The following is a 144,179-nucleotide window of genomic DNA, read 5'->3' on the forward strand; positions in this document are numbered from 1 at the left end:
AAATGTAACTGGATAGTACATAAATAGGAATGGATCATGTGATGTGGGCCAAATGCTGGCAAGTGGGACAAGATCTGATTAAGATGCCTGATTGGCATGGACAAATTGGACAAAAGGATATTTTTCCATGCTGTATGATTCTCTTATTCTCACAGCAGGATGAGGAAGAATTCTAAAACAGCCATTTGAATGGGAATTCTCTTGCCCGGAAGTTTATGATACCTCTCTGATTATAAGTATTCACAGTTAAGTTAGTTAAAGATTTGACAGAGAAGTGTGTCACGGATAATGGGACACAGACAGGACGCTGAGGCTGAGACCACAATCTGATCAGCGACAATCTTAATGCCTGGTGGAGAAGTCTCAAATTCTCTAATGACCCACTCCTGCTCCTCAGTCCCATGTTTCTGTGTTCCATTCCACCTCTCTAACCTGCTAGACAGGAGCAGTTAGAGCCCACTTACTGTTATAGCATGGTGTACAGAAATAGAGGAAACAGTTCGGTCCCTCGAGACTGTCCCACTCGGTTTGGGAGGTTTGGAAAATGGAATTGGAAGACCCAGGCTGGATATGGAAGAGGTTGCTCATTTCTCTTTAGAAAGCTTCCCCTCTCTGTATCTTGTGCTTCATTTGTTGATCATGTTGTAGACCCAGATTCACTGTGAATACAGCCCCCAAATCTCACCCAGTAGTGGCTCACAAAATCCACGGGTCTCCTGGATTGCAACATTCCATAAAAGACCTTCCAGGAAAATATTGCATACGAACTTTCCAATAACAGAATGGGAGAGCATCAGAAACAGGCGCAGGTCATTCCCATCCCAAGCCTGCCTTACCTTCACTAAGATCAAAGCTGACCTGCTCCAAGTCTCAAATCTTCCTCAATGTCCAAGTCTTCTTGAGCACTTCCATAGAACACAGAACAAAGAACAGGACTGATTTGAAGATGTCGGTGTTCGACTGGGGTGTATAAAGTTAGAAATCACATAGCACCAGGTTATAGTCCAACAGGTTTAATTGGAAGCACACTAGCTTATGGAGCATCGCTCCTTCATCAGGTGATTGTGGAGGGCTCGATCGTAACACAGAATTTATAGCAAAAATTTACAGTGTGATGTAACTGAAATTATACATGGAAAAATTGATTGTCTGTTAAGCCTTTCATCTGTTAGAATACCATGATAGTTTCACTTCTTTCATGTGTAAATCACAAAAGCTTTTTTTTTAAAAAAGTTGCATTCTCAGTTGAGCTGTGAACAATGGTGATAGCAAGACAAAATGTTGAAGGTGTTGGCCTCCTGTGTTCTCTGACTATGCCATGATGATTAGATTGATTCTAAGCTAAAAAGTGAGATAACGCAGTTTTACATGAATTCGTGCAGATTTTGAGCTCAAAGTTCTACATGAATGCATGCAGTTAGGACCTTCAGCCCTTGACGTTGTGTTGTTTGTCCTACTCTAACCTACATGCTTCCGTTCACTTTGTTCCATGTGCCTATCCAAGAGTCTCTTAAGTTTCCCTCACGTATTGACTCTACTACCACTGATGGTAGTGCATTCGACACACCCACCACTCTCTGTGTAAAGAATCTGTCTCTGATATCTCCCTTAAAACCTCCTCTAATTACCGTAAAATTATGCCACCTCGTGATAGACATTTCTGCCATGGGAAAATGTCTCTGGCTATTCACTCTCTCTCTGCCTCTCATCATCTTGTACACCTCTATCAAGTCACCTCTCATCTATTTTTCCTCCAATGAGAAAAGCCCTTGCTCCCTCATGGTTTCTTCGTAAGACCTGGCCTCCAATCCAGGCAGCATCCTGGTAAATCTCCTCTTTACACTCTCGAAAACCTCATTATCCTTCCTATAATGAGGAGACCAGAACTGAACACAATATTCCATGTGCGGTCTGAGCAGGCCTCTATCGAGCTGCAGCATAACCTCGCAGCTCTTAAACTCAATCCCCCTGCACCTGAAAGCCAACACACCATACGCCTTCTTAACAACCCGATCAACTTGGGTGGCAACTTTGAGGGATCTGTGGACACGGACACCAGGATCCCTCTGTTGTTCCACACTGCCAAGAATCCTGCCCTTAACCATGTATTCTGCATTCACATTCGAGCTTGCAAGGTGAATTACTTCAGTTTGAATTCCATGTGCCACTTCTCAGCCCAGCTTTGCATCCTATCGATGTCCCATTGCAACCGACAAAAACCCTCCACATTCTGTACCACTCCAACCACCTTTGTATCATCGGCAAACTTACAAGCCCACTCTTCAACACCCATATCCAAGTCATTTTTGAAAATAACAGAGAGCAGAGGTCACTGAACTGATCCCAGCGGGACACCACTGGTCCCATTTGGTGATCTAGCTCCCCTAACTCTCTGTGTAAGAGAATTCCTGACATTCACTACCCTCTGTTTGAAGAAAACGTTCTCTGCGTCTGCACCATGACCAATTGATATGAACAAAAGAGGTAACGCAGGGGCTCAGGTAAGAGAGACTGACCCTGAACTCAAGACAGTATTTGACTGAGGATGACATCAAGGAGCCTGAGCAAAATCACAATCAATGAGAATTAATTATGACCTCTACACTGCTTGGAGTCATTCACAGCACAAGGGAAGATAATTATCATTGGTGGGCATCAATCATCTCATCCGTGGGACACGGAGATCCTCAGCATAGCTTCCTCAGCCCAGGCATCTTCACTTTGTCATCATACAACCCCTACAGTGTGGAAGGAGGATATTCAGCTCATTGAGTCCAAACTGAGCAGATTAGATTCCCTACAATGTGGAAACAGGCACTTCGGCCCAACTAGTCCACACCGACCCTCCGAAGAGCAACCCACCCAGACACATTTCCGTCCGGCTAATTCACCTAACATAATGGACAATTTAGCATGGCCAATTCACCTGGCGTGCACATCTTCAGACTGTGGGAGGTAAACGGAGCACCCGGAGGAAACTCATGCAGACAAGTGGGGAATGTGCAAACTCCACACAGACAGTTGCCCAAGGATCGAATCGAACCTGGGACCCTGATGCTGTGAAGCAGCAGTGGTAGCTACTGAGCCACCGTGCCAGCAGAAGAGGGGGAATTCACTGAAGTCTACAAACTTTTCAGGACAGGTTGTCCCTCTTCAGCTCTTGAAACAGTCTGTGACCATGTGCAGCAAGACTTGGACAATATTCAAGATCGTGTTGTTAAAGTCTGGGCAACGTTTATGTAACAGCACAGTACATTTCCACAGTGAAATGACGAGTTCATTCAGCACCTCAATCTGGTTTCACAAGAATGTGGCGAAGCCATTCATCCCATCAAAACTACTGGGCAAAAAGAGGGATAGACCATTCAGTCCCTCCTACCTGTTGCACAGGAAGACAGGGAGTCTGCTCTCTCCCACATGTAACATACATGGGAACAGAAAGAACCATTTCACACCCTGTGTCACTTACAAAGGAACAGAAAGAGGTAATTCAGCTTGTCAGGCCACTAACACAGGAACAGGAAAGTGTCAGAGATGCTCCAACATCACAAACAAATGGAGCAGGGGCTACACAGACACACTGCTCCAAATTGATCCACATGCCTTAATTACTCATGGTACATATGTGTAACTTTAACATGGTTTTCTGGCAGTCGGAATGAAGCCAACATTGTTTAGCCATTCTCCAAGTTACCTTCCATCTCCAAGAAGGCAGACCCATGGTCTGCGTGGAGGTCAGAAACTGGTGGGGAATAACCAACTGTTTCAGAATGATGGTATTTTGGCTGCTGACAGGGTTGTGTACAAAGTGACATTCAATGCAGTGTCACACAGTAACTGTGCATTCAGTGTTCAGAGTTCATTCAGAGCCTGTACCCCTCTGTCAATCGACATGGGGGCTCTGCAGATGCATGTAAACTGTCATGAATCAAACATTTAATGAAAAGTATGAACTTTTCATCCTATTCAGTTTCTGTCCATACCCATCAAGCTTCAACTTCTTATTCTCTCACAGCGCTACAGATTAAACACATCGTTACTGCACTCTCACCTCATGGTAACACCATGCCAGTATTTAGTCTGGTCAAACTACTTTGCACTCTCTCAGTGACAAAGGGATAATTGTTTATAAAACAGACCAAACCTTTACACAATGCACCAAATACTCTCTCAACAAAACACGATCTGTGAGAAAGATATTCTAACTTTTGTACTTCAATCATTTTGCATGAAGAGCCACATATCATTTACTTCCTGTTCTCGTAAGAATTCTGTCGGTGACGTATGACCAAGGACGTCCAGGTCCTTTTCAACAAAAGCACTCGCCAACCTCTCTACCATTTAATAAATATAAATGTACATGATGATATTTGTTGTTCACATCTAAATCATTTTACACCTTATGAACAGCTATCGTCCAAATACTGATCCTGCTGCCACCCATCAATCCTTCAGTCCAGAGAAAAACAGTATTCTTCTCCATTACCCAAATTTTAATCCACGTGGTATATATTCCACCCCGAGCCTGTACCTTTCTGTCAATCGACATGGGGGCTCTGCAGATGCATGTAAACTGTCGTGAATCAAACATTTAATGAAAAGTATGAACTTTTCACCCTATTCAGTTTCTGTCCATACCCATCAAGCTTCAACTTCTTATTCTCTCACAGCGCTACAGATTAAACACATCGTTAGCCATGGACTCGAACATTCCCCATTCACCTGTATTCAAACATGTCAAGCGTCTTCTCAAAATACAAATACTCCACTCCCATTGGTTCTCAACTGTCGATGTCACAACGGGCAATCTCCACACACAGGTTTATCAAAGATCATTTCCCTTTCCTGAATCTAGGCCGACTCTACCAAATCATATCATTATTCTCCAAGTATCTAGTTGTCACGTTCCTTATAAAAGGTTCCAATATTTTTTTCTCATAGCTGACATCAAACTATTTAGTTTTCTGTTTTCCCTTTCCATCCTGTTTTAAATATTTAAGTTTACAATAGTTGCTTTCCAGTCTGCAGAATTCTTTCCAGAATCTAACTAGCTTTGAAGAATAATTAGTAATTCTTTCATTAGATCTGTTCTCATCTGAATCACTCTGGGATGTAGCTCATCAGATGCAGCAACGTATGAAACATCAATTCAATTAGATTTCCAATAACATATGCTTCATTAATTCTGATTTCTTGCAGTTTCCCATATTTACCAATCACTCTGTTCCCTAATAATTCTGGAAGTTAGTTTCTGTACCTTCCTCTGTGGAGATGGAACCAACGCATTCCTCTCAGCAGGCAGGTAGTTTCTGTCCGCTTGTGAATACATTGGAGGATCGGAGGACTGCACTTCAGAGATGGTGGATATATTACCCACTGCTGCCTCAAAGTTCCAGAATCAATCCAGTTTAATTCATCGTGAGAGTCAGCTCAGTCCTGTCCCTGGTGTGAGACTACAGGTTATACTGAAGGACGGGATACAGCTCAATGACCACCTCAATTTTGAGACAAGTTGGTTTTGCACTTTACACCAGATTGGGTGCAGCTTAGACAAATCTTCCTGGAAATCCCAGAGAGTATAGTACAGTTCCCTGCTCCTCCCAGTTTACACAGCTTCCCTTCTTTGTAGCCACAGCTCCATTTGTTTACCATGGACCCAGGCACACTGTAAATGCAGTATTCAGAGTGAGGTCCATAGACCCTCGGGGCTCCCTGAATGAACCCAGTAGCTGACATCACAATCCTGAGAACACCATCCACAGAGCTGCCACTGACTTTCTAGATGACAGCAGCAAGTCAATTCCCCACACCCATAGTGCATCCATTCAATGTTGAAAATGCCTCGCTCTCCTCAGTTTCTCTTCCTGGCTGAGAAAGCTGTTACATCTCCACGCAGTCGCACAGTAACAGTTCCTTTCTCCAGAGAAGCAGTTGACAATAGAACATTATGTTTCTCTCTATCTCAGCGACTATAAGTATTGCTGATGGAGTTGATCACCACACTCAGAGATGAGAGATAGAGGAACATAACTCACGGTTAGCAGGGACATCCCATAATAAATAACTTCCCATTCTGTTTTCCTTCCAGTCTATCATCAGCAATCCTTTTGCTTGCTTTTCCTTTCTCTCTCTCTCTCCCTCTCTCTCTCCCCCTCTCTCTCTCTCCCTCTCTCTCTTTCTCTCTCTCTCTCTCTCTGGCTCTCTCTCTCTCTGTCTCTGTCTCTCTCTCTCTTGCTGGACATCATCCAATCAACACAAACTTCCCGCTAACCCTTCCAACCATCTCTGATATAATAATATTATTTCTCAGTTGCATTCAGTTTTGATAGGTTCACTGAACTCGAAACGCTATTTGTGTTTCTTCCGACAGACTGCCATACCTGCTGAGATTCTTCAACATTCTTTTAGATGGTGGAGAATTTTATTTCAGATCGCCAACATCCGCATTTCCTTGGTTATTTCACCTTTAATGTTATTGTTTCACGGGATGCCAGCATCACTGGCAAGGGCAGCATTTGTTGTCCATCCTAACTGCCCTTGACCACGCGGCCATTTGTCAAGGCAATATGGAGGCAACCATATTGTTGTGGATCTGAGGTGACACTTAGTTCAGACAGGGCAAACATGTTATGTTTCTTTACCAAAGTTTATTAATAAAATAAGAAAATAAATCCTGATGCTTTATGGTTGCCTTGAGTGAAATTAGGTTTCATTCCAATTTTTGTCATTGGAATTTAAATTTAGTCATCGACTGTGGTAGGATTTCAGACAATGCTTTTAGAGTCACAACCCGTGCCGCTGAGTTATATAGCCAGTGAGATTATTACTCTGTTTAAGAGTCCCCCTTGTGAAGTAACTGTAAAGACAAGAACAAGTTTGTGGTCAAACTATTTGTAACTGGAAGAGAGGTCAGAAGAGAACTGGAGCCATAAAATCTGTCGTTAACGAAGGGGTAGATGATGGCGAAGTCAGCAACAGAACTCAGGCAGAGCTGGAGATTGGGGATATTATGTAGGTAGGTGTCGGCAGGTTTGATGACAGAGAGTATATGGAGACATAAAACAGTTCACGGTAAAAAGGAGACTCAAGGTTCCGAACAGTCTTATTCCTTCTCAGTTGTTTATGAGTAAGTAGTTTGGAAATGCATGAGAAGGAAGTGGCGTTTGTGACTGAAAGTTTATGTATTTGTTAAATATAATCAACCAGAATAGCAATAACATGCAGCATCGTTTATAGAATTGACAGAGATAGACTTACCAGGAGCACCAATAATGGCGAGGATGGGATAGTACCCAGCTTGAATAATCATCAGTACGGCTCCTATCCGCAACTCTAACCATGTCCAATCCTGGGAAAGCCAGTAAAGACCCCAGGATAAACTCTTGTCCATTGTTGGAACATTCCAGTCTAATGATCTCAGATTCTGATCCATTGTTGGAACATTCCAGTCTAATATTCTCAAATTAAAATCCATTGTTGTAACATTATAATGTTCTCAGATTCTGATCTCTCTCTCTTTCTCTGTAGCTGCTGATCCCAATCTTGTTGAGGTTGACTCTGCGCCGAATACTATGGCATAACAAGTTGAAAGAAGGCCCTAATTATGGTAGAGGTAAATCCTCCAGTGAACCAATTAGGTCCAGGAAGATTGATATTAATCACAGTCACTGAACAAACAGCTCCAGTTAACCCATTTCACGGCAACTCTGATATATCACAATAATACTTGGTGTGGGTGGGATTTTGATATCACTGATTATTGGTTTAATGGCACATCTCCAGTCGTAAACATAGAGGTGATGGAGCAAGATAATTCTTTCTCTTCACAAGCTTGATGATTCTGTTGTGTTTTGACAGTGTAGGAATTGCTGGGCTCCCGAGGCTGTCTGTGTCTGATCACCAGGCCAGCTGCATCTTTTCGTTTTATTTATTTATGTTTAACTTTGACTTTTGTCTGTCCAGCATTAAACGGCTTAGGTGAGTTTAGGCATTTTTGAGAGACACCTACAGAGCTATAGACGATGTAGATATAGTCCATTCCTTGTGTTCTTGCAGACACGGCCTGGTCCTGTGGAGTGATGGTCAAACTCTCACAGAACCATGATTCTTAGTTTTACCTTTCACCAGTTATTGCTGGGATCTCAGCAGGGTTGGAAGGCAGGAAATCTCTCCCAAGTGCTACACACTCTCTCTGTGATTTCTCTCGGAACTGTTGTTTGATGTTCTTGCCTCCTAGATTGGAGAACTGCATGTGAGACAATCTGTTTCCTGCATTTATTTTTTGACATTTGTGTGCTTATTGGACGATACCATATTGGAGCAGTTACTGTATAGCTATTAAGTAAACTATTATTCTGCTAAGTTTTCCAACATAATTAAGTTATTGCAAGTTCCTTTTCCTTTTGTTGTCTTTTATCGACAGTATTCGAATAAATTGTGTTTTGCTTAATGTCGAATATTTTGACCAAGTAAATTCTATCTGAAACATATAACCTCACATTTACCAGCGGAATGGGCAGAGCTGGAGGAATGATAATCATGTAGGAATTATATAGGATACTAAATCCACTTCTCAGATCCAGCCCAGATACGTATTAGCCCTGATGAGATCCTGCTCAGCATGAAGCACTGCGTAGACCAGGTTGGTGTACTGCTCAGCAATCCGTCCAGGATCGAACACTGTTTAGAACTCACCAGTTCACTACTTATCGGTCCAACAGTGCACTGATCTATAAATTTGGACTAGATAATCTTTTCAGCACAGGGCGTTGTGCAGAACACACAAAGGCATTGTTCTATACACACGGACTGGATATCTGTGCAGCATGGGGAGCTGTGCAGTGAATAGCATGAATTTATCTATTAATCTGGAGCAGTTACCTTCCCAGCATACACAGCTGTGTACGCCAATCACTGCATTGTTGAGTAACACTGTGTTAGATCACTGCCCAGCGTGGGGAAACTTGCAAGCTCATGCTGCAAGTGACAGGATGTGCAGTTCCCTCCATTTACAGCTCCATATCTACGTTGTGGCATGGCATAGGGGTGCTGTGGATGTGAGACTCACTGCCAGAGAGAGATGGCGGGGGAATCAGTTTTAATACCAACAAATGGGAGGAGCTTGGTTAAAAGCGAGGGGGAGATTGAGAGAGAATTTCACAGAAGGATCTGATGGTAGGTTTAAAAATTGTGAAATGAAAACATTTCGATAGCATCTTGCAATATAGGTCACTGTTTCCAGGAATGATGGTCGAGCAGGATATTGGCGAAAGTTAAGATGTTGGAGAGATTTGGATAAGCATTTGTCCTGCAGCTTTGTAACTGGAAGTAGGATCAGCAGAGTCTTCGACTCATTGGGCTAAATCGAACAATAATTTGTCTCAGTGCCATTTTCATTGAGTGCGACAGAAGGAATGTCTGCACGAGGCAGAGCTAATTTCCTGGTGTTATCTTATCGAACTCACCTCATTAACTACCCACCCCACCCCATGATGTCCCTCTCATTCAATACCAGCCCGACTTTCCCATCCATCATGGCTGGAGTTACGCACCATCGCCCAGGTACTCCTGGATATTCAGTGATCCCTGGCAATGCTGCCATCGTTAAAAGGCCAATGGGCACACGGTTGAGCTTTCTCAGTTTGGATCTGCCCTGCACAGTTTACCCCGAGCATGGCAGATTAGCGAAATTACACCACAGCTTGTCGACAGGGGCACGGAAGTCCTGGTGAATGGTCTAGTATAGAGCGGGACTATCCTCTTCCCAGGAGGACGCGTACCACCAGACCCATCGAGCATGATCTGAGCACACCACCCAGCTCAGTGCAGTATCTGCGGTCCGAAGAAAAGTCCAGCAATACAGGAAAAACATCAATAACCTTCCCCGCTCTGTCAGGATAAGGGTCGCCATATTCTCTCTACTCTCTCATACTATTTGTATATCTGTTAGCGCCTTCCCCAGAATAAGGCTCCAGCACTCTCACCACTGCAATGCAGCACCTTCTCTCTCTCACACACACACACACCTACGCAATACCCCCACATGGTTATAAAATGTTCTTATGAGTGCTGTTTCTAGAGTTCTCTGGATGATGTCATTGTACAATGTTCCAGATAATTTTTAAAATAATTCAACTTTAGCAAACTGTTCATCCCCGAGTATGTAACGCATCAGAGGAAGGAGCAGAGGTTTACTTTTTTTAAAATTACTCAGGGTGAAAGTGTATCATGAGGCCATTAAACCTCTCAAATATGCTCCACTATTCAAACAAAGGGACCACCTAAACACTTGAAGACTCACTCTCTTCTTGAAGACAGGCGCCACTTTGGAGTTTCGTCAGTTTCACTGGAACACTCCTGTAATCCCGAGAGTTATGGAATATTTCACACAGTGCCACCAGTCACTCTGTAACCACTTCTATTAAAACAAGCTATGAATTGCTGATGAGTTGTTTACCCTTGGTCGTTTCTGTTTAAGAAAGGCCTTGTTCGTTTTGTTAGAGACAATGCAGAACTTGGATCTGACTACAATTTTGTTTATAATGTTGAAACTCTTTGTGCCTTCCCCTATGCAGAATGATGTAAAATACTGCTTTAAATTCTCTGCCTGTTCCCTGAAACCAGTTCCCCAGTCACATCCTCCAGGTGTCCCACATATTCTTTCCTGCCTTTCTTCCAAGGCTCACACATGCATCATGAACGTTTTTTTATTTAATATGGGAAAAATCTTGCGGTTAGTTTCTTTTCATATTTCTTACCAGTTTTTGAATATTTTTCTTTGTATTTTGTTTTATACAATCTGCTTCTGGTTCCAAAAGTTAAGTTCCCGAATATGGCCGACGCTAGAGCTCAACAATCTGAATTGTTAAGTTTGTGATTGATTAGCATAATTCACAGCCTTCGTGTATCATGGGTGGTTCGTCTTCACATCTTCATATCATCTTTTTGACCAGAGTCAATCATTATTGAGCGTTATTAAGCAGTACCTGCTTAAATGTCCCCCTCCTTTCACACATATCTGCTGACCTTCACCTGTGTCTGTTTTCACACTCCGTATTTGACCAGATATATGAAATAAATCTGCATTTGAAATGCCTGGCTCTTTTCAATCACTGGGGGGGAGCCTACGTATCTGGCTGAACACATGATCAGCTGAGGGTGCCTCCATTCTCCCAGTTTCCCTGCCTCTGTCATTTCTGTAAGATGATGCCAAATTTCTTTGGGAAACTTCCTACATGTCCTCCTTTTCACTCAAACGAGAAATCCCTTCATTCTGATGGACTGAGCTTTCAGCTGTGTCTGTCCCGTCTCCCTCACTTCTGCCCTCTCTCCATCCCCTCCTTCCCAGTACAATGATAGATCTCCCCTTGTCCTCACTTCCTACTGCACAAGAATCTACATTCACAGAATCATCCTTCCCCACTTCCACCACCTCCAGCAGGACAGCACCATTAAATCCATCTTCCCCTCCCGTCCACTGTCAGTATTTCACAGGGACCACTCCTTCTGTTGCACCCTCCATCATCCCGAACATTTCCCCACACCCCCATGGCACCTTCCCGTGGAAATGCAAAAGCTGCAACATTTGCCCATTCACCTCTTCCCTCCTCACTGTCCAAGGTCCTAAACACACCTTCCAGTTAAAGCAGCATTTCACTTGTACACTTCTAATCCAGTCTCCTGTCATTGCTGCTCACAATGCAGTCTCCTTTACACTAGTGATCCAAAGAGAAACTGTTTTGAGGAACATCTCCACTCTGTCTGTAGAAATGACCCTGGCCTTCTGATTGCTCCCCATTTCAATAACCTACATTGCTCTCACGATTATGAGAATTCTTTGAGGAGTTAATGACAGGTTGGACCAGAGAGTGTTACCTATCTGAACTTGCAGAAGGCCTCTGATATGGTACCACACAGGAGGCTGCAGAGTCAGAGGCCAGGTACTAGGATGGATAAAACGTTGGTTCTCTGGGAGGGTGCAGAGTGAGGATAAAATTGTCCCTCTCAAGACGGCAGCCGGTGACTACCAGTGTCCCACAAGAGCCAATGTTGGGACCACAACATTTCACTTTATAGATTAATGACCTGAGTGGCGGGGCAGAAGGCATTCTGGCTACGTTTGCAGATGATGCAAAGATAGGTGGAGGGGCATGTAGTATTGAGGAGGCATGGAGCTTGCAGAAAGATTTTGACAGTTTAGGAGAATGGGAAAAGGAGTAGCAGATGGAACACAATGTGGGAGAGTGTGAGGTAATGCGCTTTGGTATGAAGAATACAGGCATGGACTATTTACTAAATGGGAAAAGAATTCAGAAATCTGAGTAACAAAGGGACTTGGATTCCAAGCACAGGATTCGCCTAAGATAAACTTGCAGATTGAGTCAGTAGTTAAGAAGGCAGATACAATGTTGTCATTCATCTCGAGAGCAGTAGGATATAATGGTGGGGATTCTGAGGCTTTCTAAGGCTCTGGTCAGACCACATTTCCAGTATTTTGTGCCTCATGCCTCAGGAAGGATGTATTAGCTGTGGTGTGTGTCAAGAGAAGGTTCACCAGAAATGAAAAGCTTAACACATGAGGAACGTTTGAAGACTCTGGGTTTATACTCGATGGAGATTAGAAGGATGAGGGGGAATTCAATTGAAACTTACAGAATACTGAATGACCTGGATACTGACAAAATTCGGAGGACGTTTACACTGGTAGGAGGGCACAGGTTTAGACCAAAGGGAAAACCCATTAGAACGGAGATAAGATGAAACGTCTTTAGCCAGAGAGTGGTGAAATTGTGGAAGGCTGTGGAAACCAGATCATTTGGCACCAACGATATAGCCAGGAAAGTGACTGAGGATTTGAAAAGTGACTACAGAGAGTTAGTTTGGAAGCTGAAGAGCAGGACGAGTAGAGTAGTGATCTCAGGTTTGCTACCAGTGCCACGAGCTAGTGAGATGTGGAACAGTCAGCGAATGCAGCTTAACATGTGGCTGGGAGGCTGGTGCAGGAGGGAGGGCTTCAGATACCTAGACCATCGGGATATCTTCTGGGTAAGGTGGGACCTGTACATGAAGGACGGGTTGCACCTAAACTGGAGGGGCCCAAATGTCCTGTTTGGGAGGTTTGCTCGTGTGATTCTGGCGAGTTTAAACTAGTTTGGCAGGGGGGTAGAAATCAGATCACATGTCTGAGAGGGGGTTAATTGCAGACAGGACAGTGACAGGATATATTGAATCTATCAGGAAGGTTTCTCACACGATGAAACAAAGGGATCAGGTAAAGTGCGTCTGCTTTAATGCAAGAAATGTCCGAAATAAGAGTGATGAACTTAGAGCATGGATCAGTACTTGGGGCTATGATGTCGTGGCCATAACAGAGACATAGGTTTCACAGGGACAGGGATGGTTGCTTGATGTTCCGGGGTTGAGAACGTTTAAAAATCTTCAGGGGCGGCACGGTTGCGCAGTGGTTAGCATTGCTGCCTCACAGCGCCAGAAAAGCGGGTTCACTTCCCACCTCAGGGAAATGACTGTGTGGAGTTTGCTATTTTCTCTGTGGGTTTCCCTCTGGGCGCTACTGTTTCCGCCCATAATCCAAAAATGTGCAGATTGGGTGAAGATGTAGTGTTAGATGAAGGGGTAAATGCAGGGGAATGGTTCTGGGTGGGTTGCTCTATGGAGGGTTGCTGTGGACTTGTTGGGTCGAAGGACCTGTTTCCACACTGTAAGTAATCTAATTTTAAAAAGCAACAGGGTGGGTGGAAAATGAGGGGACGGTATAGCATTGCTTATCAGAGAGTGCGTCACAGCTACAGAAATGAAGGTTGTTGAGGAAGAATTGTCTACTGAGTTAGTATGGGTGGAAGTTAGGAACAGCAAGGGAACAGTCACAGCATTTGTGGGTTTCCTATAGACAACGTAATAGCAGTAGAGAGATTGAAGATCTCATAGGTGGGCAGATTCTGGAAAAATGCAAAAGTAGCAGGATTATTGTTATATGTGATTTCAACTTTTCCAGTATCGACTGGAACCTCCTAGGGTGCAGATGGTGTGGATGAAGCCGTTTTTGTCAGGTGTGTTCAAGAAGGTTTCCATACTCAGTATGTCGACAGACTGACAAAGGGAGAGGCCATTTTGGATTTGGTGCTCGGCAACGAGCCAGGACAGGTGTCAGAACTCACGGTGGAAGAGCACTTTGGTGAAAGTGATCACAAATGCCTCACATGTAGCATAGTCTGGGAGAGTGAAAGGAGCAGTTTCTGAGAGAAGATATTTAATTAGGGAAAAAGAAATTATGATGCTATCAGACAGGAGTTGGGAAGTACAGACTGGGAGCAATTGTTCCACAGAAAGGGCACAGCAGACATGTGGAGACTGTTTAAGGAGCAATTGTTGCGAGTGATACACAAATGTGTTCCTCTGAGACAGGTAAGAAGGGGTAAGATTAAGGAACCTTGGATGACGAGAACAGAGGAACGTCTCGTCAAAAGGAAGCAGGCAGCTTACGTAAGATGGGGGAAGCAAGGATCTAGCACAGCTTTAGAGGATTACAGGCTTGCTAGAAAGGAGCTCAGAAATGTACTAAGGCGAGCCATGATGGGGCACGAAAAAAGGTTGGCAAGAAGGATTAGGGAGAATCCAAAGGCATTTTTCTCATACGTGAGGAATAAGAGAATAATCAGGGAGTAGGTAGGGCCAATCAGGGATAACGTAGGGAACGTATGCGTGGAGTCTGAGCAGATCGGAGAAGCCCTAAATGAGTTTTTTTGCGTCGATTTTCACCAAGCAAAGGGAACTTGTTGTAAAAGAAAACTTAGAGGAGCTGGGCCAGATCAGTCTTGACTAGGTCAAGATTGATGAAGTTGATGTGCTAGAAATTTTGGAAAACATTAAGATGGATACGTCCCCAGAGCCACATTTATCCTAGACTGCTCCGGGAAGCGAGAAAGGCAGTTGCTAAGCTGCTGGTGAGGATATTTGCCTCCTCACTCTCCACAGGAGTCGTACCAGAGGATTGGAAGGAGGCGAATGTTGTTTCTTATTTCAAGAAGGGTAATAGAGAAATCCCTGGCAATTAGAGACCAGTTAGTCTTCCATCTGTGGTCAGAAAAGTTTGGAAAAAATCCTGAGGGATAGGATTTATGACTATTTGGCAAAGCATTGTGTGATTAAAGCAGTCAGCATGGTTGTGCGACAAATTGGAGGCATGGCATCATGAAGATACCCTAACGGGATGAGAATTTAAAAAAAGGAAGCGTTCCCACATCAGAATCCGGGATAGGACACTGTGTACAGGGGAGAAGGGTGATCGGGTCCCCGTGCGAATTGAGGACAGGCAGCAGAATTGTATTGCCGATATTGCACCTCATACTGGGCATTCGTGTGATGCTGCAAATCATAGCAGCAGCAGCAGAATTATGTTCAACCACAATATAATCTCTCAGTCTACCATTACCATGAAGCCGATCTCCGGTTCAGTGATGAGCGTGGGTGAACATGCCACGGTCAGAACCGTGTGTACATAAACATGATGACAACCCATTCAAGCTACAGCACTTACTGCTTACATTAACAAACAGCAGAACTAACATCTGATAGAGCGGGCGCCATGACCCCAAGACGGTGACCACTTCTTTTAAAATCAGCTATGAATTACTGCTGGCCTGTCTACTCTTATCTATTAGAAAAATCCTTGTTCATTTTGTTAGAGACGGTTCAAGAACTTCCCTCCTATTAACATTTTGTTTGCATCATTGAAATACTTACTGTACCTTCCCCTGTGAGGAATGATGTAAAACATGGGTGTAAATTATCTGTCTGCTCCCTGTAGCCAATTCTTCAGTCACACCCTCCAATTATCCTCAGTATACTTCCCTGCCTTAATTTCTACCTAAGGTCACACACTCATCTTGAACTTTTTTTATATGCTCGGAAAAGCTCGTGCTGCTTGTTTTTTTGTATTTCTTGCCAATTTACTGCATCATGTCTTTTCTCCCCTTTTCCTCGCTTTCTAGACTCATCCAGTCATATAGCGCACAAACAGACCCTTTGGTACAGCTTGTCCATGCTGACCAGGTTTTCCAAACTAAACTAGTCCCATCTGATTGCATTTTGTCCATATGCCTCTCAACTTTTCCTATTCATATGTTTCTCCGAATGAGTTTTAAATGTTGTCGCTGTACTTGCATCTCCCACTCTTCCTCTGACAGCTCATTCCATATACATACATCACCCTCTGTGTGAAAACATTGGCCCTTCGTCCATTTCAAATCTTCCATCTTTCACCTTTAACCTGTGCCTTCTATGGTGGAACTCCCCCATCCCGTGGGAAATACCTTGGCTAGTCACTCTATTCATACTTCTCATGATTTTATAAACTTCTACAATATCATCCCTCAACCTCCAACACGCTATCTGGCATTAACTTTATGAACAAGCATTTAAAGTTTAGCACTGCAAATTTGAAACAGTATTCAAATGACAGGTAAACGACACTCAGCCCATGCTTCATACTGTGATTTGGTTTTCTCCATGTTACAGTACTAAGGCAGCAGGAAATGTTACGAGTACCAATAAGAGGTCAAACACCTGAATTGCTTTGTCCAGATGGGGCGATGATCTCTACAGTGAAAGCGCATCACTAGCCTGAACCATATAAGATGGGGAATTCTTGTACCACACGGTCGGCTTGCAGTTGCCTTCAGCAGAGTGAGATGAAGGCTGAGTATGCTTTTTGAAATTTGGATCTTAGTGTGAATTCAGTGCAAAGGGGGAGAGGTGTTTTTTAATAAAGTTTCCTCAAAGAAGGAAACTTTCCGGAACGGGATGTGAGTGGATGGTGTGAAGCAGCATGATGGAGAGGCCGAGACACACTGAGACCAGAGGCAAAATGGCAGCACAAAACGCAGCTTGGTGCTACTGCACAGTAGGTAGACTTGACCAATGAGTTTCAGGTGAAGTGGGTAGGGACCATAACGTGAGAAAATTTACTCTGCAACTGGAGAGGGAGAACCTGGAATCGGAAAGGGGAGAAAAGCAGGGAAGAGGATGAAGCAGCATTGGCAGGGTTTTCTGGGAGGGGGGGGGGGTAAATTAGGAAGCACAGCTGAAGTCCATCTGCTTATGGTCCCTGAAATAACCATTATAAATCTGTCCTTCCACTACTGCTCATCAATAGTATGCTTGAGAGCTTTAGACCATGGGTGGTTCACCTTTTTGAACAGAAACAATAAGTACTGAGCGGTTTGGGATATCTGTTTGAATGTTTGCTCACGTATACTCACTGACCTTCCTCTGGGTCTATATTCACATTCCGCTTCAGATCAGATGTGGGGCAGAAATCCTCAAATTAGATGCCTGGTTCTTTTCAATCATTCAGGGGGAACTTCTGCCTGTGGCTGAACACATGATCGGGGAGGCTGACTCTATTCTCTAAGTTTCTCCATGGCTGTTGTTTCTGTTTGGTGATGCCACATTCCAGTGAGCTGCGTCTGACGTGACCTTTTTTTCCTTCAAACCAGAAATCCCCAAACTTTTGTGGACAGGGCCTTCAGCTGTGACTGTCCCATCTCCCACGGTGTTGCCCTCACTCCATCCCCTCCTCCCCAGAACAATGATAGATCTCCCTTTGTCCGCACTGCCTCCTGAACTAGAATCCACATTCACATAATCATCTTATGCCATTTTCACCATCTCCAGCAGGACAGCACCATCAAACACATCTTCCCCTCCCGCCCACTGTATTTCACAGGAACGATTCCCTCTGTGACACCCTCAATCACCCCGAACACTTCCCCACTCCGCCATGGCACCTTCCCATGCAACTGCAGAAGCTGCAACACTTGCTCATTCGCCTCTTCCCTTCTCACTGTCCAAGGCCCCAAACATACCTTCCAGGTGAAGTAACATTTCACTTGTAAACTTTCAATCTGGTCTCCTATCATTGCTGCTCACAATGCAGTCTCTCTATATTGGCGAGACCAAACAGAGATTGCTTTGTGGAACACTCCCACTCTGTCTGTAGAAATAACCCTGACCTTCTCATTGCTTCCCATTTCAATAACCTACATTGCTCTCATGCTAACATGTTGGCCCTGGTCTGCTGCAATGTTCCAAGGAAGCACAACCCAAGCTCGAATAACACCTTACTTTACACTTTTGCACGTTACAGCCTTTAGGAGTTAATGTACAATTTCATAACTTCACAGACTGACCCCATTATAACTGTTCTCCTGTTTCCGTACATTCTCCCTCCTGGCCTCCCTATGACCTTGTGTGGTTGCATCTTCTTTATCTTTCACTCAATAGAGACAACCCCTTGTCCCCATTCATAGCGTAATTTAAAGCTATTTCACATGGTCTTCTCGTTCACCACTACTAAAAGCATATTTATCTTTTGACTCTTTTACCCGTCAACCCACTCCTCACATCTGTCAGGGGATTATAAAGCTCATTTTCCAATCCTTTTCATTTCTGAATAAGTGTCATACGGGATTTGAAACGCTAACTCTGTTTCTCTGTCTCTGCAGATGATGCCAAACCTGATGAGTTTCTCTAGAAATGAATAGGCTCATAACAAGTTTTCACTTAAACAAATAACTGTGGATCCTGGAAATGAAAATGCAAAAATTGCTGGAGAAAATGGGAGATTTCTGGAAGGGTAACTGGTCCTGAAAGATTAATTCTGCTTTCACTCCACAAGATGCTGCCAGACCTGCCGAGGTTCGACAGCAATTTCTGTTTTTAAACAAGTTCCATAGACGTGTGTTAAAGATGTTCAAACGCCCTGTCTAACACAGAGGGGAACACATTCACATCAAGCACAGAAAATGGCATGGGGGAATGGAAAAGATTCAGATACATATGTTAAGGGGTTTGAGTAAAATTACAACTTGGAGGCATGACACCAGGGAGAGACCCTCAGCAGAATGAGAATAGGAAAATGGAAGTGTTACCACATCAGAAACCAGGTTAAGACACCGAGTACAGAGCTGATGGGTGAATGGGTCTTGGTGTGAACTGGGGGACAGTCAGTAGAATTGAATTGAACATATTGGATTTCAAAGTGGGCATTCATGTGGTGCAGCACAATCACAGCAGCAACAGAATTGTATTCAACTATACTCTGTAACGTTTTCCCCAGGATAATCCCTCAGCCTGCCATTACCATCAAGCCGATTTTTGGTTCAGTGACGAGTGTGAGTGAACATAATGGGGTCGGAACCACGTGTACCTAAACCTGATAATAATCTATTAAAGCTATCGCACTTGACTGGTTACATTCGAAACAGCAGGACTTATATCTGATACAGAGGGCGAAATGATCCCAAGACTAACAGATCAGATCGAAGTTCTGCAGTGCTACCAGATCCAGACATAAATGTCGATGGAATATTAAACAACTCACTGGAGGAGAGGACTCCATAAACATCGCCATCCTAAATAACGGGACAGCCCTGTACATCAGTGTAAAAGACATGGTTGTATTATCTGCACCGTCCTCAGCCAGAAGTGTTGAGCTGATGATCCACCTCACCCTCGCCATGCTGTCCGCAGAATCACAGATGCCAGTCTTTAATCAATTGATTTGCTGTATATGACATGAAGAAACAGCTGAACACAGTAGATAAGACAAAGGCCCTGAACCCATTCCTGCAATAGGACTGAAGACTTGTGCTGTACAACAAGCCGTGTCCCTGGGCAAGCTGTTTCATTCCAGCTGCAACTCTCATTGGCAATGTGGAAAATTACTCAGCTATGTCCAATCCCATAACAAGGGAATAACTACAGTCTGAACATTTACCACGCCCTGAGTCCCGTCACAATAGTCACATTAGTGGGAGTTCTTTTTGACAGAGCTGTCAAGTAGCACAGAAAATACCTGCTCAGTGTGGTTTCAGATAGGTCCCCATATGGAGATGGTGCTGTTGTGGAAATATCACTGGATTACTAATCCAGACCAGGCTAATGGTCTGCAGCTGGTGGAGGCTATAATTAATAAAATATCGAGATGTAAAACCTGGAGTCATTAACAGTGACCTTGAAGCCAATGTCGATTGTAAACACCAATTTCCCTCCCCAATGTAGTTTCAGGAAGTGAATCGCCCCTGCTTTCCTGGTCTGGCCTAAACGTGACTCTAGACACACAGAGATGTGATAAACTCTTCGATCGTCTCGGAACCGGCCAAGCAAGACGCTCTATTGTATTAAACTGTTCCAGGGTCTTAAAGGATAAAACCGTACCGATCACCAAGCACCAGCCTCAGTATTGGAATGGGAAACATTAACCTATTGACCCTGCAGAGATCTCCTTCCTAACATCTGAGAGCAGGTGGCAACATATACAGAGCTTTCCCAAGACTGCACAGAAATATCGGGAGTGGAGTAGGTCATTCAACACACTGAGCATCCTCCATTCTAGTTCATGGTGAAAATCTCCTCAATTAAGTTTTCCCCACACAGTGTTCATATCCTTTAGTATGTTTAAACATCGGAACATATAAAATAGGAACTACTGTATTCGCTTTGGTCCATCAATTAAGATCCTCCATTCAATATACAGACAGTTATCCAATAAGGTGTGTTTATTAAACGCAATTTCGCTGCAACACAATGAGTGAATTGCACCCCTTTCTTTATAAAGCGAGCTCCCATTCACTGTTATGAGAGATCGTCTCTGGCACCAGCTGAACAGCAAATCCCAGCCTCAGGATCCCTCTATTTGCCAAATGCACCCTCAGCTAAAAGCAGGAATGTAATCTGCTCTGCCAGCCTTGAAACTGTGCCTGAATGTGAGATTTGTAGTCTATATTTAGAAGGAACTTTATTTCAAAACCGGGAGGGGAATATCTTGGAGAGAACTGGAATTCTGCATCGGCATCACATGGTCAGTCAGCTCGCGCACTTTCTGGAGAAGATCTTGGTGAAAGGTGCAGTGCTGTAGTCAGTGACTGTCATGGTAAAATGTGACATTTACTGTACTAATTCATTACAATATACGGTTTAAAGATTTATGCAGCCTCGGTTTGGATGGAATGGATGAGGTTTGCTGAGGGATAGACCATAAATCTTTTAATCTTTTTAATCTGTCTTCCCTGTATGTGGGAGTATTGTCGGAACACTGCACTGGCGTATATGTTTCACCCTGTTTATAAAAGGAGGCAGGAATAAAATAACAGACGGGCCGCATAAAATATTTGGTGCAGAAGTTTCTAGATACCTTTGTCTAATGCTGCTCCAAGTTTGAAATTCTCTGCTATCAAGTCCTTTCTTAACCTTGTGACATCATTCAGAGCATTTAAATGGCTGCTCAGGAACAGGGAGAAACAGGAGGTAGTCACTCAACTGCTCGAGACTGGGACACAGGAAGAGGCAGTCACTCAACCGCTCGAGACTGGGATACAGGGAAATCTGGAGGCTAGAGAGGCCCCAGATTTCTGTTCCCAAGGAACAGGAGGAGGTGACTCACTACCCACCAGAGTGGGACACTGGGAGAAGAGGGAAATCGGCTTGTTACTAACCGAAATATCTGAATAAGTTGCATGAGCGAGCCACTCAATCCTGCTCCAACATTCTTCAAAACCATGACTGATCTGATTGCAATTCCCTCATTCCATTTTACAGAGATTCCCCTCTCTGCAGTCTCTGCTCCATTTGTTGGGCATGTTGCAGATCCAGATACTGTAACTACAGTCACCATGTTTCATCCAGAATGGGTCACCAAAGCCTCTGGTCTTCCTGAATTTCCACAGCAGTTTAAGACATAGCCTCCAGCAGACCATCCCCAAAACTTCCTTGAACGTACAAAAACTAGAGTGAAGTCAAATGTCAGTCAAATGCAAGTGAGAAGCCTGGTCTGAATCACTAACAGTTGTGTGGATTCCTCATGTTACTGAGCACATGAGCAGCAGACGGTGATTAACACAGGCGTTCAATGGATAGGCACAGAGCAAGTTACAAAGATGTGCCTCAATACTGCTAAAACCCCAACATGGAGCACAGGGCAGGACACTGGGACACACACGAAGACAACACATGCACACAGACCCACACGGACACACAGACACATGAGCATCTTTATGATATAACTAGATAAATTATGCTTAATGATGGGATCAAGGCTTCTTGTGAGAAGGCAGGAGAATTGGCTTGAAAAGCGTGTCAGCCATGATCAGTAGCTCAGTAGACTGGATGGGCCAAATGGCCTTTTATTCTGCTCTAATTATTTACGGTCTATGGTACATGCATTTGTCTGTGTTTGTGCGTATACTTGTGTGTGTGTCCGTGTTTTTGCGTCTGTGTGTGTGTTTGAGTGTGTCTGTGTTTGAGTGTGTCTGTGTGTGTGTGTTTGAGTGTGCTTGTCTGTGCATGTATCTGTGTGTGTGTCTGTGCATGTATCTGTGTGTGTGTCTGTGCATGTATCTGTGTGTGTGTCTGTGCATGTTTGTGCTCCTCAGTATTTTTAGAAACGGAAATATCAATGTACATTTTTTAAAAAATTTCTATTCTGTTTGACATTCATCTTTCCATCATAGTTTGAGGAACTTTGCGTCTAAGTTCCCTCTAAAATATTTCCCCTTGTACCTTAAAACAGGTCTCCAGTCTGAAAAGCAATCCTCTACCAACCTCTGAATTTGTTATTTTAACAAATAAAGGAAATCAACCTGACCTCTTCCGAGGATGACCCAACCCAATGTGAGACCGATAATATTGGCCATATCATCAACCTGGTTACACCGATAATTTGCTGTGACCAATGGAAGAGTGGCAGTACTAAATAAAACAGTTACCCAACAACCCAAAGAATTCTGGACCAGTGTGCCTGACATCAGTGGTGGGTGAGTTGGAGGGGATTCTGAGGGATAGCCAATTGCATGCATTTTCAAAGGCAAGAATTGATTGGGGATAGTCACCATGGCTTTTTACATGAGAAATCGCGTTGTACGAATTTGACTGAGTTTGTTAAAGAGGTGACAAAGCAGATTGATGAAGGAAGTGTTGTAGATGTTTTCCATACAGACTGGAACAAGTTATTCGACAACATTCTGCATATTAGACAAGTTAGTAAGGTTAGCTTACATGGGAACCAGCGCGCCTAAGCCAATTGAATACAAAATTAGATTGAAAGGAGGAGACAGAGGTTGGTAGAGGATTGCTTTTCAGACTGGAGACCTGTTTTAAGGTACGACGGGAAATATTTTAGAGGGAACTGAGACGCAATGTTTTCATACAGAGGGAGGTGTCCATATGGAATTATCTCCCAGAGGAAGTGGTGGAGTCTGGCTATTTGAATAAGGAGGCTTAGAGGAATATGAGACAAATGGTCTCAAATCAGACTCGAACATAATGGGATATCTGGTCAGCACTTACACATTTGCATGCTTTATGACTCTATCAGAAGGATGAGCAGAAATTCTAAACAGGCATTTCAAGTGGGAATTCTCTTCCCCACAAGTTTGAGATGTCTCTTTGTTTATATTTATTCAACACTGAGTTAGTTAAATATTGGACAGAGAAGTGATTCTTGGATAATAGCACACAAACAGGAAATTGGAGCTGAGACCACAACTTGATCAGCCACAATCTTAGTCCCTGGTATAGAAGTCTCCAAGTGTCTAATGACCCACTCCTGCTCCTCAGTCCCCTGTTTCTGTGTTCCCTTCAGCCCATCAAACCTGCTAGACAGGAGCAGTTGGAGGCTACTTACTCCTATCACAGGAACAGAGGAGAGCATTCAGCCCCTCAAAACTGTCAAACCCAGCGTGGGCTGGTTTGGAAAGTGTAATAGGAAATCCAGGCAGTCGTATGAATGAGGGTCCTCATCACTCGTAACTGAGCTTCCCCTTTCTGCAAGCTGTGCTTTGTTTGTTGGCCAAGTTGTAGACCCAGTTTCACTGTGAATACAGCCTCCGATCCTCACCCAGAGATGGTCCAGACAATCTGGCAATATTCAATTACAGAGCTTCCAGGAAAATAACAGCCCCTACTTTCCAATAATAGAACGTGGGAAGGCCACAAACAGGGATATATCATTCATCCACACGCCACCCACACCCGTTCCCCCCCACCCCCCCACCCACAAGCGGGTTTCTCCCAAAATAAGATCATAAGGTCTAATATCCTCTTTCGTATCAGAGCCCTCAATTCTGACTGGTCAAAAAGCACTCTCTGCCCCACACTGTGGCCTATTGATATGAGCAAATGATGTGAACACAAGGGCTCAGGGAAGAGTGACCGGCCCTGACATCAAAGCACCATTTAACCATGGACGGTCTCAAAGAGCCTGAGCAGGATTGCACTTAATGGGAATGAGTTGTAAACTTCCCTGATTAGAGTGATTTAAAGCATAACGCACAATGATTGTGGTTTGTGTACAAAAATCCATGCAGTCCTGGACATGTCTGTAAAAGATCCTCAAAGTAGCTTCCTCAGCCCAAACATATTCAGCTGCTTTATAAATGTCTTGCTCCTACCATAAGATTAGAAGTTGGGGTGTTCACTGAAGATCACACAATATTCAGGAAAAATGTTCCCCTTCTGCTCCTGAACTAGTCTGTGTCCATGTGCAGCAAGACCTGGACAACATTCAGGCTTGTGCTGTTGGAAGTATCTGTAAAATTCATGTAGCAGTGCTTTTGGACACTGCACGTTTCCACAGTTAAAAGGAGGAGATTATTCAGCTCCTCACGATAGCTTCACAGGAATATGAGGAAGTCATTCAGCTCAATGGAATTATTGGAGAAGTGTAGATATAGCCCATTTAATGCCTCCAACCAATTATAAGGAAGAGAAGGCGTCACGTGTTATGGATTACAGCAGAGCTCCTCAAAAATATTTGAAGGCGTTGGCCTAGACTCTATTAATAATTAAGTGTTCTGATACATGTACTTGGCCAAAAGGAAAGATCAGACACAGATGCTCAGATGCAGTTCTCCAATCGAGGAGGGAAAACAAATCAAGTGAAAATCGTGAGAGAATTGCAGCCAGAAGACTTCCATTGAAGCTTCCAACTCTGTGGAGACCCCAATAGTTTTTGATGTTACTGAGAACCCAAAACCCTGTCTGTAACGTGGCTCCCAGAACTGCACACAATATTCTATCTATGGCCTAACCAATGGCATGTTAACTCATATTATGCCGTCTCGATGAATAGACACCATGCCTACAGTACCGTGTGATTTTTTAACTGGCTATTACACTGTCCAGTCACATTTAGGGATGTGTGGAGAAACACCCTCTGGCGTCCCTAGTGTTCTGGTATTCATTGAATACCCCCTCCCCCATCTGGTTACTTCTTAAAAAGTGCATCACCTCATATTTATCAGGGTTCCATTCCATCTGCCATTGATCTGACCATCTGATCATTCCACTTGTATTTTTCTGTAAAATAAGGCCTTCCTCCTCACTGTCAACCACCTGACCGATCTTTGTGTCAAACACAAAATGACTTATTATGCTCAACCATCACCCCCCTAACACCCCCTCCACATTCACGTTTACATCATTTATGAATACCACAAATAATTTGATACACTGCACTGCTTGCTGTGGTACACCACGAGACACTTGTCTATCTCTACCACCTTTCCAGTAACTTGGGACCACGTAAGCTGTTCTCCAGTCCTCTAGCACCTCCCTTGTGTGGTCAGATTCGACTAAAACATTTAGGTCAGGACATTTCCTCTCTTGTCTCCAACAGCATCCTGCGATACAACTCATCTGGACTTTACATTATCCAAAACCATCAATCCCAACTTGCATCTTATATCAATTTGTTCGAGAGCTTCCCAGTCCATCTTCTTGAATTCTGTACGTACATCTTCCTTCTCCTAACTAAAACAGATGTGAAGCTCTTGTGTTACAGTCTATCAATGTTCTCCAGTTTCACATACTGATTACCCCCTTGGTTTCGAAGTGGATCCTAATTTTTCCCTGGTTATTCAGCAATGGAGGAGACCTGAACCATGCTGGAACTGATGTCAGCCAAGCTTCAGAAGCATGACCAGCAGATCCAGCGTCTCGGGCCACATGTCTTGGAGGTGGAAGAGTGGACTGTGGCTTTGGAAACCATGATAGAATCCTCAGCGGGTCGAGTCTAAGCCCTAGAATGGTAGATACAGACCTTAGTAGAGCACGTCGAGGACCTCGAAAATTGGAGCCGTCAGAAGAACATCAGTTTGGTCGGGCTGCCTGAACGGGAACAAGAAAGTCAGCTCGTCAGCTTCTTGGAACAATGGCTCACACAATTTTTGAAACTGGAAGTCAGGGCAGACTGGGTGTGGGTCGAGCGGGCCCACCGGGTCGCAGTGTGCAGGCCCGGATCGGGCTAACATCCCTGTCCAGTCCTTGAGCAACTCCAGCACGTTATAGAAAAACAGGTGCTGGAAGCTTCTTGGTCGTACAATTAAGGGGAGACTTTAACTGACGTGTGGGCCCCGAGGTAGATAAGATGTCGAGTGGTATCGGATGTATTTCCCCGCCACCCAGGCAGCTGGTGGACCTGAGCAGGTAGCTGGGTTGGTGGATGTGTGAGATGTCTTCATCCTGAAGATAGGGACTTCACCTTTTTTTCTAACCCACATAAATGCTATACTAGGGTTGACATGTTGTTTGCCCCATTGGTTTTTTTTAAATTAGATGCTGTCCTTTAGAATTGGGAACCATTTCTGATCATGTGGCAGTGTACATGGAGGTCAAGGATGGTGGCGATGGGACAGGCTCACGGCACTGGCACGAGGATTCTTTCCTCCTGAAGGATAGCAAATTCATTGAGTATTTTTCGGGGGAATTCAAATTTTTTTGGAACATGAACTTGCGTACGGCCAGTAATCCGACGGTGCTATGGGAGACTGCCAAACCCTATACAAGGGATTTGATTATTTCTTACTCAGTGACTCAGAAGCGGCAGAAGGGAGAACAGCAGCATATGCTTGAGGCTCTGCTGAATAGAGCTGATACACCATAATTTGTCAGACCATCTATAACTTAATTGCAGCAGATTGCAGCCCTCCTGACTGCTCTGAATGCTGCATTCGCCCAGAGAGCAAAGAGAGAGATTTATTTTGCAAAACAGAAGGTATTCGAGCATGGTGATAACCAGAGCTGATAATGTGTTGCTAGAAAAGCGCAGCAGGTCAGGCAGCATCCAAGGATCAGGAGAATCGACGTTTCGGGCATGAGTCCTTCTTCAGGAACCCGAAACGTCGATTCTCCGGCTCATGCCCGAAACGTCGATTCTCCTACTCCTTGGATGCTTTTCCAGCAACACGTTATCAGCTCTGATCTAGAGCATCTTCAGTCCTCACTTTCTCCATTGTGATAACCAGGTAGATATTAGGCGTACTTGGCCAGAAAGAAGACTGCTGCTATTATCATCCGCGATCCCAAAAAGATTAATGCAGCGTTCAGGAAGTTCTACTCTGTGTTGTTCCAGTGAGCGGGCTTGGAGGACTGATTGGCGACAATGGAGTCCTTTATTATGACCTTGGACCTCCCAGGTGTAAGTTCAGAGCAGGCGTCTATTTAGAATGCCCCTCTGATAATCAGAGAGATACAGGAGACATTGAGGCAGCTCCAGAGTGGTAAAGACCCCGGCCCAGATGGATTTTCGGAGTGAGACTTAGAAGGAGTTCATAGACATGCTGGCTGGGCCAGTGTTGGATATGTATGATTATTCGTACAGTCAGGACTGCCTCCCATCCTCTCTGAGAGAAGGAAATATTTATCTTATTCTCAAGAGAGGGAAAGTCCAGAGGATTACACTTTGTATGTGCCTATTTCATTATTAAACGTGGACTTTAAAATTTTGTCGAAAATGCTGGCTTTGAAGGTCCATCGTGAAAGAGGACCATTTTTATTAGGGGTCGTAGGTCCTCTGATAATATTAGAAGAGTGCTAAATATGGTTCCAGTGTGCCAGCAAGGTTCGATTCCAGGCTCGGGGGTCTCTCTGGATGCAGAGAAAGCACATGACCGGATGGAGTGGATGTGCACCTTTTATGTCCTTGAATGGTTTGGTCTTGGAGGGGTCTTCGCCAGGTGGGTGGCAGTGTTATATAGTGACCCAAAAGCAGCGAATTTCACTAATGGTATAAGATCTGACAATTTTAGTATTGACAGTGGCAGCCAACAAAGTTGCCCTCTTTCACTGTTACCATTTACATTAATGATTGAGCCATTGGCATCCGGAGGGACGCCAATATCACTGGCAAGGAGGTAGGACCAAGAAGGCATACGATCACCCTTTAAGCAGATGGCGCTCCTCTCTTTCTAACTAACCCAATGATGTCTGTGTCCTGTTTAATACGAATGATTAATTTATTTGGATCTTTCTCAGAGTATAAAATCAATTTTATGAAATCGGAGGCCACCCCTGTTGGGGGTCTTAATAGAGTATCCGATCTTGTGGTGGAATCTGAATCCCTTTCAGATGGTCACAAGGAGGTTTCGGTATTTTTGTCATCCAAGAATTCGATTAATTATATAAAGCTAACTTCGTGCAGTTGCTAGAGAATATAAGACAGAATCATCCAATAATCTGTATGGGTTAACTCTGGTTAAAATGAATGTCCTTCCTTGCTTATGATACCCAATGCCAATGCTCCCTTTGACGCTGCACAGGCACGCGCTACGGAGGCTAAACAGTTGGCTTTGATCTTTCATCTTGCGTCACAGATGGCCTCCTATTAACCTGACAAGTTGCAGCTTCTACAGTAAATGGGGGCGTGTCGATTTTCCATAGTTTAAGAAATACCAACCAAGTTCCTTGCTTTCCGATGTGGCTGATTGGGCTTGCCAGGACCCATGGTCAATTTGGCTGGACATCGAGGCCTTCTAGACAAATTGTCCCCTTATTAATCTGTTGTTCATGGACAAGATGAGGACTGTTATGGAGAATTGCAGAAACCGATTGTCCTTAACACAGTGAAAGCATGAAGAATGATGGGACAAGTTGAGGGCACTTTACAAAACAAAAACTTCGGCTTTCACTCCCATTGTAGGATTGGTAGGATTCCAGCTGGGATTGACGGATTCTGGCTTTAGGTTCTGGGTGTCCAGATGAGTTTCCTGTTTGGGAGAATTTTTTTGACAGGGAGGTCATGATGAATTTTGAGCAGCTGAGCCAGGAATATGAGGTATCTGGGAGGGACCTTTTTTGTTACTTTCAGCTTCAGGACTTTATACAGAAAAAAGACTATATTAATGGTTCATCTCTGTAAGTCAGATATGGAGACGAGAGTGCTTCAGAGTACGGGCACTCTCTCGTTCAACGCCTTCTGTCATTTATTAGTAGGTAGTGTCTCGAAGGACATTAACCCTGTTACACCAGAACAGGAAGAGACTATTCAGTCCCTGGAGCCTGATATATAGTTACGGGAGGAGGCCAGTCAGCTCCTCGAGTCGATAACACTGGGCCCGGAGTAGGCCATGCAGCACCAGTATCCTGTTATGCAGCAACAGGATCAGTCTATTCAGCCTCCTCAAGTCTGTAACATAGAAATTGGAAGAGGGACTGGAGATTGGTGTACTGGGATACCAGGAGGATATTCAGTCCCATCGAGCCCGTTGCACGGGAATTGGAGAAGGATGCAAACTATGAGATTTCTTAGGGGAAAGGAGGAAGAATTTTATCTCACATGTCTCGTGTATGGGAACAGAAGAAGGCCAATCATTCCCTCAGTCCTATATCAGGGATGCAAGAAAGACCATTCAGTATCTCCAGCCTGTGATAGAGGAATATGAGTAGGTTTTCTCAGCCCCACAAACTGTTATACAGCAACAGGAAGATTGCATAAACCCTCACGATCGTTACGCATGAACAGGAAGAGGACAGGCAGACCATCGAGATGGTGGTGTGGAACACCAGAAAAACATCAGCCCACCTATTTTGTGCACAAGGAAGAGAATGAGTCTATTCAACGATTCAGACCTCTTACAGAGCAATCACAGCAGGTCATTTCACGCCATGTTCCAATTATACAGGATTGGAGCGAACAAATAGATTATAGAGAGGTAAGAATTTAGAATTATCACCTTCGCAATGGAATATAGAGTAGTGGAAAAACTGTTCAAATTTAAGAAATATTGTTAAAGTCGATTATTCAGGAATTAATGACAAGAAATTTGAAAAGTCAAACCACAATCCATCAGAATCAACATGATTTGGATCATTGTGGTCCTAGAGATGAAATATTTTGACTTCCAGAAGGCATTGAATAAGATCATTTACGATTAAAAGTAATTTATCAGCTTGGATACAGGCTTAGTGAAGCAACAAAATGCATTGAGAAGGAAAAAATATGGGTCATTTTCTGTTTGGCAAAATTCAACTTTTAGGAAACCATATGTCTTGGTCCCCAGGCTTCAACTATTTACAATCTATAGTCTTAAGTAGTTGAGAGGATAGAACATGTTATAACAAAATTAACAGATGACACTAACTCAGGTAAGAAATTGCAAGAAGTTAGAAAATGTATATGGATAGGTTGGGGGCAACATTTGACAGAAGAAACTGAACAACGAAAAGTATAAGTGTATCCGTTTGGATCAGTGTAATAGAAAGGCAAATTATTATCCAAATGGAGAGAGACTTCAGAATGATCAGGTGCAGAGGGATCTGGCTGCCCGCGTCCATACTACAGAATACTCTGATGTAGGTACAGCAGACAATGAGAAAGGCAAGTGCAACTTTGGCATTTATTTCTAAAACAATACATAATAAAAGGAGGGAGGTGTGAGATCGCAACTGAGTACTGTGCGCAGTCTTGGTGTCCTGAGGGATGCATTTGCCATGGACGCAGTTCAGAAGTGGTTTACTAGAATGACTCCAGAGATGGGGAGTTTCTCCTTAAAAGAGCGATTGAGCAGTTCAGGCAAACACTGCCTGGGAGTTTAGAAAAATGAGAGGAGATGTCAGACTCTGGACGATTTTAAAGGTGATTGACAATGTAGATGTGAAGTTGGTATTTCCTCATGTGGGACAATCTCGAACGATCCTAAAACCATAGTTTTAGGATGAGTTGGGGGAGAATTAAAACAGGGGTGAGGAGAGCCTACTTCTCTCACAGGATTAGGAATCTATGTAATTCACTGCCCAGAGTGCACTAGGTGATGGGATATTGAGTAACTTAAGGAACATGGAGAGCGGACAGGAACGGAGAACTGAGGCCGCAATGACATCAACCATGATTGTATTCAATGGCAGAACAGGCCTGAGGGGCTGGATTGCCGAACTGATGCTCCTCGTTCTTATTCAGCCCTTTAAATGTGTTACACATAAATGGGGGAGGGCTGGTTATTATACAGGAAGCAGGCACTCCGGAAAAATCAACCTTAGTCAGTTTGACAGAACGTCACCAGTGGAGTCACACAGTGACCAGTGTAGGGTCATCAGCTCTTTACAATTTCTATCAATGATCAGGAGGAGTGAAACAAATATACTATAACTAAGTTTGCTGATTTAACTAAGATAAACAGGAAGCTAAATTATCAAGGGAAGGTGGAGAGTCTGTAATTGGATATGGACAGGTGAAAGTGAGGACTGCAGATGCTGGAAATCAGAGCTGAAAAATGTGTTGCTGGAAAAGTGCAGCAGGTCAGGCAGCATCCAAAAATCAGGAGAATCGACGTTTCGGCCATGAAGAAGGGTGTTGCCGGACCTGCTACGCTTTTCCAGCAACACATTTTTCAGCTATGGACAGGTAAAGTTAATGGATAAAAGTTTAGTGAATGGGATTTAAGATAATATATAGTCTGTCTTTTTTTAGGAAGAATGGCAGGCAGTATGTTACTGAAACGGAGAAAGACTACAGGACTTCGTGATGCAGTGTGTACTGGAGGGTTCATTCTGACCTGATCAGACATGGGAAATGTTGCTCCATCTCCCTGATGTTCCCAGGGACCCCATTGCTCTCAACCACCGTATGTATCCTCCGACTCCAAATGGTGACGTTGATGTCGACATACTGGGAGATGATGGAGCTGTCACCCACTCTTGCCTGGAAAGTTCGGGATCATAGTAGCTGAATGAAACAGTGACCCTAACAACCACTGGCAGCACCGTCCTCCCCCTGGTGTGAAGCTGCAGGTCGTGTTTAAGGAAGTGACACCGGTCTGTGACCAGCTCCTTGTTCAATCAGGGTCCCCTCACACTCTGCTCGAGTTAAATGTAACTTGGGAAGCTGTTCCTGGAAAACGCAGAGTGGATGCAGCAGATCCCTTTTCCCACACACACTCACTCCGTGGTTTCAGATCTTCCTCTCTGTGCAGCCTCTGCTCCATTTGTTGTTCATCTTACAGACACAGATGTTGTAACTACAGTCCCTCTGCTCCATCCTGAGTTGGGCCACCAAATCCTCAGGCCTCCCTGAATGTCTGAGGCAGCTCACCGCACAACATCCAGCAAACCATCCCCAGCAACTACACTGACTTTTCAATAACAGGAGTCAGTCAGAAGTTCCTCAGCTACAAGTTAGATGCCTGCTCTTTTACAATAATACTCGAGAGGTTTCCTCGTGTTACTAACCACACAATCATCTGAGAGGGACAAGCACAGGGGTTCAGTAGACACACACAGAACAAGGTTCAAAGGTGTGTCTAAAGCTACTGGAACCCCTGTCCAACATAGAGCACCACACGGGGCACACCGGGAAGTGAACCGCAGCCCAGCACACACACATACACACCTGTCCAATGATCACCACATGGGGCACACCGGGAAGTGAACAGCAGCCAAACACACACACCCCTGGCCATGGATCACCACATGGGACACACCAGGAAGTGAGCAACAGTCAAACACATAGACTCCTGTCCATGGAGTACCACATGGGACAAACTGTGAAGTGTACAACAGCTTGGTGCACACAGCCCTGTCCGTAGAGCACCACATGCGACACACCAGGAAGTGAACAGAAGCCTGACACATACCATTTCATTATTTCTGAGCTTTACAATGCCAGCTCTCGATACACTATGGAGCCAAATGGGACCCACAGACGGGATGTACAGGAGAGCACGAACCATACATTTTGCACATTGTTTCTGAGCTTCATAATGATTTCCCCCGGTTGCCAGGGATATGAGCACCAATGGCCAGGTTAAGGTACAGAAGAACGGATATTCACGTTATAATTGAATGATTACTTGATCGACGAGTTCAGTAGATGTGGCTCTTCTCAGACAAATGGGATTAACTAGATGAGTAGTAATTTCATAGGTCCAATAACAAAAATAAGAATATAAAGTAAATGTGCTGACAAATCAGCTGAAATCCACGTCACAGAATCAGACATCATAATCCAGATGATATATCTGTGCAGCATGTAGCAGTGTTCAGACAAGGCTAGTGTACTGTTCGATACAACCCAGCAATCTGTGCAGACCACACCAGTCCATGAACTACCTCTCCAGCATTGGGAGCTACACAATGAACAGCAGAGAATTGCTGTGTAAACTTGGAGCAGCAGGTAGAGCAGTTTACACCACCCTAGGGCAATGATCTGTAAACCTGGAGCATTTACCCTCCCAGCATGTAGAGCTGTGTACATCGCCCCAGAGCATGGATCTGTAAACCAGGAGTAGTTACCCTCCCAGCATGTAGAGCTGTGTACATCGCCCCAGTGCATTAATCAGTAAACCAGGAGCAGTTGCCCTGCCAGCATGTAGGACAGTGTACACCTCCCCAGTGCATTGTTCAGTAACACTGTATTAGATTACTGCCCAGAGTGGGGAAACTTGCAGCCCATGCTGGAAGTGAGAGGATGTGCAGCTCTTATCCAGTTACAGCTCCATATCTCCATTGTGTCAATGGATGTAGAATATCTAAAGAGAAAGGAGGAAGATAACTTAAGGTTAAGTAGGCAAGGATCAGACAGGGCTCTAGAGGGTTAAAAGGTAGTCAGGAACGAAGTGAAGAATAATCTCAAGAGAACGTGAAGCGGGCATGAAAAAGACTTGGTGAGTAGGATTAAGGTAAAACTTAAGACGTGCTACACTTCTGTGAGGAACAAGATGATGGTCTGAGTGAGGGTGCGGCTCATCAGGATAGTGGAGGGAACTTGCGCCAGAGGCAGGAGAAGATAGGGGAACATAGAACATTACAGCGCAGTACTGGCCCTTCGGCTCTCGACGTTGCGCCGACCTGTCATACTATTCTGAAGCCCATCCCACTTACACTATTCCATGTACATCCATATGCTTGTCCAATGACGACTTAAATGTGCTTAAAGTTGGCAAGTCTGCTATCTTGCAGGCCAAGCATTCCATACCCTTACTACTCTCTGAGTAAAGAAACTACCTCTGACCTCTGTCCTATATCTATCACCCCTCAATTTAAAGCTATGTCCCCTCTTGCTTGCCGTCACTATACTTGGAAAAAGGCTCTCCATGTCCACCCTACCTAACCCTCTGATTATCTTATATGTCTCTATTAAGTCACCTCTCAACCTTCTTCTCCCTAACGAAAATAGCCTCAAGTCCCCCAGCCTTTCCTCGTAAGACTTTCCCTCCATACCAGGCAACATCCTAGCAAATCTCCTCTGCACCCTTTCCAAAGCTTCTGCATCCTTCTTATAATGCGGTGACCAGAAATGTACACCAGAAATGCGGCTGCACTAGAGTTTTGTACAGCTGTAGCATAACCTCATGGTTGTGGAACTCGATCCCTCTCTTTAAAAAACTAGAAAACTGTTAGCCTTCTTAACAAACCTGTCAACCTGGGTGGCAACTTTCAACGACTTGTGCACCTGGACACCGAGATCTCTCTGCTCATCTACACTACCAAGAATCTTACCATTAGCCCAGTACTTTGCATTCCAGTTACTCTGACCAAAGTGAATCCCTCACACTATTCCGCATTAAATTCTATTTGCCACCTCTCAGCCCAGCTCTGCAGCTTATTTAAGTCTCTCTGTAACCTACAACATCGTTCATCACTATCCACAAATCCACCGACCTTAGTGTCGTCTGCAAATTTACTAACCCATCCTTCTATGCCCTCATCCAGGTCGTTTATAAAAATGATGAACAGCAGTGGACCCAACACCGACCCTTGCAGTACACCACTGGTAACTGAACTCCAGGATGAACATTTCCCATCAACCTCCACCCTCTGTCTTCTTTCAGTAAGCCAATTACTGATCCAAACTGCTAAATCTCCCACAATCCCATTCCTCCGTATTTTGTACAATAGCCTACTGTGGGGAACATTATCAAATGCCTTGCTGAAATCCATATACACCACATCAAACGGTTTATTCTCATATACCTGTTTGAACACCTTCTTAAAAAACTCAATAAGGTTTGTGAGGCACGACCTACCCTTCACAAAACCTTGCTGACTATCCCTAATCAAATTATTATTTTCTAGATGATTATAAATCTCATCACTTCTAACCTTTTCCATACTTTACCAACAACTGGAGTAAGGCTCACTGGTCTATAATTACCAGGGTTGTCTCTACTCCCCTTCTTGAACAGGGGAACCACATTTGCTATCCTCCGGTCTTCTGGCACTATTCCTGTAGACAATAACGATTTAAAGATCAAAGCCAAAGGTTCGACAATCTCCTCCCTGGCTTCCCAGAGGATTCTAGGATAAATCCCTTCCGACCCAGGGGACTGATCTATTTTCACACGCTGCATGATTTTTAATACCTCTTCCTTGTGAACCCCAATCACACCTAGTCTAGTAGTCTGTATCTCAGTAATCTCATCGAAATCATTGTCGTTTTCTAGAGTGAATACTGTTGAAAATATTCATTTAGTGTTTCCCCTATCTCCTCTGATTCCACACACAACTTCCCACAACTATCCTTGATTGGTCCTAATTTTACTCTCGTCATTCTTTTATTCCTTAAATACCTATAGAAAGCCTTAGGGTTTGCCCTGATCCTATCCGCCAACAACTTCTCATGTCTTCTCCTGGCTCTTCTGAGCTCTCTCTTTAGGTCTTTCCTGTCTACCTTGTAACCCTCAAGTGCCATAACTGATCCTTCACATCTCTTCCTAACATAAGCCGCCTTCTTCCTCTTGACCAGAGATTCCACTTCATTCATAAACTATGGCTCCCGCGCTCTACAGCTTCCTCCTGCCTGACAGGTACATACTTATCTAGGACACACCGTAGCTTTTCTTTGAATAAGCTCCACATTTCTAAAGTGCCCATTCCCTGCAGTTTCTTTCCCTATCATATGCTTCCTAAATCTTGCCTAATGGCATCGTAATTGCCTTTCCCCAGCTGTAACTCTTGCCAAGTGGTATACACCTATCCCTTTCTATCACTGAAGTGAAGATAATAGAATTGTGATCGCTATCACCAAAGTGCTCACCTACGTCCAAGTCTAACATCTGACCGGGCTCATTACCCAGTATCAAATCTAATGTGGCTCTGCCCCTTGTAGGCCTGTCTACATACTGTGTCAGGAAGCCCTCCTGCACACACTGGACAAAAACTGACTCATCTATAGTACTCGTACTATAGCGTTTCCGTTTAATATTTCGAAAGTTGAAGTCCCCCATTACAACTACCCGGTCTTTGTCACTCCTATCGAGAATCATCTTTGCTATCCTTTCGACTACATTTCAGGAACTATTCGGAGGCCTATAAAAAGCTCCCAACAGGATCACCAATTTTCTTGGCCAGATGGGGAAAAAACCTAGGATACGAAAGGAAGCGAGAAAAGAGATTGCTGTGCGTTTTGCGATGATGGCAAATGTTATTCCCTTGTTCAAGAAAGGGAATAGAGATAATCCTGGGAATTAGAGGCAAATAATTCTTACGCCATTGATGGGCAATTTATTGGACAGGATTTGAGAGAGACGATTTATGATTACTTCGAAAACCATAATTTGGCAGCATGCCTTAGTTAGGAACAGGTCATACCTCATAAATCTTATTGAACTTTTTGAGGTTGTGAAAAAAATACATTGATGCAGGTAGAGCAGTGGATGTGGTGTATTTGAATTTTAGAAAGTCATTTGATAAAGTTACCAATTGTGGGTTCATTCAGAAAGTATGGAGGCATGGGGTACAGGGAAATCTGGCTATCTGGATACAGAATTGGCTGGCCCATAAAAGACAGAGGGTAGTGGTAGATAGAAAGTACTCAGCCTGGAGCTCGTTGACCAGTGGTGTTCTGCAGGGATCGGTTCTGGGAACTCTGCTCTTTGGGACTTTTATAAGAGAGTTGAATGGGGGATTGGGAGGGTGTGTTAGTAAGCTTGCGGACGGAAGTTGTTGGAGTTGTGGAGTTGTGATCGAGTTGAACCTGGAAAAGTGTGAAGTCATTCACTTTGGAAGGAAGATTTGCTTGCAGAGTACAGAGTTAAAGGCAGAATACTTGGCAGTGTAGAGGAATAGAGGGATCTTGGGTTCCATGTCCACAGATCCACAAAGTATCCACGCAAGTTGATGTGGTTGTTGAGAAGGCGCAAGGTGTGTTGGCTTTCAAAAGCCGGGAACTGAGTTTCATAGCTGTGAGGTTATGCTGCAGCTCTATGAAGTTGAGTGCTGTTCTTCATTAAGAGCTTGTAAGCACCTGTCATATAACTAGATAGCAGTCTCATAATGTACTTGGAAAATTGAAAATATGTAACATTTGGCTGTTAAAAAGATACCTTGAGTTTCAGTTGTTCTTTGGACAACTTTTCATATTTAACGAATCTGTTTAAATTAAGCCTCCGGATAATAAACCCAACAGATTTTGACTTTACAGTATTGCCAACATTGAACCAGAGATGACTTGATATTGAGGAGATAAAGCGGTAGACATTATGCAACTTAGACAGAGAGTAAACTGCCATCTACAGAGACTGCCATGCAAAACACTCTCTATCAAATTTATGGGGTTTTTTTGCATGAAATACCCTTGCAATAAAAGACAGAAAACGACTCAGTTGAAAAGAAGAGGACACTGGAGATGACAGCCGCTGTCTGGTTTTGAAATTAAATTATGTAATTTTAATTTAGTTATTTCTTAAAAGGAAACCGTATATTGTTATAGAGGAGGAGGCAGATAACAAACAGTTCAGAGAAAGGGAGCTTAGAGCTGTGAATAGTTGTTTTTCAATGTTCACTTTTAGAGTTAAGGAATAAATTGATATCATTTTTCTTTAAATAGTGGAATTTTCGAGTTCTCTGTCACTCGTGCTTTAACAGATTATAAGGCAAGGTGAGCTTTTCTGGGTGTTTGCTTTAATTAACAAACGGGTTCATTCCTGTGTCGTAACAGCACACTTGGAACATTGTGTTCAGTTCTGGTCACCTTGTTATAGGAAAGATATGGAAGCTATAGTGAGGATGCAGAGGAATCCCTACGAATCAACAGAAATATTGGCACACACCACGCGATCGAGTGAAATATTGAGAAAGTCACACGCGAAAAGTAAATACTGGCAGATTCTCCATGTCTGTATAAACGCCAGTGTGTCAGTGTTTGTGATGTGTCTGTACTGATGCCTGTAAATCTGTGTGTGCACATGCATCAGTGTATCGGAATTTGTCTCTGTGTGTCTGCTTTAGTATCTGTGTGACCGCACCATTCTCTGTGTGCCTGTGTATCTATATTCATATCTGAGTGTATCTGCGTACCTCTGTGCGTATCCGTGTGCACAGCGGATCTGCCAACCTCTGTAGTGTTTAAAGTGATGCAATGTCCGCCTCTGCTGGCCTTCCCACTCTACTGAATTGATGGCAGTGGAGGGAGAAAACCATAAGGGATTCAGTCTAGGAGGTGGGGAGAGGGAGATAGATCATAGCACCATCCAAACTGACAGCACTATCTGCACACGCACACACACACACAGAGTTGGGCATAGGGAGGATCATAATTGTACGAGGACACTCAGAGTGGCTAATGCTCCTGAGGAGTAATATCTGTGCTTTTCTGCAATGTGGAAGTGATTTTTCTTTGAAGATTACACAGAGTGTACACCTTAAAGAGTATTTCCACTGCAACTACATCCAAGCAACTCTGACCAAACCATTTGTAATGTGATGTGATGAATTTATTACATGTTCTTTAATTTGAAATATTTTATAATTCACCCGTACAAGGTAGAAGTGAGAAAGGATTGAAAAGTCCTGAAACTGGCCCAGTGGTGGTGGTAATATATCTAGGTATCAGACAAAACTGTTCTGTGCACCCAGAGATATTTACAAAACCAAACAGCCGTGCAATGTGAAAGATTCACAGTATTTGATGTCCTCTGATAGTAAAAAAACTGACACTTGTGCAGTGCATGGGGAGACGAGCAGAGGGTGGCATTGTATGACTATAAACTTATCAGGGACAGACGTAGAGGTGGAGGAGGGGAGTAAGGGTTTCTCTCAATTTCAGTGGATTTACCCCCAAAACCACAGAGCCATCATTTCACAGAGATGCACACAAACATACATAGACACATTAGACACACAACACACATACATACAGATATGGACACTTCTACACAAACACATGCACACGCCCCCAGACAGACACAGTGGTTTCTTTAAGATAGAGATAAGTACGTTTTTCATGAATAAGGGAATCAATGGTCAGTTGGTGAAGGCAGGAGAATGTGGCTGAGGAACATTTAAACCGTGATCAAACGGCACAGCAGATCCAAGGGGCTAAATGGTCTCACCCTGTTCCAGTGTTCTATTTTGTGAAGAGATTCATTTTGGAAGTCGAATTTGAATGCAGATTACTGGGTCAAATGTAGGATTCGTAGCAGTGTGGAGGAACAAACGGATCTTTGGGTCCATGTCTGTAGGTCCCTCAGTTGCCACATAATTTGATAGGGCTGTTAAGAAGGCGTATGGTGTGTTGGCTTTTATTACCAGGGGGACTGAGTTTAAGAGCCGCGAGATTATGCTGCAGGTCTATAAAGCCCTGGTGAGACCACAGTTGAAATGTCCTGATCGGGTCTCATTATAGAAAGGATGTAGAAGCTTTAAAGCGGCTGCAGAGGACATTTACCAGGATGCTGCCTGGACTAGAGGGCTTGTCTTATGAGGAAAGCTTGAGGGAGTTATAGCTTTTCTCATTGGAGTAAAGAAGGATGAGAGGTAACTAGATAGAGCTGAACAAGATGGTGCGAGTTACAGACAGAGTAAATAGCCAGAGACTTCTTCCCAGGGCGGAAATGGTTGTCACGCGGTGAGCATAATTTTAAGGTGTTTGGGAAAGGTTTTGGGAGCGGTCAAAGGCAGTTTGTTTTTTACACAGAGAGTGGTGGGTGCGTGGAATGCACTGCCAGCGGTGGTAGTAGAATCACATACATTAGGGACAGTTAAGTGACTCTTGGATAGGCACAAGGAAGATAGTAAATTTAAGGGTATGTCGTTTAGCTTTATCTTACAGTAGGCTAAAAGCGTGGCACAACTTTGAGGGCTGAAGGGCTGTACTGTGCTGTATTGTTGTATGTTCTTATTTCCTACACTCTTGTGAGCTTATAGTATCTGGAATTCCTTTAACTTCAGTGGAGGTTACATTTGGTAGATATTTGATTGAAGCGAGTTAATGGAAATGTGGACAGGTTTGAGGGATTGAATGGTCTATATCTGTTCCTAATTGTTGTGTCCTTGTGTTTCGAAAGAGTGATGATAGGTTTGAGGGGAACACATTTTGAGAATAAGGACCTTCCCATTTCAGACTGAGACGGGGATGTTCCTTTCTCTTTTGGACTGTGTGATCTGTGGTGTTCTCATCACCAGGGAGCAGTGAAGACTGGGTTCCTGAACACACTCAAGGCTGAGTTCCGTAGCCCTGTGATGAACAAGAGAATCCATGTTTATTGGGGACAGGAAAGGGATTGTAGTTACAATCACGTCAACAATGCACACTCCGAATGGTGCAGCAGGCTCGAGGGGCTGAGTGGTCAACTGCTGCTCCTGCCCCATGTGTTGTTCTCTCACTCAGTCCCTCGAGGCTGTTACAGGGAGAGGAAGATCTCATTCAACCAGTCAGGATCGGTACAATGAGACACAAGGAGACCTTTGTGCCCCCTAAGGATTTATAAAGGGAGAGGATGAAGTCGTTCAGCTGTTTGAGTACAATACACAGCACAGGAGGAGGTCATCCAACCTTTCTAGGCTGCCACACAGGAACGTGGAGACCTGAGTAACTATCAGGAAATTGACGTAAGGGATAAATGCTAATTTTCAGGTTGGAAAACTTTAACTTAGCATAGTACTTCAGAGATCAGTGCAAGATCAACAACTACTTCGAACCTGTCAAGGATTTGGATGTGGGGACTGATTGTATTGGAGCTCAATTAGCTCAGTCACCAGGATAGTCATTCAATCAGATGTCAAGTGGAGATAGAGGGTCTGTAATGGCATATAGACAGGGGAGTTTAGTGTGGAAACCTTCAGCAGAAACAGCATAAGCTGTGCTACCGAGGTTTGTACTGTGAAAGAAAGATAAAACAACAATAAACTGTTTAAATGGCGCGAGGTCGCAAAACTCAGTGTGCAAAGGGATTTATAAATCCGGGTACAGACATCAGACAAAGTTATTATGCAAAAGTAGCGAGTGATTAGGAAGGTATATGGAATGACTCTAATTTATACAAAGGCTGTCAGGACATTTTACTGCATGTCTATAGGGCATTCCTGAGGCCACATAAGAAGCATTTTATATAGCTATGATTCCCTAAACTGAATGGTAAATATACTCAATTGTTTTCGAGTCTTTGTAAAAATGTTTCACTTTACTTTTTTTTTCCTGGAATGAAGGCCTTACTCTGTCTTACCCCATGAAAACAGAAACTTTGGTCCAACTTGCCCAGGCCGACTGGATGTCCTGAAGGAATCTAGTCCCATTTGGCAGCATTTGGCCCATATCACACTGAACACTGCTTATTCATGCACCAAACCAATGGGCTTTAAATTATATAATTGTCCCAGCTTCCAAGACTTCCTCTGACAGTTCATTCCATACACTCCATGAAAAGGTTACCACTTTTGTCTCTTTTAAATCTTACCCCTCTCGCCTTAAATTTATTTGATCTAGTTTTGGATTCCCCCAATCAAGGAAATGTCACCATGCCATTTCCATTCCCCTCGTCATTTTATACACCTCTACAGTTCAGAGTACTTCAGGATTGAGAATGAGTGAAATTCATACTGAACCATATAAGGTCTTGAGGATAGTGTATTAGTTGCATAGCTGATGGACATTTCCTACGGTTATGTGAGACAAGAATTAAGGATTCAAATTTAAGAGAACGATGTACTCATTTTAAAACAGATACTTTGACAACATGAATTGATTGAACAAAAATTATGAGGACACGTACAAACGTATCTTCAAATCATACTTCATAAATTTCTCCTACAGGGAGCAGGTTACAGGGATGGAGTCATACAATCTCGAGGATGTTCAAGGAGGCTTCACATGATCCAGTATGGTGGTCAGATAACATTATTACATATTTCTGCTAAAAGATCGAGCGAATGCAACCTTCTTGAGAAGCCACAGATTGCTGCTCCCTCTCTTTCCTCCTTCCTTCTCACAGCAACGTATGCAAGGTGAAATCCTGTCAGTCATCTTTACCATTCATGAAGAATTCCTGTTGAGGATTCATTCGAATATCCAAATTGCCTGAAGCAAAGGGAATTCAGCCAACTCCAAATGTCACAGGAAGGAATCTGATTGCCAACAGCTTGTGTGAGCAGAATAACCTCAGAGGCAGAATACTTATTATTTTGTTTTTTTTCCTTTTTGTCTTGAATTTAAATATTTCTTGTAAAGCTCTTTCGATCTGGTATTCGGCAGAGGTTTTTTTTCTGTCTGTCTTCAGGCATGTGTATGGGTGCGTTTGTGTGCACCTGTGTGTGTGTCTGTGTGTATGCACAAAATGTGTTTGTTTATGCATTGAAAGATAAATATTAATGCACATATCTGTCCAAACTGCTTGTCATGTATCTTTCCATCTTACTTTGAGTATCTTTGATTTGGTGAATTATTTTTGCAAATGTAAGATACCGAACTGACTTGTCCCTCATAAAGAACGTGATCTAGTCTAAGACCAATATCATTGGCCAAAACAACAACCTGGTTACATTTAAAATTTATAATGACCAGTGGAGTAGCGGTACTATAAAATATAACAGTGACCGCAGTCTGAGCAGGAGAGGAGAAATTCACAAAGGACGGTTTGAGTGGAAATGCTCTTCCCCAGAAGTTTGTATTGCCTGTGTGTTTGCCTTTAGTCAAAGCTGTTAGTTAGATATTGGACAGTAAAGGACAATGAACTACAGATAGGAAATTGGGGCTTAGACCACAAACTGATCAGCCACAATCTTACAGTCTGCTGGAGAAGGCTCAAATTGTCGAATTACCCAATCCTGCTCCTCGGTCCAACGTCCCTATGTTCCATTCAGCTCCTCATACCTGCCAGACAAGAGCATTTACTCCGATGAGTTGGTACACAGAAACAAAGCAGACCATTCAGGGCCTGATGACTCGAGAGTGCAGTGCTGGAAAAGCACAGCAGGTCAAACAGCATTCAAGGAACAGGAGAATCGACGTTTTGGGCATAAAATGTTCATCAGGATTCCTGACAAAGGACTTATGCCCGAAATGTCGATTCTCTTGCTCCTCGGATGCTGCCTCGCCTGCTGTGCTTTTTCAGCACTACAGTCTCGACTCTGATCTCCAGCATCTGCAGTCCTCACTTTTTCTTAGCGCCTGAAGACTATCACACACAGTTTGGTATAGTGTTGGAAAATATTCTTGGGAAAAGAAAGAATCGGTGCCAGTGTGAAACATCCTAATCCTCTCTCAATTCAATTCAATTCAATCCAAACTCTGGGTCAGATACATTGATGACACCTTTGTAATCATTAAAAACACAGAAATAGAGAATACACACCGGATCATCAACTCCACACTCACAGGAATCCGATTCACAAGAGAGGAAGAAAAGGACAACCAACTCCCATTCCTAGTCGTGACGGTACACAGAAGACCAGACGGAGAATTCACCACTAAGGTACAGAGGAAAGCCACACACACAGACCAAGTCCTGAACTATGAAAGCAACCACCCCAATACACACAAACGAAGTTGCATCAAGACACTATTCAAAAGGGCCACAACACACTGCAGCACACCTGAACTGCAAAAAGAGGAAGAGGAACAGCTATACAAGGTATTCGCAAAAAAACGGATACCCACGCAATTTCATCAACAGATGCCTAAGGGAAAGACAACAGAACGAGGACATGCCGCAACCCAAAGGACTAGCCACACTACCATACATCAAGAACATATCTGAAATGACAGCCAGACTACTGCGACCACTAGGACTTATAACAGCACACAAACCAACAGCCACTCTCAGACAACAACTCACCAAAACGAAGGAACTGATACCCAGCATGAGCAAAACTAATGTAGTGTACAAAATCCCATGCAAGGACTGCACAAAACACTATATAGGACAAACAGGAAGACAGCTAACGATCCGCATCTATGAACATCAACTAGCCACGAAACGACACGACCAGCTATCCCTAGTAGCCACACACGCAGACGACAAGCAACATGAATTTGACTGGGACAACACTACCATTATAGGGCAAGCGAAACAAAGAACAGCCAGGGAATTCCTAGAAGCATGGCACTCATCCACAAACTCCATCAACAAACACATAGACCTGGACCCAATATACCGGCCACTACAGCGGACAGTTGAAACTGACAACCGGAAGCGGCAGGGACAGGCCACTATAAATGCCGGAGGAAACACCACAGAAGCGCTTCACAGGAGGCTCCCAAGCACTGAGGATGTCACCTAGACAGGGGACGAAACGTTTGCAACAAAAACTTCCAGCTCGGCGAACAGAACCACAGCAACTCCTCTCTCTTTACAGAACTGTATTCATTTGTTGGTTATGTTGCAGACCCAGATCCATTATGTGTACAGTTCCCTAATCTCACCCAGAGGTGGCTCACAAGATCATCTCGTCTCCCTGACTGCAATCTTCGATCGCAGGATTTCCAGGAAAATAACTTTCCAATAACTGAATGCGAGAACAACAGAAACACAAATAAGTCATTCAGCCCTTTAGGCGTATCTTTCCCTTAAATAAGATCATGAGTGATCTGCTTCACTCCTCTACTCCTCTTTTGTGCCCAATTCCTGCAGCCCTCAACTCTCTGATGTGTCAAATATGCATTGTGTACCCCACCCCCCCAAACTTCTCAGTGATCCATCTCCCTTACCTCTGGGTTAGAGAAGTCCTGACAGTCACTACCCTCTGTGAGAAGGAAACACTCCGTGCACACACGCCATGACCTATTGACATGAATCAAAATTTGAACACAAGGTAAGTCTGACAGGCCTTGATATCAAAGCAGGATTTAACTGAGGATGGTATCAAGGAACCCGAACAGAATAGAATGTAATGGGAATGATGTGTAAACTCCTCAATGGTTAGAGGCCATTAAGAACACAAGGGCAGATGTTTGTGTTGTGTGAAGATTAACCATCTCAGTCACAGGACATCTCTGCTGGCATCCTCAAGGTAGTTTTCTTCAGCTGCTTCAACATCTTTCTCAGAGCATACAGTTAGAAGTGGGAGATGTTCTCTGAAGATCGCACAATGTTCAGAATATATTGTCACGTCTCTGCCGCTGAAACAGTCTGTGTCCATGTGCAGCAAGACCTGGATAGCATTTAAAGTGTGCTATAGGTAACATTCATGTAACCATCCTGCGAGACATTGCTCATCTCCACAGTTAAACATGAAGAGCTCATTCAGCACCTCACGCTGGTTTCAAGGGAATATAAGGATGCCATTCAACCCATTGAATCTATTGGATAAGCCCATTCAGTCCTTTCTGTCTATTACACAAAAAGGGAAAGAGTGTAGTCAGCACATCGATGTGTTAAAGAGGAACCAGGAGTCGCTAAGTCAGGTCCTTGAGCCACTTCCATATGACCAGGAAGAGGCATTGCAGCCTGTCAAGCTACTTATTCAGAAACAGGAGGATGTTACTGATACCCCAAAGATAGACTGCTGCATGTTGTTCCTCCTGGCTCTATTGCTTGTGGTAGACACGTGTCACTTTAATGTGGTTTGCTGAAGGTGAGGGTGGAAAATGGATGGTTTGTGCAAAGTCTCAAGAAAATACCTTATATCTCTGAGAAGACAGACTGGCGTTCCTGTGGAGGTCAGAAGCTGGTGGGAATGGCCAACTTTTTCAGGAATAACGCATTGTGCCTACTGGCAGATTTATGAACAGTGCAGGGTCACACTCAACTGCACACTGAGACGGTGAGAGTTCATTTAGAGCCTAAAGCTACATTTCAACCAACATGGGGATTCAACACAGTTATGTGGAATATTGGGAAAAACGTATCATGTGGAAAATGCAATTCCTCACAAAATCATCGTCTTTTTCTCGACATAATGAGTGTTAGTCCATAATCCTCAAGTTTAAATGTAATCGCCTGCTATTCTCTCGCAGTGCTACAGATTAAACACTCATTTCCTTTATACTCGCTTTATCATCCAGGAATTAGTCTAGTGAAGCTCCTTTGCACTCTTGATCACAAAAACATCGTTCCTTACAAAAGAGAGAAAATCTGCCAACAGTGCCCCAAATTCTGTCCAGCAACACTCTACAACTGCAGGAAGATGGCTTTACTCCTTTACTTGAACAATTTTATAATGAAGGACAACATACATTCACTGTCCTGATTACTTGCTTTTTCACAACTGCAGTTCCCAACCACTCATCTACTAACAAATACAAAAAGGAAAGGACTGCATTTGTTACTCACATTCAAATTACTTTTTTGCCTTGTGAACAGCTGTGCTACAAGCACTGATACATTTGATACACTATTAGCAATGACCTTCAGTTCAGAGCAGGACCTTACTCTATGTATTTTCCCCATTATCCAATTCTCAATCCAATTAGTATATTCACCCCTTACTGAAGGACTCTCACGTTCTTCGCTCACCTGTCAAATGTCTTCTGAAAATTCAAAGACACCATTCCCATTGGTTCTCATTTGTCGATGTCACAATCTACATCCTCCAAAAACTCCTAACAGTTTATCAAAAACGATTTTCCCTTCCCTGAATCTCGGCTGATTCTGCAAATCATATAATTATTCTCCAAAGATCTAATTGTCATTAATGACTAAAAAAGTTCTAATATTTTCCTCATTACTGACATCAATTTATCCATCAGTTGATATTCTCTTACCACGCTCTCTCTCCTGTTTTAAGTATTTGCGATCACAGTAACTACTTTCAAGTCTGCAGGACCCTTTCCATAATATAAAGCGCTTTGACCAACTTTGACCTCCCTCATAGAATTATGGAATTGACAGTTTAGAAGGAGGCCAGTGACCCATTGTGTCCATTCCTGCTCCGGACAGATCTACCCAGCAAACACAACTCCCCAACACTAAATCTGTGACCCTCTCAATTCATCACTCATCTGGTCCAAAAACGTACCAAGCTTCAATACAATGAGTTTCCCCCCGAGTATTTCCACTTTAATAATTCTAATTTCTTGCGGTTCCTCATTTGCCACAGTCACTCTGCTCCTTAATATTTCAGGAGGATATTCTGTTGCTTCCTCGGTGGAGACAGAACCAACCTATTTACCTCACTATAGCCTCTGTCACCTCATGAAACCACGAGAGGATGGCACTCTGGCATAATGGGTATGTCACCCACTCCTGCCTGGAATGTTCCAGAACAAAACCATTGTTGGAGATTTTGAATACAGACCTCTCCCTGGTGTGAGACTATTGGATATGCTGAAGGAGGGTTCACAGCTCTGTGACCTCCACATTGTTCACAAAAACTGGCTTCACACTTTGCATCTGGAAAAATATGTCATTGGAAAACATTTGTGGAAATTTCAGGAAAGATAGTGCAATGTCCTGCTCCTCCCTGTAGACCCAGACACTCTCTAAGTGCAGTGCCCACACCTTGTCCAGAGTGGGAACGTGAGACTCTCAAATCTGCCTGAATGATCGCAGCAGGTGACACCACAAATCTGAGAATATCATCCACAGAACCTGCACTGTCTTTCCATGACAGGAACAAGTCAAAACGCTGTAGACAGGCATATCCACTCAACGTTAAAAATGCTTTTCACTTCAGTTTCTATTCGGAGCTGAAAATCTATATGATCTCTGCATAGACACTGTCACCTGAATTATTAACAGCTTTGTTCTCCATGGAAGTGTTTGACAATGTAAATGCACAATTTTCCTTACCTCAGTCATGATAATAGCAACACTGCTATTGCTGAAGGAGTTGTTGGGGAGGTGATGGTCTCATGTTATTTTCTCCAAACTATAAATCCAGGGACCCAGGTAATGACCCAAACCCGGCCTTCAATCTCCCCACAGCAGACGGTAGAATTTGAATTCAATAAAATATTTGGAATTAACAATCTAATGAAACATTGATGGTTGTTAAAACTAAAAGCCCCTGGCTCACTACTGTCCTTCAGGGAAGGAAACTTGCTACCTTCATTGGTCTGACGTACATGTTACTCTAGACCCTCAGCAATGGTAGATTCTCAAATGCCCTTTGAAATGGCCAAGCCAACCATTCAGCTATAACACAAGTTCTCAAAGAAGTGAAACCAGTTGGACCTGAGCACTGGCAGCCGACACCACATCGAAGTACAGTGGTTCAGAAAGGCAGTTTCCCAACAGCTTCTCAAGAGCAAATAGGAAATAAAAATAAACTCTGGCCCAGCCAACATCAAACATGTCCCATTCATAAAGGAAAGAAAATGGCCACACTGAGGAAATAGATGGAGGGGACAGAACTCACTTCAAACAGGGACGTGGATATTTGCCCACACGTGCATTAGACTCAGGAATATGGGAGGAGGTGAAAAATAAATTAAAATAATGTCACATTTTATTTCCATCCCAGCTGATTATCAATAATCCTTGGTTTATGTATTCTATCTCTCTATTTCCCGTATATTTATCTTACCCCACCAACAGACATTAGACTAATTCCCGGCTGCTTTCAGATCTGATACATGGTCAGTGGGCTCAAAAGGTTAACACTGTTTTTCTCTCGACACACGCTGCCAAACCTGCTCCATTTTCCCCGCACTCTGTTTCTTTTTAGTTCAGTGTGAGAAACAAAAGCTCACTCACTTTAATAATTTCAGTCCGAGACGAATATCTGAATCAGCCATTTATTTATACACCTATAGGTGGGTGCTTTGTCTAATTACCAGGTAAGGTAATGACAAAATGCACACTATATCCCAAAAAAACCCTTACAATTTATACAGTTTCTTTTCCCATATGTTTTCCTTATTCCATTGTTTGTTCCCTGCTTCGCTTACGTCACTCATTTCCTTAAGACTGATCCCACAACTTCTGTTTATCCTGTCTTGTCCGTGACAAACTCTTATCTCTGACTCCCATAAGGGTGTTTGACGTCAGTCTACCGTAGATTATTGATTAGGCATATCTTTTCTTCTATCAGCATCTATTTCCATCCAGAGGCCACTTTGACCTCTTTAATTAGGGTTTGTTCCTGTGTCTTGGTGCAAGTGGGGAAACAGATGCTTTCCTGTTTGCCCTTATATCCACCATTGTTCTGTATTCACGTCTCATGCTAACATATCCTTTCTTTTTGCTGAATATGTATTTTCTCATTCCTGTTCTGTATCAGAATTTATAGTTGCAGAAATAACATTAATTCATTTATATCCCACATTCAGGTTTCAAGTATCTTCCATTGTTTGATTTAACATTTTTTCCTTATTTTATGGGACATAGCCCCTTCGAATCCACACTGACCCTCTGAAAAGCATTGCACCCAGACCCATCTCATGCCCTACTCCTGCATTTCCCATGGCTAACCCGACTACTAATCTATCCCTGCATCTCACATAGCTAATACACCGAGCAGTACACGATTGGTAATTTAGAATGGTCAATCGACTGAACCGGTTTGCAATGTGGGAGGAACCTGGAGCACCTGGAGGAAACACTTGCAGACCCGGGGACAATGTGAAAATGCAATACAACAAGTCCTGAGGGTGGAAGCAAACTGGGTCCCTGGTCGTATGAGACAGCTGTGCTAACCACAGAGACTCCATGCCTCTCTCCCCCTCCACCAACACTGGGTCCCTGCTACAGTGAGACAGCTGTGCTAACCACTGAGACACCATGCCCACCTCCCCCTCCCCTAAAAACGTGTCCCTGGTACTGTGAGACAGCCGTGCTTACCACTGAGACACCATCTCCCCCTCCCACTTCCCACCAAACGGGTCCCTAGTACTGTGAAACAGACATGCTAACGCCTGAGACAACATGCCCCCTCTCCCTCCCCGTCCCCCCGTCCTGCCCACACCCCCCCCCCCCCCCCCCCCCCCCCCACCACCACCAAACGAAGTCACTGTGCTTGGGAATACTGTGGAAACTGTAAACCTGAACTGCAAACAGTAAACAGTGACAAAACCCCAGCGATGGTTCAAGATCTGGAGGGAGAAGCATATTGAGTCTGATATGATCCTCTTCTGAAAAACTCATATTGGACTCAAAAGGTTAATTGTGTTTCTCTCTGCTCAGAACCGGTTATGGTTTTCCAGCACTTTCAACCTAGTTAATCTTTTGGAATGTGGATCGTTGTCTGATCTGAAAGGGAACTGTGAAGCTGCCATTTCTGTTGACTCTCAAGTATTTGGTGATGGTTTTTGAATGAAAAATTAAAAACTCTGTGAGTGACAGCTCCCTAAATACTGATAATTTATTGCCACTGTCATAATGCATTTTGAAAATGTTGAACTCGGTCATCATGACATCATACGATCAATCCTCTGAAAGTAACTGGTTGAAGTACTGATCCCAATTGTTATCAACGTCTTATCATGCTCCTGATGTCACAGGAAATATTCATCCATGGTTTGGGAAGGCACGAGCAAGGGTAGAGTTTATTTGTCATCCCCAATGGCTCTGGAATAAGTGACACAGAGTTGTCCTGATTTACCTCTTCAATCCAAAGTGATGCAGATCCACATAGAGCTGTTTCTAGGAGCATTCCAAGACTTTTAACATATACTTGTGAAGAAACAGCTAATTATTCCCTAGTCAGAATGACATGCAACTTGGAGGATACCTGATACTGTGAGACAGCCGTGCTAACCACTGAGAGTCGATGGCCCCCTCCCAAACTCCCTCCCAAACAGGTCCCTGGTACTGTGAGATAAACGTGCTAACCACTGAGACACCATGCCCCCCCCCCCCCCAAACAGGGTCTGGTACTGTGAGACAGCCGTGCTAAAGCCTGAGACAACATGTCCCCTCCCCCTCCCCTTCCCCTGCCCCCCAAACGAAGTCACTGTGCTCGGGAATACTGTGGACAATGTAAATGTAAATGTAAACCTGAAATGCAAACAGTCAACAGTGACAAAACCCCACAGATAACAGACACCATTTCCCATTGTTCCCATTCCCAGTGCAAAATGTTCTCTAATTCCCATTAATCACAGTTTTGCTCAGGGTCCTTAATTCCATGCTCAGTCAAGTCCTGCTTCAACTGAAAGGGAAGTCACTCTGATCTCACCTCAAATTACATTGGAAGATCAGTTGAAAGAATAAGGAGCAAAATTCAAGAACACTGTTTGCTTGAACAATGTCCTCACAATATTCAAAAGAAAAATTGATGTATGGTCTTCCTTAATGCATTACTTCAGAATGACATCACTTTTTAAACAATGTTCAAATCGGTTGGTGTTTGTTCTTTTAATTTGCTTTCAATTCAACGGAGAAATGAGAACGTGAATTGATCTTCTGTAGTGTGTTTATAATCCAGAATTTAAATCAACCTCTATCATCATTGCTTTAGCTCTTTCAAACAATTAATGAATGAGCCTGTGTCCATCCTGCAGATGAAAAAGATCTTTCAGCTCTGACTACTGCAGCGAATTTTGTAAAGAATAAGCTCCAGGCCCACATCAAATGGAAAGTTTGCAGGGCAAGGTGCCAAAAGCTAGTCCAAAGTTAATGATTTCCAAGCCTTATGAATAATACATGCGGAGGGGCGGGGTATTAAAGCAGAATTCCTCTCCACACCCAAAATACTATTTGTGGCTCCCTCACAAAAGACCACAACTGATTCACACTGTAAATTCACCAAAATAGAAAAAACAAGAGACTGAATTCTCAATTCTGCAACAACATCTGTTTAACAGGAAGAAAATCAAAGGTTGTTTCTGAAATTCATAAATGTTGATGATAAGAATGTGGGAGATGGTGGGGATATTGGAGGATGATAAACAATGTTATGGATGACACAATGATTAACCGGGTGGATCACAGTGATCATGAATGTCTTAGGTACAGGAGGGTACAAACGGAATGTCAGATGGCCAGATCAATGGCTGATAATAAGTAACACTGAAATATGTGAGATGCTGCACTTTGGAAGATGTAACAAGACAATAGAGAAGTCAAACCATGAAGATAGGCTAGATTTGCTTTTGGAGCAGAGAAGGGTGAGGGTGAAACTAACAGAAGTGTATAAAAGCATGAGAGGTATGGGCAGAGTGACAGAGAATGGGCAGAACAACAGCAGTTCCCATTAGTCAAAGGGTAAAAAACAAGGGTACATACAAACAAGGGGAAGGTGGGACCTGGACAAGAAGGATGGGTTCCATCTGAACTGGAAGGGGACCAATGTCCTGGGTGGAAGGTTTGCTCGAATAGTTCGAGAGGGTTTAAACTAGTATGGCAGGGGGGTGGAAACCTGAGCTGTATACCAGAGGTGAGAGTTGATGTGGATGAGGCAATAGCAAGAGGTAGACCAGCCAGTGGGAAGGAGTTTCCTGGAAAGGAACCAAGGGATCAGTTAAAGTGTGTTTGCTTTAACGCAAGGAGTATCAGGAATAAAAGTGATGAACTTAGAGCATGGATCAGTACCTGGTGCTATGATGTTGTGGCCATAACAGAGACATGGGTTTCTCAGGGGCAGGAATGGTTGCTGGATGTTCCAGGATTTAGAGCATTTAAAAACAATAGGGAGGGGGGAAAAGAGGAGAGAGTGCAGCACTACTAATCAGAGACGGTATCACAGCTATAGAAACTTCCATTGTCGAGGAAGATCTGCCTACTGACTCTATATGGGTAGAAATTAGGAACAGCAAGGGAGCAGTAACCTCTTTAGGGGTCTACTACAGGCCACCCAATAGCAGCAGGGAGATGGAAGAAAGCATAGGTCGGCAGATTTTGGAAAAGCGTGGACGTAGTAGGGTTGTTGTCATGGGTGACTTTAACTTTCCCAATATTGATTGGAATCTCCTTCGAGCAGAAGATTTGAATGGAGCTGATTTTGTAAGGTGTGTTCAGGAGTGTTTCCTAACTCAGTACGTTGACAGACCGACGAGGGGAGAGGCCATTCTAGACTTGGTGCTCGGAAACAAGCCGGGGCAGGTCTCAGATCTTGCGGTGGGAGAGCATTTTGGAGATAGTGACCACAACTGCCTCACATTCTACAATGCTATGGAGAAGGAGAGGATTAGGCAAAATGGGAGGATATTTAATTGGGGAAGAGGAAACTATGATCCGATTAGACATGAGTTAGGAAGCAATGACTGGGAGCAATTGTTCCATGGTAAAGGCACTATAGACATGTGGAGACTGTTTAAGGTACAGTTGTTGCAAGTGATGAATAAATATGTTCCTCTGAGACAGGCAAGTGGTAAGATAAAGGAAACTTGGATGACGAGAGCGGTGGAGCTTCTCGTCAAAAGGAAGAAGGTAGCTTACATAAGGTGGAGGAAGCAAGGGTCAAACTCAGCTCTAGAGAACTACACGCAGGCGAGAAGGAGCTCAAAAATGGTCTGAGGAGAGCCAGGAGGGGGCACGAGAAAGGCTTGGCAGAACGGATTAGGGTGAACACAAAGGCATTTTACACGTACGTGAGGAATAAGAGAATGGTCAAAGAAAGAGTAGGGCCGATCAGGGATAGCATAGGGAATTTGCGTGTGGAGTCTGAGGAGGTAGGGGAAGCCATAAATTAGTTTTTTGCATCTGTCTTCACGAAAGAAACGAATTTTGTAATGAATGAAAACTTTGAAGAGCAGGACTGCTGGCTGGAATGGATAGAGATGGAGGAGGCTGATGTGCTGAAAGTTTTGTCAAACTTTAAGATTGACAAGTCGACAGGCCCGGACCACATTTGTCGTCGGCTACTTTGGGAAACGAGAAATGCAATTGCTTCGCCACTTGCGAAGATCTTTGCATCCCCGCTCTCCACTGGAGTCGTACCTGAGGACTGGAGAGAGGCAAATGTGATTCCTCTCTTCAAGAAAGGAATTAGGGAAATCCCCGGCAATTACAGACCAGTCAGTCTCACGTCTGTCATCTGCAAGGTGTTAGAAAGGATTCTCAGGGATAGGATTTATGACCAACTGGAAGAGCAACTGGACTGCTTGATTAAATGCTGTCAACACGGCTTTGTGAGGGGCAGGTTATGCCTCACAAACCTTATCAAGTTTTTTGAGGATGTGACTAGAAATGTTGATGAAGGTCGAGCTGTGGATGTGGTGTATATGGACTTCAGCAAGGCATTTGATAAGGATCCCCATGGTAGGCTCATTCAGAATGTCAGGAGGAATGGGATACAGGGAAACTTAGCTGGATACAGAATTGCCTGTCCTACAGAAGACAGCAAGTGGTATTAGAAGGAAAATATTCTGCCTGGCAGTCTGTGGTGAGCGGTGTTCCACAGGGTTCTGTCCTTGGGTCTCTACTGTTTGTATTTTTTATTAATTACTTGGATGAGGGGATTGAAGGATGGGTCAGCAAGTTTGCAGACGACACAAAGGTTGGAGGTGTCGTTGACAGTATAGAGGGCTGTTGTAGGCTGTAGCGGGACATTGACAGGATGCAGAGATGGGCTGACAGGTGGCAGGTGGAGTTCAACCTGGATAAATGCGAGGTGATGGATTTTGGAAGGTCGAATTTGAAATCTGAGTACAGGATTAAGGATAGGATTCTTGGCAGTGTGGAGGAACAGAGGGATCTTGGTGTGCAGATACATAGATCCCTTAAAATTGCCACCCAAATGGACAGGATTGTTAAGAAAGCATATGGTATTTTGGCTTTCATTAACCGGGGTATTGAATTTAAGAGTCGTGAGATCTTTTTGCAGCTCTATAAAACTTTGGTTAGACCGCACTTGGAATACTGCGTCCAGTTCTAGTCGCCCTATTATAGGAAAGATGTGGATGCTTTCGAGAAGGTTCAGAGGAGGTTTACTAGGATGCTACCTGGACTGGAGGGCTTATCTTATGAAGAGAGGTTGACTGAGCTTGGACATTCTTCATTGGAGAAAAGGAGGAGAGGAGGGGACCTAATTGAGGTATACAAGATAATGAGACGCATAGATAGAGTCGATAGCCAGAGACTATTTCCCAGGGCAGAAATGGCTAACACGAGGGGTCATAGTTTTAAGTTGGTTGGAAGAAAGTATCGAGGGGATGTCAGAGGCGGGTTCTTTACACAGAGAGTTGTGAGAGCATGGAATGCATTGCCAGCAGCAGTTGTTGAAGCAGGGTCTTTGGGGAATTTAAGAGACTGCTGGACATGCATATGGTCACAGAAATTTGAAGGTGCATACATGAGGATCAGTGGTCGGCACAACATCGTTGGCTGAAGGGCCTGTTCTGTGCTGTACTGTTCTATGTTCTAAAAGGCCAAGCCGGATGGTGCAGTGCCAGATATCCGTTCCCTCACCCCCCTACCCACGCCATGTGGGTCGGACCCTGGTTTGAGCTGGAGAGGACCGGGAATTCTCGTGTGCAGATTCTGAAACATCCACGTCCCACCGACCGAGTAAGAAGCAATGTATAGTGAAGGGCAATTCTCACTTTAAACCCACTGGCAGCTCCGTTCCCCCCTGGCACAACTTAGAAGCCGTGGCCCTGATGCCATCTCCCTTTTATGTCGAGCTGGTACAAATGGAATCCCCATTGTTTTAGTTACAGGAGGGTGAGCTCATAACACATCGTCACCACCACCTCCCAGGAAGGGAGCACGGCGGGTCCCTCCTACACCTCCCCCTGTTAACAGCTCAGATTCTGAAACTAATCTGTGATAGTTACTGGTCTCCGCACCTGTCCTGATATCATCAACAATCTGTGCTCGTATACAGCCAGGGCTCTAAATGTCATGTTGAGAATTTACTGGACATTGGTGAGACATCTTCTGGAATACTGTGTCTAGTTCTAACTGATCTAAATGTCATTTGAACGGTGTAACTGTCCCTGCTTTCACCACATCCTCTGGTAGTTCATTCCACACACAAGCCAGATTCTGTCTAAAATTATTACCCCACTCTCATGACTTTTGTATATCTTTTTCCTCGCACCTTAAAATATCCCTCAGTTTTGAATCCCCAACTCTCTGGAAAAGACATCCGCCCTTCAGCTTATCTGTACTCCTCATGCTTTTATAAACTTCTGTAAAGTAACCCCTAAATCTCATACTCTCCAGTAAAAAACGTCTCAGCCTATTCAGCCTCTCCTTAATACTCACTCCTTCCATTCCCAACAATATCCAGGTCAATCTCTTCTGAACCCTATGCAGCTTAATAATATCAAGGTCAACAATATCAAATGAATAGACCAGGTATTTTCTAAGTTAGGGGAGTCCAAAACTAGAAGACATAGTTTTAAGGTGAGAGGGGAAACATTTAAAAGCAAGCTAAGGGACAGCTTTTTCACACAGAGAGTGGTGTGCCTATGGAATGAGTGGGCAGGGTGACCAGACTGGACACAGTATTCCAGAAGAGGTCTTACCAATGTCCTGTATAACCTGAACATGACGTCCCAATTCTGATACTCAAAGGTCTGACCAATGAAGACAAGTGTGCTAAATACCTTCTTAATCACACTATCTGTATGAGATGCAAATTTTAAAGAATTGTAGCTGATGGCCTAGGTCTCTGTTCTGCAACACTGCCAAAGACCCTACTTTTAACTATATATGTCCTGTTCTTGTTTGATTTACCAAATCCAATTCCTCGCATTAATCCAAACTAAATTCCATCTGCGACCCCTCAGCCCAGTGTGTGATACTACTGCCCCCTCCCCCTTCAATTTTAAAATGCCCATCCCTCTCCAGGAGGCTTGCACACTCCAGCCTTGATTTTCACAAAGACCCTGAGCTTGGTTTGCCTTGCGTGTTTAGGGGGAGGAGGGACAGATTGCAGACACAGTCAGTGGGGAGGAGAGACTGGACATTAATCAGCGGCCTGGTATCATTTCATGGTTTTAGGAAGAGGGCCGTCGCACATGAGAGTTGAGTAATAGTGATCGGTGCTTTGGGGCCAGCAATTATGCTCTTTCTCCGTCTCTGGTGTTCAGTAATAAATATCTATTTGAGATCCTTCATTGTGCAGAGTGTGTCTGCAGGATTTCTTTCCCTAATATTGCAGGCTACAGATAATAGCGATTAAAGATGTTCATAGTTAATTTTGATGGCACAGTACGTACACTCAATATCCTACAGTTGAGACAAATATTTTGCATTTGTTTAACAATACAAAGTGTTTTGTGGAGTTCAGTAATGGTAACCTGATTATAATAAATCCACACCGAGCGAAAGCGGGCACTCAAATATGACCCAAAATCTGGGTATGTCGTGTGGTGGGTAGTGTCCCTGTCTCTGAGTCAGAGCTCTGGATTTGATTCCAATTCCTGAACATGTGTGGTAGTGTCCCTAGCTCTGAGCTCGAAGTTCTGAATTCAAGTCGTGCCTGTTGCAGAGGTATGTCACAGCATGTCAGAACATGCTGATGAACAAACACACAGGAGAATAATATTACAGCTTTATGGGTATTGCCCAGTGATGCTAGTGTCCCTACCTCCGAGCACAAAGGTCTTGGTGTAAAGCCCACAGAAGTGTCTCATGATACATCTGAACAAACTGATTAAAATGGATTTAGAATAGTGATTTGATGGAGAAGGAAGACGTGTCAGTATTGAATTTTAGAATTTAGGCCCGGGATAATTGAAAGCACAGCTATTCGTGTTGATTGGAGTCACATTTCGCAGCAGTAAAGGTTTATAAAATCAGAATGATCATAGATAGGGTGAGTAGTTACGGTTTTCCCCCAGGTTAGGGGCGTTCAAAACTAGAGGGCATTGGTTCAAAGTGAGAGGGGAAAGGTTTTGAAAAGGCCTTTTCACACAGAGGGTGGTATGCGTATGGAATGAGTTTCCAGAGGAAGTGATGGAGGCTGGTACAACTCCAGCATGTAAAAGGCATCTGGGTACTGACAGACCTGCCGAGCTTTTCCAGCAATTTCTGTATTTCTTTAAAAATACATTCATTTTAACACAGGTATTTTGAATAAATTGAACATTTTATTTTTTAATGATGCATGACCATGTAAACATATTTCAAATTGACCGAGACCATTTTCTACTAAGTGTATGGCTCTATGCATGACAGCAGCAATGACGCACCTACATGGAACAGGGAATGTGATGGAGACATAGTTTGGACAATGTACAAGGAGACCTCACATGTTCCAGTTTGGGAGAGGATGACATTACTGTGTGATTCAGCTCAGAGAGGGAGAAAATGTAATCTGCCCGAGAAGGAATGACGTATTGAACTCTCTCTCCTTCATTATTCTTCGTCACAGCAATGTGTGCGAGCTAAAACAAACTCTAAAGTCATCGTTACCATTCTTGGTTTTTATAGAATCCCTGCAATGTGGAAAGAGGCCCTTCAGCCCAACAAGTCCATACCAAACTTCCAAAGAGTAACCTTCCCAGACCCGTTCCCCAACATTTACCCCTGACTAATGCAGCTAACCTATAAATCCCTGAACACTATGGATAATTTAGCAAGACCAATCCAGCTAACCTACACAGTTTGAGATGTGGGAGGAAACTAGACCACCCATTAGAAGCTCACACAGAAAAGTGGAGAATGTGCAAACTCTACACAGATAGTCGCCCGGGGCTGGAATCGAACCCAAGTCCCTGGTGCTGTGAGGCAGCGGTGCTAACCACCCTGCAATGGAATTCAATGGAATCAACTCACTGCCTAAAGCAAAGGGAATTCAGCCAAATCTAACTGTTCCAGGATGAAATCCCATTGCAAGTAGAATATCTTCAGAAGCAGATTCACATTTTGGACAATCTCTCAATTTTTCATTTTGTCATGAGTTACACTAATACCTGGACAAAGTTCTTTCAAGTTAAAATTGCAGAGATTTTGTTTGTGTGTATGTGTGTGCGTGTGGGTGTGTGTGTGTGTGTGTTTTTAGAAAGGGAAATATTGATTATATATTTGCAATACCCAAACAGTTTGCCATTCATCTTTCCATCATAGTTTGAGTAACATTGCTCTGGATCATAAACGTGTTGTTTCAACAAATTAAAGAAACTAGCCTGATTTGTTCCTGAAACTGACCCTGACCCAACCTGAGACCGACATCATCGGCCATATCACCAAACTGGTTACATTTTACATTTGTTGTGACCAGTGGAGGAGTGGGACTAGAAAAGGAAACGGTGACCCAAAAAGCCGGGGAACTCTAGACCGGTGAGCCTGATGTCGGTGGTGGGTAAGTTGATGGAGGGGATTCTGACGGATAGCATTTACATACATTTGGGAAGGCAAGGGCTGATCAGAATAGACAACGTGGCTTTCTACATGGGAAATCATGTCTCCTTAATTTGGTTGAGTTTTATGAAGAGGTGACAAAGAAGATTGATGAAGGCAGTTTGGTAGACATTGTCTATATGGACTTCAGCACGGTGTTCATTTAAAGAACAAAGAGCAAAGAAAATTTACAGCCCAGGAACAGGCCTTTCGCCCTCCAAGCCTTAGCCGATCCAAATGTACTGTCTAAATCTATCGGTCAATTCCTACGCATCTGTATCCCTCTGCTCCCCACCTTCTCCTGCATCTGTCCAGACGCATCTTAAATGAATCTGCGGTGCCTGCCTCTACCACCTCTGCGAGCAACGCGTTCCAAACGCCCACCACCCTCTGTGAGAAGTACTTACCGCGCGTATCCCCCTTAAACATTCTATCCCCCATTTTGAAAGCACGACCTCTCGTTATTGAATCCTTCACCCTCGGAAAAAAGCTTGTCTCTGTCCACCCTGTCTATACCCTCCATGATTTTGCAAACCTCAATCAGGTCCCCCTCCTTTTTCTAGAGAAAATAAACCTAACCTACTCAGCCTCTCTTCATAGCTAGTATTTCATTCTTATTGGTAGATAGATTAGTAAGTTTCAGTCACATGGGATACAGAGGAAGCTAGTCACAATTGACTTGAAGGGAGAAGGATGTTTTTCAGACTGGAGGCTTGTGAGCAGCAGTGTGCTGCAAGAATCAGTGCTGAGTACATTGCATTTCATCATTTATGTAAAGGATTTAGATGTGAATATTGGGGCCATACTTAGTAAGTTTACAGATTACATCAGAAAGGTGGTGCATTAGATTATCTCAGAGTACAATGAGACCACAATTAGATGGGACAAAAGGGCAAGGACTGACAGATGAAGTTTAATTTTGATAAATACGAGGTTTTGCATTTTGGGAACGCAAATCAGGGCAGAAATTATACACTTAATGATAAGGTCCTGGGGAGTGTTGTGGAACAAAGGGACCGAGCGATGCAGGTATTTTGTTCCTTGAAAGTGGAGTCGCAGGTAGACAGAGTGGTGCTGAACACATTTGGCACATTTGCCTTAATCAGTCAGAGCATTGAGTATAGGGATTGTAGTGGCATGTTGTATCTGTACGGGATGTTGGTGAGGCCACTTTAAGAATATTGTGTACAACGCGGTTTTCTGCAGAAATGACTTACACGAATGTCCCAGGACTGAAGGTTTGAGCTGTAGGGTGAGGCTGATTACGTTGCAGTGTCCCCCCTGGAGTGTCAGAGTTTGAGGGGTAACATTTTAGAGGTTTATAAAATCATCAGGGGCACGGATATTCTGAACAGCCATGTTCTGCTCCCCAGGATAGGGGAATCCTGAACAAGAGAGCATAGGTTGAAGAGGAGAGAGCAAATGATTTATAAGGGACCTGAAGGTAAATGTTTCACACAGAGAGTGGTGTGTTTACAGAAAGTGCTGTCAGAGGAAGTGGTCAAGGCGGGTACAATCACAGGAGGAATATTGGCCAAATGCTGGCAAATGGGACTAAATCAGATTTGATATCTGATCAGAGTGAACAGATTGGACTAATGGGTCTGTTTCCGTTCTGCATGACTCTCTGATTCTATAAGAGGGATGAGGAATAATTCTGAAAGGACCTTTCAAGTCGGAATTCTCTTCACTGGAAGGTCATCGTGTCTCTATGTTCACATTGATTGAAAGCTGCGTTAGTTAAATATTTGACAGAGAAGTGAGTCACGCATAATGGGATACAGACAAGAAGGTAGAGCTGAGGCCACAGTCTTAGTGCCTGGTGGAGAAGGGTCAAAGTAGGCCCTTCAAGACTGTCCCACACGCTTTGAGGTGATTTGGGAAATGTAATTGGAAAACCAGGCTGGGTATGAAAGAGGCCCCTCATCTCTCTTTACAGAGCTTCCCCTCTCTGCAACTTGTGCTTTATTTGTTGGTCATGTTGTAGACCCAGATTCACTGTGAATACAGCCCCCATACCGCACCCAGAGATGGCTCACAAAATCCTCTGGGCTCCCTGTCTGCAACATTCAATAACAGAACATTCATGAAAATAACACCCACTAACTTTCCAATAACAGAATGTGACAACATCAGAAACAGGGGCAGGTCATTTACTCCCCAAGCCTGCTTTGCCCTTCATAAGATCATGACTGATCTGCTCTTGATGTCAAATTCTTTTTCATACCCAATTCTTCATAGTGCTCACCTCTCTGACAGGTCAATATCCATCTACCTCCCCTTCAAATACGTTCAGTCATCTAGCTCCCCCAACACTCTTGAGAAGAGAAATCCTGACATTTAATACTACCTGTTTGAAGAAAACACTTGATGCTCCTATATCATGGCCTATTGATATGAACAAAAGAAGTTGACACAAGGGTTCAGGTAAAAATGACTGGGTCCGATATCAAGGCAGTGGTTGACTTCTGTTGACATAAAGGAGCTTAACAAAACTGGACTTAATGGGAATCAGAGTAACCTCTCCAGTGTTTGGAGTCAAACATGGCACAAAAGAAGATGTTCTTCATCTCCGTCCTTGATCACCTCTGTGGGAGATCCTCAGGGTAGCTTCTCCTTCACAAACATCTTCAGCTGCTTCATCAATATCTCCCACCATAAGATCAGAAGTGGGGATGGTCACTGAAGATTCCACAATGTTCCCCGTCAGCTCCTGAACTGGTCTCTGTCCGTGTGCAGCAGGATCCAGATTCCATTGAGGCTTGTGCTGTTAAATGGTCTGTAACATTCACGTAACAGCACTGCCTGACACTGCACATTGCCACAGTAAAACAAGAGTTCATTCAGCATCTCATACTGTTTTCACAGGAATATGAGGAAGCCATTCAGCCCATTGACACTATTGGAGAAGAACAGGTACAGCCCATTCAGTGCCTCCAGCCTATAATTCATGAAGAGAAGGAGTCTAATGTGATGGACCACACGAGAGCCCCTCGAAAATATTTGAAGGCAGCAGCCGAGACTCTAATGTATTCTTATTTTAAAGGAAATATAAAGTGTCTGTCCCAGATACAATGTGACTGGTCAAACTACTCGGTGTGAAGCAAAACGCCATCTACTTAAACACAGAAGAGAAAATGAAACCAAAATGAGGTAATTTATGCTGATTCCTGATGAATGTCTTATGCCCAATACGTCAATTCTCCTGCTCCTCGGATGCTTCCTGAACTGCTGTGCTTTTCCAGCAATGGAGGCTCTACTCTGATCTCCAGCATCGGCAGTCTTAGGTATCTCCTAATTGATGCTCCAACATGATGAACAATTGAAGCAGAGGCTGCACAGACAGACTGCTCCACGTTGTTCCTCCTAGCTCCGTTGCTCATGATACATAGGTGGGACTTCAACGTGGTTTTCTAGTGGTGAGGAGGGAAGCCATATGTCTTGTGTGAAATCTCAGACCTTCCATCTCTGAGAAATCATCCTGGTGTTCTCTATGCAGGGCGAAAGCTGATGGGAATGGTTACTTGTTTCAGATGGAAGGTATTGTGGCTGCTGTTGGGGATTGTGAATAACATGGCGTTCAGTCCGGGTTCACACGCCGACTGCATAATAACGTGGGGAGGGTTAATTAAGGCATATAAACTATTAGGAAATACACATTAGATTCTAAGTTCAAATAATGCTAACTGTCTTCATGTTGATCTTGGCGAGTGCTTGTCTTGTGCAGTGTATTCTGTATGCCTTACTCTGCCCAATCCTATTTCCACCCTATGATCTGTCTGGTCATGCTTACTATGATCTCTCTCCACTGCTCATAAATAAAGTGTTTCCCTGTACTGAGGTACACGTGGCAATAAATCAAACCAATCAATCTTGGTAAAAGTATGGAATTTCTCACCCTATCAATGTCTCTTTTGGAAGTAAGTGACCCCTGCCACTCCTCATGCTTCAGCATCACCATTTCTTCATCACTCACAGCTCGACAGATTAAATACTCAGCTTATTCACTCTATCCTCATGTTACTATTAACCGTGTATGTGGTAAGGAGATCATTCCTTATAAAGGAGATCCAATCTGTACAGAGTGCCCCAAATACTCTCTCAGCAAGGCTCTACAACAGCAGGAAGCTGGCTTTACTTATGTACTTGAATCATCTTACAATGAAGGACAGCATACCATTGACTGCATCCATTACTTACACAGGGTTTGATTCAGACCGGTAAGCGTGGACTTGTGAGTGAGAAATCATGCTTCCCAAATTTCTTAGAATCCTTTGATGAAGTGACCAGGAAGTTTGATGAGGGCAGAGTGATAGACGTAGTCTCTATGGATTTCAGTAAGGCCCCTGATAAATTTCCACATGGGAGGCTGCTCAGGAAGGTTACATCACGTAGAATGCTGAGGGAACTGGCCAATTGGATACACAGTTGGCTTGATGGTAGGAAGCAGAGGGCTTAGTGGAAGGATGCTTGTCAGACTGGAGGCTTGGTCCATTGCTGCTTGTTATCTATGATTTGGTTGAGAATGTACAAGGTATGATTATAAGTTTGCAGATGACACTAAAGTAATGGGGAGCATGATCAGTGAGGAAGTTTATCAGAAATTGTAGCAGGACCTTCGGCAGTTGGGGAAGTGGGCCGAGAAATGGTAAATGGAATTTAATATAGAAGCGTGAGGTCTTGCATTTTGGAAACTCAAATCAAGGTAGGAGTTCCATGGTGCATGGGAGGGCCGTAAGGGGTACATGGGCAGAGGTACCTTGGTGTTCAGGTGCACGGTTCTCTAAGAGTGGAGTCACAGGTAGACAGGGCAGTGAAGAAGGCTTGTGGTACATTGGCCTTCATCAGGCAGGATATTGAGTGTAGATATTTGGAACTTATGTTGCAGTTACACAGGACTTTGGTAAGGCCGCACTTGAAGTATTGTGTTCAGTTTTGTCACCTTGTTATAGGGAAGATGTTATTAAATTAGAAAGAGTGCAGAAGAAATGTACAAAGACGTTGCCAGGACCCAATGGTCTGAGTTATAGGGAGAGGTTAGACAAGCTAGGACCTTTTCTTTAGCGTGTCGGAGACTGAGGGGGGACCTTATAGAGCTGTATAAAATATGAATAGGGTTAATGCTCTCAGTCTTTTTCCAAGGTGTAGAGAATCGAGGATTAGAGGGGATCAGTTTAAGGTTAAAGGGGAAGCAATAAAAGGGAACCTGAGGGGGCACTTCGTTACACAGAGGGCTGGTACGTGGATGAGGTGCCAGCAGATGTGGTTGAGGGCGGTACATTAGCAACATTTCAAAAACATTTGGATAAATATGTGGATAGGAAAGGACTGGAAGGATATGGGCCAACTTCAGGGAAATGGGGTTAGCGTGGATGGACATTTACAAGGTGGAGTCCAGCCCCTCTGTTAATTAAAACCAAACACCCAGAAATGCTCGCCTCACCTCATAATCTGTTAAAATATGAGCTACACAGGTCTCCTACATTCCACTATTTCAACAAAAATTAACAAGTTAGTTTCTTAACTAGAATAGTGAACACTAAACAACCACTATTCACAAATATAAGCCCCTCTTTTCTTAACTACTTACTATCTGACTCCAACTCTGTAAAAATATGTTGTTCCAACAACTCACATATTAAACATTACAATCTCAAGACCATAAAGTCTCTATCTTCCCAGCTGTGTTCACTCTTTCAGCTGCTGATCTCACTGGGTCATTTTTTTTAAATTGCAAGTAGGTTTACATGAACATGTATCTTTGATAGAGAGTGTTTGAGATGGCCAGTTAGCACTCCTGCTCTACAGCAGTTGCTCTGCTGTTGGATGGCAGTAGCTCTCCCTTCAGTGTTCAAAATGCTGGGTTTATATACTCCCCATGATATAATAATTCTCAATATCGGATTGCTTTCCAGGTGTCCAAACAATAATATTCAAATTCTGTTGGCTTCTGGTATCCTGAGCGTTATTTAAACACTTTCGTTGTATTTGAATGGCTATCAAAACAGCAACCAAAACTCAGGTATCCATTTCCCAGCGAATTGTGACATGAGGAACAGAGTGACCTTTAGCTGGCATCTGTGGCTTTAATTTTTATTCAGCAAATGCCGTCCTGTCTTAAAGTCCCCATACATGTTTTTGCCTTCATAACATCTCCCCGCTTCAGAAAATAAAATGAACCATCAGAATGAACTGATGGCTACATTTCTTTTCCTCTAATTCTTAATCCCAATTTTATGAAACACAAAAGTATTAATCTCAGTTATATCATTCATATTAATTCTGCACACCAATATAACACTGGAATAAGTCAAATCTTATCTACACTTTTTCCTTTAAACCGTGAAAACACATCTGCTATCATATTGTAGGAGCCATAGCATGTACATTTTGTAAGTTTAAATTCGGTAAGGTAAGACTCCAATGAAATCGTCTCATACTCTGGTCTTTAAATATTCCAAAAAATGCGAGAGATTTGTCATTGTCCACAACCATCTCCGACAATTTGTTTGTCATATACACATTAAAATATTTTCAGGCCAGTGTGACACTTAATCATTCTTGTTCAATAATGGAGATTTTGTATTTTTTTTTCTGGTGAATATCTATTTTTTCGACAAGTAGCCAATTGGTTACTCAATTCCATCATCATCTTTTTGTGTCAATACATTTCCGAACCCTATATCCCGAACATCAAACATAATTTTTCAAAGTGTTTCAAAATATTTGTTGTAGCTAAAACTGGTGTGGTGATTAATCCTGTTTTAAAATTCTCAAATGCCTCTTGGCATTGTTCCGTCCACAACAATTCTATGTTCTTCTTTAGGAAGTACATCAGTGGTGCGAGTACGATGCTGAAGTTTGGAGCAAACTTCCGATAGAATCCACTCAGTTCCAAAAATCCTCTTTCTTCGAGGATGGTCGTGGAAATTCCTCAAAGCCCTTCGTCTTTGTGTTCCATGGGGTCAACCTTCCATGTCCAATGTAATGTCCCAACAACGTCACCTCTGCCTTCCTGAATTCTGTTTTCTTTAAGTTTATTACCAAGTTTGCTTCGTGTAATCGTTCATCATGCTCTGCCAACTGTATCATGTGAGCTTTCAATCACTTGCTAAAGATCACTACATCATACAGATAAGCTGCACAATTTGTTCATATGGCCACAACTCTGTTCCTGTGTCTTAAATGTGGCTGGTGCATTATTCATCCATATGAAATTTCGATAAAGTTTTTTGTCATCTCCGGTATCTTTACTAGATAGTTTAACTGACTCCACATTTGTTTTTTAATTTGAAAGGGGCCACTAAACCAGGTTTTGAAGGGATTTCTTACCACTGGTGGCAATACTAATACGTCATCCCCATGTTAAATCTTCAAAGTTTCAGAGTTTTTATCTGCCAACTGCTTCACTCTATGTTGTGTTCTTCAGATACTGTTTAGCTAACTCACCTTCTCCATTCACTCTCTCCTTCACCCACACACATAATCCAAGTGTGAGATTTCCGACTTCGGTCCTGTCAATTTATATTTAATTAATTTCAAAGGACCTCTCAATTGATGTATGAATATTAACTCAATGGAAGTAAAGTGAGTAGATTGATTTGGGGCATCTCCAATAGCAAACAATTTAATGGGACACCTTTATCCCAATCATTCGGGTAATCCTAACAATACGTTGTTAACATGGTCTTAAGTGTCTAATGCTAACTTTCCAAGGCTCCCTGAGATTCAGGATGGGATGCCCTTGATTTAAAGTGCTATATGACTTCCTTAAATAGCTGAGCAGTAAAACGAGACCCTTGGTCTGACTGAATCTCTCTGGGCAGTCCACAGTGAGTAAAGAAAGCTACCAACTCCTTCACCTCCCTTTTTGGCTTAACATTCCGTAATGGAATTGCCACTGGAAATCTGGAAGGCATATCCATTGTGATCAGCAAATATTGTTTTCCACTTTTATTTTAGAAAGGGGCGATACACAATTAATCATAACCCACGTGAAATGTTCTTCGAATGCAGGAATTGGCTACAAAAGTGATGGTTTTATTACTGCCTGTGACTTACCTAAGATTTGGTGTGTATGTCACGTACAACAAAAATTAACCATGTCCTTGTGCATTCCAGGCTACTAGAATTGCTTCTGTACCTTAGCCTGAGTCTTCTGTACACCTAAGTGACAGCCTGCAGTTAGTTTATGAGCTACCCGTAACACTGTACTTTACTGCTAACACAATCTGGTACACTTTGGCCTATTTCCCTTCTGCAGTAACATATCGAGGTCTCCATTTTAATTTTAGGATTCTATCTTTAAGTTAATAACTTTCGGCAATATATTCCTTTTCTGTGTGTGTGCATGTGTATGTGTGTGTATATATCTGTTGTAAGTCTATTAGCCTTTCTGGACTAAACACCTCTGCCTGATCCTCTGCTTGTTCAGGTTTTTTCTGCACCGTTACATCAAACAGGGTGTCAGTTCACTGGGCATCAACCCATTGTCTTTTCGTTCGTTTTTTCTTCCTGCTGTAACTTATGACAGTGGGATCTTGTTACGATACAGTCTGGAAAAAAATCCTGGGTAATTTTCTTTTAACTCACCAATTCCAAAGTTTTCCTTTGGCTTCTCCACCACAAGGAAAGCCTCTCCCACCTTGGATTCTGCTAAATGTTTCCCAAGAACAAACTGTAATCCTGGAATTGACACCCTGTCACTCACTCTCACTGTTACTTCCCCAATCTTGATTTGGCACTCCATCCTGATGTTACACAAGGGAATGCTTAATTTCTGTCCCCATTCCACAAATTATCATGCTCTTGAATAACATGCCAGAAAGAGTGAAAATACTTCCATATCTTACTATTAGAGGGTGAGAGAAAGTGAGGACTGCAGATGCTGGAGGCTAGAGTTGAAAAGTGTGCGGTTGGAAAAGCATAACTCGTCGGCAGCATCCGAGGGGCAGGAGAATTGACGTTCCAGGGATAAATCCTTCATCAGAAAAGTGGGGGGTAAGGGAGGGGGAAGGAGGTTGAGAAATAAATTGGAGGGTGTGGGTGGAGCTGGGTGAAACGGAGCTTGGAAGGCGATAGGTAGATGCAGATGGGGTGTGATGGCGATAGGTCGGACAGGAGGGTGATAGAACACCCATCGGTGGTAAAACAGCTGGAACCCTCAAACTGTACAGCATCAATTTTGACTTCACCAAATTCCAAATCTCCCCTCCACCACCCTCTCCCAGATCCAACCATTCAACCTAGCACTGCCCTCTTGAAATGCCCTAACTGGCCATCTTCCTTCCTACCTATCAACTCCACCCTCCCCACCGACATATCACTAACAGTCCCCCTACATCTTCTTATTGCCTTCCCAGTGACCCTCCCACCAACCCAGCTACTACCCTCGTATTTATCTTTCAGCCCCCTTGTCCGCCCACCACACTCCTGACGATGGGTTTCTGCCTGATATTCGATTGTTCTGTTATGCGGATGCTGCCTGAATCTGTTGTGCTTTTCGGGAGCCTCACTTCTCAACCTTTAGAGACTGAGCAGATCCCGTATCTCACAAAATTATAACTTCTTGTCCTTCTCCCTCTGTTCTTTCTGAGTAAACTTTATCTACAGAGGCGAATTCTTTAGAGAGATCAGGCACTGCCTCCAGACCCAGCCCTTGCCTAGGCTGTGCAATCTCCTGCAGCTCCTCGGCTCCACTTGGGGTCTCTTTTACCAGTTTCACTAATGCCACTGGGCTTAGCCTCTTCTACCACATCTTTCCCCAAAGTGTCTTCCTTCAATGCCCAGCACGGTGTGTCCCAACTTACTGCAGTGAAAACAACTTTTACCCCGTGCCCTTCTTAAACCATCAGCAGTGTAATTTTATGTGTTCCACACCCTTATAATAAGAACAGCTGAGGCCTTTCACCACCTTTCAGCCCCCATGGGCTTCTTTTTTCACCTGTGGTAAACTATTGTGCGCTACTGTTCGCTTTGTAATTTGTTATCTTCCCTTCTCCCAATTTCTATCCCTCACAGGATGAAAATCCTGCCAGAATCTAAACATCATCTCATGCCCCAATGCATATTTACATGCCATTTCTGCCGCGCTTCGCACTTCTTGAACTTTCTGCACATTCACATGGATTCTTACTACCTCTGGAAGTGAGTCTTTTAACTTCTGCAAAAGATTAATCTCCCTTCAAGCCTCACAGGTCTTATCCATTTTTAAGGCCAGCATCCACCTATCAAAATGACTGTGGTTAATTCTTTCAAACTCAATATAAATCTGACCTGGTTCCGTCTCTATTTTTCTGAACTTCTGTCCATATGCTTCTAGTACCAATTCATAATCAATCAAAAGAGCCAATTTGGCATCTTGATAATCTCTTGACCCCTCATCTGACAGCGCTGCATATGCCTCACCAGCTGTGCCCACCAGCTTAGTCTGAAATAGCATTACCCGCAAGTTCACTGAACACGTCATCTGCCTAGCCATTTTTTCAAATGAAATAAAACAGGTTTTGACATTTTTCTCACCGAAATATGGCAAGTTATTAACATTGTTTTATACATCCCTTGTTCTCCCTTCATCTCCATCCTGTTAATTTAACTTTCTTGTCTAATTCACAATTTCTGAATTTCAAATCCTCTCTCTCTTTCTTTTTCTTCTCTTTCTCTTTCTTCTCTCTCTGTTTCCATCCCTTTATTATCTTCTAACTCCAGTTGCCACATTTGCAATTTTAACTCTACTGCAGTTGCCTGTTTCTCTGATACATCAAAGTGTTTGACCAACTCCATTACAATTTCAGCTTCCCTTTTGTCCCTGGTTAAACCCAATTCCAACCTATTTACTAATTCTAAAAAATGTCCTCCTTCTGTCTTTCTAAACTTCCTTGGAAAATTTGGGAACCTCTTTAGTAATGTTAAAAGCCATTTCTCTCACTTTTAATTTAACCAGCCACAAGTTAACAAAAATAAACAAATTTTCCCACTGGTTTTATGTGAAGATCCAGGTCATTAATTGCCACGTGCTGGAATTTGCTGGGACCTTTTGTACCCCAAATCTGTTCAAATCTGTCCAAATCCATACGGCAAGGCCCCAAACTGCTATGACATCAATGTAGAATCCCTTTGTTAATTAAAATCACACACCCAGAAAAGCTCACCTCACCTCATAATCAGTTAAAACGTTGGTGACAGAGAACTCCCAAATTTCATTAATAAAATAAAAATAACAGTTTATATGTATGCAAGTTAGCTCACTGAGCTTGAAGGTTTTTTTTTCAGAGGTTTCATCACCATGACTAGGTGATATCATCAATGAGAGTCTCCGCTGAAACTCTGGTGGTATGTCCCGCCTCTCTATTTATAGATCTTGGTTTCTTAAAGTGGGTGATGTCATTTCCGGTTATTTTAACAAGAGAATGTAGACAGGATCTAAATTGATGCGTTTATTCATGGACTTCTGGTTAGAATGCCATTCCTCCAAGAAGGTCCTTCAGTGCCTTTGCATGTGTGTATGCTTTGTCCCAGTCAAAGTGGTGCACTTCTTTGTATGTATGTATAGAACATAATGATAATGGAACATGTCTTTTGTTGGCCAGTTGGCGTTCATGTATCCTGGTAATGTGACAACAGGACACTTTCAATGGTGGAAAAGTGATTTTATATTCACTGTTTAATCAATGTGTGTGTGCAGATAAGTAGGATTTTTCACATGTGCATAACACATTGTAAATGAACAACAGAGACACATGTAACGAAAAATGATGCATATGATGTATAAAATTGATAAATCATTAAAACATGATTTGATCCTCTCAACGTTCCCTCCTTTTCTGAGATTCCCAACTCTACTCTCTCATTCTTACTAGGATGTGTGCTCTAAATTCGTCATTCTGGTGTCTCAACTTATTTCAGTTAATTCCCTTTCTACCGGGACTTCAATATATTGGCCTGTTGGGTTCTTCCCAACGCTAGTGTTTGTCATATTATTGGAGATAAATATTCTGGCATCAGACTCAGCATTTGAACATATTACTCTGTTGTACATGCACTGTACAAAGGACCACAGCACACAGGCATTGCCAAAACATTGGGGGATGTTCATCTCCTACTTTCGATAATGTGGTTGCCTCATTTTCCACATCTCCATATCTATATCCTCTCTCTCGTTCTTCTTTTGTATCTAGTTAAGAAGTCCACCAATTATTCTTCGTGTCCCATCTCTCAAAACTCCTTCTTTCAGTTTATATCTAACTCTCTCCTCAAGATGTAATGTCTTTGTAGTTACATTGCGTAATTATAACCACATGCGGGTGTAGCTGGCCAGAGTTAATTGGAAGGGAGGCTGAGCAGGAAAGACCACGGAGCAGCAATAGCAGGAGTTTGTGGGGATAATTGGGAAGATAATACCAACAATTCAACCCCAAGAAGATGAAACATACTCATGGGAGGACAAGGCAGCCATGAGTGATAAGGCATCAAACGAAAAGAGGAAACATACAATGCGGTGAAGATGATTGGGAATCCAATGAATTCATTGGCTCTGAAACTACGTAAGGCTGGCATCACTGACACGACAGAGCTCTTAATCATGGTCAGGGAGAGAAACAGAGGAAACACATTCACTTTAAACACATTCACTTTAAACACAAGATGGTATTTCCCAAAGAAAAGGATTCAGGTGAATTAAACATTTGAATTAAAAAATCACATGAACTTTAACCTGATGCTAACTCAGTAATGCTACCAGACATGACCAACAGATCTGATCGAAGCCCTGCAGTCCTGTCACGTTCACTCATAAATAGTGATGGACGATTAAACAAATGATTGGAGGAGAGGGCTCCACAAATATCCCCATCCGGAATAATGGAACAGACCTACACATCAGTATAAAAGAGACGGATGTTTTATCTGCACCAGCCTCTGCCAGGAGTGTTGAGTCGATATTCCACCTCACCCTCATCATGATGCCCACGAAATCATAGATGCCAGTCTTCAACCAATTTGACTTGCTGCCCGTGAGATGAAGAAACAGCTGAACAGAGTCGATACGACAAAGGCAATGGGCCCTGACCCCATTCCTGCAATAGGACTGAAGACTTTTGCTGCACAACAAGCCGTGTCCCTGGGGAAGCTGTTTCATTCCAGCTCCAACTCTGACATCTCCCTGGCAATGTGGAAAATTACTCAGCTAAGTCCCATCCCCGAAGAAGGGAATAATTACAATCTAAACAATTACCACACCTCAGTCCCATCACGACAGTCAAATTGGTGGGAGTTCTTTTTGACAGAGATGTCAAGCAGAACAGAAATGAGCTGTTCAGTGTGGTTTCCGACAGGTTCCCATGTGGAGATGGTGCTGTTGTGGAAATGTCACTGGATTACTAATCTAGACCAGGCTAATGCTCTGGCAGCTCGTGGAAGTTAAAAACAATTAATAAATTATCGAGATCTAAAATCTGGCGTCAGTAACAGTGACCTTGAAGCCAATTTGGATTGTAAACAGAATTTCCTTCTCCAATGTACTTTTAGGAAGTGAATCTCCCATGATTTCCTGGGCTGGCCTAATAGTGACTCCAACGACCCTGACATGTGATAAAAATTTCAATGATCTCTGAAACGGCCAATCAAGGGCAATCATTTGTATCAAACTACTCCAAGGTCTGAAAGGATGAAACCGGACAGAGCACCCGGCTTCAGCATCAGTGTCGGAAAAGGGAATGAGAACACAGTCCTGTCGACCCTGCAGAGACCCCCTTCCTAACATCTGAGAGCTTGTGACAACATTTCCTATAGACTGCACAGAAACAGCGGGAAAGGAGTAGGTCATACAACACATTGAGCCTCCCCCATTCTAGTTCATGGAAAACATCTCCTCAGTGCACTTATCCCACACGATGTACATATCCGTTAATGTGAATAACCTTGGGAAGCTATAAAATAGGAAGAGCAGTAGTACGTTTGGTCCATCGAGTTTGCTACCCAATTCACTCTAATGATGGTTGGTCCTTCATTTCCACACCGTACTCCTGCTCTCCCACCATCCCTTTTCTGTCTCTAAATCCTTATTTATAATCAGTGTATTGGTTTCCAAGTGCGAGAAAATTCTCCATGTTCACCAGTCAGTGAGTGCAGACATTTATTCTCATCTCAATGCAGAGTGACTGCCTGTACCTAATACTGTGGCCCCTTGTTTCAGACATCCCAGCCAGGGGAATTATCATCCCTACTTCCAATCTGACTCACCCCGTCAGAGTTTTGTATATTTCACTGAGATATCTACTCATTTTCCTAAAGCCCATGGAATACTGGCCCAGTCTCCCCAAACTCTACTCCCACAACAAGCCCGTCATCCGAGAGATCAGTCTGGTCATCCTTCACTGCTCTCCCTCAATGTCAGGCTTGTCCTTTATTAGATAAGGAGACCAAAACTGCACATAATGCTGCACAATGTTCGAGATGAATCTCACCAAGGCCCTGTACAGCTGCAGTAAGTCACCTTTTCACCTGGACTCAAATCCCCCTGAAATGAAAGTCATCACACCATTTATCTTCCTAACTGCTTTCTTTTTCTGCAATATTGCTTTCAGCGACTGGGGTACAGGGAGATGCAGATCCTTTTCAGTGTTACAGCTCCCCACTTGGTGGGTCTGTGTACACTGGGCAGCGTGCCCAATGCCATGCCCAGTATTGACTTCTGGTTGCAGACCTCACTGCGCTGCATGGGCCTCAGAGGTTTATGCAGAGGGAAACAACAGAAAGGATCATACGTCCCTTTGTAGATTAACATGCTTCAACCAATCCCTTTCAAATGGTAGGCTGCCAATTTATCGTTTCCACCAAAGGGCACACCATCACCCCTATCCACATTGTTCTCCATCTGTCACGTATTTACCCATTCACTCCACTTGTCTTAGTCTTCTCGATGCTTTTTTTACGTCCTCCTCACCCACTCACAATCCCACATCCATTAGTGCTGTCAGTAGGCTGGGATATATTGTATCTGATTCCAGCAACCAAATGTTTAAAGGGCATTGTGAACACCTGGGTCCCAAGCACTGATCCCTGTGACACCTCAGCAACCTTCCTCTGTTAATTTCTATTTATTTATTTCGTGAATCTCGGAGTCACTGGCTGGGCCTGCATTTATTGCTTGTCCCTAGTTGCCCTTGAGAAGGTGGTGGTGAGCTGACTTGTTGAACGCTGCAGTCCACCTGCTGTGGTTGGCCTCCAATGCCATTAGGGAGGGAATCCCAAGATTCTGACCCAGTGACTGTGAAGGGGCGGTGATATATTTCCAAGTCAGGATGGTGAATGCCTTGGAGGGAACCTGAAGATGATGGTATTCCCATACATCTGTGGCCCTTGTCCTTCTAGATAGACATGGGAGTTGGGAAGATGGTCTCTGAGGATCTTTGGTGAATCATTTGATTGCAGCATGTAGATAGTAAAACACTGCTGCTCCTGCTGAGGGTTGATGGTGGACCATTGTGGATGAAGGGAAAGTCAAACTGGCTGCTTTCTCCTGGATGGTATAAAGCTTCTTGAGTGTTGTTGGGGCTGCACTCATCCAGGTAAATTGCGACTCTTCTATCACACTTCTGACTTATTCATTGTAGATGATGGACAGACTTTTGGAAGTCAGGATGTGAGTTACTCGCCGCAATATTCGTAGCTTCTGACCTGCTCTTATAGTTACTGTGTTCATGTGGCGAGACCAGTGAGTTTGTGAGCAATGATTACCCACCAGGAATCTGATACTGGGGGATTCACTGATAGTAACACCATTGAATGCCAAGGGGCAGGTTAAATTATATTTTATTGGTGATGGTCATGGTCTGGCATTCGTGTGGCCGGAATATTACTTGCCACTTGTTAGCCTGGATACTGTCCAGATCTTGTTGCATTTGAACATGAACTGCTTCAGTATCTGAGGAGCCACAAATGTTGCAGAACATTGTACAATCATTGGCGAACATCTCCACTGCTGACCTTAAAATGGAGGGAAGGTCATTGATGAAGTAGCCCTAAAGAAGTTTTCTGCCACCCCTCGAGGGACTCCTACAGATTTGGAGCTGAGTTGACTGATCTTTATCAACCATGACCACCTTCCTACGTGTCAGGTATGATTCTAACCAGCAGGGAGTTTGCCCCTGATACCCATTGATTCCAGTGTTGCATAGGCCCCTTGATGCCACACATAGTCGAATGCAGCCTTGATTTAAAGGGCTATTGCTCTCACCCCACCTCTGGAATTCAGCTCTTTTGTCCATGTTTGAACCACGGTACTGAGGTCAGGAGCTGAGTGGCCCTGGTGGAGCTCAAACTGAGCGTTGACCAGGGTATTGCTGAGCAAGTTGCTGCTTAAAAGCACTGAGACCTTCCACCACCTTACTGATGATCGAGAGTAGACTGATGGGGTGGTAATTGACCGGATTGGATTTGTTCTGCTTTTTATATGCAGGAGATACTTGGGGTAATTTCCCACATAATCAGGAAAAGCCATTGTTGTAACTGTATTGAAACAGCTTGGCTAGGGGTGTGGCAAGTTATGGAGCACAAGTTTTCAGTACTATTGCCATAATAGTGTCAGATTATCCACCTTTTGGAGTATCCAGTATCTCCAATCGTTTCAGGATATCGCATGGACTGAATCGAATTGGCTGATGACTGGTAACTGAATTGCTGAGGACCACTGGAGGGGGCTGAGATGGATCATCCACTCAGCACTTCTGACTGAAGATTGTTGCGAATGCATCAGCCTTATCTTATACACTGAAGTGCTGGGCTCTTCCATCATGTAGGAAGGGGTTGTTTGTGGAATCTCTTCATCCGGTGAATTGTTTAATTGTCCCCAACGTTTCTCGGCTCGATGTGATAGGACTGCAGAGCTTAGATCTGTTCCTTTGCTTGTGGGATCACTTAGATCTGTCTATCACTTACTGCTTATGCTGGTGCAGAAGTAGTCCTCTTTGGTGGCTTCACCAGGCTGACACCTCATTGTCAGGTATTCCTTGTGCTGCTCCTGCCCTCCTGCACACTCCACTGAACCAATGTTGATCCTCTGGATTGATGGTAATTGTTGTGAGAGAGATATGCCAGGCCATGAGGTTATGCGGGAGTACAATTCCACTGCTATTGATGACCCACAACACCTTATGGACATCCAGATTTGAGCTGATAGATCTGTTCAAAGTCTGCCCTATTTAGCACCGTGATAGTACCACCCAAAATGGTGGAGGTTATTCTCAATGTGCAGGTGTGACTTTGTCTCCACAATGACTATGCGGTGGTCTCTCTTACCGATAATGTCATGGACAGATACTTCTGCAACTGGCAGTATTAGTAAGTCTGCGGTCAGTATGTATTTTCCTCTTGTTGGTTCCTTCCCCATCTGCTGAAGAACCAGTCGAGCAGTTATATCCTTTGGGGCCTGGCCAGCTCGATCAGTAATGCTATAGCTGAGATACTCTTGGTGGTGAACATTGAAATTCCCCACCCAGAGTAGATCTTGCATCCGTGCTACCCTCAGTGCTTCCTCCAAGTGTTGGTCATCATGGAGGAGTACTGATTCATCAGTTCAGAGAGGCTGGTACATGGTAATCAGCATATGCAAACTAATGCCATGAGACTTCATGGAATATGGAGTCACTGTTGAGGACTCCAAGAGCAATTCCCTTCCAACTGTATCCCACTGTGCCGCCACGTCTGCTGTGTTCGTGCTACTGATGAGACAGGAGATATTCGGCGTAGGTACTGGGGTGTCTGGGATATAGTCATACTCACAGAATCATACCTTACAGACAATGTCAGGCTGTTGCTTGACGAGTCTGTCTATTTCTATTCACCGTTTCCTTCCAGCTGTCCCATTCTAGAAACATAGCCATATATTAGCCCTCAATCCACTCAGATTTGATTTTGCAAATTTGGCTTGGAGCTTTCCCAAAACCTTTCTAAAAATCAACATGTTTTACATCCATTGCTTCTCTTTCATTTGTCTTCCAGTTTGTTTCTCAAACATAATTCCCATTTCATAAATCTACGTTAGTGTTGCCTATGACCATTACTTTCAGCCACAATAATTTCTTCTAAAGCATTTACTTACTATGCTCTATGTTCAATATACTCTATCATTTTCCCACACCAGACTTGGTTTTCCTAGTATTGTTTGAAAGTTCTGTGAAGATAGAACTGAAGTAGTGGCTTCATAGTTCTGCCATTTCCCTGTTTCCCATTCTCTATTCTCTGGTTCAAACTGTAAGGTAACTGCACTTGTTTTGTCATATTTCTCGAATTGACATAATTTAACAAGCTATTACAGTTTGCTCTTTTAACCCTTTTGAATATACTCTTCAGAAAACCATCAATTCCTGCTTTAAACTGCTCAACAATTGACCTTCCACACCATACACTCACAGGAGCATAGACTCTGTGCCAACAGAAATACAGCACGAACTATATTAGTCCCACTTTCCTACACCAGGCCCATAGCCTGGAATGTTATGAGACTTCCAAGTGCTTGTCCAAGTACTTTTTAACGATTGTGAGGTTACCTGTGATAATTCCCCTCTCAGGAAGTAATCCCAGAACCCCACATCCTCGAGGTGGAAAAATATTTAAATCCTCTCTGAACCTCAAACTCTTCACTTTAAAAGTGTACTCCTTTGTTCTTGACCCTCTGACTAAAAGGAACAGCTGCTGTCTATCCACCTTGTCCGTGTCGCTTATAATCTTATCCTCCTGAATCTCGGACCCCTCAACTTTCTCTGCTCCAAAGTAAACAATCCGAGCTTAACCAGCCTCTCTCCATAGCTGATATGCTCCATCCCAGGGAACATCCTGGTGAATCACCTCTGCACCCTCTCCAGTACAATCACATCCTTCCTGGAATGTGGCTCCCAGAGCTACATACAGTACTCCATTTTAGCCGAACCAAAGCCCTGTATTGCTCTTATAATCTACGCGCTGATTTGGAAACGCTACACCCAAGGTCTAATTCTTAACTAGTTCATTAACCTGTCCAGTCACATTCAAAGATGTATGGAGAAGCACAATCTGAGCTTCCCAGTGTGCTGCCATTCATTGAGTCCTCCCCTGTCTGGTTCCTTCTGCCAAAGTGCATTACCTCATATTTATCAGGGTTACGTTCCATCTGCCATTGATTTGCCCATCTGACCATTCCATCTGCATTTTCCTGTAACTTAAGGCCTTCCATCTCACTGCGAACCAACCGGTCAATCTTTATGTCAAACATACACTTACGTGTCACACCTCCCCCACTCTCCACCTAGCCCCCTCCACATTCGCATCTTTTTTTTATGAATAACACAAACAATAAGGGACATAGCACTGATCCCTGTGGTACACCAGGGGACACTGGTCTCTAGTCACAAAAACAACCTTCTCCCACCACCCTCTGCCTGCTGCCACTAAGACAATTTTCCTTGTAACTTGTCAAGTTATCCTTCATATTGTGAGATTTTACATTATTTCTCAGTTTCCCAGCTGGAAATTTGTCAAATGCCTTCCTCCAAAACTAAACAATCGACCTCTCAAACTAATTCAATCAAATCCATTAGATGCGACTTCCTTCTGATAAAGTCATGATAATTAGCCCTGATCAAACCTTGCGACTCTGATTGGAGTTCAATTTTTTCCTTCACTATTTTCTCCAGTAGTTTCCTTAACAGTGATCTAATACTCGTTCGTCTATAGTCACCTGGACTATCTCTCCCACTCTTACTGTGAAGTGCAATCGTATTAGCAGTTCTCCAGTTCTCTGGCACGTCCCCTATGGTCAGATTCTTGGCCATAATTACAGGCCAGTTAGTCTTACTTCGGTGGTAGGCAAAGTAATGGAAAGGGTACTGAGGGATAGGATTTATGAGTATCTAGAAAGACACTGCTTGATTAGGGACAGCCAGCACGGATTTGTGAAGGGTAGGTCTTGCCTTACAAGTCTTATTGAATTCTTTGAGGAGGTGACCAAGCACGTGGATGAGGGTAGAGCAGTGGATGTAGTACACATGGATTTCAATAAGGCATTTGACAAGGTTCCCCATGGTAGGCTTATGCGGTAAGTCGGGAGGCATGGGATAGAGGGAAATTTGGCCAGTTGGATAGAAAACTGGCTAACCGGTCGAAGTCAGAGAGTGGTGGTAGATGGTAAATATTCAGCCTGGAGCCCAGTTACAAGTGGAGTTGCGCAGGGATCAGTTCTGGATACTCTGCTGTTTGTAATTTTTATTAATGACTTGGAAGAGTCGAAGGGTGGGTCAGTAAATTTGCAGATGATACGAAGATTGGTGGAGTTGTGGATAGTGAGGAGGGCTGTTGTCGGCTGTAAAGGGACTTAGATATGATTCAGAGCTGGGCTGAGGAGTGGCAGATGGAGTTCAACCCTGCCAAGTGTGAGGTTGTCCATTTTGGAAGGACAAATAAGAATGCGGAATACAGGATTAACGGCAGGGTTCTTAGTAAGGTGGAGGAGCAGAGGGATCTTGGGGTCAATGTTCATAGATCTTTGAAAGTTGCCACTCAGGTGAATAGAGCTTGCTATGGTGTATTTGCGTTCATGAGCAGAGGGATTGAATTCAAGAGTGGTGAAGTGATGTTACAGCTGTACAGGACTTTGGTTAGGCCACATTTGGAGTACTGTGTGCAGTTCTGGTCGCCTCACTTTAGGAAAGATGTGGAAGCTTTGGAGAGGGTGCAGAGAAGATTTACCAGGATGTTGCCTTGAATGGAGAATAGGTCGTACGAGGATAGGTTGAGAGTGCTAGGGCTTTTTCTCATTGGAACGGCGAAGGATGAGGGGAGTCTTGATAGAGGTTTATAAGATGATCAGAGGAATAGATAGAGTAGACAGTCAGAAACATTTTCCCCGGGTACAACAGAGTGTTACAAGGGGACACAAATTTAAGGTGAAGGCTGGAAGGTATAGGAGAGATGTCAGGGGTAGGTTCTTTACCCAGAGTGTGGTGGGGGCATGGAATGCGCTGCCTGTGGGAGTGGCAGAGTCAGAATCATTGGCGAACTTTAACTGGCAATTGGATAGGTACATGGATGGGTGCTTAAGCTAGGACAAATGTTCGGCACAACATCGTGGGCCGAAGGGCCTGTTCTGTGCTGTATTGTTCTATGTTCTAGATCCTGTCTTACAGCATCGTATTTACCCTTCCCCCAATTGTAAAAGCTACCCTGTTGCACGCACCTATCTCTCTCCATAACGAAGGTGAAAGTCACAGAATTGTGGTCACCATCACCAAACTGTTCACCCGCTAACAAGCCCATCACTTGTCCCGGTTCGTTACCAAGTACCAAATCCAATATGGCCTCCCCTCTGGTCGGACAATCTACATACTGAGTTAGAAAAGCTACCTAGATACACTGCACAAATACCGCCCCATCCAATCTACTTGATCTAATGAACTTCCAATCAATATTTGGGAAGTTGAAATCGCCCATGACTACTACCCTGTGGCTTCTGCACCTTTCCAACATCTGTTTCCCAATCTGTTTCTCCACATCTCTGCTGCTATTGGGGGGCCTATAGTAAACACCCAACAAGGTGACTGCTCCTTCTTCTATTTCTGACTTCAGCCCATACTACCTCTAAAGGCAGATCCCCCTCAAGCTGCCTTTTTGCAGCCGTTATACCATTTCTAATTAGCAACGCCACCCTCCCCCTACTTTTTTACCACCCTCCCTAATCTTACTGAAACATCTGTAACCAGGAACTCCAACAACTATTCCGGTCCGTCTTCTATCCATGTTTCCATGATGGCCACAACATCATAGTCATAGGTACCGATCCACACTTTAAGTTCACCTACCTTATTTCTGATACTCCTTGCGTTAAAGTATACACACTTGAGCCCATCTCTGTGTCCGCAAGTATTCCCTGTCAGTGCTACCTTCTCCACAGCATCCCTACGTTCTTGGACATCCTGAAAAACAGCTAACCTACTTGCTGGACTACAAGTCCAGATCCCATCCCCCTGCCAAATTAGTTTAAACCCCCCGAAGAGTGCTAGCAAACCTACCCCCCCAGGATATTGGTGCCCTTCTGGTTCAGGTGCAACCCGTCCTGCTTGTACAGGTCCCACCTTCCCCAGAATGCAGTCCAATTGTCCAAATACCTGAAGCCCTCCCTCCTGCACCATCCTTGCAGCCACGTGTTCAACTGCACTCTCTCCCTATTCCTTGCCTCACTGTCACGTGGCACGGGCAACAACCCAGAGATGACGACTCTGTCCGTCCTAGCTTTTAGCTTCCAGCCTAACTCTCTGAGCTCCTGAATGATCTCCCCACCCCTCTTCCTACCTATGTCGTTGGTGCCAATGTGTACCACGACTTCTGGCTGCACACCCTCCCCCTTAAGGATTCTGAAGACACGGTTCGAGACGTCTCGGACCCTGGCACCCGGGAGGCAACAAACCATCCGAGAGTCTCGCCCACGTCCACAGAACCGCCTGTCCATCCTTATAACTATAGAGTCTCCTAGAACTAGCGCTCTCCACCTCTCTCCCTTTCCCTTCTGAGCCTCAGAGCTGAATCTCATGGCAGAGACCTGGTCACTGCAGCTTACCCCTGCTAGACCGTCCCCCCGCCCCCCCCCCCCCCCCCCCCTACACCCCACACCCCCCAACAGTATCCAACGCTGTATACTTATTGTTGAGGGGAACGACCACAGGGGATCCCTACATTGTCTGCTTCCTCCCCTTCCCACCTCTAACTGTTACCCAGCTACCTCTGTTCTCTGGCGTAGCTATGTCCCTGTAGCTTCTATCTATCACCCTCTCAGTCTCTCGAATAATCCTCAGTTCTTCCAACTCCAGTTCCAGTTCCCTAACGCGTTCTGTGAGGAGCAGGAGCTGACTGCATTTCCTGCAGATGAAGTCGGCAGGAATATCGATGGTCACCCCTACCTCAAACATCCTGCAGGAGGAACATTCCACTGCCTGCGCTGCCATTACTCTGCACTTAGTCTCCAAAACAAGAACACTGAGTAGCTTACCTGTGGACTTTAAAGTTAGGTTAGAGGAGGAGGATGGAAGGGAGGCCCTACTTTGTGTGGACTGGGTTCTGGAACACACCCACGCAAATATCAATCACTTACCTTCCCGACCAGCTCTGCGCTCCAACTTCACTTCCGCCCAGCTCGTGCAACTCTCTGCTGTGAAAAGACCGTTGGCTTCGAGGTAAGTTCTTAAATATCATTCACTTACCTTCCCGACCAGCTCTGAAGATTTACAAGGCTCAGCTCGACTGAGTTTTGTTGGACAGAAGGTTCAGTGTTTGTAGGAAACAGACAGGAAATGGATGGTCAGACAAACTCGGATCAGCCATGAACATTCTGAATGGTGCAGCCGAATGGACAACTTCTGTCCCTACGCCATGTGTTGTTCCCTCAATCGACACTTCGAGGCTGTTACAGAGATATACTGCTGTCCCTAACCCATGTGTTGTTCCCTCATTCCAGCCCTCAATGCTGTTACAGGGTTGGGGACCACCCCATTCAGTCAGACAGGATCGTTACAATGAGACAAGAGGAGACGATTCCGCCCCTCGAAGGAATTACACAGGAATATAGAATGAAATAATTAGGTTCATTTAGTACATTACACAGCCCAGGAGGAGGCCTTTCAAAGGGAATGTGTCGCTAACAGGAAATAGAGAATAGACACAAATGTTTATTTTCAGGTTGTAAAGCTGTAATTGATGGAGTGCCTCAGAGGTCACTGTGGGGTCATCAATGACCAATAATCTGTATCAAAGATCTGGAGGAAGGGGAGGGAATGGTTTGGAGCTTAGTTAGCTTGTACACCAAGATGGCCATTCAATGTGTCGTCAAATGGAGGTAGTGAGTCTACAATGTGATATAGACAGGGAAGGTTATTGAGCAAACCTTCAGCAGAAATAACACAAAGTTGATTATTTTGGCATGAAGGATGAAACAATGGTAATCAATTTAAATGGAGAGAAATTGCAGAACTCTGTGATACAGGCGATTTCCATGTTTTTGGTACATGAATCATATGAAGTCAGTCTGCAGATGCAGCAAGTGAATTGGGAGGTAAATGGAATGATGCTGATTTTGGCAAAAAGGTATCAGGATAAATCGCAGAAATGTTTAACTGCATCTGCACAGGGCGTTGCTGAGACGACACCTGATGCATTGTGTGCAGTTTTGATCTCCTGAAAAAAAAATGAAAGGAGATAGTTCTTATCGAAGATTTTCAAAGAGGTTTCCCTTTACTCATTCCTGGAATGCTGACCCTTTGTTCTGGGGGATTATCAATTTCGATCTTAGCTGAGAAATAGTATTGAACCATCATTGACTTTCTGAAAAGTGCATCAACTGGATGCGTATTATTTCTTGAATATATTTTAAGAAAAAGATGTATTGATATTAACACACATACCAACCGATATTTACAACGTCCACAGACACATGTCCTTAAATTAAAAAGTGGGGACATTTTTTGCGATTTAAAAGAATGACGCACTTGCATATCATCTATAATCAAGTTTTCCAGAGAAGGTTCCAGGAGAGCACACACGGCCCAGTTTGATGTTCAGTTGACATTATTGCATGTTCCAATACAGAGAGGGAGAAAAATGTTCCCTGGCTGAGATGCAGCAGCCAATTGATTCCTCTCTCTTACTTTGTTCCGCCCGATAACATAGTGTGAGACCAGAAAATCCCAGAGTTATCTTTACCACTTGTGAAGGATTCCTGGTGAGGATTCATTAGAATCTCTCCACTGCCTGAAACAAAGGATATTCAGCCAAATCCAACTGTTCTAGAAAGAAATCCCACGACCAGTACATTGTGTGAGCAGAATAACTTCAAAGGCAGAATAACATTTGGGGCACTCCATCATTTTAACATTTGTTATGAGTTCAAATTTCTCTGTCTCACATTTCTCGCGAGAATTATCTACTCTGAGACCTATATCATTGGCCACATCACTAAACTGGTTGCATTTAAGATTGGTGTAACCAGTGGAGGAATGGGACTGAAAAAGGAAACAGTGACCCTCCAACTTTGCATGGAACACAAATGAGATATTCTCAAAGGGCTGTTCAAGTGTAATTCCTTTCCCCAGACTTATGTGGTGCCTGGATGTTTACATTTATTCAAAGTTGTCTTTGGTGACATTTGACAGGCAAGTGAATTTAGGAAAATGGTATACAGACAGAAAAGTGCTGTTGAGACCACAATCTTTGTGCGTGGTAGAACGGTGAAAAAGTCGCCCACTCCTGCTGCTCAGCCGTACGTTCCGATGTTCCATTCAACCCCTCAACGTTCATGCAAGGAGCAGATCGAGGCCACTTCCTCCAAATATCTGATTTACGGTAACACAGGATATCATTCATTCCCTCTAGACTATCTCGCACGGTTTAATGTGAGTTGGAAAATGTTTTTGGAAAATAGAGGCTGGGTTCGAAAGATGCCTCTGGTCTCTTTCCAGAGTGTCTCTTTTCTGCAACTAGTGCTTCAGTTTGTTGGTCATATTATTGACCCAGATTCCCTGTGAATACAGCCCCCATACCTCACTCAGAGATGACTCACAAAATACTTTACTCTCTCTAATTGCAACATTCAATAACAGAACGTTCAGGAAAATTACAACCATTAACTTTGTAATTACAGAGTAAGAGGACAGAAGGATCAGGATCGGTATTCGGAAGATCAAGCCATTGTATACAATCATGGCTGATCTACTGCTGACTTTAACTCCTCTTTAATGCCAATTCGTCACACCCCTTAGCTCTCTGACAGGTCAAAAATCCATCAACATCCTCCTTAAATACTTTCAGTGATGTAGCTCCAATAACTCTCTAGCCCAGATAATTTCTGACAGTGATTAACCTCCGTGAGAGGAATACAGTCCCCACACATACACCGTCACCTATTGAGATGAACAAGAGGTGAATACAGGGGCTCAGAAAAGAGTGAATGGCTTTGATATCAAGGCAGTATTTTACTGAGGATGGCATCGGGGCCACCTAATTACTTGAGCTGAAAGGGAATGAGGTGTAACTTCCCACTTGTCTGGGTCTTTCAGAGCACAAAGAAAGATGCTTGTAGTCAGTGGCCAACAGTCCTCTCAGTTCCGGTACATCTCTGCAGGAGATCCTCAGGTTAACCTCCTCAGCACAAACATCTTCAGCTGCTCCATCAATGTTTTTCCCCATCATAAGATCTGAAGTTGGGATGAGGACTGAAGATCACACAATGCTCAGAGCATTTTGTCCCTCATCAACCATTCTGTGTCCATGTGCAGCAAGACGCGGGCAACATTCCGTTTTGAGCTGTTTAAGTGCCGGTAACATTCATGTAACAGCACGGCTAGACACTGCGCATTTCTACAGTTCAAAGAGGACCTCACTCACCATCTCAAGTTGGTTACCCACGGATATGTGGAAGCCATTCAGCAAACTACTGAACAAGAATAGGGACAGCCCATTCAATCCTCCTGCCTGTTCCACAGGAAGAGAAGGGGTCTGACAGTTCACCGAGCTGTTAAACAGGAGCAGGCAGAGCCCAATCAGACCCTTAAACCTGTTGCATGAGACCAGGAGTTGAAAATGTGTGTCTGGAAAAGCGCAGCAGGTCAGGCAGCATCCAGGGAACAGGGGAATCGACGTTTCGGGCATAAGCCCTTCTTCAGGAGGGCTTATGCCCGAAACGTCGATTCTCCTGTTCCCGGGATGCTGCCTGACCTGCTGCGCTTTTCCAGCAACACATTTTCAGCTCTGATCTCCAGCATCTGCAGACCTCACTTTCTCCTCTCCATGAGACGAGGAGGAAGCTAAACAGTCCCTCGAGACACTTATATAGGAAAAGGAGGTTGTCATTGATAGTCCAACATGACAAATCAATGAAACTGAGACTGCACTGATAGAGGGCTCTATGGTGTTAATGTTGGCTCCACTATTTGTAGAACGTTTGCTACTTTAACACGATTTGCTGGCAGTGAGGAGGGAAGCTTAATATTTTGTGTCAAGTCTCAACGAGGCATCTTCCATCTCCGATAAGACACACCCATGTTCTCCATTGAGGTCAGATGTTGCAAGGAAGAGTTAACTCTTTTATAATGAAGGTCTTGTGGCTCCTGTCGGGATTATGGATAAAACATGACATTCACTGCAGGATTACACACCAATTGAACTGTATTAATATTTGGAGAGTTTATTCAAAAGCCTGAACCTCTCTCTCTTTCTCTCTCTCTGTCTCAATCAAAATAGGGAGTGCGTGCAGTTGGGTGGAACGTTCGCAAAGGCTCTTAAACTATCGAGAATCATGTAACCCGAGTGACAAAAATGCCATGGAATTCATCTCTGTATCAGTGCCTATTTAGAACATCATGAGTGATTGTCCATCTCCCTTAAGGTTCAATGCAATTACCCCTTATTCTCTCACTGAGCTTCACTCACTGCTCATGGTGCCATTATCTCAGGGATCAGTCCAGTAAAACTTCAGAGAAAGTCTATCCACAGTACCCCAAAAACTGCCTCAAAAACACTCTCAGGAATGATCGCAATAATCCTTTTCTCTCACTTAGACATCGCCATTTCTTCTCTATGCACTACGTCTGTCATGGAATTCATAAGTCCCTTACATCCGTACGTCAGCATCAATAAAGCCAGCACCAGCGCTGCCTATTGAGATATGCAACACTCTCGGGGAGAACTTCGATGAGATTGAATACACCCAAACTAGGGGATGGTCACTTACCTGAATAGAAATGAGCTGTAAGAATACGTGAAAGAGGCAGAGGAAGGGAGCTATGTTTACTTTTGATCTTCTCTCACAGAATGTATGCAGCCCTGGTGAGGCCAATATGTTATGCTGATCGTGAACTGAGTGGCTGGTTCAACTATTCCACAGGACAGTAAAGAGTTAAACACATTGCTGGGGGTTTGTAGTGTCACAACACAGGAGCAATTCTCCTGCTTAATTAAAACCAGAAACAGAGAAAAGATTTATCCCATGCAGTAATGTGTGATAATTCTAGAGTCCAAAACTATTAAAAGCAAAAATTAACAACTTTATTCTTAAAGTATAACAGAGAATAATAAACGAACTACTGTTTACAACTTCTTCCTCTAACCTATCTTTTACCTTCCCCCTCCACAATATTAGTCTGATAATACGGCGAATGAAGATTTACAAAGCAAAACTTCTAACCTCAAAACCAGGAAGCTTTCGGATCTTCACCATATTCCTGTTTTCTTTTCTTCTTGGGGATTCTGCTTCACCAGTTGCTAATCAATAAAAGTACCCTTAAGAGAGCTATTTTTCAGGCAGTCTTTGCATGCTAGTAGTATGGTAGTTCTCCTCTCAACTGTACAATTTTCCACGGTCTTGTACCCCCAAACCATTCGACTGTGTCATTGGCCTTTACGATTGTCAATACACTAAATTCAAACTTGATTAGAGGTGGGTATTTTGGGGTATAATTTAAAGTGTTTTGCTGAATTTGTTTTTGGCTCAAGACAATGAGCTAATCGAGTTTTTCAACCAAAGGTTACATTATATCTATTTTTCAGGGCACATGATGCTGTAAGGTAGTTATTGCTGGCATGTAATTCTCTTAAAGGTACAGTACCCCACATGTTCATCGCAGAAGTCACACAGAAACCTGACGAGAGAAGCATGACACATTGACTTCCCTAAAGGACATGAGGCAAGCAGATGGGTTTTTATAACAAATGATAATGGTTGCTTTTAAATTCCACCAATTTCCTTCATGAGATATTCTGTTGTTCTAAATTTTGAGTCAATGGCTTGACCATCATAAACTGTCTTCCCATATGTGCAGAGAACAAGTTAAACATCATCAAGAGCAATTATTTAGTGACGGACATGTCACTAAACTTAAAACTGTTGCATCCAGATTGTACAAAGTCACAAATCATGGTTTATTCAGACGTTGCACTGAGACTGAGGATGAGACTGCGATACAATGATGGTGGTATTGGACACGATTGGTGGGTGGGGAGGACATGGAGATGTATATTTGTGAAGTTGAAAATGAATTATGGAGTTTGAGAACAGTCTGGTTCCATCTCGCATATCAGTGAGTAATTTATAAATAGTAGTTTGTTAGTTATAATTTATAAGGAAAGGAATTTTTGTTTGGAACTGAAGACATTGACTTCCACTTTCTAAAATGTATATATCATGAGCAGAAATTGAGATCAACCCGGTTTAGTAGACAAATATAATGACTTACCAGGAACACCAACTATCGCGAGGATGGGATAGTAACCACCTTGAATAATCCAAAGGATACACTTGATCCGCAATGTTAATGTTATCCGATTCCGAGAAACATAGTAAAGACCCGAGTATAAACTCCTGCCCATTGTTGTACCATTCCCGTCTAATGTTCTCTGATTCTGATCCATTGTTGGAACAATCCAATTCTAGGTCCTCAGATTTTGAACAAGTATTGTAACATTCCAGTCTAATGTTCGCAGATTCTGATCTCTTCACCCCCTCTCACTCGAGCTGATGATCCCTGTTAGTGCTGTCAGTGATGCTCCTACTCATACTATGGAATAACACATTTACAGAGCCCATTTATCATTCAATGACGCAAACTCTCCACTGGGATAATTAGGATCCACAGAGATTGACATTAATCACAGTCACTGAACAAATAGCTCCAGTTAACCTCTTTCATTTCAATATTCATTTTATTAAAAATCAAAACAACGTTTAAAATTTACACATTTGGGATGAGATATATGGGGGTGACTAAAGGAAGGAATATTGGAGATGGAAGCTTGATTGTATACAATCATTCAATCTACCTTGGATATGGGAGTAATGTCAAAGGATTGTCAGAACATAAACTGTTTCTCTGTTTATAAATAGAAATATAAAGTCTGTAACTACTGATCAGTGATTATAATGTCAGTAAAATATGGAGGGAACTTTTCTAGTCCATAATCAGACAGGAAAATGTGCCTACAACAACATGAGTTACCACAGACAAATGGCATGGATATGTTAACAGAGAATATGATGTGTCACACAATTCAGATGGTTATTCAAAAGATCAGAGAGGGCAGGTGAGGGTCTTACTGTTAATGTTGTCGATGTTAATCAAATGTGATTAAGTATCATTCACTGGATTTCAATTGCAGTGTGATTATAATATTGGAGACGTGGCTGCTGAGACTGGAGGGAGGGAACATGATATTTCCCAGTCATCTGTATTGGAATGTTACTCTTTATAAATCATATGAAGATAAATTCCAGGATACATCTCCAATGAGGAATGAGGAGAGCCAATATGAACCAAGCAACCAGAAGACATTGGAGCAGAAATTTGTCCATTCAGCGCATTGAACCTGCTTCACCATTCAATAATGGCTGTTAAACTTCTCATCCTCATTCTCTCGCTTTCTATCTGTAACCCTTGATCAATTTTGCAATCAAGAACTTATCTGTCTCACTCTTAAATATACTCAATGACCTTGCCTCGACAGCTTTCTGTAGCAGAGAATTCCATAGATTCACCAGTCTCTGGCTGAAGAGGTTCCACCTTACCTTTGTTCTAGACGGTCTCCTCTTTACACTGTCCCCTCGAGACCTCGTCTCTCCTACCATTGGAAATTAATTTCCAATATCAACTCTGTCCAGGTCATTACAATATTCTGTAAGTTTCAATTAGACCTCCCAGTATCTTTCTGAATTCTATTAAATATAGATGCTGAGCCCTCAGATGTTCTTCATATGTTAAACTTTTCATTCCTGGGACTATTCTCGTGAATCTCCTTGGAAAACGTTCCAGGGCCAGTACATCCTTACTGAGATATGGGACCCAAAACTGTGCACTATCATCTAGATGTGCCCTGACCGAAGCCTTATAGAGTTTCAGAAGTACATCCCTGCATTTATATTCAAGCCCTCTTGAAATAAATCCCATAATTGTATTTGCCTTCCTAACTACTGACAACCTGGAAGCTTACCTTTCGAGACTCCTGGAAGGCGATAGCTAGATGAAGATGGGTGGTGATAGTGATAAGTCACAGTGGAAGGTGAAGTGGATAGATGGGAAGGAAGATGGACAGGTAGTTCATTTAAACAGGGTGGTGCTGAGTTGAAGGGTTAGTTCTGGGATAAGGTGGCAGGAAGGCTGATGAGGAAACTAGTGAAATTGCCCTTGATACCGTGTGGTTAGAGGGTCCCAAGGTGGAAGATGATGAATTTTTCCTCCAGACGACTGCTGGCTAGAATTTGGCTGGATGAGACCAAAAACTTACAAGTCTTTGGTGCAGTGGGAGGGAGAGTTGAAGTATTCAAGCACAGGGAAGTGGGGTTGTTGGGTGTGTGTGTCTGAGAGTGTTCCCTGAACCATCTGAAAGTTGATGTCCTGTCTCCCCAATGGAGAGGAGACCAGGAGCAATAGACAGAGTAGGTGAAGTGTTTGGAATCATAGGATGTTCTTTGCCTGATGTAGAAAGATCGTTTGGAGCCTTGGATGGAGATGAGGAGGGAGGTGTTGACACAGGTTTCATACCTCTTGTAGTGGCAAAGAAGGTGTCAGGAGTGGAAGGTGGCTTGGTGGGGGTGGGGGGCATGAACCTCACGAGGGAGTTGTGAAGGGAATGGTCTCCACAGACTGCTGATAGGGGTTGGGAGGGAAGTAAATCTCAGGTGGTGGAGTCTGACTCTTAGTGGCGGAAATGTCTGAGGATGATGCGTTGTATCCTGAGGTTGATGGGATGGAAGGCGAGCACCAGAGGGGTGCTTGTTGTCGTTTGGAAGAGTGGAGTTCAAGGGCGGAGGTGTGGGAAGTTGAGGAGATGCGCTAGAGCACCCTCCTGCAGCTAAATCACCGCTTCAATGCTACCTGTCCCTCTATCTATTTTTGCACTGTTTGAAAAGCTCAGCTAGAATCCCCTCAGTTCCTTCATGTAAATCATTAATGCACAAAATGAATAGTTGTGGTCCCAACACTGAATCTTGTGGAACACCACTTGTCTCTGTCTGCCATCCCGAGAAGGACCCTTTTATCCCTACTCTCTGCTTTCTGTCAGACAGCCGTGCTTCTATCCATACTTCTATCCATACTAGCAGCTTGCCTCTAACACCATGGGCCCTTATCTTTCTCAGTAGTCTTCTGTGTGGCACCTTGTCAAAGGATTCTTCAGGAACAAGTGGATAACATCTATTGGTTCTCCTTGGTCTAATCTGCTCGTTACTCAATCAATGTATTCTAGCAGGTTTGTCAGGCCAGATCTCCCCTTGACCATGCTGACTCTGTCCTACTTTACCAAAGACCTCCAAGTATTCAGAAGTCCCATCCTTCAGATGGATTCCAGGATGTTACCCAGAACTAACGTTAGGCTAATCAGTCTGTAATTTTCCATCTTCTGCCTAACTCCCTTATTAAACGGAGTGTCATGTTAGACATTTTCCAGCCATTTGGCCTTTTCCTGATTTTAGTCATTCCTGAAAGATTACCAGTTACGCTTGCACTACCTCTTCAGCTATCTCCCTTACAATGCTGGGGTGTAGTCCACCTGGTCCAGATTATTTATCCACATTCAGCCCATTCAGTTTTCTAACATGTTCTTCTTGATGATAGCCACCATACTCAGCTCTGCCCTCTCACTCTGTTCATTTTTTGGGAAATTACTCACATCTTCCACCATGAAGACGGATGCGAAGTTCCTCATTCGTTTCTTTGTTTCCCACTACTGTCTCTCCAACATCATTTTCCAGTGGCCCATATTCATTTTTATCTCTCTTTTGCACTTTATCTATCTAATGAACCTCTTATAGTCTCCTTTATATTACTGGTTAGCTTACCCCGACATTTAATATTCTCCCTCCGTTTTTTTTTTTATCTTACCTTCTGTTGATCATTGTAAGTTTCCCAATTCTCTAGTGTCCCACTGCCCTTCACCACATTATATACTTGTCCTTTTGCTTCTATGCAATCCCTGACTTCCCTTGTCAGCCCTAGTTGCCTCGTCCTTCCTGTACCATGCCTCTATTCCTCAGCATGAATCTCTGCAGTGTCTCCTGAATTAATCTTGGAATCTCCTGCCATTGCTGCACTCCTGCCTTTCTTGCTGGACCCCTCTCCCAGTCAATCCTATACAGCTTCTCCCTTATGCCTCTGTAGTTGCCTTTATTCAGCTGAAATACTCTTACCTCTGATTATATCTTCTCTCTCTCAAATTGCAGAATACATTCAAACATGTTCTGATCACTGCTTCCGAAGTTTCCCTTCACCTTAAGCTTTCTTATCTAGCCTGCCTCATTAGATCCAGTATCGTCTTTCCTGAGTGGGCTCTACCACAAGCTTCTGCAAAAAAAAAGACATTGCATAGACATTCCTGTAATTTCTTTCCTTGCGATCCACTACCAACCTGATTTTCCCAGTCTGCCTGCATATCGAAATCACCCACAATCACTGTATTTTGCCTTTCCTACACATCTTTTCTATCCCCTGGTGTATCTTCTGCCCCAGTTCCTGACTATTCTTTGGAGCCCTGTACAAGACTCCAACTGTGGTTGTCTTACCTTTGTGGTTCCTCAGTTCCACCCACGCAGATTCTACTCTATCTGACCTTACTACCTTTCTTCCTATTGGTTTAATTTCATTTCTTACTAATAATGCATATTCACTCCCTCTGCCCACTTGCCTCTCTTTTCAATAGGATAAATGTCCTTAAATATCCTGATCCCCTTGCAGCCACTTCTCCGTGATGCCCATCACCTCATACCTGCCGATTTCAATCTGTGCCACAAGCTGATTTTCCTTATTCCTTGTACAGCATGTATTCAGATATAATATGGTCAGTCCTGTATTAACTGTACCTCCTGTCATGCCATTCATTTGACCAGTTTGCTTGAAGTTTGATCGTTAAACATTCCCAGATGCTCTATCCTATTTCTGTCTGTGCTGGAGATTTTAATAACCTCTCCTGAGTTCTGTACTCTTACCTCCTCTTTTAATTCGGCTTTTCTAATTAAACCCTGTAATTGAACCCCCACCCTGCACACACACACACTCCTAATCAGTTTAAATCTATGTTCTACAGTCCTAGTTAGGATTCACTTGGACTTTGGTCCCAGCACGGTTCAAATGATGACTGTCCCATCGGAACAGATCTTTTCTTCCTCCGTCATAAAATTGATTTATTCAACACAAAACACAGGGGCAAAATAAACTTTTGTGTACATACCAAAATATGAAAACTACAAAGAGACAAGGTTGTTAAAATACACTTACTATGTGGTGCTATATAAATTGAAATGTGAATTACAAAACCATGGAAGTGATGTGCAAACGTTGTCAATCATTATTTGACCCGCAGCTGAGATCCTGATTTCCCGTCTGTCAGTAATCCCCATCACTGAGATTCTCTCGCCCTGTCTCTCACACAGTGTCGAGAGGGGTTGCAAGTTGATGTTGGCCCAGAATAATTAAATTAATCCACCTTCTCTCTGGAGCCAATCTATTGGTCTATTGGATTCTGATTAGCTGTCAGCAACTCAGCTCCGTGATGTCATTGGCGGTAAGTGATCTGGGATGACAGCCAGTATCACAGGGTATGGCACCAGACAACGCGTTTGCAGTCTCTCGGAGTTTAGAAATGAAATTTCTGTGTATTTCTCCTCATGCTGCCTCCTGATTACTTCACACTCATCTGACATCCGTTGCTCTCACTCATTCTGTTGTTCCGTTTTCTCGCCACTCTGTTTATCTCAGTTCACTTTCTTTCTCTCTGTTTATTCCTCTCTATCCCTCTCAGCCTATCTCCGATCATTCTCTTTATTTTCAAGTGGTCAAGTTGTAGAGCTCGTGGACGCATGGTGGGCTGATTGGCCTCCTCTGTGCTGTATTAATTATGAATTTCACTGACCCAAAGTAAACACTTTAGGTGCCTGGAGAGACAAGCTGATCCACTGAAGGACACATCGGAAAATTAACCGTTATCTCTTCCTGTTTTCTGACATGCAGGGATCTCGAAATATCTGTCCAAACAAACAGACTCCTCACATTAACATCAGCACATTTCAGACTGCCAGGTCCACTGTGTTCAGTAACTCTGCCTGCTTGCAGTTGGTCTTAGCTGTACTGATATTAATCTACAACTCTCCTCAGTCACTGTTCCTGTGGACCTACTGCTATCGTTCCCCACGCCCCTTTCCCTGACCCCCACCCTCCCCACCCCCACCCATCGCCGCCACACACTAGTTTAAACCCTCCTAAGGGACAATGACAAACCTGCCTGCCAGGAGATTGCTGCCAGTTCAGGTCCGTCCTGTCCTTCTTGTGTCGGTCCTACCCATCCGGGAATCCCAATGATTCACATATTGGAGATTGCTGCCAAATCAGGTTCAACCCGTCCTTCTTGTGTGTAGGTCCTACCGTCCCGGGAATCCCAATGATCCACAATTCGGAGATTGCCGCCAGTTCAGGATCATCCCGTCCTTCTTGTGTATATTCTATCGACCCGGGAATCCCAATGATCACATATCAGAAGTGCTGCCTCCCCTACTAGCTCTTTGGCAGTGCAGTTAATTGTGTTATCTTCCTATTTCTAATCTCACTCACACGTGACATATTCTAATGTCTCCAAAATTCAAATATCCTTTCAGCACAACTCCATCAAGGCATTTTCTTTAAAGCAGATAGACTTGATAATAAAAAAAAGTGCGACGTCAGGAAAGTGAGATCAGTCCAATGACCAGAGGATCTGATATCTATCCCCGCCACCAAGCGTATTTGACAAGGCATACATATTGACCATCTGTTTGCAGATGAACGAGGATAAACAGAAGATTAGAAAATGTCAGAGCAGATGGATGGCATTCAACCTGTTTACTCAGCTTTGCTATTCAAATGGATTCTACTTATTATGTTCCTTTCAATGGCAGCATCTTTACCTAGCATCCCCAGTGGGTCAGAAAGTTCCCAGTGTCGTTGTGTGCACAGTCCTGTGAAGGCAGGCAATGGGGTGTGGGGAGTCCCAGGGGTGGCACAAGGAAAGACTGCATGTAGTGACGATGGACTGAGGGACTGAAAGAGATGGAGTGGGTAGCCAGGGACACTGCACTCACACAAATGGCCGGGCAAGATTCCTAAACACCCAGAGGAACCCGCGAAGCACGACTGCTTTTACAAAAACCTGTCACATTTGCTGCATTTCTCCATCGAACAAAAACAAAAATACTCTAGATGGTAGAAATCTGAAGCAAACACAGAGACGTACTGTGGAGAGAGAAAAGAGTTAATGTTCCCAATTCAGACCCCAGAGGAATGTACAAAGTCCATACAGACAGGACCCAGAGATTGGAATTGAATCCGAGTCCCAGCACTGTGACGCAGCATTGCCGTGTCACCATGCAGCCCAATGATGGAAAATTGGGGATAGCATAGTTAGAGGCATAGATACTGTTCTCCGTGATCGGGATTGAAAGTCCTGAAGTTGTCTACCTGGTGCTCGGGTTTGGGATATCTCATCTGGGTTGCAGAACTTGGAGCGGGAGGGGAATGATTCGGTGATCAGTGTCAGTGTAGGTACCAACGACTGGACAAACAAATAATAATAAGAAGAGCGACGGGTAATACAGGATTGAACTACTATATCAGAATGCATGCAGTATAAGGAATAAGGTAAACACGCTTGTGACTCATGCACAAATTAGCTTGTACGACATAGTGGGCTTTACAGTGATATCGCTGCAACAGGATCAGGATTGGGAGCTGAATATTCAAGGATATTCATCCTGCCGAAAGAATAGGCAGGTGGGCAGAGAGATAGAGTTGTCTCATTATTAAGAATGGAATTGAGTTAATGATCAATAATAAGAAATAAAGTAAGGTCAGATGGTGTAGAATCTGTGTCGGTAGAATTGAGGAATCAAAAAGGTGAAAAAATGCAGTATGTACAGGGAGTTGGGGTGCAAGACACACCAAGAGGTGGAAAGATCTGAAGGAAAGGTAAAATTGCAGTGACCATGTGGTATTTCATAATGCAGGTTGACTGGCAATTCACGTTGGTAGTGCTTCACAAGAAAAGTAATTTGTGGAATGTCGAAGAGATGGCTTCTTGGAGCAACTTGTGTCGGCAGAGTAGATGAGGGAAGCTTAAGGTGAAGGAAATCATAGGAGGCAATGATCATAACATGATTGAATTTACTCTGCAATTTCAGATGGAGAAGTTAGAATCAGAAGCAACGGTATTACAGCTGAATAAATACAATTACAGAGACATGAGGGAGGAGCTGGGTATAATTGACTGGGAGACGGGCCCAGCAGGAAAGGTAGTGCAACAGCAATGACAGGAAATCAGGTATAGCATAAAAGCAAAAGATAAAGGATATAATGTGGCATCGTGCAGTGGGAAACCTGAGGATTGGGAAACTTACAAAGACAAAATAGAGTGCAAACAAAACAAAATAAGGAGGGAGATTTTTAAATATGGGGGTAAGCTAGCCAGTAATGTAAAAGAAGACTGTAACAAATTCTTCCGATATATAAAGTACAAAAGAGCGGCAAAAGTGAACAATGGACCACTGGAAAATGATACTGGAGGGATAGCAGTGGGGAACGAGAAAATGGTCAAGGAACTGAATAAACACTTTGCATCAGCTTTCACGGTGGAAGACACGAGTAATTCGTAAAACATTCAAGAGATTGAGGGGCCAGAGCTGAGTGTGATGGCCACGACTATTGAGAACATGACAGAATAAAAATTGAATAACACGAAGGTGGTTAAATAACCTTGACCAGATGGACCACATTCCAGTGTTATAAGGGAGATAGCTGAAGAAGGAGTGGAGGCAATCGTGTTTATCTTGTAAGAACCAGTTAAGTAAGGAACGATCCCAGTGCACTGGAAACACACTAACGTGACACCCCTTTTTAACAAGGGAGTAAGGAAAAAAGCCTCCTGTGAAGCGCTTCTGTCCTACAATAATAGTGTTGTCCCAGTCGACCAATGACAGCCAGACTACTGCGACCACTAGGACTCATAACAGCACGCAAATCAACAGCCATCCTCAGACAACAACTCACCAGAAAGAAGGACCCGATACCCAGCATGAGCAAAACCAATGTATTGTACAAAATCCCATGCAAGAACTGCACAAAGCACTACATAGGACAAACAGGAAGACAGCTAACGATCCGCATCCATGAACACCAATTAGTCACGAAACGACACGACCAACTATCGTTAGTAGCCACACACGCAGATGACAAGCAACATGAATTCGACTGGGACAACACGACTATTATAGGACAAGCCAAACAGAGAACAGCCAGGGAATTCCTAGAGGCATGGCAATCATCCAATCAATAAGCACATCGACCTGGACCCAATGCACCGACCACTGGAACACCGGACAGCTGGAACTGACAACCGGAAGCGGCAGATACAAATCACTATGAATGCCGGAAGAAACATCACAGAAGCGCTTCACAGGAGGCTTCCAAGCACTGAGGATGTCACCTAGACAGGGACGAAACGTCTGCAACACAAATTCCCAGTTCGGTGAACAGAACCACAACAACGAGCACCCGAGCTACAAATCTTCTCACAAAGTTTGAATTTCAGTCTCATGTTCACAGATTCTGATCCAGTGTTGGAACATTCCAGTCTAATGCTATCAGTTTCTGATCTCTCCTCAGCCTCTCTCTGAAGCAGCGGTTCCCTGTTACTGGTGTGGGTGATGCTCACGCTCATACGATGGGATAAAACACTGAAAGCATTCCTTATTCATAGAAGAGAGAGACGCATAGGATCCATGGAGACTGACATAATCACAATTGCTGAATAAACAGCTCAGTTAATCCCTTTCAATTCAATACTATTTCATTAAAATTCAAAATAACTTTGAACATTAGTGCATTCTGGGTGTGATATTTGAGTGTGACTGAAGGAAGGACTGTTGAAGATGGAAGATTGTTTGCGTGTAATCATTCAGTCTGCCTTGGGTATGGAAATGATGCCAGAAGTTTAACAGAACATAAACATACTTCTCTGCTCTTACATGGAGAAACACATCCTGTAACTACAGATCAATCATTGCAATATTCAGATTGTTATTCCAGAATCAGAGAGGGCTGGTGTGGGTCATGTTGTTGAAGTTATCGATGCTAAGAAACTGTGACGGTGTATCACTTACTGGACTTCATTTACATTGTGGTTATGACATTGGGGAAAAGAAAGAAGGTGGAGAGGATTCGGGGACATGGCTGTTCAGTCTGGGCGGAGGAACAATGATGTTCCCCAATCACTAGCATTAGAACTGTGCTCTTTATAACTCATACAAAGAACAGATTCAAGGATACATCGACAATGAGATATTAACAGAGACAACATTAATGAAATACATTTATGCAATACAAAATACAGGAAATAAATGATTTTCTATACAGACCGAAATATGCACACGACAAAGGGATAGGTTATTAAAATGCACTCCTGATATGGAGCTATATAAATTAAAATGTGGATTACAAAACTATGGAAGTGGTGTGAAATATTTATCAATCATTAGTTGATCCACAGCTGAGATCCTGATTTCCCCTCCGTCAGTGTAATGGAAAATTAACAAAATTAACATTTTCTAAGAAACCTGAAAGAGAATGCTATGCTAAATTTCAAACTTTTCTGAATTTTGCTAATAGTTTGCTGAATTCTGCAGTCGAGGAGACAGCTTGTCTTTACTGAACATTGTAAACACTCAACCTGGTCTGGCGAGCAGTCGAATCCAGCAGAAAAGAATAACATAGAGACAGTTATTTCCACGGCAGAGGAATGAGAAAATAAGAACTCGAATGTTTCCCAGCCCTTATTCTTGATCGTGTGATAAGAATAGTTTACAGGAATATATGAATTTTGTTCCGGGTCCTTACACAAAGCATTTTTTTGCCAAGTGTATTGGTTCCCTGCAGTGGTTAAAAATAAAGCTTTTTCTTTGCTCTTGATAGCTTCTGAGTTCAGTCAGTTTAATTTCCATGACAGTAAACGTGGGGGCTCGTCCAATATCCCGCGTTTAGCTAAGATTCTGAAGATTCCTAGGAGGTGCAGGTGGCAGCGCCTTGATGGTCCTTCACATCATCTTGAGCACTGAAGTGTCCCCTTTGCGTGAGAGGACTGGGAGTCTGTGGATTGCGCCATAGCTGGGGGTTTGAATGGAATAGTGTTGGGGTAAGAGCCGTCGCTTTAATAATCCTATGTAGGGACTCATTCTAAGAGAATAAATTAATCAGGAAGAAGGTTCAGTAAACTCTCGCACGGTATTCGAGCAAAACTCAAGGGAAAGAATTGCCGTCTCTAAAGTGGTTAAGAGACAGCAGGCTAAGGGTGGCTTTAGACTTGGAATCAACACAGGTTGAGTTTGACTCGCCAAAGACATACCGGGTACGTGGTTTCTTGGTTTACAAAAAAAACAAGGCATTGTGGCGGACGTGCCCAATGCGAGAGGAGACCTCCAGAGGTAAAGGCAAGTTAAATGGAAAAGATAACGGCACTGCGAGAGAGCTGAACACTTTTCCAGTAACGCGGAAAATGGGCTTCAGCAAGACCAAACAAAAAGAGGGTTAACAGAGGACTTGGAATGGCCAACCAACAATACAATATATGTTAAGTAATTACGGCCCAGAGTCTGTAAAGCAGTTAGAATTGTGGATCAAGGAATGTGATTTTAGTAAAAGGCAATTGGAAATACTGAGCTCACGGTTGGAGGAGAGACAGTAGGAGAAACGGAAGAGGAAAATAGAACCTAGGAATTGGAGTGCTTATAATATGTGGAAGGTTGAGGCTGATATCAGTGAAAGGAAATCTCTAGTAAAAGACATATCAAATATACGTACAAACACTAGAGCACATGCAGACGTGTGCAGAAAACAACCTAACGAAGCTGAACAGTGACTTAAGTCTGTTTCAGATCCTGATATAGATGGCTACCCTCTGAGACGAATAGCCCTCCAAGATCTGCCTGGTGAAGATCCCAAGTTAGCGACCGCAGCCTCAGGGTCTGCTGAATTACCGATGGCATGCCAAAGCCAACCAACTGAAGGAAGAAGGCCAAAAGAAGGATGCCCAGTCCACGACAGGAAGGTATCCAGAGTCTGTCCGCGATCACCCCTTGACGGATGATGAGTCAGGCGGTGAGAGTATTGGCTTATGATCATCTTACCAGGTAGTTCTGCAAGCACCAATGGTTGATGTTGCAGGTCCAGAAGGGTGCCCAGTGTGGGTCCACTGAACATGGACCATTAAAGATTTCGGACGTGCCTCTGGGCAGTTGCCTGATCCACGTAAGATTGGAGGGAATAAGTTCACCGAAGAAGTCACGAAGTTCTGTACCAACCTCCGTCCCACATTGCATACGATGAGACGCCTCTTGGGATGAAAGCTTTGTGCTGATGTCACCAAAATCATGTATAACTGGCCAGCCATAAATGTCCATGCCAGATCAACCAACCCACAAGCGGAAGAAAATGGAGACTTTAGTGTTTTTGTTTCAGCACTGGCAATCGCCTGTAGGGAGGCATTCCCAGTGCGAATGGATATGACCAAAACTGCAATGTGTAAACAAGGAGAAGGTGAGACAGTGTCCCAGTACCTTACGAGCCTCACTGAATTCCATAACATCCATAGTGGACTGAGACCACCCGACGACATAATGGCAGAAATCACGGCGTATGAGGAACACCTGAGGAACAGCTTCATCAATGGAATGAAGGACGAAATAGTGAAAAAGGTAAAAGGCACATATATTACCTGGGACACGGGAAAACTGAATTTGATAGAACAAAATGTGAGACATGCTGAAAAATTGCTTACCCAGGAGAAGGATAGGTGGAAACTAAGGATGGACAGCAAGAGCATAAAGCACAGCTTACTTTGATGCAAATGGTCATCCAGCCATTGGAGGGATATGCTGCGGGAAAAGAGAGAGGCAGAGGGGAAGGTTGAGGAAGGGGTTGCAGAAGAAGTGCTGGCAGAGGTTGATCTGGCGGATGCTTAGTTTGTGGAGCAATGGACCACTGGGCGTGACAGTGCCCGCACAGACAGGCTCACTCGGCCCTGGAGGCTAGGCAGCAGTGTGACTGGCAGGGGAAGACTGAGTTCGAGGTCGGCAGCCCACAAGGAACAGGCAAGCCTCTTTCCTTTATGCTTGGCAATGAAGACTCGCTTATGCTAATCTCTTCGACTAACCTTATTGGCCCTGAGACGTGTCCCACCTCGATATTGAGCACTGCGATTGCGAAGTGTGGACATTACGTTCATTATAACAACGATGCCTATAAGTCGATGCCTACCTCTATGTTATATGTGGACGGTACACCAGTTACTTTTTTAGTAGACACAGGGGCAGCATATTCAGTCATTAAATCAAGTCAGTTCAGAGAGTCAACGCCAATAAAGTTGAGTGGAAGGTTCCTGAACTCAATGGGTGCATCAGGAGTTGTGCTACGAGAGAGATTTACGGCACCGCTGCAGAGCAGAATACCCGTTAAAACTTGAGGCTATAGCAGGAATTACTCCAATCTTTGAATCCCCCTTTTCAGGCAATAACTCTGTTGTTCCGCGCGCCTCAAATGTTCCTAACTCCTGTACTATATTAGATCAAATTCCACCGGACAGTAAACGGGTATTCTGTGGATTTAGCAAATACCTTTTTAAGTGCACTGGTACACCTAGATAGTTAATTCTGATTTGATTTTTTTATTCAAAGAGAAATCATACAACTTCACATGACTTTGTAAAGGTTACTGTGAGTCCCCCACCATATACAATGAGGCTCTATGCAGGATTCTGGAGACTTTTGTTTTAACCCTGGGGTCAGCGCTTCTGCTTGATAGCAGCACAGACTACACCTACATTGGGGATTCCGAATCCAAACAAGCCTTTTGTACAAACGGTAGATGAGAAGCGTGACTGCATGACTCTGCCTGGTTGCAGGCTTATCGGGGAACGATTGCGGCTAGTTTTTCAGTTAAACTAGACCCCATAGCGGCAGGATGGCCTAAATGCTTGCAAACCATGGCCGCATCTGAAAAGGCTGTTGTAGCATTCAGGGATATAGTCATTATGGTGAATTAACCCTACTGGTCCCACATGTAGTATCCTTACTGCTTTCCGAGTAAAAGACAGCACACACGTCATCAGCACGTTGGCTCAGATATAACACTATTATTGGAGACGCCTGACATTACAATAAAGAGATGTTACTTCCTTTACCCTGCTAGCCTTCTCCCCAAAGAAGGAGACGGAGACCCACATGAGTGTGTTGCTGTAACTAATGAAATTTGCAGCCCTAGACCAGACTTGCAGGATTCTCCACTTCAGAATCCGGATATGGAGGCTTTTGTGGATGAGTCAACATTCAGGAGCAAGGAGACAGGCCAGAAATGTGATGCATATGCTGTAATGACTACTCAAGAGGTAGTCAAAGTGGGATCATTCCTTTCTCAGCATTTGCCTTGACTGAGGCATGTAAATTGGCTGAGGGAAGGCCAGTGAATATTTACACCGACAGCAGATATGCATTCGGGTTTGTACATGACTTTGGAACCCTATGGAAACACAGGGGCTTCTTGACCTCCACTGGAAAGCCCATCACACACCGTGGTCTGATTTCTGACCTCCTGGAAGTGGTGCTACTGCCCAAATCAATTTATGTATGTAAATGTGAAGCCTCCACAAAAAATAACGATTCTATTTCTTAAGGCAATGCGAAGGCAGACACAGCAGCAAGGACGGCAGCCCAGCAGCCGTGAAGTGATCAGTTTGACATGTGTATGACAAAGATTTGCACCCCAACAGCAGACGTACGGGAATTACAGTCACAGGCAATGCTGGAGGAGAAGCGTAAGTGGACAAGGGCAGTGTGCAGCATGAATGAAGTGGTGTGTTGTGGCCCTAATGGTAAAGCCTGTCTACCACAATCATTATTTCCATTCTACGCCAAACTGACACACAGTAAGGACCATGTGTCAAAACGGGAGATGTACAACAGGATTTCGGCACACTGATACACTAAGGGATTTACGCATTAATCCCAGAAATATTGTGAACGATGTGTTATCTGTGCCACTAATAATGTGGGGAGGGGATTACAGACGAGACAGGCAGCACGCCCCCAATCCCAAAGACACTTTGAGCATTTACAGATGGATTTCTTTGAACTAACTCCCAGCGGAGGGAACATATATTGTCTGATTATAGTTGATATGTTTTCCAAATGGTTGGAAGCATTTCCCACGTCAAAACAGGATACCATGCCTCGGCTTTTCTAATTGAAATAATTCCAAGATGGGACATCCCTGAAAGCCTTTGTAGTGACTGCGACACCATTTGTCAATAATGCCTTGCAGCAGATCCGTGATTATTTGGGAATAAATATGAAACAACACTGTGCCTACCACCCAGCGAGCGGTGAGGCAGTGGAAAAAGAAAATGCTACCCTAAAACATATAAATGGACGAAATGTTGTGAGGAACTAGGGTTGACATGAACAAAGTTTTGATAACGTATATAAGATCTACGAGGAGAGGAAGAGCTAATCTTAGCCAGTTTGAGATTTTGTTTGGTAGGCCACCAATTACAGGAATGGGCCCATGACCTAAGGTAAGACAGATAACAGACCTTTGTGAGGATGAGAGTTTTTGTTACTGTGTAAAGTTCTCTACACTTTTGTGTCAAGCATCGAATCAAGTGAAAGCAACACTACCCCAATCAGCAGCGGGGAAGTTGCACGATCTGGAGACTGGATAGTGGTGAAAAACCTCAGGAGGAAAAGCGAGAAGGCGAACAGGTGACTGGGACCGTTTGAAGTGCTCCTTACAACACGGGCAGCTGTTAAGATCGCTGATGGAAAGATATCTGGCTCTGTTTTTTTTTATGTTGTTTTGTACATTTCTTTTTTTAATTCTGGCTCTGTTTTCTTTGTCCTTGTTGCCATAAAATGACAAAAAAGGGAAATGTAAGGGGAAATTAACAAAATTAACATTTTGTATGAAATCTGAAAGCGAATGCTATGCTAAATTTAAAACTTTTCCGAACGTTGCAAACACTTTGCTGAATTCTGCAGTCGAAGAGACAGCTTGTCTTTGCTGAATTTTTTAAACATTCAACCTGGCCTGGCGAGCAGTCGAATTCAGCAGAAAAAGCGAAGGAAAACATAAAGACAGTTATGTCCACGGCAAGGGGATGAGAAAATAAGAACTCGAATGTTTCCCAGCCCTTGTCCTTGAGCGTGTGATAAGAAGGGCATAAAAGGAATAGGTTAATTATGTTCAGTGCCCTTACACAAGGCGTTTTTGCCAAGTGCATCGGCCAACTGCAGTAGGTAAAAATAAAGCTTTTTCTTTGCTCTTGTTAGCATCTGATTCCAGTCAGTTTAATTTCCACGACAGTCAGTGATCCACCTGACTGAGATTCTCTGGACCAGTCTCGCACACAGTGGGGACTGTCATCATTTCCTGCTGGTCTTGGAATAGTCTATTTTTAAAAGTCCAACTTCTCTATGATACTAATCTATTGGCCGAATGGATTTTGTTTAGCTGTTAGTAACTTAGCTCTGTAATATTATTGGGAACAAGTGATCTGGGCTGACAGCCAGTACCAGCACACTGCTCACAGTTTATGATACTGAGACAAAGGGCTTGCAGTCCAGAGGTATTTCTAAATATAACTTCTAACTTCTGTCTGTCCATATCTATCCACCTTCATGCTGTCTTTTGATCTATTTAACTTCACCCTCATCTAACACCTCTTCATCTCCCACTCAGTTAATCATTCCCCTTTCTATTCTCTCTCAGTTTATCTCTCTTCTCTTTCTTTCTCTCTGTTTATTTCTCTCTCACACAATTTATCTCCACATACTCTCTCTCACTCCAATTGTGCCGTTGACGAGATTGTGACCCCACGATGGGCTGTCTGACTCCCATTTGTGCTATAATAATTCCGCGGTTCTCTGACCCACAATAAGTACTTTCGGTGTCTGGACAGACGCACTGGTCTGGTGACAGGTATAGTGCACAATTACCATTATCTATTCATGTTCTTCTCTGAAGTGCAGCTGTCTTGACATCTCTGTTCAAACAAAACAGACTGAATGGAATTCGAGCAGTCGGGATGACTTTCATCACCGTGCATTTCAATCAGGATTTACTGAAGGATGAGGTTCCACAATAACATAACAATAATAGCAAAACAGGACAACACAATGAATAACAGTTGAGTACAACATGGTATTACCGCGAGATTATTAATCCAGAAAATCAGCACCTGTTCTGTGGATCCAGGTTCGAATCCTGCCACTGCAGATGGTGGCAATTCAATTCAATAATTTAAAAATATCCCTGGAATTAAGATTCTGCCTATGAGAATGAAATCGTTGCCGATTGTCAGAAAAATCCATCTGGTTCACTGATATCCTGATTTTCCATTCCTCATCTGGACTGGCCGACCGTTGACTCCAGACCCAGAGCAATGTGATTGACTCTCAATCGCCCTCTGAAATGGTATAGCGAGTCAGTCAGATGTGCTGCAAAATCTCAAAGAAATGAAACCAGATGTATTGACCTGGATACCGGAAAAGTGAACGTTAGAAACATTATTGTCGAACCTGCAAAGTCCTCCTTACTAACAATGAGTACTCGTGCCAAAATTGGGACAACTGTTTTACAGACCAATCAAGCAACAGCTTGACATAGGCATACTCACGGAATTTTACCTTACAGATATAACCCAGACAGCACCATCACCATCCGGGGGTATGTCCTGTCCCAAAGGTAGGACCGATCTAGCACGGGAGGCAGCTCAGTGCGATAAAGTCGGGAGGTCGATGCTCTGGGAGTCCCTGTAACCGTAATCTCATATACCCAGCATATCCCCCACTCAACAATTACCATCAAGCAAGATGATTAAACCTGGTTCAAAAGAGAGTGCAGGAGGGCAAGCCAGGAGCAGAACCAGGCATACATGAAGATAAAATATTAATCTGCTGAAACTTCCAAACAGAACTATTTGCATTCCAAATAGCATAAAATGCAAGGGACAAGGAGAGCTAAGTGATCCCAGAACCAACACATCAGATTTAAGCTCTGCAGTCCTACGAATCTGATCGTGGATGGTGGCGGACGATTAAACAACTCACCGGAGCAGGAGGCTCCACAAATATCCCCAACCTCAATGATGGAGGAGCTCAGCACATCAGTGCAAAAGATAAGGCTGAAGAATTCTTCACTCAGAAGTTTCGAGTGGATGACCCACTTCGGTCTCCTCCAGTGTTCTCCATCATTACAAATTCAATTGACTGATATCAAGAAACGGTTGAAGGCACTGGATACAGCAAAGGCTATGGGCCCCTATTAACATGCTGACAATAGTCCTGAAGGCTTGTGCTCCAGAACTTCCCGCTTCCTTAGCCGAGCTGTTTCAGTATGGTTACTAACCAACAATGGGGAAAAGAAAAACTGCTCAAGTGTGTTCTATACATAAAAAGCAGGACAAAGTCAACCCTGCCAAATACCACGTCATCAGTCTACTCCCCATTGTCAGTAAAGTGATGGAAGGGGACATCAACAGTGCTATCAAGCCAGCACCTGCTCAGCAATACCTGCTCAGTGACACCCAGTTAGGGTTCCACCAGTGACACTCAACTCCTGACCTCATTACAGCCTTGGTTCAAACACAGAAGAAAGAGCTGAATTCCCACCCTTGTCATCAAGGCTACATTCATTCAAACGTGGCTTCACGAAACCCGAGCAAAAACGGTATTGCGGGAAAATACTCCATTATTGGAGTCATACCTGACAGATAGGAAGATGTTCATTGTTGTTGGAAGTCAGTCATCTCAGCTCCAGAACATCTCTGCAGTAGTCCCTCAGGATAACATGGATGTAGGTTAGCTCGCTGAACTGGAAGTTTCATTATCAGACATTTCATCACCATACAAGACAACACCTTCAGTGACTCTCCGGATGAATCCTAGATCAAAGCATCTTCAGCTGCTTTATCAATGACCTTCCCTCCATCATAATGTTAGACGTGGGGATATTCTACAATGACTGCACAATGTTCCGCACCGTTCACAAATGCTCAGGTACGGAAGCAGTCCATGCCAAAATGCAACAAGATCTGTCCCTCTCCATGCTTGGGCTTACAAGTGGCAAGAAACATTTGCACCACACAGATGCCAGACAATGACCATCACCAATAAGAAACAATATTACAACTTAGTATTTGCAGCATTATCATCACTCAGTTCCCCACTATCAATATCCTGGGGGTTATAATTGATTAGAAACTCAACTCGACTGACCACATAAATGTAAGAGCAGAATACTGCGCGAGTAACTCTTCTCCAGACTTCCTAATGCCTGTCGATCATCTAAAAGTCACAAGTCAGGAATGAGATGGAATTCTCCCACTTGCTTGAATGAGTGCAGACCCAACAAGGCAAAAGAAGCTTGATACCATCCAGGACAAAACAGTCTATTTGGTTGGCATCACATCCACAAGCATTCACTCCCTCCACCACCGTCGCTCAGTAACAGAAGTGTGTACTATGTACAAGACACAATGCAGAAATTCCCCAAAGATCCTCAGACAGCATCTTCCAATCCCACGAACACTTACATTAGAATGACAAGACCAGCATACTTATGGGAATGCCACCACCTATAAATTCCCTTCCAAACCAATCAACATCCTTATGTGGAAATATATCTCCGTTCCTTCACTGTTACTGGTAATAACCCCGGAATTCCCTCCTTCATAGCATTGTGAGTCAACACACAGCAGGTGGACTGCAGCGGTTCAAGAAGGCAGCTCAACACCACTTTCTCAAAGGGGCAATGAGGGACGGACAAGTATGGTGGGCCCATACAGTGATGCACGCATCAAAAAAAAGATTTTTTTTAAATAGTTCCAGTTGAGCATCTCGATGGGATAGGTTATCTGATTTGAACATGAACAGGAAAGCAGTATTTCTTATATCGAACATTATCGACGTTTCTATTATTAGATGGGTGTTCAGTGTTCGACGACTTATTGTTACTGTGTATTGTGATAAATTCCAACTGTTTTGTTAAATTCAGCAACATTAGCATAGCAGGATCGATCCTTCGAAAATGCCAGACTGAAAATGGCAATAATTTGAGAGACAGTGTATTCCTGCCAGATTAGACTCACACATAGCTGTTTATATTCAACGTTTAATGGACTACTGGCCGACATTGAATCCTCCCATCGTCCATATCACAGGGGTTACCATTGAACAGATCGTGAAGTCAAATCAACATACAAATACAAGGGTTACAAGAGCTGCTCAGAGACTTACAATTCTGCACTGAATAATAGACAACATGACCATAAGAGCATGAGATATTGCTATAGATTGAGGCCATTCAGCCCATTCCTTCTCTGTGAAACTGCCGTTTTGTCATAGTTGCTATGACTACTGAACATATCTTCTATACACTGTATCAATCTTTGCAGTAATCAATCAGTTTCTATCAGATACCTCGCCTCCCATTCTTCTAAATTCCATCGAGTACACAGACTGCCGCTCATGACAAGCCACCATCCCCAGGATGGATCACCGCCAACACCAGCTGATCTTTCCCCAGAGATAGTGCCCAAAATAACTCCCAATATTCCAAATGCCGTCTGACCATAGCCCATTACATTCTCAGCATTATGTCTCCTCTCTTGTATTCTAGCTCCCTTGAAATGAATGCTAACATTGCGTTTGCTTCCTAACTGCCAACTGAACCTGCACAATAACCAGAACAGAGGACGAGTGCTTCAAAATCCTTTTGTGTTTCAGATTTAATGGATCCTATTAGAACGTAGTGTCTGCCTCTAGTCCGCCCACCAAAGTGCATAATCTCCCACCTTCCCGTATTGTATTCCATCAGCCACGAGTTTGCCCACAGCCCTAAACTGTCCACGCTTTTCTGCAGCCTTCCCATTTCATGAATATCGCCTGCCCATCCAACAATCACTATCATCTCCAAACTTAACAAAAACGCCCTCACGTCCTTTAGAACATAGAATATAGAAAAATACAGTGCAGTACAGGCCCTTCGGCCCTCGATGTTGCGCCGATCCAAGCCCACCGAACCTAAACTAGCCCACTATCCTCCATATGCCTATCCAATGCCCGTTTAAATGCCCATAAAGAGGGAGAGTCCACCACTGATATTTACAGGGCATTCCATGAACTCACGACTCTCTATGTAAAGATTCTACCCCTAACATCTGTCCTATACCTACCACCCCTTAATTTAAAGCTATGCCCCTTCGTAATAGCTGACTCCATAAGTGGAAAAGGGTTCTCATGGTCAAGCCTATCTAAACGCCTAATCATCTTGTGCACCTCTATCAAGTCATCCCTAAAACTTCTATTCTCCAATTAAAACAGCCCCAAGTGCCTCAACCTTTCCTCAGGTGGTTCATGTAAATGGCACTTCCTGACTCCCTAAGGACTGTCCACCATTGAAAAGGCACAGCACTCAAGGTGGTTGACTCCATTCAGGTTCAAGCAGTGAGTTGACTGGAATTATACCTGTAACATCTTCACTCCCTGCACCACTGACACCCAGTAGGAGCACACACTGCCCCCAAATTGTTGTGAATTACCCCGTTATGGTGACAAAGAACTTGATGGCGCACAATACCAATCTAATGATGTCACTCTGTCTCAACACTAACGGTGTGGTGCTCACAACAACCAATGTCACTGTGTGTTGATGATGACTGAGGGTGGTGGTGGAGGGAATGTCTATTATGAATGACTTGTGACTGCCAGCATGAAACCTGCCCTGACAGCCTCGGATGTACCTGTGCCCGCTGTCACCACTGCAAACATGATGTCTTCCTGCAGGTCAAGTCAAGGAAAGCGACAGGCCTGGAGAGTGTTCTCGGCTGAGCACTCAGATCCTGTGAGGCCCAACTGGCAGAGGTATTTACAAACAACTTCAGCCTCACCCTCCTGAAGCCGAAATCCCAACCTGCTTCCAGAAGACCACCATCATCCTTGCAAGTGAGAAAGCACGTGCAACATTCCTTAATGACTACCGCCCAGTGGCTATGACCTCAATAAACATGACGTGCTCTGCAACGCTGGTTCTGGCCCACACCACCTTCACTCTGCCAGCCTGACCTGTTGTCCGAAAATGTGCCAATTGATGTAAAGGGTCCACAACGGATGCCATATACCTGCCCTGCACTCATCCCAAGGATGCCGACACCAGAATCCTGGTCATTGACGACAGCACCACCTTCAACATCATTATCCCTTCCACGCTGATCTCAATACTCCGTGACCTTGATCACGGCTCCACCCTCTGCAACTGGATACCCTGGTTTCTGACACACAGACCACAATCTGTGAAGATAGGTATCTGCACATTCTCCACAATAAAACTCTGGAATTCCTGGAGGATGTGTTCTCAGCCCCCTATAGTACTCTCCGTGCACCTATAGCAGTATCCTCAGCCCCCTACTATACTCCCTGCATACCCACGGCTGTGTCCTCAGCCCACGACTGTACTCCATGTACACACACGGCTGTGTCCTCAGCCCCGACTGTACTCCCTATACACACCCGGCTGTGTCCTCAGCCCCCGACTGTACTCCCTGTACACACACGGCTGTGTCCTCAGCCCCCTACTGTACGCCCTGTACACACACGGCTCTGTTGTCAAATTCCAAACAACGCCAGCTACATGTTCGCTGATGACATCACGAAGTCAGGAGGGATATCAAACAACGAGTCAGAATACAGAAAGGAGATGGAGGATTGATAATAACCTCTCCCTGAAATTTGGCAATAGTAAGGAACTGATCATTGACTTCAGAAAGAAAGGAAAGGAACACGCCGTCATCTACAGCAATAGTTGAGGAAGTGCAGAGGATCAACTCCATCGGAGTGACAATAACTGACAATATACCCTGGTCTTCCTGCATAGGTGTGACAGTCTAAAAGGTTCAACAATGCCTCTTCTTCCTCAGGTGGCTCAGGAAATTCAGCATGCACTACATTGACAGATACACCATTGGTAGCATACTGTCTAGGTGCGTCACGGCTTCATATAGCATCGCTCTGCCCCGGACCATAAGAAACTACAAAAGGTTGGGTGCACAGACAATCTCCCAACCATTCACTCTATTTACACAGCTCATTGCCGCAGAAAGGCTACCAACATCGAGAACATAGAACATAGAACAATACAGCACAGAACAGGTCCTCCAGCCCACGATGTTGTGCCGACCATTGATCCTCATGTACGCACCCTCAAATTTCTGTGACCATACGCATGTCCAGTAGTATCTTAAATGTCCCCAATGACCTTGCTTCCACAACTGCTGCTGGCAACGCATTCCATGCTCTCACAACTCTCTGTGTAAAGAACCAGCCTCTGAAATCCCCTCTATACTTTCCTCCAACCAGCTTAAAACTATGACCCCTCGTGTTAGTCATTTCTGCCCTGGGAAATAGTCTCTGCCTATCGACTCTATCTATGCCTCTCATTATCTTGTATACCTCAATTAGGTCCCCTCACCTCCTCCTTTTCTCCAAAGAAAAAAGTCCGAGCTCAGTCAGCCTTTCTTCATAAGATAAGCCCTCCAGTCCAGGCAGCATCCTGGTAAACCTCCTCTGAAACCTCTCCAAAGCATCCACATATTTCCTATAATAGGGCGACCAGAACTGGACACAGTATTCCAAGTGCGTTCTAACCAAAGTTTTATAGAGCTGCAACAAGATCTCACGACTCTTCGCCTCAATCCCCCTGTTACTGAAAGCCAAAACGCCATCTGCTTTCTTAACAACCCTGTCCACTTGGCCATTTTAAGGAATCTATGTACCTGCACACCAAGATCCCTCTGTTCCTCCACACTGCCAAGAATCGTATCCTTAATCCTGTACTCAGTTTTCAAAATCGACCTTCCAAAATGCATCACCTTGCATTTATCCAGGTTGAACTCCATCTGCCACCTCTCAGCCCATCTCTGCATCCTGTCAATGTCACGCTGCAGCCTACAACAGCCCTCTATACTGTCAATGACACTTCCAACCTTTGTGTCGTCTGCAAACTTGCTGACCCAGCCTTCAATCCCCTCATCCAAGTCATTCATAAAAATTACAAACAGTAGAGGCTCAAGGACAGAGCCCCGTGGAACACCACTCACCCACTGACTTCCAGGCAGAATATGTTCCTTCTACTACCACTCGCTGACTTCTGTTGGCCAGTCAATTCTGTATCCAGACAGCTAAGTTCCCCTGTATCCCATTCCTCCTGACCTTCTGGATGAGCCTACCATGGGGAACCTTATCAAATGCCTTGCTGAAGTCCATATACACCACGTCCACAGCTCGACCCTCATCAACGTTTCTATAACATCCTCAAAGAACTCGATAAGGTTTGTGAGGCATGACCTGCTCCTCACAAAGCCGTGTTGACTATATTTAATCAAGTCATGCTCTTCCAGATGGTCATAAGTCATATCCCTCAGAATCCTTTTCTAATACCTTGCAGACGACAGACATGAAACTTACTGGTCTGTAATTGCCGGGGATTTCCCTATTTCCTTTATTGAAGAGAGGAATTACATTTGCCTCTCTCCATCCTCAGGTATGACTCCAGTGGAGAGCGAGGATGCAATGATCTTCGCAAGTGGCGAAGCAATTGCATTTCTCATTTCCCAAAGCAGCCGAGGACAAATCTGGTCCGGGCCTGGCGACTTGCCAATCTTAATGTTTGACAGAATTTTCAGCACATCAGCTTCCTCTATCTCTATCAATTTCAGCATGCACACCTGCTCTTCAAAGGTTTCATTCACTACAAAGTTAGTTTCTTTCGTAAAGACAGAAGCTAAAAGCTCATTTAGGGCTTCCCCTACCTCCTCAAACTCCACACAGAAGTTCCCTATGGTATACCTGATCGGCCCTACTCTTTCTTTGACCATTCTGTTATTCCTCACATAAGTGAAAAATGCCTTTGTTCTCTCCCTAATCCGTTCTGCCATGCCTTTCTCGTGCCCTCTCCTGGCTCTCCTCAGACCATTTTTGAGCTCCTTCCTCGCCTGCCTGTAATCCTTTAGAGCTGATCTTGAGCCTAGCTTCCTCCACCTTATGTAAGCTACCTTCTTCCTTTTGATGAGAAGCTCCACTGCTATCCCAGATTACTGAGGGAAGGAAGAACGGAAATAGTTGGGGCATTAACAGATATCTTTGTAGCATCCTTGAACTTAACTGAGGTCCCGGAGGACTGGAAAGTAGTTGTTTAAGAAGGGTAGCATGAATAATCCAGTTAATTATAGACCAGTGAGCCTGTCATCAGGGTTTGGGAGCTGCGAGAGAAGATACTGAGGGATAGGATCTATTCTCATTTGGATGAAAATGGTCTTATCAGTGATAGGCAAGATGGTTATGTGCAGGGAAGGTCATGTCTTACCCATTAATAGAATTCTTTGAGGAAGTGACAAAGTTGATTGATGAGGGAGGGGCTGTAGATGTCATGTACATGGACTTCAGGAAGACGTTTGATAAGTTTTCCCATGGTCGGGTTATGGAGAAAGTGAAGTTACATGGTGTCCAGGGTGTGCTAGCTAAATGGATAAAGAACCGGCTGGGCAACAGGGTACAGAGCGAAGTAGAGGAAGGCAGTTTCTCAAAATGGAGAACTGTGACCAGTGGTGCTCCATTTAAGATTTTTCCAGAAAGACACATGAAAGGGCAGGGAGCAAAGGGATACAGACGCTTAGAAAATAGGCGACAGATTTAGATGGATGAACTGGATCGGCGCAGGCTTTGACTGCCGAATGACCTGTTCCTGTCCTGGAAGTTTCTTAGTTCTAACATTACCAAAGACCCATCTCATGCCTGTAAAGATCTCCCACAACTTCTGCCATCATGCTAAAAGATACAGAAGCTTGAAAACACATGACAGCTGGTTCAGTAACAGCTTCTTCCTGGCTAAGTACCCCACGATCTCTGTTTTCCTGTTTACTATCATGTGCCTGCACTCCTCGTAAAACAAACCTTTCCATTGTATATTTGACTAAAATAAATCAAATCAAATCAGATAAATCACGTGGCCTGCAATGGCTCAAGGTCTTCTCAAAGGCAACTGTGAAAATGAACTAATGCTGGCCCAGTCAGAGATACCCATATCCCATTAACAAATATAAGAAGATGACCACACTCAGGGAAGACAGACAGGGGGAATCAAATCGCATTAAACATGATCTTAGATATATACAGGTTTCCTCGCTATCTGTAAGTAGAGTGTTCCGACGAAACCGTTCGGAAGCTCATATGATGTAAAGTGCAGTAGCACTAATTTATATGGGAAAAAAATTCGCCTTTCTTCGTAAAAGTGAAAATCCTGTGCGGATTTCTTTTGGTTAGCGAAACAAGGTCCTAATGTAGTTCATTCAGAATGGGAAGTGGCGAAAAGTGAACTTTTGAAAAGCGGGGAATACCTGTATGTACATGCACGTGATATTCAGGAAAATGGGAATGGCGAAAAATAAATGAGGTGAATCTCACATTTTATTTCCAGCCCAGCTGATCATCATTCTCTTTGTTTGCTCTTTTTCTTCTATATCTCTCTTTCTCTATTTATTCCTCCTTCCCTTCAAAAAAGACTTCCCTGTCAATGGTATTAAACACACTCCTTTCCACCTGCTGTCATTTCTGGAAAGATCCCCAGCACTTTCTATTCGTTTCTTTGCATTTCCTTGTATAATGTCAGATTTTCAGAATCATCCTTTATTTAATTTCACTTTCAATTTTATTATTTCGTGGGATGTTGGCATCTCTGCCAAGGGCAGCATTTGGTGACCATCATTAATTGCCCTGACTCTGAGGCCATTTCACAAGCCAATATAATGTAAAACGCATCGTCATGGGTCTGAAGTCTCAAATGAGTCAGACCAGGTAATAACATTAGTTTTCTTTACCGAAGGTGATCAGTGAGACAGGAAGGTTTTTCAGACAAAATGTTGCTTTTATGGTTGTTTTTTGTGAAATTCACTTTTAATCCAATTCTTATCATTTTTATTTAAGTTTTGTCATCAGCTGTGGTGGACTTGAAACAAATCACTTGAAATAATATCTTTCCTTTAATAAACTTTGCTTCTGAATTACATCCAGCGACATTCCTACATTCATACAATGTCCTAAACATGAAGTAACTTCCGAGACAAGAACAATTTTATGATTGAAATATTTGTAATTGGAAAAGTGGTCAGCAGAGAGTTTGAAACATCAAGTCTGATTTTTACCAAAGTGTAGGCAATGGTTTGATCAACAACAGCACTGACACAGAGATGAAGATAAGGGATATTAGGAGCTGGGAGTGGACAGGTTTGGTGACAAAGAAAACAGGAGACATAAATCAGTTCAGGGCAAAAAGGGATCTTGAGGTTGTGCACAGTTTTGTTTGCAGATGTTTGTGAGGGAGTGGTCTGCAATTCATGGGTAATGAATGGAGACTGCAATTGAAACTGAAGACAATAGTTTGTTTCTCTGACAAATATAGGTAACAGAAATTGCAACGAATTTCAAATTTGCTTGTGGGATTAATGAATGGACAGAGGTAGAGAACACCAACAGTAGCAAGAATAGGGTAGTAGCACACACTTCACCCTGTCCACAATAATCATCAGCACCGTGAATATATGATATGGGAGAAATTCCCAATAGGGGGAAATCTTGAAAAGACTCAAGAAAAACCTCCTCTCCACTGTTGTAATCTTCCAGTCCGCTATTCTTAGATTCAGATCTGTCCTCTCTCTGTCTACACAGCTGTTGATCTCTGTTAGTGTTGGAGCTGATGTATCTGCTACCACACTGGGATAGCACACTGAATGAAGCTCCTCAACAATAGGAGAGGGAAACCCTCCAGTGACACAGTAACATTGCATGGAGACTGACATCAATCACAGTCACTGAGAAAACAGTCCCAGCTTTCAATACAGCACATTCAGTTCACAAAATAACTGGACTGGACGACATGTTGGCATTGCTGGCTATTGGTCACATCTCCCATCACCAATTGCTCTAGTGAAGTCAGTTGTGAGGGCGAATGATGGACGTTATCTTTTCATAAGCTAGATGATTCTGCTTTGTTGTCCGTTTACTATACTGTAACCATCTCTCCCCAAATCCCTCCACCCCCAAAAAAGAATCACAGTCAGGATGTTGTTTCTGTGTGGATCTCTCCTCCACAGGAACAAACGCCAGCCAACACACCCTCACTGGGCACAGTTGCTCTGAACATAGACAGGAAGTGTGGACTTCTCTGAATGTTCCTCTCCCTGTTCTAATAAGGCAACTTTGAAACTTCCATAGAGAATATTCTTCAGTAAATTGTATATACAAATTTACTGTAAACCATATTTTACGCATTTTGGCCTCAGCCCAAAACCAAAAGTGATAATTACAATGATCTTATTCATTTAGACTTATGAATTAGTAAGTCATGTTCGAATGAACATGTTATTGGCTGGGAGATAGGGTGGAATGGGGGCAGTGGCTGTGGAGACTACATGGGAAGTTCAATGATATTCCCCAGTCATCATCACTCTTTCTGACAGACAGAATTAAATCTAATGCACAACAAGGAAATAGCCAACATTTGGGAGATGCAATACTGAATGACAATGTGAACTAAGCAGGATAATTTTAAATGTGATAAAGTGAACCATATTTCATATACACACCATTTAATCATTGGGAATACAGATTGAGTAGGATCACTGGACCAGAAACATTAACTTTGATTTCTCTTTGCAGATACTGCCAGACCTGCTGAGCATGCCCACTAAGTTCTGTTTACATTTTTTGGTTGAGTTTGATCATTTTGTTCATATCTGGCAGACACTGATAACAAAATGTGGAGGGCTATGGGGACAGTACAAGAGACTAACAATAGAGATATTGTCATTCCAAGCTGGAAGAGACAATGGGCTGAGTTTCCCCCACTTTTCCTGTAAATAATTCTGTGATATGTAATCAAAGCCTTTGGAGAGGGGGTAGACAAGCTAGTTCAACGAAGGACACAGAGTGCTCCACCATCAATAATCTATTCCTATTATCTCATGAAATTTCAGCTGCCTCTAAAATTTCTTTTCAAACAAAGTGGAGTTCCTGAGATTTACAGGGTAATCAGAAAAATATTCTTTTTTCCTTTGAATCTTAAGGAAGAAACAGATTTTGGCTGTAGCACATTTGTCACAGACACACCCACTATAATAGGAACAGGAAAGGACTACATTGTCCGTATGTAACCCAAATTCAGCATGTAGCCCTGTCAAGAAACATAAAATATAGTGATACGGAAACATGAAATACAAATAGAAAATGATGGTAGAAGCGCAACAGATAAGGAAGTATCTGCAGAGAGAAACAGAGTTAACATATCGAATATGATGTGACACTGTTCTGAAAAAGTCAAATTGGAATCAAAGGTAATTCTGTGTATCTCTGCTCAGATGGTGCCAGACCGGCTGAGATCCCTCTATCGATTTCTTTTTTCTTTCTGAACTGTGGCAAATTGACTGATCAGTACGACATAAGCAAAACTGCTATCTCTGTTGAATTTCAAATATTTGTTTATGGACATTAAATGAGAAATTACAGTTCCTATGTTTGACAGAGCCCTAACTATCCATGACGTATTGCATTGTGATACAAAAACATTGTGAGACATTGTTAAAACAAAAACCGAAGTTGCTGCAAAAGGTCTGCAGCTTCTGTGCAGAGAAATCAGAGTTAACGTTTCTAGTTCAGTGGCCCTTCCTCAGAACGGATGGTAGCCCTGAAAATGTTGATTAATATACAGCAGAGAGTGAATAGCTGTTAATGGAGACTGTTAGCAGCTAACAATAGGGGGTGAGTAATGGAAGGCCACGCGAGAACTCGGCCTGGTGTATAGGTAGAGGCATTGAGGAATTCAGTCCTAACATTTTGAACATTATGTTGAGGCTGATTGGCTGCAGGGTCCACCAGCGGAAAATGAGGTGTTGTTCTTCCAGCTTGCGCTGAAATATCCTGGAACACTGCAGCAAGCCTGAAACAGAGATATTGGCCAGGGAACAGGATGGAATATTAAACTGGCAGGCAACTGCAAACTCAGGGTCTTTTGCATAGGTACAGCTTTGATATTCTGAGAAGGAGTCATCCAGTCTACCTTTAGTTTCCCCAGTGGAGAGCAGATCACAATGTGAGCAGCAAATGTAGTAGACCGGATTGTGGGAAATGTTGATAGGATGCTGCTTCATCTGGGAGGTATGTTTGGCCCTTGGTTAGTGACGAGGGAGGAGGTAAATGGGAAAGTGTAACACCTCCAACAGGGAAAAGTGAAGTGTACCTGTGGTGGGGGCTGGGGGAGATGGTGGGGGGGGGGGAGGTTTGAGCAGTGAATAACGAGCGGACCAGGGTATCCTGGAGGATTGGTCGCTTCGGAAGGCGGAAAAAGGAGAGGAGGCAAATTTGTGTCTGGTGGTGGCATCTCGCTGGAGGTGGGGGAACGCAGATTGATGATCTTCTGCATGTGAGTGCTGGTGGGATGGTAGGTAAGGACAAGGGGAACTCGAACGCTATTGCAACAGGGAAGAAAGAGGCTGAGGGTAGAAGTGCAGGAGGTGGGTCGGAACTGTTTGAGAGCTCTGTCAATAACAGTGCTGAAGAGTTATCGGTTGAGGAAGAAGGTGGACATTTCAGAGGCCAAATTTTTGAAGTTGACATCATCAGAAGCAATGCGGTGGAGATGAAGGAACTGGGAGAATGGAATAGAGTCTTTGCAGGAAACAGGGTGTGAGGATGTATACTCCAGGTAGCTGTGGGAGTCGGTGGGTTAATACTGGATATCAGTGACCGGTCTATCCCCAGAAATAGAAGCAGAGATGTCGAGGAAAGGAAGGGAGGAGTCAGAGGTAGACCGGTGAAAGTGAGGGAAATGTGCAAATTGGAAAGGATAATCTTTTCCATTTCTGGACAAGAGAGAGGAGCAGCAGCGATGATATAATCTACATATCGGAGAAAGAGTTGTGGAACAGAACTGGAATAGAACTGGAACAAGGAATGGTCTACTTACCTCATGAAGGAACAGGTATAACTTGGGCCCACGTGTGTATCCATGCACCCCCTCTGTATGGCAGGAGCAGGCTGAGGCAATGGGTCTGCCCAGGCAGTTCTGTTTGTGGATTATCAGGAGGAGATAAAAGCGAACTCTGCTTTCAGAAGACCATGAGCTTCGGGACTGTTAGGTGGGGGTGAGTGGTGGGGGAGGGGGGCGAGTGGCTGGGAATCTCCAGATAAAATGTGGTCAGATTTAGTTAATAAAATAGCCTGATGTGCTATGGTAGGGTTATGGACCAGCAGGTGATATGTGGAGGTATCTGAGAGCTGGCACTCAGCCTCTGAAATGTAGATGTGAGTCCACCAGACTACAGCAGCACCACCCTTATCGGCACAGGCTGAGTAACATAGTCAGGGTTGGATCGAAGCATACAGCATACAATCTGTTCAGAGGGTGATAGATTGGATAGGCTGAGGGGGATACAGAGAACTTAAGACAACCAAACTCCCATGGAGCGTTCTCATTGAACAGACTGAATTCAAGTAAACGCCAGAGGAATGGATCCAGGTTGAGGGAGAGTGTTGGAGCTGGGTGAAGGGTCTATGGGATAAGAGGTATGGAGAGGATGGGGAAGGAATGGACACCGAGGAGAAGATGGTGGAAGAGGAGTTCAACATTATGTCGTTCCTGAAATTCATTAAAGTGGGGCACAGAGGGATAAAGCTGAGACCCTTGCTGAGTACAGAACATTCTGCATTAGAGCGTGGAAGGTTAGGAGGGATGGTGAATACACTTCAGGAGGTGGGCTTTGGGGAGGGGATGGACTCAGAGCGCAGGGTATGGTGGGGTGGCAGGGTCCAGAGGCTCATAGGCATCTCTAACTTATGAGCTAGAGAATGAAGTAAAATTGGGGAATAGTGCAGCCTTGAGCAAATGTGATGTGATGCTGTTGGGAAGAGAAAATGTTGATCGCTGTGGCAGCGACATCGCACGATCAGTCCTCAGAAAGTAACTGATTGAAAATAATCGGAATCGTTATCTTATTGTAATACTCTGATTTCATTGGGGTGACAATCAACCAGCAAGGTCTTACTTTTCTGAGACTTTAGACCAAACTGTGAAAACTGAATGTATCTTGATGTTAGTAATAAGACAAATCCATCCATGGTTTAGGAAGGCACTAGCAAGGGCAGAGTTTACTTGTCATTCCCATTAGCTCTGAGGAAGGTGTCATTGTTCATTGAGGAAATTACTAGCACAGAATTTCCTCTGATTTCTATTAACCACAGTTTGCTGAGGGCGAATGATGCTACAGAGTCAAATGCTACTTTGATGGCAAGGGAAGTTACTCTGATCTCACCTCAACTGACATTGGAACATCAGTTAAAATACTAAAGAGAAAAAGGATAGAACACGGCTTATTGAACAATGTGGTCACTGTCCTCGCAACATTTAAGGACAAACAGACGCATGGACGTCTGATTCTGAGGAGAGGTGTTTCCTATTTGGGATGAGGCTGTTTGGTTAAGCACTGTGACAGAGAGACAGAAAAAAACGTTCCACGCTGTATGGGGAGAAAACCCACCCTATTCATGGTGCATTGGACAATGACAGACATACACGAGTAGACATTTGGCATTGATCATCTCAATCTCATCATTCACTGAGATTGAGATGATCAGCAGCACAGAAGCCAGGAGCTCCCATCTCTCCAGTTGGAAAGCAAAAAGGGGTAAGGGATGGCCAGTAGAAGTGGGAGTAACTAGGGAACTGGTGTAACTTACAGTGGGAGTGGCAGAAGGGTGTGAAGAGATATCATCAGTGGAAGAGTATGTGGCAGCAGAAGGGGTCGTGCAAGGGAAGTAGGACTGTAAAGAAAGAGGAGGAAGGGGAGGAAGAATGGCTAATGAAGTTTTAATGACTGGGTAAAGCTTGTTTTTGGAAAAGTGAGGTTGGGTGAAAACCACCACTGTTCAGGAAAATTGGGATCTGATTCCATTGAAAATTAAGATTTGATGTACTTCTTCTTCTATCACTTGATTCTTTATCAGATTGTACATTCACTCTGTGGTTTTGTATCTCCATAAAATGCAGGTTACGTGTTTTTTTTCTCCCCTGGTGTTGTGTCTCAACATTTTAAATTTTGTTAACAGTATGTATTTGCTTCCAATTCAAGGTAGACATGAGAATATGATTTGTTCTCCTTCAGTTTGTCCATAACAGAGAATTTAATTGAATATTTATCCTCATCACATTAACTGATACAAGCAATGAATCTGTGTCCATCCTGCAGATGCAAAATTTCTTAAGTTCTGACTATTGTTACAAAGGACAGTGCCACACAAAAGCCTAATGTTCCAATGCAAGGTGCCAAACCATAGTTCAACCTAAATTAGTTACAAGCTTTATGAATAAGACATGCTGAGGGACAGCGTGTAAAAGCTGAATTTAACTTTGTGTCGAAAATGGTATTTGCAGCACACTCATAATAGGTGTTAAATACATCACTCTGTAAATTCCTCAAAATAAGAACAAGAGACTAGAATTCTTAATTATTCCTTTGTGAATAACACGTGGAGAATAAAAAGGAAATCAAGGTTTGTTTGTGATATTCATAAATGATGATGGTGAGAATGTGGAAGATGGGTGGCAGTGGAATGATAACTAATGCTGGGGATGACACAAAGATTAGCTGGGATCTTCACAGTGAGGAGGAAAGAGTTAGGCTACAGGATGATATAAATAGATGATTTCTATGTCCAGATTAATGGCAGATGAAGTTTAACACTGATAAATGTGAGATGATGCACATCTGAACTAACAAGACAAGTAAGTACTCAAATTTTGAAGGGCGAGAGCTAAAATTGCTCCTTTTTTCTTTGCAGCAGGGAACGTTGAGGAGGAAACCTGGTACAGGTGTTCAGAGCATAAGGGGTATGGAGAGGATGAACAGACAGCAGCTGTTTCTCTTACTCGAAAGGTCAAAAACAAAGGGAAACATACTTAAAGTGAAAGGCAGGGGATTGTGAGAGGGTTTGTGGAGTCTGTACAGAACTGAGAAGGTGGCACAGACATATAATATAAAGTTCCAATGTGTGGAAACAGATCCTTCAGCCCAACAAATCCACACTGACCCTCCAAAGCGTAACCCACCCAAACATGTTCCTCCTATATTTCCCCCTGACGAATGCACCTAACCTACACATCCCGAACACTTTGTGCAATTTAGCATGGCCAATTCACCTAACCTGAACATCTTTGGATTGTGGGAGGAAACCGGAGTACCTAGAGGAAACCCATTCGGACAATGTGCAAAATCCATACAGGCAGTCACCTGAGGCTGGAATCAAACCTGGGTCCCCAGCGCTCTAAGGCAGGAGTGCTAGCCACTAAGATTAGATTACATTAGATTAGATTACTTTTACGGTGTGGAAACAGGCCCTTTGGCCCAACAAGTCCACACCGACCCGCCGAAGCGCACCCACCCAGACCCATTCCCCTACATTTACCCCTGCACCTAACACTACAGGCAATTTAGCATGGCCAATTCACCTAATCTGCACATTTTTGGAGTGTGGGAGGAAACCGAAGCACCCGGAGGAAACCCACGCAGACACGGGGAGAAAGTGCAAACTCCACACAGTCAGTCGCCTGAGGCGGGAATTGAAGCCGGGTCTACTGGCGCTGTGAGGCAGCAGTGCTAACCACTGTGCCACCGTGCCGCCCACGACCCCTAAGCCGCCGTTCGGCCCCTGGTGACATGTGTCTGGAATGCATTTCCTAGGCGGGTGATTGAGCAAATAATATCACAAACTTTTAAAAAGCCTTTGGATATGCACTTGGTGGTGCAGGCTCACATTTTCATTCAATGATTCTATGTGGTGGCAGCCATGAGCACTCTGATATATTCTGAAGTAATAGCTAATGGCAGTTCCTGGTTTGTTCCATTGACTGTACTCAGTAAGTGAGCCTCCAGTGAAGTGCTGGTGTTATCTACCACTTTCTATTTAAATGTTTCGGTTTCCTTGAGTTGGTAATGTAATTTCCTGTGTCTATTATGTCATTTCATGCCCTTTTTCTCAGAGGATGGTAGATGGAGTCAAAATTGATGTTTTGTTGATGTAGTTCCGGTTAGGAATTCTTTTGCTTGTCTCTGTTTGGCCTGTCCTAGGATGGATATGCAGACCTAGTCCAAGTGGCGTACTTCCTCATCAGTATGTAAGAAATTAGTGTTGGGGTCATGTCTTTTGTGGCTAGTTGATGTTCATATATCCTGGAGACTAGTTTTCTGCTAGTTTTCCATGTAGTGTTTGTTACAGTTCTTGCAAGGCTTATTGTTCCAGGAGGAGAAAGTAAGGTCTGCAGATGCTGGAGATCAGAGCTGGAAATGTGTTGCTGGAAAAGCGCAGCAGGTCAGGCAGCATCCAGGGAACAGGAGAATCGACATTTCGGGCATAAGCCCTTCTTCAGGAATGAGGAAAGTTTGTCCAGCAGGCTAAGATAAAAGGTAGGGAGGAGGGACTTGGGGGAGGGGCGTCGGAAATGTGATAGGTGGAAAGAGGTCAAGGTGAGGGTGAGAGGTCAGACTGGGGTGGGGGCGGAGAGGTCGGGAAGAAGATCTCAGGTTAGGAAGGCGGTGCTGAATTTGATGGATTTGACTGAGACAGGGTGGGGGGAGGGGAAATTAGGAAACTGGTGAAATCCGAGTTCATCCCTTGTGGTTGGAGGGTTCCTAGCCGGAAGATGAGGCGTTCTTCCTCCAACCGTCGTTTTGTTGTGGTCTGACGATGGAGGAGTCCAAAGACCTGCATATCCTTGGTGGAGTGGGAGGGGGAATTGAAATGTTGAGCTACAGGGTGGTTGGGTTGGTTGGTCCGGGTGTCCCAGAGGTGTTCTCTGAAACCCTCCGCAAGTAGCCGGCAAGTTCCGCAAGTTCCAGGAGCAGAACAGACAAAGATGTGAATTTATTGCGGTGCTCAAAAGTATGAAAAAAGTTGCAGAGTAGAAAAAGAATACTCTATTAGTTGGCATTACAGCATCAAGGAATTCTAATTTCAAGGTTGTCAGCAAAACAGCTAGGAGTGAAATAAGGAAAAAGGTCTTTATTTCGAGAGTCGTTACGAATTGGAATTGTCTGGCTGGGCAAGTTGTGGATGAAGATTCAAAAGAGAACTGGATATATATTTGGAAATTATTAATGTAACGGGCAACAGAGGGAGGTCTGGCAAATGAGGGGTGCTTGGGAGACATATTTGGAGCTGATTCATACATAATGGCCAATGGCTTCCTCCTGTACTTTAAAGTTTTGTACTCTATCATGTGCCAACTGTGAATAAAAGTCAGTATCCAATTATTTCACTATGTAAATGCTCGTAAATATCTGATTATTTGGTGCAGCATAAGCATTTAAAATGCAAGTATTGCAAGGTCAGCTTCATTATGAAGTCTAATTATTACTCAGAACATGAATATTTTACATGTTGTTTTCCAATTACTAAAACAAATATATCATTGCTTGTCACAAAACCCTTTGGAAAGCTCTGACTTTTCACTGTCACTATATTATGTTCGTTGTTTTTTTTTCACTCTCAACATTTCATATTAAACATCATTCATTCTGAAAATTGGAAGTTTTCAAATTATTATTCACTAAAATTTGATAACACAAATAATTTATTTAGTTTAATATTCACAGTCCATGTTGAATTATTGCCATTTTTATATTGTTGGCAAGTAGCTGAACATCGCACATTTCAGTGAGAAATAAAACTGATTGTTTATTTAAAATGCATAAGAACGCTAATTCTATTTGTATGTTCAATCGTTTGCTCACTCTGAACATGTAATCACTCAGAAGCCAACCACTTTAAAATTATTGGAGTGGCAAAACATTGCTTTGAATCCTGACATTGAATATCTAATTCTGATTACACGAGAGTTATGTTCTTTCTTCGATAAAAGAAAATGTACATACTTTATTTCTGTATTAGAAAATCTTGACAGGAGTTTCTATTTTAGTTCCATAAATATAGAATCAAATAATTGATTTAAGAGATTATCGTTCAGTTGAATGATTATCATTCACAGCTTATTTTTGCCCAATTCATGAAATATAGCAAACATCCGATTATTGTTCTGGTCAGTGAACTCACCACCTTGCAATGAGATACGCTGAAAATTGCTTCCAATAGATCTGAAATCATTTACAGTGTTATTGGACCTCACAGCTGCCTGTGATACAGAGAGACTCAGTGGCATGTTCCAAAATCTGCGCATAGAGCTTCTAACCTGGTTCAGGGCAGTCAGTCAAACATTACTTCAAAACAAAGAATTTGGAATCCTCCTTAGGCAGGGGGAGAACCCGTCAACAGACTATCACTGGTCTCAGTGTCGGTACAAATGTTGTCCAGAATTAGATACTAATGGCTGACCATCAACCAAATTTTAAAATTCATCTTCAGTCAGAGCCTGGCCCAGAGAGCAGATGTGTTGACATGGAGAGCCAGAATCACACCATACAAGTTACCTATGGTGATGAAACCTGACCTGCCTCCCAGACTCCATGCATCTGCACCCCGATCAGACATGGGTGAAGACGTTCACAAGTTGACAATCTATTGCAGTGCCTTGTGTCTCACAAAGAAACCTGTCAATCCATATCCAATAAATGTCACCTTCGCATTCTCCAGTATCAAAATAAAATTGTACATCTTTGTGAATGGTCAGAGATTACTACATGGATCACACAGTAAAATTTATGTGAAGTAACCAGCAGCAAACGGCAAACCAAAAATCACATTAATAACTGAACTTGGCGGATTCTGTCTGGTCCAAGTAACCACACATATTATACTGGCTTTCAGGTGACTGTAACAATGTATACCATAACTGGAGGTTTTGGCCTTACATCCCTCCAAACCTTCCTGATTCACACACATCACTCCCTCACACGTTAAACAACTGATGGGAATCCTCAAGCTGGGTGAAACTGGAAACATAGAACAGTGTAGAACAGTGCAGCACTGTGCAGGCCCTTCGGCCTTTGACATTCTGTCGTCCTTTTATCCTACTCTAAGATCAGACTAACCTACATACCTTTCATTATACTAACATTAATTTGCCTATCCATCTCAATATCCCTAATATAGCTGACTTTACTACAACTGCTGGCTGTTCATTGCACACACCCACCACTCTTTGGGTAAAAAAGCTCCCTCTGACATCTCCCTTAAACCTTCCTCCAATTACCAATCATACCCCTCGAGAACCATTTCCACCCGGGGAGAAAGTCTCTGGCTGTCCTCTCTATCTATGTCACTCATCATCTTGAACACCCCTGTCAAGTCACTTTCCATTCTTCGTCGTTCCAATGAGGAAAACACCCGAGTTCCCTCGAATTTTCTTTGTAAGACATGCCTCTAGTCCAAGCAGTATCTTGATAAATCTCCTCAGCACCCTCACCAAAACTTCCACATCGTTCCTATAACGAGGCAACCAGAACTAATCACAATATTCTAAGTGTGGACTCACCAGGGATCCATAGAGTAGCAGCATAACCTCGCAGCTCTAAAACTCAAACCCTCGGCTAATGAACACATCAAACACCTCCTGAACAACCTTATAAGGACATTTTTCCCATTACGGAGATGTGTTTGAGGGATATTGAGGCTGACAACTCATAATTCTGTGGTACCAGAACTATAGTCAGGACAGGAGAGTGGGTAAAAAAAGAAATGGTGTTGCCTTATTTATGATGGAGTCAGTCACTGGCGTAAGAAGGGACGACATCTTGAAATGATCTTCTAATGAGGCTTGGTTGTTAGAGCTCAGGATCAAAACTATGACAGAAAGACTGCTAGGGATATATTAAAGACCCACAGATAAAGGAAAGTATGGGAGCGGGTATATAACCAAGTTATTGAGGTGTGTAAAAACAATAATAGAATCATTACATTCAGACATGTCTATTCCAAATATTCATTAGGTCAGTGATAACTTTTTAAGTGGGGGCAGGTATTTTGACATTTATTCCAGACAGCTTCTTATATCAACATAGAGCAGATGCAACAATGGGCAGTGCAGTGCTGGGCCTCACTGTGGGGAATGAAGCCAGTCAGCTGTTCCAGGCAGAAGTGGGAGTGCAGTATAGGACCAGTGAATGTGATATCACACATTTAGACTTTGCTAAGGAAATGACCCCAAAAATGTTAGAAAAATAAGAGCTTTTTGCATTGGGGAGACAGGTTTTATGGAAACAAATGACAGGATGTGGCCAAAGTGCAGTTACTTCTGGGTGAAACTGTAGCAGAACAAGGTGGGGCGGGGGTTGGGGGATCAGTTGATTAAAATTGAATTGATGGCAGTGTCGGTCCAGCATGTTACACCGAAGATAAAATTTAGGAAAACAAGGCCAGAGAACCTCAGATGTGGACACAAATTCAGAATAGGATGAAAAAGGAAAGAGAAGCTTAAAACAGGTACCAATGAGCAGGTCAATGAAGGTCCTAAAAGAATATAGAAAGCGAAGGGCTAAACCTAAAAAAAATTAGTGGAAGAGCAGAAGGAGGCTTGATAAAACATTAGCGGGTAAGATTAGCAAGAATCCAAAGTCATTTTTTTTTAAGGGGAAGAGGGTAACGCAGGAAAGAATGGGAGTGTTAGGGACTAAGGGGGCAGCCTGTTCACAGAGCCAGAGAATATGTTAAACACATCCTACGAATGGGTCTTTAGTTTGGAGAAGCAGTTCCTGGATTCAGTGAGAGTGACCGTTAGACCCTTGAGCAAATTGATACAGGAGTTGAGGAAGAATTGGAATTTTATGGAAGATAGAGTCGGCAAATCACCAGATTAAAGACCAAGTCTCACATCGGTGAGAGGGAAACAATTGTAGACAATTCGGAGGAGTGTTGAGGCTGGATCATTAAATACCTTCAAGGCCGAGACAGACAGATTTTTATACAAGTGTTACCGGGAAATCACAGGAAACTCCACACAGACAGTTGCCCGAGGCAGGATTTGAACTCTGATCGCTGGTGCTCTGAGGCAGCAGTGCTAACCCATGAGCGACCGTGCCGCCCAGCATCCCTCCCTAACACGGTCTCCCAGGAGCACTGCTGCCTCAGAGCAGCAGCAACCAGAGTTCAAATCTTGCCTCGGGCAACTGTCTGTGTGGAGTTTGTACATAGTCCCCGTGTCTGCATGGGTTTCCTCTGGGTGCTGCGGTTTCCTCCCACAGTCCAAAGATGTGCAGGCTAGGTGAATTGGTCATGCTAAATGACCCGTAATATTGCATGTAGGGGAGTGGGTCAGGGTGGGCTGCTCTTCGGTGGGTCGGTGTGGACTTGTTGGACCGAAGGGCCTGTTTACACACTGTAGGTAATCTAATCTAGGATGCACTCAGGGTCATCCGAAATACTGACAAATTCATAGACACGCCCCTATTGATGTTTCTTTAATGACTAATATTCCATCGCCCTGAGTTCATTAGCCTTATCTGTCAGTCCTGTTGTATTTAAATAAACACAATTTAATCCAACAGGCCGTTCCTTGCTTCCTGTCATGTTCCAGGCAGAGAGTAGATGGGCGACCATCAGGAATGGCAAAGGGAGTGCAGGAATCCCCTGTGGCCATTCCCCTCGAAAACAAGTAGACCATTTTGGATTGTTGGGGGTGATGACTGTTCAGGGGAAAGTAGCAGTAGCCAAGTTGGTGGTATTACCACTGGCTCTGGGGCACAGCGGGAAAGGGTAAAGGTGTACAGGACATTAAAGATAGGAGGTTCGATTGTTATTGCGACAGATCAGAGATTCTGTGGTAGCAAACGGGAATACAGGATGGTGGGCTACTTCCCAGGTGCTAGGGTCCAGGCTGTCTCCAAGTGGCTGCAGAACATTCTGAAGGGAGACGGTGAGCAGCCAGAAATCATTATGCTCGTTGGCACAAATGATACCCGTAGAAATAGGGACGAGGTCCTGCAACGTGATTACAGAGAGCTAGGAGAAGCATTTATAAAAAAAACGTTGACAGTGATAATCTCCTGAGAGGGAGATTACCGTCCGAGACATGCACTGGAGGGGATACCACTATCTTGGCGGCCAGTTTTGTGAGGGTTACAAGGGAGGGTTTAAACTAGATTGGCAGGTGGTCGTATCCTCAAGAGCAGGGAGGCAAGTGGAAGGAGATACGGTAATCATAAATAGTAAGGTTAGGCTGGAAAACGATAGAGGGAAAGTAATGCCTGTTGGAATAAATTGCATCTGTTTCAATGCAAGAGGCCTGACAGATAATGCCGATGAACTCAGGGCATGGATAGGTAGGTGGGACTGTGATATTATAGCCATTATAGAATTATGGCTAAGTGATGGATAGGACTGACATCTTAATGTGCTAGGGAACAGGTGCTTAGGTGAGACAGAGATGGTGGAAGGAGGGGATGGGGAGTTGCATTGCTGATTAAGGGGAGAACCACAGCAGTAATCAGAAATAAAATAACTGATGGATCACCCACTGGGGCTTTGTGGGTGGAGTTAAGAAACAGGAATGGAATGGTGTGGTGATTGGGGTTGTAATTCCAGCCCCCAATGAGTCAACAGGGATGAGATTAACAAATATCCAGGGAGAGAGGGGAGACCTGCAGGAGCAATAGTGTTATCATAATAGGGGATTTTATTTTTTCGAATACAGATTGAAACAGCCAGAGAGTTAAGGGATTTGATGAGGTAGAATTTGTTAAATGCGTCAGGAAAGTTTCCGAAGCAGTATATAGAGTGTACTACTCGGGAAGGGACAAAACTCGAAATTTTCTTAGGAAATAGGGCAGGACAGGTGACTGAGTTAATAGTGGGGGAGCACTTTGGGACCAGTAACCATAGTTCTATTAGTTTTCATATAGTTATGGAGAGGGACAAAACTGGTCCACAGGTTCATGTTCGAACTTGGGGCTTGGCTCAGGTCCAGGCAGCTGGGATCAAGGGAATCCCTGGAGCTATATAAGAGATGCAGAATTTTGCTGAAAAAGGAAATCAGTAGGGTGAAAAGGGGGCAAGAAAGAGCCTTGGCTGAGAAGATTAGGATGAATCCAAAAAGGTACTTTAAATATATTAAAAGAAAAATCAATAACTGGATAGAAAATAGGATCCCTCGAAGACCAATGTGGACAGGTATGTGTGGAACTACAAGAAATGGGTGAAGTCCTCAAAGAATATTTCTATTCTATGTTTACCGTGGAGAAAAACATGTTTACTTGAGAACTTGAAGAAGTTAGTGGTGATATCTTAGGGACAATCCATATCATAGTAAAGGAGATTTTGGACGTACTAGAATGTTTGAAAGTGGATAAATCTCATGGTCCTTACCCGATATATCCAAGAACACCTCAAGGGGCTCCAGAAGAATTTGCGGGGACCCTGGCTTATAATGTTGATCATCAGTAACCACAGGTAATGTCCTGGAAGACTGGAGGATAGCAAATGTTGTGCCCTTATCCAAGAAGAACTGAACAAAAAAAGCCTTGGAACTATAGACCAGTAGGTCGAACATCCGTGGTAGGAAAGTTACTTGAGGAGGTTCTGAGGGATAAGATTTACATGCATTTAGAAAGTCAGGCTTTGATTAGAAATAGTAGGTGTGGCTTTGTGCGAGGAAGTTTGTGCCTGACAATTCTCTTAATGTAATCGGATGAAGTGACCAAGAAGATTGACTTGGTGGGACAGTAGACTTCAAAACATATGGTGTTGGAAAAGCACAGTAGGTCAGGCAGTATTCGAGGGGCAGGAGAATCTGTTTTGGACATAAGCCCTTCATCAGGAACGTCCAAAACATCGATTCTCCTGTTCCTCTGATGCTGCCTGACCTGCCGTGTTTTTCCAGTGCCACACTTTTCGACACTGATCTCCAGCATCTGCCGTGTTCACTTTCTCAAAGGGCAGTAGATTTAGTCGATATGGATTTCAGTTACAGCAGAACAGAATGAGGCTTTTCAGTCCCTGGAGCCTGATATACAATTACAGGAGGAGGCCAATAAGCCCCTCGGGCCTATAAAACTGTACCCAGATCATGCAGCACCAGTATCCAGTTGCACAACAATAGGATCAATCTATTCAGCTACTTGAAGTCAGTAACACAGGGAATGGAAGAGGCCACAAAATGACTGGACTATGGAATAAAACCAGGCTACATATCCCCTCAGACCTGCCCTTCCATTCAGTAAGTTAGGGCTGATTTGCACTCGGCTGCAATTTCTCTTACATGCCCCACTTTTTTGTAGCCGGCGACTCTCTGACGGGTCAAAACCCATTGACATCCACTCGCAACCCCCAAACATTTCAGTGATCTAGCCTCCCCTAACTGTCTGGCCCCAACCATCACTATTCCCTGAGAGAAGGAACCACTCCCCACACATATACTTTGGCCTATTGACACGGATAGAAGATATGAACACAACGTGAAGTGACTGGCCCTGATATCATGGCAGAATTTGATTGAGCAAGATGTCAAGGAGACTGAACAAAATTGAACTTGATGGGCATCAGTTGTAAACACCCCGCTGGTTGAATCATTCAGAGCACAATGGGGCTGGTGGACATCAATCCTACCAGTCCCTGGATATCTCTGTGGGCAATCCTCAGAGGAGCTTCTTTGGCACAAACATCTTCAGCTGCTTCATCAATGTCTTTCCCTCTGTCATACGTTCATGGGTGGGGATGTTCTTTGAAGATTATACAAAGTTCAGAACAATGAGTCGCCTCCTAAGGTACTAAAGTATCAAATCTGAACAACATTCAAGCTTGTGCTGTTAATGTAAAGGTAACATTAATCAAAAGCACTGCTGGACACTAAACATTTCCACGGTTAAAGAGGAACCTCTTCAGCAACTCTAGCTAGTTTCACAATAATATAAGGAAGCCATTCAGCCCATCAGATCTATTGGATAACAAGACGCACAATCCGTTCACTCCCTCCTGCCTATTACACAAGAAGACAATTTAAAATAAAAGCAGGTGTTGGAATCCAAAATATATACGCAGGAAGCTGGAAGAACAGAATAAACAAGGCAGCATCAAGACTTTGAGAAGTGAAAGCCTTGGATATAACCCATCGTCAGGGCTGTGGATGGGAGTAATGGGGGCTATAGCTAAAGTAGCGGGTGAGGGATGAGGAGGCAGAGTGGCGAGTTGGGTATAAGTGAACACAGACAAAGTGTATCAGCAAGTTGTTGATGGGAGCGCTGAATCCAGTTGGTGGCTGGACAAAAGGTTGCTCAGAGGAATGGAAGGGAGGGGAGGGCTTGGGAAGGGAGTCGGGGGACTGGAAGGGAGTTTATTTGAAATTGAAGAATTCAATGTTGTGTCCCCGGGGTGCGGGCTGCACAGGTGACAGATGAGATCTTGTTCCTCCAAATTCTGGTTTGGTTCATTGTGGCAATGGAGGAGGCCAAGGATGAGTATGTCGGAAAGGGATTGGGAAAGAGAATTGAAATAGGAAGTGAATGGGAGGTCTTCCATTCCACCTAACAGCCCTACCTTTCAGATCCCAAACGGATTCATCCCTCCCCTTGCCCAACCAGGTTGCACCTACTACTTGTGTCCACATAGCCGTAACTCACCATCCTCCTGATATCCCCACCCCACTCCCTTCTCTATTTATCTGCAGCTCCCCCTACACCGCAACCCAGTTCTGAAGAACGGTTATACCTGAACTGTTGACTTTCCCAGCTCATGATGCTGCCTGGCTTGCTGTGTTCTTCCAGCCTTCTGTTTGTCTCCTATAACTCAGGAAGATAGAGTCTAGTCAGCACAACGTGCTGGTAGGCAGCAACCAAGGGTTGCCCACTGAAGTCCTTGAACCTCTGCCCTTGGGTCAGGAGGAAGACATTAAGTTCATCGAGACACTGAAACATGAACAGAAGAGGCCATTCAGCCCCTCCAAACTGTTAGACTGAAAAAGGAGGATGTCATTGTTGCTGCAACACGACAAACCTATGAGGCACAGACTGCACAGACAGACTACTCCATGTTGTTCCTCCTGGCTCCATTGCTAAAGGTCCACACGTGTTATGTTAACGTGATTAGCTGATCATGAGGAGGGAAAGTGATTGGTTTGTGCCAAGTACCAAGGAGGCATCTTCTCTCCACGATGTTATGGGCTAGGCTAGACTAATTAAAACATTTTTAAGCAGGCAGCCCAGAGGATACCTTTGCAATTTGTTTCATTAAGTGTACAATGAAAATTAGCCGGAGTAATTTACCTAGGTTGACTACTAGATTTTAAAACAGACAAAAGCTTTATTCATAAAATTACGCAATGCAGAGAATTACCATGAACAGAATAAAGGATCACGACAGAATTAAACCAATTCAGCTAGACTTAATTATGCTGTTCCAAATATACACAACTGTCCCAATAAGCAAACTCCCAATATAAACCAGTATAAATGGAATACATACTGCCAGGTTGAAGTTGAAGGTCAGAAAAGAGAGAGAATTTCCACACAGCTCCCAGTTGAACTTCCCAGTTCAAGACTCAACTGCAAACTGCTCAGCTCAGCTCAGCTAGTTCAGCTAAAATAGCTCATCACTCTCCGTTCATTATACTGGCCACTTATAAAACATGACCACTTTGGCCTGAAGTCTCATTTATTTACATATAAACAAAAGGCCTTTGAAAACATTTTTCATCTCTGTACCAAACCAGACTGATCTGAGCTTGGCCCCGTTTTATTGTCCCTCTGAAAAAAACAAGGGCAGAGTCTCCTTGAGCCAAGAACTACTTTTCGACAAAAAACGGACTAGCTTTGTGACATGTCTGCCCCACTTAAAAAAAAACCATCAGTGCTAAAAGATGGCTGCATTTTTAACCCTTCAAACCCAGTTGGTAGTCTCAAAACAGAGATATACACTATACTAACTGTAAACATTCAAACATGCACAAACCCATGCAAATTCAGGCCGCGGTACACCCACCATTGAACACCTCCGTATCTCATTCGACTCTCAATAACTCATCAGCTTTCACATTTTCGCGACCTGCCACATGCACAGTTGTCAGATTGAATGGCTGCAACAACAAGCTCCATCTAAACAGTCTGATATTTTTGTCCTTAATATTTTCCACAAATGTCAATGTGTTGTGATCAGAGTACACGATTGTCTCAGATGCATTGCTGGTAATATAAACACTGTTCTGGTGTAATGCCAACACCAACTTTAAAGTCTCTTTCTCCACCGTTGAACATTTCTGTGGATGAACGTTCGACTTCCCAGAAAAATACCTGATAGGTCTTTCTATTCCCTTATCATCCTCCTGCAGGAACATAGGACCAATACCCACATCACTGGCAATGATAGCCACCTTGAAAGGCTTCGTGTAATCTAGTGTAGCTAATACTGGGGGCAGTGTTAACACAGTCTTTAGGCTGTAAAATGCCTTTTGACAGTCCTCTGTCCACTGAGAGTTCTTGCCCTTGAGAATTTGGTGAGTGGAGCAGCCGCACTGCTTAAAGTTTGGCACAAATTTTCGGTAAAATCCAGTCAATCACAGGAATGTAGTACTGCGTATTTCTTTTTGTCGACGGTGTGAAACATTCCCCAACAACTTTCGTTTTCGTATCTCATGGGACAATTTGTCCATGTCCAATAACGTGACCCAGGAACGTGACTTAGGATTTCAAAAAATCACTTTTAGCTAGGTTTACCACCAAGTCTGCCTTCTGAAGTTGATCGCACAAATCCGATAAATGCTCTAAATGTTCCTTCCATGAGTGACTAAAAACCACCAGATCTGTTCGCCGAGCTGGAAGTTTTTGTTGCAAACGTTTCGTCCCCTGGCTAGACGACATCATCAGTGCTTGGGAGCCTCTTGCGAAGCGCTTCTTTGATGTTTCCTCCGGTGTTTATAGTGGTCTGTCCCTGCCGCTTCCGGTTGTCAGTTTCAGCTGTCCGCTGTAGTGGTTGGTATATTGGGTCCAGGTCGATGTGTTTGTTGATGGAGTTTGTGGATGAATGCCATGCTTCTAGGAATTCCCTGGCTGTTCTCTGTCTGGCTTGCCCTATGATAGTAGTGTTGTCCCAGTCGAATTCATGTTGCTTGTTGTCTGCGTGTGTGGCTACTAAGGATAGCTGGTCGTGTCGTTTCGTGGCTAGTTGATGTTCATGTATGCGGATTGTTAGCTTCCTGTTTGTCCTATATAGTGTTTAGTGCAGTCCTTGCATGGTATTTTGTACACTACATTCGTCTTGCTCATGTTGGGTATCGGGTCCTTTGTTCTGGTGAGTTGCTGTCTGAGCGTGGCTGTTGGTTTGTGTGCCGTTATGAGTCCTAGGGGTCTCAGTAGTCTGGCAGTCAGTTCCGAGATGCTCCTAATGTATGGTACCAATTGTACAAATTGTGAATTTTTGATTTCTGATACACTTCCTGTTTAATTGTATGCTGCGATACTTTTAAATGCTGTCTACCCAACTCCGCAGCTCTATTTAATCATTCCCTAAAATTTGACACATCGTCGAAATGGGTGGTCTCTGAATTCTGACTTATTAATATCTCCTAAACCAATGTTAATGGTCTTTTTACTTCATGCCTACAAATTAATTCAAATAGACTGAATTTGTTCAATTCATTCTGTGCGTCTCTGATCACAAATAGTTCAAAAGGAATTTCCTTTTCACAATCATTTGGATATTCCTGACCTTAAACCTTCAACATGGTCTTCAGTTTTTGATGCCATCTCTGTCATGCTCGCTGTGATTCCGAATAGTATGCAGTAGATTTGAATTGCTTTATTCCCAAGTTATCCATCACCTCCTTGAATAGTTCAGATGTGAGGTTTGATCTGTCTGGATCTCTATTGGTAGTCCATATCTAGTAAAAACATTAAGTAAATTTTTTTCTACAACTTTTTTAGCTGTGATGCTGCATAATGGGATTGCCTCTGGAAATCTAGTTGACGCATCCGTTATTGTTAATAAATACTTATTCCCACTTTGTGCTTCAGGTAGGGGCCGACACAATCTATCAAGACTCTTCTGAAAGGTTCCTCAAATGCTGGAATATGTATTGAAGTTGCAGGTCTTATTACTGCCTGTGTGACATGTTTGAGACATCTGACAAAATTCAACTACATCTTTGTGTAGTACAGGCCAGTGAAAATATCTTTCTACTTCAGAAATGATCTCCAAGTGGTAGCTCATATGCCACTCGCAGCATCTCCTTTCTATACCCAACAGGCAAAACAATTTGATGAATTTCTGCCCACGTCTGATTTGCTTCAATGTGTGCTGATCTCCGCATTAAGACATCATTTGTTAAATAATAACACACAGGAATGCAATCATTCTCTTTCTTGCTAAATGCCTTTTGATAGAACTCATGTAACTCCTCATTTTCTGCTGCAAATCAATGCGCTTAGCAGAGCTAGAAATACTTGCATGTTTTCCTACTTGCTCCTTCTCTGTTCGACTTAACTGATCAAAAACAACTTTTGGATAACTCTACGTCAGCTTCCTTATCTGAGCCTATATCCTGCTTCAATCAGTGCATCTGTGATCTTGTGATCATTCAATCAGGGAAAATTTCTGGAGAAACATTCTCCAGGTTTTCAGTTGCTTTCATTTCCACTGGCTTTTCAACTAGAGAAGGCAGCACGCCTACCGGTGAATCAGCTATATCATTTGCAAGGACAAATTTTATTCCTGGAGCTGAGAATTTGTCCAGCACTCCTACCAAACATTATCTACACTTCTCGGGACACTTTAGCGTAACTTTACATAACTGAGAACTTTTTGTCTCATCATGAATTCCTGTTACAAGCACATTTTCTGGCAATAGTCTCTCAAGAGTGCATATATCCTTATCCCTCAGCATTACAGACTGAAAAGATCCTATGCCAATTAATATTGGAACCCCCTTACAAAATTACTTCTGGCCTATGCAAATAAACTTTACCCTTTCATGTAGATTTTATAAGCAGATCTGGCTCATCCTCTGAACACCTTGTACACTCTGAGGCAGTTGTCTATCTTCCCTTGTGCGTTTTGTTACTAGTCCAACAAAACGTCCAGGCTTGTGTGGTTATCCTACATCTGGTTTTCTCCCAGCCCACCAACACTATGATTTTGTGTAGCCCACTTTATTACAATGAGTTTTTTAAACTACTTTGTCCCCCTCAAGCTTTTCTTTTTTACCGTGGTAAATTATCCTTATGATCTTCACTGAGATCTACCTTTCTCTTTGCACGTGAGGATATCTCTTTGCTCTAATTTTTATCTCTTATAGACTGGAACTGTATCTGAAAGCCAAAGCAAGTCTATGGACCTGTTCATAATCAGCAGCCACTTCAGCTGCTAACCTTACTGTTTCCACTCTCTGCTCTTCCACATGAGTTTGCACTACTTCAGACAGTGAATTTTTGAATTCTTCCAAATACTAATCTGGCCACTGCATTTATTTAGTCACCTTTTCAAATGAGATGAAAAAGGCATCACATTCTTGTTATCAAATTTAGGCAATGCTTGAACGTGCTCAAACTGTTTCTCACTAGACTTCTGACAACCAAGGCTTGCTCATCCTCACTGACTTCCTTACTATACCTACCCTCAGCCGTTATCTCCAGCCTTTTACACTGACTTTCCTTTTCAAATATCAGTTTTGCTATTCAAAAGCTCTCTCTTTCTCTCTCTCCTGCTGCTCTCACTTTTGCCATTCTTTCTTTTTTCTCTCTTTCTGTTCAGTTGCTCCCTCTTTTTCCCTCTCTTCTGCGATTAATCGTAACTCAAATGTTTCATTTATGCTGCCCTTTCCTTATCTCTCGCAGCTAACTCAAGCTGCTTCATTTGCAACTGAATTCTTGTCATCTCTATAGATTCTGATGGTTTCTCCAGAAAGTTTAATTGACGAGCCACTGCTGTAATTATCTCTCCTTTCCTCACAGAAGCAGTCAGTTTCAATTCCAGCTTCTCTGCTAAATCTTGGAACTTGGTCTTATTCAATTTTTGTAAAATTTCCAAAGTCACTGCATGCACACCCAGGAAACGTTTGGCGTTCAGCCAGTAATGGCTGAAAGAGCCATTACTATTCTAACCTGTTGAACTTCCAGTTCAAGACTCAACTGAAAACTGCTCAGCTCAGCTCAACTCAGCTAGCTCAGATAAAAGAGCTGACCACTCCCCAATCATTATACAGGTCACTTCTAAAGCATAACTACTTTGGCCCGAAGTTTCATCTGTTTACATATAAATAAAAGGCCTCTGAAAATCCTTTTCGTGTCTGTACAAAACCAGACTAATCGGAGCCCGTCCCCTTTATTGTCCCTCCGAAAACATCAAGGACAGAGTCTCCTTGAGCCAATGAACAGCTTTTAGCAAAAAAAAAAGATTGGTTAGTGACAGAGAAGACAGGATAGTGTCCTGTATGGAGGTCAGAATCTGGTGGGAATGCCGAACTCTGTCAGAGCGCGGCTGCTGACAGGTTGTGAAAAACATGACGTTCAGTGCAGGGTCACACACCAACTGCACATCGAGACCTTGAGAGTTCATTCAGAACCTGCAGCTCTCTCTCAACCAACATGGGGGATCTACGGAACTCTGTAAATGATCATAGAGTCACAGAATCCTATAGCAAGGAGACAGGCCCTTTAGCCCAAACTAGCTCATCCTGACCAAAATGTCCATCCATGCTAACCCCATTTCTCTGCGCCTGGTCTATAACCTGCTAAATCTTTCCGATCTATGTATTTGTCCAAATGTGAAGACATGTATCACGGAAAGCATGTTATATTTAATGCTATCAATGTTTTGTTTTGGAAATAATGAGTGGTGATTCATAATGCTCAAGGGTTAATGCAATCACTTTTTATTCTTTATATAGTGTTACAGATTAAACATTCATTTCCTTGACACTCTCCTCATGGTACCATCACCGCAGGGATTAGTCTGGTGAATCTCCATTACACTGTCTCTCTGTAGCAAGGAGATCATTCATTATAAATGAGAGAAATACTGTCTCAAGAACACTCTACAACTGCAGGACGAAGTCTTCACACTTATACTTTAATCATTTTGCAATGAAGGACACTACTCATTTATTGTGCTGATTACTTGCTGAGTCATAGAGTCATAGAGGTGTACAGCATGGAAACAGACACTTCTGTCCAACCCATCCATGTCGACCTGATATCCCAACCTAATCTAATCCCACCTGCCAGCACCCGGCTGTTCTGTATGAATTCTGTTAGTGACTCATGCCCATGGACATCCAGCTCCATTTCACAAAGAGCACTTCCCATCATCTTGCCTTCTCGTAAATACAAAAAGAGAAGGATGGTATATTTTGCCAAATCATTTATTAGCCTTATGAAACAAAGTCACACCAACAACAACACCACTGTTGCCATTCGAGTTGATTGGTGATGCTGAGGAGGTGATGGCCTAGCTGTTTTATCTCCGGAATATTAATCCAAGGAATCAGACCCCGGATCTGAATCACATCACGTCATATGTTGGAATTTGAATTCAATAAAATATCAGGCGTTAAGAATCAAATGAAACAATGAAACCATTGTCGATTGTCCTACGGCACCCTTATGCCCTTCAGGGATGAAAATCTACCATCTTCACCTTGTCGGGCTTACATGTGACTCCAGATCCACAGCAATCTGGTTAACTTTGAGTTGCAGTTTGAAATGGCCAAGCCAGCCACACGGTTATATCACTCACTTCAAAGCCTCAAAGAAATGAAAAGCTTAGATCTCAGCACTGAATACTTACAGCCCACGGACTGCAGTGGGTCAGGAAGGCAGCTCACCAACACCTTCTCAAGAACAATGGGGAAAGGGAATTAAATCCTGGCCCAGCATCCCTCTAATGAATAAAGGGAGATGATCACATTCAGGGAAGAGAGAAAAATCTACATAAATCACTTTAAACAGGGACTTTGATGTACACCTTACATGGTCATGATTTTCAGAAATATGGGAACAGGAGAAAAATAAATAAGATTAATCTCATTTTTAATTTCCATCCCAGCTAATCATCAACAATCCCTTTGTTTGCTTCTTTCTCTCTATCTTTCCATCTATTCAACTCAGTCCTTTGCCTTTTCATAACAGGTGTCGCAGTAACCATCATCAATCACACTACTTCCCAACTGTGTTCAGTTTTGAACTATGGTCATTAGAATCAAATTGCCAATTCTGTTTTTCTCTTGACCCGAGGCTGCTAAATCTGCTCAGTTTCTCTGGCATTTTTTGTTTATTGTTTCTGAACTATTGCATCATTCTTTGTTGTATTTAATCTTTAATTTTGTTATTACTTGGAATGTCTGCATCGCTGACAGGGACAGCATTGTTCACCTTACCAAATGCCCTTTACTGAGAGGTCATTCTTTCAGGCAGTACGGAACCAAGCACATTGCTGTGGGTCTGATATCAGTCTTAAGCCAGACCAGGTAATAACGCTAGTTTTCTTTACCAAAGGACATCAGTGAAATAGATAAACGCATCGACAAAATGCTGGAGATGTTGTGGTTGTTATTCGTAAAATTTGCTTTTATTTCCAATTCCTGTCATTTGAATTTACTTTCTGACGTCATCTGTGTTAGGATGTGGAAGAGTGTCTTTCTGTGCAATAATCTGTGCCTCTGAATTATATTTCTTCAGACATTACTGCTCTGAGAGAGTGTTCCTGTCATTAAGTTACTTTAGAGACAAGAACAAGGTTGTGATCAAAATATTTGCAACTGAAAGTGTGCTTAGAGGAGAGGTGGAACCATAACATCTGAACTTTACCAAGGCATAAATAATGATTTATTAAGCGTCAACATTAATACCAAGATGGTGCCTGGGGATATAATCGAGCCGGTAGTGGATAGGTTTGGTAATGGACAGAATACCGAGACATAAATGAATTCAGGGAAAAAAGGTACTTCGGTATTCTGAACAGTCTCGTTCTCAGATGCTTGTGAGGGCGGTGTTGTGGGCGGTTCTGAAATTTGTGGGGATTGAATGGAATTTGCATTTGAAACTGAAGACAATAGTTTCCGTCTTTGTCATATATAGATAACAGAAATAGCAAAGAAGTTTGCCATGGTTAAAGAGATTAATAAATGGACAGAGATGAAGAAACTTACCAGGAACACCAACAATAGCGAGGATAGGATAGTAACCCGCCTGGATAATCATCAGTGCACCTAATATCTGATATGGTAATGTTGACCTGGACCAGGAAAGAAAAAAGACCCGAGGATAATCTCCTGTCCATTGTTGCAGCTTTCCAGTCTAATGTTCTCAGATTCTGATCAAGTAATGGATCATTCCAGTCTATTCTCAGATGTTTATCTCTCCTTTTCCTGTCTCTGCAGCTGCTGATCCCTGTGAGCGTTGGAAGTGATGCATCTGCTGTTATAATAGCATAAAGCATTGCAAGAAGCCCCTTACTAACAGGAGAGGGATACCATCCAGTAGCATCTTTAGAATCCATGGAGTCCGGCATCAATTACAGTCACTGAACAAACAGATCCAGTTAACACCTTTCAGTATGGTTCCTTCAATTCACAAAGACAATTGGACTGGATTGATTGTTGGCATCTCTGACTATTGGTCAAATCATCAATTGCTCTCGTGACGTTAGTTGTGAGAGAGAATAGTGGATGTTTTCTTATCCCAAGCTCGACGATTCTGCTCCGTTGTCCATTTGCAATACTGTCACCTCAAAAACCACAATCTAGATGTTGTTACCGTGCCAATCTCTCCTCGACTAGAACAGGCACCAGCCAATATAATTACAGTGGATATATTTGCACTCCAATACACAGGAAATGTGGATATGCCTGGGCATTCCTTTAATTGATCTAATGAAGCACTTTTGTATCTCCAACACTCAATGTGCTTCAGCACTTTTTTATATAAACTCACAAGCACGTTAACATACTTTATTGACTTCATTGTTTGAATTCAGTCCAAAGCCAAATGTGGCATGTTGTCACAAAGCCGGACTTTTTACAAGGTTATGTTATCCTTGATTTTTCTTCTTCAGAGAAGTTCTAAACGACCTAAGACTCCAATATGTCTGACTTTTGAAAGGTTTATTCGGGGTTCTTTTGTTTATACCTAATCAGGCAGAACGCTTTAAAGTTTTTAAATAAAAACTTGTATAATCAAGAGGACATGGCCAACTCTCTAGCTGGGCAGATTGGTTCAGTTTGGGGGTTAGTTGAGTCAGAGTGACTATGGAAATTGGACGCTCTCCCCTTCCTTCTGTCCTTTCGACCTCATAACCTGTAAGCTTTTTGTATCAGATTTACTGTTTGTGATAAAGCGTTTGTTTATTGGGATTGTTGCAAGTATTTTGGAACAATATCCTAAACTCGGGATAGTCTCTCGGTTGGATATGATACGTTAGTTGGATATTCTAGTTTCAATGCATGTGCTTCATTCCATAATTTGGTGAATAAAGTCTTTTTTGTTTAAAACTAAGCAGTCTGACCAGCTAATTCACTCTGTGAATACCCACTTTCCACTAATCTTCAACAAATACCAAAATTACGTCTGGTCTACCTGCTTTAAAATGTTTTGAGGGGTCGGGCATGGTCCATAACAGTTTGGGGGGACTTTGCGGAATTAAGACAACGAGTGGCAGGTGTTAGTGTCTCTTTGTTCGTGTGTGGATTTGGTGTGTAAACAGAGCTACAGATAGCAATAACTCCTACAGTCACAAAAGATGTTTTGGAGATGGGAGAATCAACCTTGGGAGTTTCACAAAATGCACATAAGTCCAAGCTGCGGGAATTAGTAGACAAGCTAGAGTTGAAGCTACCTCCTAATGTGAGGAAAGATGAGATGATTGCAGCAATAGTTCAGCATTCCAATTTGCTGGAAACTCCAATGGGGTCTGTAGAAATGGCTAAACTTCAATCGCAAATAAAGCAGCTTGAGTCAAAAGCAGAAATGAAGCAGTTTTCAATACGACTAAAATTAAAAGAGAAACAAAGAGAACAAATTGGTTTATCCAGGAAAGAGAAAAAAAAACGAATGGCTTTAGCTGGAGAGAAACAAAAAGAGAGAGCGTTTGAGCTTCAGAGGTGGACACTGAGAGTGGAAAGTCAGCTGAAAACGATGGAGGCTGAATGTAATCTTAGTGAGGAACAGCATGAGGATTAGCAAACCCATGCTAGTCAAAAGCCTGGAGAGATACTTTTTAAGTATATTCACACCTTGCCTAAATTTGATGAATAGGATATAGAAATCGTTTTCATTTCATTTGGAAAAGTGGCGAAACAATTGCAGTGGCTAGTGGCCACGTGGGTTTTGATGATCCAAATGAAACTTGGTAGAGCTAATGAGGTATCTGCAACAATATCAGAGGAGAGATCTGGGGAGTATGAGGAGATGAAGAAAGTGCATATGAGCTTGTGCCAGAAGCCTATAGATAACATTTCAGGAATCTTATGAGTGACCCTAGTTAAACTGATA

This window comes from Chiloscyllium plagiosum, unplaced genomic scaffold (genome assembly GCF_037043375.1).
Source record: "Chiloscyllium plagiosum isolate Xiang-an unplaced genomic scaffold, Cpla_swu_hap1 HiC_scaffold_36, whole genome shotgun sequence".
Lineage (NCBI taxonomy): Eukaryota > Metazoa > Chordata > Chondrichthyes > Orectolobiformes > Hemiscylliidae > Chiloscyllium > Chiloscyllium plagiosum.